Here is a 144179-nt window from a genome sequence, read left to right as displayed (position 1 = left end):
CAGGAAGGAACAGAGTGGGGAGTCCTCTTCAGTGGACTCCAGAGAAGGCTGACAGCTGGGACTGTCTTTATACTTAGTCTGCATGGAGAGTCATAGCCACTTCGAGAGGGTGACATTTGGGGAGCCTGGTGTCTGGGGGCTATGGGCGACAGTGATGCCCATATCAGCAATGTGGAAGAGAGGAGGGGGTGCTGGTAGGAGTTCTAGAAGCTGAGGAGGATGCTGGTCGCTGCCGCCAGGAGGAGGCCTGGCGGGGTCTCCACGCTCCCTGGAAAGCACGTCAGTTTCTGACACCTCTGGACATAAGGATGGATGTCCGGGGTAAGCCTTCTAGGAGAAGTGGTGATGCTTGGAGGCTCAGCAAGGAAGGGGAAGACAGAGAATTCTCTAGCTTGCTGCCTTCTGCGAGCAGAAGCTGAGGCCAGGGAATCTGGGAGGTGGCTCTGAACAGATTCTGTGCCTGGTTAGTTTGCTTTTCCACTTCCACTGTCAGCTGATCTAAGACTGGAGAAAAGAAAGCTGTGTAGAGGAAAAGTGGACTCTGAGGAGAGAAACGGGAGCATGGGACTTTTTTCCAGTCCAGAATCCCGGGAGGCATCCTGGAAACGGTCTGCTCCTGCAGTAAGGAGTTCTGAGCTGTTCCTTGGGCAGCAGGTGCTGGTCAGAACTGGCGCCTATTAGAGCAGGCTTAGAATTTCCGCAGTGCCTGTTGCCATGGCAAACAGCCACTCAGAGAGCCAAGCAGAATCCCGCCCCACGGTTTAGCCTGTGACCCAACCTAGCAAAGAGGAAATGCTAGAAGCTGAGCCTCTAAGTTCAAGGTAAGAAGTCTGCCTCACCTTCCAGAGGCACTGGCCGATGTGTCTCCTCCTGCCTGAAAATAGCTTTTCCCTCAGCCTACTGTTTTGGAATGAACATGCAGTGTTCTGAGGTTCAACATCTGTGCATCTTAGAAAAGACCTTTCTCTTGCTGATGACCAGACCTTTGAAATGACTCCTGAGTTGCTTGTGGTTAGATTCCCCAAATCTGACAGATTCTTAGATAAGGAAATCCAGATGATACTTTGAGTAATGAAGTGTACCCAAAGTCACTGGAGATTATTTGAACCTGGTAGGCCCCTCAACTACTCAGAGCGTTGCTGTTGAATCCACACAGGATCTCTGCTTTTTGTTTTAATATATTTATTTCAGGCTGGATAGATGGCTCGGGGTGAAGAGCAATTGCTTACCCTCCCCCCCCAAGGATCTGTGTGCAGTTCCCAACATTCACATGGTGACCCAAAGCCACCTACAACTCTAGTTCCCAGGGATCCAATACCCTCTTCTGACCTCTATTGTCAACAAGTATGCGCATGGTACAAATATACACTCTTAGGCATGTAAAAGGGACTTTTGCCTGTCCCACCTGTTGTCTTGGAGGATTATTGTCTCTGTCTGCCAACCTGGGCCTGGGCCTGGAAGCTTGTAGCCTCCCTGCACTCTAACATAGGCCTAGGATGTTTTCAGCCTTTGAGATTTACTGTTGAATAAGCTCGCCCTTTCCTGTTCTTTCTGGGCTCATAGCTAGCTGGTTCAACTCAGACTCCTCTGCCAGCTAACTTATTCAATCTGGCTTTTTTTCTCAGCCTTTGAATTGCTCTGCTGGGCTTCAAACTAACTTCAGCAATCTTTTTTAATCTTTTGGCTCCTTCTCATTCTCTGCTTCATTCCGTCTTCACCTGTTTTCTTTCTCTACAACCTGTCTCTGTATATCTGTCCTGGTAAAAATGCCTTCTTGAGCTTTCTCTCTGCATTGCCCATTAAGTAGCTTCCCTTTCCCATCTCTTCCTGTGAGAGTTGGACATATCCTTTTCTGTCAAATCTTTTTCTGATTTGTCACTTTTTCTGCCACTCAATTAAACATCAAAACAGTGGTGCTTCCTTCTACAAACTAACTTTACCTTCATTGTTTGGGATTAAAGGCATGTACAACCATGCCTGGACCTAAGCTTTTCTTTACCTGAAACTTGCTTTATACCAGGCTGGCCTTGAACTCAGATCTGCTTGCCTCTGTCCCCTGGATTAAAGATGGGTTTGTATTCTAGCTGGATCACACAGATTTAGAAGGTCTTTGGATGTGATCTCTTGCCAGAACAGCCATGTTCTGAATTAAAAATTCTTCTATACAGGCAAGACACTCATACATAGAATAATAAACTAAACTGTTTTTTATTTTTGATCTTGTGTATGTGTGTGTGTCTATGTGGCTGTGCATATGTGCATGTGGGTACCTGCAGAGGCCAGAGGTGTTGGATCCCTCAGAAGCTGGAGCTTAGGTAGTTGTGAGCCATCAAATATGGCTGGAAACCAAACTCTACTACAAGAGCTGGGCATCTGTCCAGCCCACGAATGCTCTTTTTTGTCATATTTGTGTTTGTCCTGGACCTGATCCTCCCTGAGCTCCTTCCCTCTCTTTCTTGTCTTGCTTCTCCAGCAGCAGGACTTTCAACCAAGGCTCTTCCCTTCTCTGCTTTCTTCTAGCTCCTCTCTGACTTCAGTAAGTGATGACCAAGACTTTGCCTGGTTACTGAGCAGTCTCTGAAGGAGGCTGCATGGAGAAGGCAGAGGGTATGTCAGGTATAGTCTCAGCAAGTAGGCCTCTCAAATGACTGCTGTCAGGATCTACTATTTGGAGCAGGGGTTAGGAATCCAGGAAGGGCTAGAAGAAAACAGGATGGTAGGTGACATCTATTCAGCAGGAAAATATAAGCTAGGCCGAATGCCAGTGGAGTGGTAAATGCAATAGCAAGCATAGAAACTTAAACAAGAATCTTGTCCTTGCTGGGTCAACCCAGGGTTTTATGCCTTTTAGGGTGACTGGGTCATGCAGCCAGACTGTCAGCCTCAGGGCTGGCATCACCGATGGTATCAAGACACTAGCTGCCAGTAGGCCTGCCACAGGCATCCATACTTGGATAGTAGATAAGAAGAGGTACAACTTACATCTCCTGCCTGCTCCCAGACCCCAGCAGCACAGAGCTTTTTGAGGACATCTTAGCACTTCCATCTACCAGAAAGAGCAAAAAAACCTGACAACCTGTTGGCAGGGCTTTAAAGTGTCCACTATTAACTACTTGTGTGCTGTGATGCTAGGGAAAGGCGAGAGGACAGTTGCATGCCGGCAGCCTGACTGGAGCCTTGTCTTGCTCCATCTCTGAAAGTCAGGACTTAAGCCCCTGGAAGTCCCACCTGGAATCTTTCAATGGTGGCAATTAACCACAAACCATTGAAACCTATTATATGTGATGAGTGCCTGTCATAGTCTAGGAACCACATGGAACAATTGGCATATGTTCTATCAACTATCATAGTACCTTGGGAATTTCACATTCTATTTTTATAGACAAAAATTCTGAGGCTTAAAGATATGAAATAATTTATCTAGTGCATTGGTTCTCAACCTATGAGTTCTGACTCCTTTGTGGGTCGTATAAGATATCCTTCATGTCATAGATTTAAGATTCTTAACAATACAAAATTACAGTTATGCTGTTATGAAGTAGCACAAAATTATTTTATGATTGGGGAAGCATTAAGAAGATTGAGAAGCACTGATATAGAGTCACACAGGTACTTGGATCCAACCAAATTATCTTAGTTAGGATTTTTATTGCTGTGCTAAAATACTATTACCAAAAGCAACTTAGGGAGGAAAGAGTTTATTTCAGCTTGTAGTTCTCAGGCCACGCTCAGTCACTGAGGGAAGTCAGATAACTCAAGGCAGGAGCTGAGGCAGAAGCCATGGAGGAGTGCTGCTTCCTGGCTTGCTCCTCATGGCTTACCTAGCTTTTTTCTTAATCAACCCTGGACCACCTGCCCACGGGTGACACCATCCACCATGAGCTCGACCCTCTTATGTCAGTCATTAATCAAGAAAATGTCCTATTAAGTTGCCTACTGGCAATCTGATGGAAGCATTTCTCAGCTGAAGTTCTTCTATCCAGATAACTTGTGTTAAATTGACAAACCAACCAGGACACGTGCCATCTGAAGACTCCTGGGCATTTCCCTTTCCCTGGGTTCTGTTCTGAATAGTTTATTGTGGGTTTATTGTGGTCCTCAGCCAGACCACATCTGCTTGTATGGATGACCTCATGTGCAGGTGGCTCTGTCCTTCCTGAATTTGGTGGCACATACAACCCATTAAGAGTATATGAGGAACCATCCATCCATGCAGCTATGAAACCTACTCCCCTGCTCCCTTGCTTACTCACTCTAGGACCACCCCTACCCTGTCTTTTCACCTCACTCCCTCATTCTTCCCCATTTTCTTACCTGGCCACATCAAGAGATCATGTTTTGTTTCTGGATCCCTGCCAAAGGAGCGACATCAGACATTAGTCCATATCACAACTTCATGTAGGATTTCTGGTGAGACTTGGTCTTGTTTTTTTTCTTGGACACACAGAGCTAACAGCTGTACCCACCATGCTCAGTTTCCACTTCTGGCCTGTTTCAGGGTAGGAAGAACCAAGGAGGAAGTGATGGAACTGGAGTCCTTGCTTCATCCTCCTAACCCCTCTTCTCAGGGGAGTGTGTTTGGATCCTACCCCAGGAGAAGAGGTGACAGTGGCCTGGTCTTTTCTCCCTAGCATTGGGAACCCTACACGTGTCTCTGTTGCTCTTTTGTGCATTCATACTTGTTACCATGACACATCCATACACTGCAAGTAGAAAGGCTGGCCACAGGACAAGCCCTGGGGAGTCAAGGATGTTTCACACGGCAGTAGTTCAAGCTGTCTGGCTCCTGTATTCTGCGTCATTATTTCAAAACCATAGTGCTGAGAGGCATCCAAACTCCCTGGTGGCCTCTGCCTACAGCTGTGGCCCCAGCGCTCAACTTGCCAGCTTCCTTTGTCCTTAATCATCAGTGGCAGCCTGCTTCAGAAAATAAGTGATGGATGACACCTGGTAGGTATATGACACCTGGTAGGTAGATGTACAAGCTGGGGCTGACAGACAAGTATGGTAGTTGCAGGGGCTGAGAGGGAGTCAGGCCCTGAGAGAAAGGAATACTCGTCTGGATCCTTTCATGATGTGGCTTTCTTGTACATCCTGCCCTTTCCTGCCTCTTTATTACTAGAGGTCAGGACCACCAGGCCTGGTGATAGTGGGACACCATCAGATATACTACAGTTATTTTTGCCTCAGTCAAAGCTCCTGTGGATGTGAGGTGCCCAGTCTTGCGATGACACCCTGTGTTTGCTGCCTGGTGTTGGCCTTTTTGCCTGTGGCTAGTTGCTGCCATTACTGCCCACCTGATTATTTGTCACCAGTTTTGGAGAAGGAAGAGGAGGGAGAACAGAGCATACTCCATTCCATGGAGCCCTGCTACTCACTCTCCCGAGCTGTTCCAGGAAGATAGCTTGGCAGTGACCCAGGTATGGTTCCTGGGGATAAGGTTTTTTTCTTCATTTGTTCTCTACTTGGAGCCCCTGTGAATTGCATGTTCTGGTCAGCCTGAACCTTGCCAAAGCCTAGGGAATGGGGTCTGTTTCTTGAGCACTGTCTACCCCTAAGTAGAGGTGGGCAGAGCCTGCCAAAGAGGAGTTGAAGGCCCAAGCAAGAGAGGTGGTGTCAAGTTCAAGGAGAAGAGAGGTAAGAAAATAAAAGATTTCTGAGAATGACAGTAGCCACTGCCACTGGTATATATGCACAATATGTGTGTACTGGTGTATATGCTCATACGTGTGCACTGGTGTATATGTGCATGTGTGTGCATGGGGGGCACCAGGCAGCAGGATCAGGAGGAAGTTCCTGTAGAGTTAGCACTCAAGTAAGTACACTACTTCCAAAACAGCAAAAGATGCTGAGAAATGCAGTGAGCAAAGGTGAGGACAGAGGAGGCAGAGGCACTCCAGGAGAAGCAGAGCAGGGAAGCCAGCATCAGAGGCTACATTTTGGGGTAGGTTCTCTGAGAATTCTTGGTAGCAGCAGAAATGGGAACACTTGGTTGCAGCTGGCAATTGTGGTTTGGGTGTGGAGTCTCACCAGGCTTATGTGTTTAACACTTAGTCCCCAGATGGTTTTGTTGTTTTGGAAGACTTAGGAGTATTTAGGAGACGAAGCCTTTCTAAAGAAGTGGGTCCCTTCTCTGTGGGCATGGGCCTCAAGATTTTATAGCCAGCCCTACTTCCTGTCCACTTTCTCCTTCTTGACTTCAGATACATCATGACCAGCCATCTCCCACTCTGCCATGCTGAGCATCACCTCAAAACTGTGAGTCTAAATAAACCCTTTTTTCCTGTAAGGTTGCTTCTCACCTGGCATTTTGTCACAGCAGTGAGAGAAGGAATTGATAGACCAGCTTTCTGTAACAACAATGACATAATAAACTTACAAAGAGGAAAGATTTCATTTGGCTCAAGTTTTGGAAGTACTAGTCCATGATCAGTGGGTTCCAGTCACTTCTGGGCCTGCAATGAGGCAGAGTATCACAGAGAAGATGCATGATAAAGCAAATCCAGTCATATCAAGGACAGGAAAGGAAAAGGAAAGAAAGAGGAAAGGCTGAGGTCTTCCTGTCCCCTTCAAGGAGCAGACCTCCACCACCTGCCAATGGTGCCACAGTCCTGAGGCCCAAACCCTGACACACAGATCCCACTCCACATACATAACACCACCTTATGTTTGTGTAAGTGTCAGGATTGTCCTCTGCTAATGCCATGCACCTAATCTGCCTTCCTAGCACAAACCTGAGCTGTCATGTGACATCTACTGAAACAGTAACTTGAGCCACCCCAAGATGGTGCTGTTTGCCAGCCCTTACCTGGCACAGCTCTATTCAACAGCATGTGTGCACCTACTTCAAAATGACATTGAATTTTCCCCACGCTGCTTTACCAAAACCACGTGAGAAGGGAGAGAAAGTGCTCATGTGAGAGCTAAGCTGAACACCATTTCCATGTGTGCTGGCTAGCTTCCTGTCAGCCTGACACATAGAGTCTTTTGGGAAAAAAACCTCAATTGAGAAAACGCCTCTACCAAATTGGCATTTTCTTGAGTGAAGACTAATGTGGGAGAGCCCAGCTCATTGTAAGCAGCGACACCCATGGGCTGGTCCTAGGTGCTATAAGAAAGCAGACTGAGCAATCCATGGTGAGCAAGACTTGAGCAGTAAAACCCCCACCTACCCCTGCCATGGCCTCTGCATCAGTTCCTACTCTGATTTCCCTGGATAGTAGACTATAAGGTGAAAAAAAAAAACTTTTTCTCTTCAAGTTGGTTTTGGTCATGGTATTTCATCACAGCTATAGAGATCCTAAGACACCATGCTTATAGTATGCCTGCTTCCACAAGGAAATTCAATTGCTAATCTTTGGCCTCAGTTAGATGCTCTTTGTCCTAAATGGTGCTACAAGATACTCAGTGGTAAAGAAAAGGACAACATGAAAGAAAATGACAGTCTGTAAAATTTAATGATTGTAAAACACTTTTAAAATAGGGTCTCAGGTAGTTCACGTATCCCAGGGTGGCCTCAGTCTATGTAGCTGAAGACTACCTTGAATTTACAATTGTCCTGCCTCCACCTTCTCAGCGCTGGCATTTAAGGAAGCAAGGGCCACTACACTGGTTTATGCAGTGCTGGGGATCAAACCTAAAGCTTCACATATGCTAGCAAGCACTCTGTCAGCTGAGCTACACCCCCAGCCCTGGCTGTGAAACACTTTGGATCTCTCACATTCAGGACCACTAGCAGCAGAAGTGCAAATTAGAAAAGGGGATTCTTTCCCCCTCCTCTATATACTGTCAAGGTGTAGAGGAATTTTAATCCAGCAACTTGGCTGCTCTGGCAAGGGATCACATCGAAAGACCTACATCTGTGTGATCCGGCTGGAACACAGACATGCCCTTAGTGCACACCTTTAAACCCAAGCAATGACTTCTAATCAGAGAAAGATTTGACTGAATTATCCAGAGATAGGATACAGCTAATGAGAGAGAGAACTTTAGAGCAGTGCAGAGAGAGACAGGGAGTAGTACAGAGGACAGCCCAGTAGAGGAATACAGAGAGTTTGTGGAGGCTGTACAGTAGAGTTTGGGATTACAGCACAGTTTGGTACAGTTCAGTTTGTGGAGTTCAGAGGTGGTTTTTTTTCCAAGCAGAGAAATTCGGTGGGAAGTGGAGAGAGGCCCATTTGAATCAATCAGCTTTGATTCAGGAATTTGATTCAGAACAGCTGAGGTGAACCAGCCAGCCAGACTTCAGAAAGGGTGAGTTTATTCAGCAATAAGTCTCAGAGGCTGAAAACATTCTAGGTCTAGGTTAGCAGACAGAGGCTAGAAGCTTAAGCCTTTAAGGTCCAGGCTTGCAGAAGAGTAGAGTGTACAGAGGCTAGAAGCTTCCAGGCCTAGGCCTAGGGATGGTTAGAACAAAGATAAAAACACTTTGGGCTCAGCCCAAGCCACACATTCATACAGCTCTCACCGCCCACCACCACCCCCATCTGAGGAAATAAAAACAACATTTACAGCAAGGTACATAGGTCTTCACTAAATTCATAGCCAGAAGCTGCTGCGCAGTGTACAATCTGGCCAACAGTGCAGAGCTGCCCAGGATGAACGACCATTTATAATATACATGTCTCCTAGTTTTGGACAGTTAATTTAATACACATCCCACACTTGTAAAAGCAAAAGGTTGTCTAGTAGTAGTGCTTTCTTATTGGAAGACTTGTCCCATATCTGAGACATCCCTAGGAAAGATAAGACTATGGTGGGCAAGAGTCTGCTTTATGCCCTCCCTCAGCAATCCTCCTCACAGGATATTTTATTTCCTAGAAATCTGTGTCCTGTTTTGGTTGTTTGGTTCTGTTGCTGTGATAAAACATTGACCAAAAGCAAATCGGCAAAGAAATGGTTTACTTCAGCTTATTGGTCTCATTTCATCATGAAGGGAAGTCATGGCCATAACTCAAGCAGGCACAGAGACAGAAAGTAATGGAGAAAGTTTGCTTATTGGTTTGATTCCACAGCTTATGTCCAGTTAACCTTCTTACACTTTACAGGACCACTTTCCCAGGTGTGACACCACCCACAGCAGGCTGAGCACTCTCATATCAAAAAACAATCAAGAAGATGCCCCACAGACTTGCCCATATGCCAATCTGACGGAGGCATTTCTTCAATTGAACTTTCCTCATTCTGAGTGTTTTCTTGTGTTAAGTTGACAAAAAAAACTAAGCAGCACATTTGTATCATGTCTTTTACAGAATTGTCAACTCTCTGAGGATATAAGCTACATGTCCTATCCATTTGCAAAGCATAGTACAAAGATGTGTGGGAATGTGCTGGCAGGAAATGGCAAGAATTGCCAGAGTCTGTGTTGCAAGAGAATGACTGTGCCTTCTCCAGGTACATGTCCTTCTGTGTTCCTCTTGATCTTTGGGGTGTAAGCTGTAGAGGAATTTTAATTCGGAACATGGATGCTCTGGAAAGAGATCACATTCAAAGACCTTCTAGGTCTGTGTAATCTAGCTGGAATACAGACATGCCTTTAATTCCAAGAGACAGAGGCAAGCACCATGTCTCAACCTCTGACTAGGAGTTTTATGATTTCATGGCAAGGTGCTCCAGTTTCCAGCCTGCATACACCGAGTCTCCTGTTCTATGCCTTGCATAGCTATGAACAGTCCAAAACAATCATAAATATACTTAAAATATTATGAGGGCTTTTGTATGTGTGTACATGATTTTTTTGGTGGGGATTCTTGACGGATCAGGAATGATCTATATATATGATAATGTATCGTCACACCAAAAGGCTGGACATTCCTGAATGTTTATTCTAGCACATAATGCATGCCTTAAAACATTTTGTTGAGGTGATAAATGAAGATGAGTCCCAGAATACATACATTAAACATTTTAAGTGCATTATATAGATTATTTTACTTAATCTTTGTCCCACATATACAGCAAGTTCTTTATCATGCTCTTTTAAAATAGGGTATCTGAGGCTTAGGGAATGCAGTGTAAGTTTACTTGCTAAAGATCAGACAACCAGAACAGCCAAGTAGGGATGAGATGTCTCCCATCTGCCTGTTTTCAAGCAGCCTTAGAAGTGCTGCATGCATCACCGGATTCCAGCCCATCCATCATTCCACATGGACTGTGCTTTTAGCTGTGGGGGCTGGAAATAGCATGTTCATCCTCTCTCTGTTGCTTAAGCTGTCCTTAGTCACCAGGTCCTTAGGATGCACAGTGGAGGTTGACAGCTGATCACTTTGATCTGGAACCAGGTGGCTTATGATGGTGACAGCTGTGGGCCTGATGGGTCCACAATGGAAGTCACTGATAGAGGTTATTAGGAGTAAAAGACACCCAGCCAGGATCTGGCTACTTCCAAAGCTGGGAGGGGAGCCAGGGTGCTATTCCAGCTTGGGCTTAGAACTAATTGATGCCAGATGCAATCCCTGGGACCAGGTGGTGCCCATTATGTGAAGAACTAAAGCCAGCTTCAGTGGAGGGGTTGTGCCAGGCAGGAATGGCCAATCACCATCCTGGGACAGTTTGTGTAAAGCCTTCTGTTTGTCCATCCTGCTTTCAATCTAGGCTTGGAAGGTCGGGAACAGCACAGATTGGAGAGCTAGGTAGAGTCTATGTTCAGACTACATGCTGTGCACTGGGCCTTGGCAGTTGTGGGCTGCAGAGTAGTGGGTAGCTGCTGGCTGCTTCCAGGGGAAGACCTTGGGTAACTGGCAATTCACCCAGAGCCAGCCGCATCTCAGTTCCCAGATCTCCTTTCTGTCCTCTGCTTCAGTGTGTTCTGTCCCTAGATCCATTTTGCCTTTCCTAAATAACACTTGTAACTCAGCGCCTCACACACGGTAGGCAAGCACTCTATCCTGGACCTCTATCCCAGACCCTTCTTATATGCTTTGTTTACCATCTTTCTCCACTAACCTCAAGTTCTATAAAAATTAAAGTCATGCTTGTCTTTTTTCTCCATCCTATCTTCAACATAATTCCATGCAGATAATAGGTGTGAAATAAAAAGTTATTGGATTGGGCTTGCGATGGCTCACAGGTTAAGGGCATTCACTGCTCTTTTAGATGACCTGAGTTTGGGCCACAGCACCAATGTCGGGCATCTCACAATCTCTTGTAACTCCAGCTCCAGGACCACCTGCTGGCCTCATTGTACACTTGGACTCATGAGCACCCCCCAATACACACTTTTAAATAAAATACTTTAAAAATTGATAGGTGGATTGCATTTAAAACCAGCACTTAGGAGGTTGAGGCAGGAGAATCTTAAATTCTAGGCCAGTCTGTCATAAAAATAAGAAAAAAAAATTGAGTATTTTGGGAGACAGGGTCTCTGGCATTGACTGTGCTGGCTACATAAGGATCCTCATGCTTTTGGCTCCTGAATTCTGGGAATTCAGAGATGCATTACCATGCCAGGCAAAGTCAATTCTTAAAGACAAACATTTTATTGCTCTTTTATTAATTTTTATTTTTATTTGCATGAATGTATGTGGGTGCGTGTGTGCGCGCGCGCATGTGTGTGCATGCATGTCACATGTGTAGGTATGCCAGAGACCAGAAGAAGACGTTGGGAGTCCTGGTGCTGGAATTTCAAGTGGTTGTAAGCTGCCTGATGTGGGTGCAGGGAACTGAACGCTGGTCCCAGGAAGAAAAGCAAGCACTCTTAAACCCTGAGCTGTCCTTCCAATTTCTGTTTTCACTAAAAGTCAGGGTTAGAACATTAGTGACTTGCTCAAGTTGGAACAGCCCTAAATGTAACACGTTCTCACCATGTTTAACTGACTTGAAACTTGTGAGGTTGGCTCTTCAGGGAGGAGGCAGGTGCCCCTGTGGTGAGAGAGTCCCTGCCCAGGGCACAAGCCTCTTTAAAGAAAAGCAATCATCTTTCAGAGGGCATCTGTGGTATGTTACAGTCCTGTTCACTTTCTTCTGCCACTTCTGGTGTCTATTCTGTTTGCTTTCTGAATGAGAATTAAGTGTCCTCCTTAGGGTCCTCCTTGTTGTTTCACTTCTTTAGGTCTGTAAATTTTAGTATGTTTATTCTATATTTAATATCTAATATCCACTTATAAGTGAGTATATACCATAAGTGTCTTTCTGGTTCTGGATTACCTCATCGGGATGATTTTTTCTAGTTCCTCCCATTTGCTTGCAAATTTCATGATTTTCTTGTTTTTAATAGCTGAGTAGTATTCCGTTGTGTAAATGCGCCACAATTTCTGTATCCATTCTTCAGTTGAGGGACATCTAGGTTGTTTCCAGATTCTGGCTATTACAAATAAAGCTGCAGGGGATCGAGGTAGATGCAGAGACTCAGACAAACTTTGGATAGAGTGCAGGGAGCCTAATGGAAGAAGGGGGTTATAAAAGGACCTGGAGCAGGGACAGGAGACTAACCAACAAAACAAAACAAAACAAAACAAAACAAAATGCAGGGCCCAGGGGGACTGCAGAGACTGATGCATCAATTAAAGACCATACATAGAGAGGATCTAGACCCCCTGCTCAGATGTAGCCCATGGACAGCGAAGTCTCCATATGAGTTTCCTAGTAAGAGGAGAAAAGACAGTTTCTGACTGCTCCTTGATTGCTTTTCCCTGGTGGGATGACCTAGGCAGCCCACAGAAGAAGAGGATTCAGTCAGTCCTGATGAGACCTCATATGCTGGGGTCAGACAGTAGGGGAGGAGGACTTCCCCTAGCAGTGGACTAGGGGAGAGGGATAGGGGAGGAAGAGGGAGGGAGGGTGCTACTGTGAGGGGCTGAGGGATGGGGCTACAACTGGGATACAAAGTGAATAAATTATAAATAATAATTAATAATATTGATAATTAATAATAATAATAATAAAGAAAAAATAAAAGCAGTAATAATGTCCCAAACATCATTTCCTCTTCACATAACTTTTCGTTCTAATAATCTCAAGGATTTTTTTTTTTTCTAGGAAAGAGAGGTGTCAGGCTCAGAATCAGACTCTCATGGTGAGATTTGTCTGTGAGAGGCAAACCTGAGAAGAAAGTCATGTTAGATGAGACAGAGATGAGTAGCCAAGGACTAGAAAGGCAATTAATTCCACCATTGTCAGGAACTGGGACTTCTACTCCTTGACCTGACACTCTTATCAGTCTAGATTACAGTCTAAGATAGCTGCTGCAGTTCTAGCCATCATGCTTACCTTATTACCATCAGAAAGATGGTAATAAAGTGGTCCTTCACCACTTTAAGGACCGTGTCCTAAAAGTTAAATGCAATGTATTTAACACAATGTATTTTCCTTCTATAGAAGACTTAATGATTGAAATGGGAAAGGAGGAAGCAATAATTTTGTCCCATCTCTTTGTTTGAAGCGACTCATGACACTCATGGCTCATGGCTTGTGACAAAGCCTTGATCAGAAGATCAAGGAGAGCTTCCTTTAAGAACAGACCATAAAATAGGACTTACCTGTGCCCTGGGTCTTGGGGTGATGAAGACAGAAAGTTACTCTGTGTATGCCCCTTGGGAGAAAGGGAGTTTATTTTCCTCCTCAAGGTAGGTATATAAGATGCCACACCCCATGTTGCACTGAAGCCCAGTAAGAGTAAAGGTTGGTAAAGAATTTCTGGTAGGAGTTGTTGGGATGCTTCTGGGGTAGAGGTAAGGGACTGTCACTGCAGGCTGATCAGAGAGGGCTCAGGCTCTGGATAAGCCAATTTCTTGTTGTCCCAGTGAGCAGGGGGAAGAGAGCTGGCAAGAAGCTTAGGGAGCAGGTTCTGTGATGCCCCATTAAGCAGGCAGGACTTGAAGCTCAGTTGTATGAGCCTGCTCTGCATTCAGGTGCATGAAAGGAATGGCTACCTTCAGGGGAAAGGGCCCCCAGTTCTGGGCAGCTGTGGCTATAACTCAGGTTATAGTGAAGCTCTAGGAGTGTGGTGGAGTGGAACCAGATTAATAAAAAAGGGAATGGAACAAGGAACCACCCCACTTGAGTCCATGCAAATATGTGTCTGCATCTAACCATCAGCATCTGGAAGGCAGGGCAAGCAGGGCCCCCATAGGGAACATAACAGCCACATTGAGACAGATCCCCAACCCCTAACATGCTGGAGGAAGAGGATATGGTCCCTAGGGTAGACCAAGTCCTCTCCATGTCTTCTCAGAGAGGAGGAAGGTGACTCCCTCCCCCCAGGTCTGGTTAAGTGAGTCTTCACCAGACATGTATGTCATTTTTCAAAACAGGAAATCTCAAACATTCAATTTTATCAATAAAGACTCAGGAACCAGATGCTGGGATGAAAGCCTATTAGCTGAGAGTTCCTATTAACTGGTGTCCCAGAAGGAAAAAGCCCCTTCTTCTCCATCCTCTATTAAATACCTTTCAACTCAAGGTCCTCCTTAATACTTCCTGTCAACTGGTTGCTTGCTCTGCCTCTTGACAAAGGCAATTTTACTTAGTTAGACATTTAATTTTACTTAGTTCTTGTTTACAGAAAGCTCTTGGGTTAAAGGTATGAGCTAGGGCTGAGCCACACCACAATCATCTGTTTACAATAAATAGAAAGTTCTTGCATTAAAGGTGTGTGTTAGGGCTGAGCTACACCACAACTAGAAACAGGTTTTTTTCATTTCACAACCTCAAGGTTCACAATGTAACCAAATATCTTATTACCACCACAAAGGGCCAGCACCTTCTTTCCCAGATCTCTGCCCTTACCAGAGAGAGGCTGCAGAATGAACAAATCAGGGCTGGCAGTGCAAAAAGCTGTCAGCAACCACAGGGGACACAAGAGACAGCCACCTGTTCAAGGAAGGGGACACGAAGCAAAATTTGCACAGAAGAGTCCCTGTGCCTGCCTGAGGAAGGCCTCCATGGGATGAAGCTATCTCTTTCTCCCTGTTGCCTGGGCAGGTGGCCCTGCAGGCTTGGTGGTGTTTCCCTGAAGGGGAGTCATTTGATTTTCAGATTTCCAAACCCATCCCTGGAATTTGGATTTTGAGGTATGGGGATATGGACAGAGACCTTTCCTTTAAAAAAGAATGGTGAAAGTGTAAGAACCACTGAGATCTTACAATGAGTCTCAATTTCCTTACCAAACATGCACACACTCACACCCATTGCTGATGTGGGCAGTATGATTTTATTCATTTTACAGTAAGCATAGGCTCAGAAATGTGAAATAACTTGCTTAAAGTCTGAAGCTACCACACGATGGAGCCAGGTCCTGCGTCTGCTCTGGGGTGATTTAGACACCTAGAAGGTTAGACCCACATTGCAAAAGGAGCCAGTCACACAGGGCAATGAGTTGCAGTGACAAGTAGATGGGTACTATACTCCAGGGGAAGGCAGATGATATCTGCATATTCCAGTTGCCTGGACTGGACCACTCAGAGTGGCTAGCAAGCTCAGCAGGAAGAAGCTCAGAGGGGGCAGTAGTTTGATATAGTGTGGGAAGAGGCCAAGAAAAACAGAGGACAGAGAAGACATAGTCCTGCCTGAATGGTAGTTGGAGACAATACTTGCTTTGATTCTCAGTGGCTAGACAGCAGGATCCTTATCAAGAGCCAAGACAAGAAAATGGAGAGAGGGACCAGATTTGCCTAGATATGAATAATGAACACATAGCAAACTATAGGTTTCAATGTCAACCTACTTAAAGATGACATCTCAACAAAAACTTATATAGGTGGGTCAGGGATGTGGCTCAGCTGGTAGAGCACTTACCTAGTGTGCATGAGGTGTTGGGTATGATTGCAAACACTGCACAAACTGGGCATGTTTATGCTTATAATCTCAGCATTTGAGAAGCAGAGAGAGGTGGACCAACATTCAGGCTCAGCCTGGGCTACAAGAGATCCTATCTGGAAAGGAAGAAAAGAAAGGAAGGAAAACCAAAATAGTAAAAATACTTTTGCAGTACTCCTATATTGGCACTCAGCATCGCGTGTCCTCTTCTTGCCATACCTGTGAGGCCCAGGTGCACGTTGTACTCTGTCTCCAAAGACAGCACTGGCCAAGTGCTCTTCATTAGGTTTAGATGCTTCCACTCAAAGCAACCCACAATCCCTGCATGGAGAAAGGATGGGTATGTGAGATGTGTTAGAGAAGCACGATGTTGAACTCTACCAGGAAGCTGGGCATTAAGAGTGGGAGCTTCAGCCGGGTGTGGTGGCGTACGCCTGTAATTCCATTACTCAGGGAGGCAGAGGCAGGCAGATATCTGTGAGTTAGAGAACAGCCTGCTCTACAAAGTGAGTTCAGTACACCCAGGGCTACACAGAGAAACCTTGTGGGAAAGGTTGCCAGGATAAAGGGTGGACAAGAGGGGACAGAGAGATGAGTGGACTGGATGCATGACGTGATACAAAGAATAAAAAGTAAAAAAACAAAACAAAACAAAACAAAAAACGGTGAAAATAACTTAAATTAGAAACCATTTCTGCTCACAGAATTCTGTCTTTGGAGGCAGGAGCTAACACCATGGCTTGTTCACATCATGGTAGGTCAGGAAGCAGACAAAGTAATCAATAATCAGAAGGATATATCACCTTCAAGGTCCACCCCAGTGACCCACTTCTGCTAGCTAGGTTGTACATCCCAGAAATTCCATAACCTCCCAAACGGGGCCAGCTGCTGAGGACTGGGTATTCAAACAAACCAGTATTCAAACCATATCATCTGATTTAGAAGTTTCCCTCCTAGCTATATATTCCATTCCCAAAATAAAAATAGGCATTTAAGTAAAATATATAGACATAAATGTTTTTTAGCAGCGTTAGTCATGACTAATCCAAAGGTAGAAACAACTCCCAGTGTTTATCAGTGGATAAATGAACAAATAATGTTATGGCCATACAGGAATGAAATACTGGGATGGAAGGCGTTCTGATTAGTAAAAAGATCTAGATGTAAAGGCCACATACTGACTGATTCCATCTATGCTAAATCCACAAAGATGGAATGTAAGTTGGTGGTTGTTGGAGGCTGGGAGAAGGGACAGTTGGGGAACAGGTGATGAGGCCTGCTCATTTTGGGTAGCATAATACATCCATTTCTGTTTCAGGCCTAACAGACACATATAGGAAAAAGCTCTCTGTGCAAGGTCAAGTTGACCAAAAACTGTATTTATGTTCAGCATACTCTGTGGCCTTGCTACTCCTAGAAATTTCCCAATCATAAGCACAGTTACTCCCAACTGACAGACACACTTTCAAGGTTAGCTAGACCTGCTTTGTCTAATTAGTAAAAATAACAAGTCAGAGATGACTATCCTGTTCCACTGTGCCCCCCTCTCCTCATCCTCCATGTGAGCTAAATGTGCTTCTCATCATTTAAATATGCAATACATTTTGGCTTTTTATGGTAGCCAACCATGCTTGGGGAGACTGTCCTGCTTCAATGGCTGTAAAGGCCTGAATGGTCATGGCTGCCTTACGCTGTTGTGAGACTCTAATCTTGCATATATACCACAGGCAAACCAAGGAGACCAACACCAGAAGGCCTGCTAACGCTCCCATGCCCGCCCATTCCTTCAGATGATTCATGGCTACAGCAATCCATGATGATACTCCTGTGGCTAGTCCTGCGTCCACTCTGGTAGAATTTACCATGACAATGGCCACTCTCAGCTGCTCCATCGTAGTATCGAATTCTCCAGTCCAATTACCTAAAATATAGCTAGACAATTGTTTAGACAGATTTGCAGCACAGGGAAAATTCTCATGTTGTATGCTAGTGACTCAAAGTCCAGCATACTTTCATTGACAGCCAAGTTGAGCGATTTGCCATAGGGTATCAATTTGTTCCTGTACGAGGTCAATCCTCTGATTGAACACTATCAAGTCTCCTTTTAGTTGAGCATTAATTCCTTTTTGTACATCTAAGGCATGAGCTACATTGGCTAAAAGGTTATTCAGGGTCTGAGCAGTCTGCCCAGTATGACTCATGGCTAATGCCGTGGTGGTAGCTCCAACAGCCGCCAATGAGATGGCAGTAACAATGGCAGCTGTAATTCCAGGATCCCTTTTCTGTCTGAAGAGAGTCATAGCGTGAGGGCATCAACGGGCACAGGCACCCAGCGAGGCATGCGAGTAACCAGCTAGTAAATTTACTAGCATTACAGCATTGGGCAAAAAAGCAAGATGCGAGGCTAAGCACTGCACTCAGGGTCAGCCGCTTTGGACCCAGAGAAGAGCATGTCTGATTGCATGCGGGTTGATGCCCCAGGTCCCGCCTCTGAGAAAAAGGTATCGGACGGACGGGTCTGATGCTCTTTGGGTGGATGACACTTAAATGAACATCAGTACAAAGTCCCAATTTATTTCTAATATCAGAGATCAGACCTCTACTCTTGCCTGATGCGTCTAAAACAAAAAGGGGGAACTGTAGAGAGCTGCGTAATGCCGCGCCTGAAAGATGGAGCTGGTTTCCGCCTTCCACCTTCCCGATGGTGAGTGCTCTCTGTCACAAACAACTCCACATTTGGCTAAGGCTGATGATCTGGCTTGCTTCCATGTATGTGGACCTATCTGCATTGCCTACGTGGCATGCTGAGGTTGGCTACCCAGAGGCTATTTAAAGTGGGCTGGCTTTACCCAGGGTCAGAATAAACTGCATTGAAAAAAAATAAAAATAAATAAATAAATAAATAAATAAATTTGCAGTACAGCTTCCCCTCCATGACTCAGTTCAGATCCCAAACTGGCTGCCTCCCTGAGAACAGAAGATAAAGCTTTCACGTTAAGCTTCTGTATCTGAAGCGAGTTTTATTTGCTTCCACCTCAAATGCAGCATAGGTCCCCGATTTTCTGTGGCTCAATGAAAGCATTCTCAAACTCTGAGTAGGGAGCGTCTGGGTAAGATTGTGAATGTACTACATACTACAGGGCAGGGCGCTTTACAGTAGCTAATGCTGCGTTATATAGGCTTCATCCGCATTTTAAAAATGCAAAGGGAGCAGGACTTGGTGTCACATGCCTGTAATCAATCACTGGGGAGGCAGAGGCAGGCAAAAACAAACAAACAAACAAACAAACAAAGGAACAAAAAAAGGCAAAGGAGCTGGGAAATGTAATCTTTGCTAGGAAGCTGCTGCTTGCTTCCTGGTGCAAATCCCACACTTTAGAAGGGATACATGTGTCTTTGGTGAGTAGTCAACATTTGTGTTCACATTTCTGCTATTTTCCCCCATGCTCCAACATATATGTTCATTACCCTGTGTGTGTGTAGTGAGAATTTTGGGTTTTAAAAACACAGAAATGTTATGGGAATATCTTTTTGTTTCAATCCTAGGGGTGGGAGATAGGGCTGCTACACTTCAGTTCCCAGCAACCACATGGTGATTCAAAACTATCATACAACAATAGCTGGTGCCCTCATGCAGGCAGAATACTATACACAATAAATAAATATTTTTATTTCTTGTGTGCACAGGGAGGCTGGCAGTTTGGGATCTGAACCACATTCCTGAGTTTACAACACTAGTAAAGGATGGGAACATAAAGGGAGAGAGAGCAGGGTGGGCTGTTGCACTGACAAATCACATTTTGACAGAAGGAGTTAGCAAGAAAGTTAACATTGGTGACTGGGTCTTATCTGGTTTCAGGCTCCTTGATTCAGCTTTTGCAGTTAGGTCCCCTCTTGGGCTTTGGCCTGAAATTTAGAATGATAAGGGAACAAAGGAGTGGGCAAGCTGCACACAGTCAATTAAGTCAAGACAGGCAACACATTTATGACTTGTGTGTCTAGTTTAGATAAATGACTATGCCAACTTCTCTCTTTACATCATTTAATGATTAACAGACAAACCTGAAACATCTGAAGAAGCATTGTTCCTGTCAGTAAGATAGAGATGTTCCTGAGATGGCTGGACTCGGACAACTGTCTCCTAATAGTGCTTTAGCAGGGACATGGTTTTGCCAGCTGAGGATAGTTTATGTTTAGAATTCTGGGGACACTCCAGAAACCCTGAGAGGGCTTAGAGAGGCTGCTGCTCCCCTGCTGATCCTGCTGCTGTTGCTGGTTGGAGATGTCCTGATGTGGAAGATCAAACTAGTCCCCAGGAACTGTACACCCCTAATCATCAGTAAGTAGTGTTGCAGGATATTTTATCCTATTGTGAACCCCAAGATTGTGAACTGTAAAAACCTGTTTATTGTGTGGTTTATTGTGGCTCATCCCTAAAGCACACCTTCAATCCAAGAACTTTCTGTTTATCATAAAAAGGTAGTTATGGTGTGGCTTAGCACCACCTTTAAGCCAAAAAATGCATACACCTTTAATCCAAAAGCTTTCTGTACAGGATTAAATAAAGTTAACCTAGGTCAAGAGGTGGAGCAAGAAACCAGCTGACAGGGAACAAACAGAAAGGAGGGGCATTGAAATGAAGGGTATTTAAGACCGTATGAGAAGGAGGAGGAGGAGGAGAAGGAAGAGAAGGATAAGAAGGATAAGGGGCTTTTGGCTATTTCCTTCTGGGACTTAAGCTGAGTAGGAAGGTCAGCTGGGTGCTTTCTCCCCAGCATCTGAGTCTTCAATGGTAAAATCGAACAACTGCGTTTCTGTTTTTGTTTAGTTTTATTTTTGCTTTAAAACAACAAAGTAGTCTAATGATATTGATGCCCCTTTCCCCTCTAACCTTCCTCTCCTACCTAGGGTTGTGGGGCTTGGAAGGGAGAAGGGTGGAGAAGGGTGGTAGATCAAAGAATCCAAGAAAGTAGCCAAAAGTCTGGCTACACATGTGCACAAGTTCTGTCTTGCAATAGAGAGAGGGGCAAAGAAGAGAACAAAGGGAAGAGGGAGGGAGAAGAGAGGAAGATAGATAGATAGATAGCAGGTGTGTATGCAGATGCACATCCGTATGGAGGCCCACGGCTATTATTCCGTGTCCTTTTCAGTTTCTGTCTACCTTAGTTTTTGAAACCAGGTCTCTTGAATCTGAAGCTTACTGACTAGCTAGGCTGGCAGGCCCAAAAGTCCCAGAGAGCCTCTGTCTCTCTGGAACTGGGATTCTAGGCATATGCCCCCATGCCCAGCTTTTCTTGTGGGACTTGGGGATTCAGGACCTCAACCTCTGAGCAAGCACTTTACTACTTCCCCACCTCCTCTCCTTGAAGTGAGTGGTGAGCACTCCACTCTTAGGGTGTGGCTTGGAAAGTTCAAGAATCTAGTAGTTGCTCCGTCCCACAAGACTAGGTGTCCCAGCTGGTCTTTTATATGTGCTAGAATCCTGAAGAAGTAGGCTCCAATGCCAGTGAAGGAATGGATGTGATAGCAAGGCAAGGGCAAAACCTTCCTTCTTCCATGTCCTTATATAGGCTTCCAGCAGAAGGCACAGCCAAGATTAAAGGTGTGTCTTCTCCACTCCAGATCGGACCAGACTGGGACCAGACTTGTCGTCCTACCTCAAAGATTCAGACTAAGAGTGGATTCACCCTCTTCAAACCAAGCAGAGTATCTCTCACGGGTGTGCCCTCAATGTCTAGAGTGTAATTCATTTATACAGTCAAGTTGACAACCAAGAATAGCCATCACAGACTTTCTCAAAAACCAACCAAAAACAAAACAAAAAAACAAACAAATAAAAACAAACAAACAAACAAACAGGTAATACTAAGTGATGATGACACTTTGTTTAATGCCATATGCTGTCTCCAAAAGAATTCCTTTGATTTGAAATCAGACAGATGAGAATGCAGAGAATCAAAGGGGCTAAGGTACTTGCTTCAAGACTTTCAGCCATTGAGAACAGAGACAGGACTCAAACTCAGGTGTCCACTTTGCAGGCCAGGCAGCTCTTACCCTCAACTCCAGGGGGAAGCAGGAGAAACCCTAGATTGCAAATGCAGCTTCTTCCTTCTGTAATTTTAATTAGCATATATGAAATACACTGACAGTCTAATTTAATTATGATTAGGCAACCAGAAGGTTGATTATGCTGTAAATTTAGATTAAGGAGCTGTTATTTTCAATTAGGCTTTACAGAAAACTTCTCTGACAGTTTTCCTGGCTTCTGAGAAAGTTCCACATTTCATTTTGTCCACAGGTCTGGGATGTTGGTAACTAATGTTCTTGGGCATCTCCAGTTTAGATTTGGATCTGGTATATGTCCCATTGGTAGCAAAGGCTTTCTAAGTAATGACAACCCAACTAGAAGTGGCTAGGACCCAAAGAGGCTTAAATTTCATGTGGTAAGAAGCTCAGAGGTAATCAGTTCTAAGGCTGGCTGGTCCACTTTTGAAACATCTGTGACTCAATGTGACTCAAACACATTCCATTTTCTTTCTTTCTTTCTTCTTTCTTTCTTTCTTTCTTTCTTTCTTTCTTTCTTTCTTTCTTTCTTTCTTTTTTTGTGCGGCAAACTTGTCAAGTGCTGACTTCCAACCTCAGGCTTGACACAGTTGTGTCGTTTGATGGTTGGCTCTGGCAGGGAGACATCCCTGTCTCACATCCACATCATATGGACTGTTGGCTTCCACAGACCTCTCTAAACAACTTGGCCAGAATTGCTATGCTGACTTGTTCTTGAGTGAACCCTCAGCAGCACTGGTCCTGTAGTTCATCTTGAAGACCACAGTTTCCTGAGGTCTGTGCAGATAGTAGAAACTAGGGGTAGAAAGAGATACTAGAGGAAGAGAAAGGAAAAGGCCTTTCACCCTGGATCCTGGTTGAAGCCTCTCACCTGCTGAGGTAGGACACGGGGAATGGAATATCCTTGCACTCAAGCTTCTGACCTGTAACCCAAGGCATTTCCTTCCCTCAGTTTAGTCTCAGTTACCTCCAGGCTTCTTATGTAGATTAAATAAAATAGCCCATAGAAATTGCTTAGCAGATGTCTGGCATGGAGTCAACAGGCAAGGGTAGTTTGCTAATGTTATCATTGTTCATATGATTACCCAGTTTTCTACCTAGAGAAGTTGCTATGTCCAGCAAGCTCACACCTGACTTCCTCTCTGTGTTGGTTTTAATGGTTAAGGGCACTGGCTGTTCTTCCAGAGGACCTGGGTTCAAATCCCTGCACCCACGTGGCAGCTCACAACTGTCCATAATGTCATGATCTGACACTCTCACATAGACATACATGCAAGCAAAACACCAATACACATAAAATAAAAGTTAAAAAAAGAGTAATTTAGTCCAGAAGAGAGACAGCTTTCACTACATGACAAAACCATTGGTGTATGCCTGGTCCAAGGCATGTAGATAATGACTATTCTAACAGACCTCAGAATAACTGACTCCATGATGGAAGTACCATTCAGGCCATAAAACTCAGCATGTAGACAGCACCATCTGTCAAAAACAAAACAAACAAAAAAACAAGCAAACACCCTAGCCCATAGTCTATAGTTCTGGGAAAGTCTCTAAATGTACTAACTTTTGCTTTTTTGCTTCTGTAGTTCTGCTTTTGGCTAACTATTTTTGTTAAATGAACTATGTCAACCCAGGACATGGTTTTTGTACTTAAAAGCTCATCCTGAAGAAGGTCAGGGCTTCACTGTTCACAGGGATCCTGAACACACAGTATACTCACCGGCTGACCAGTAAAGACTTTCTATTGTCTCCTCTGGAAAATACCCTACAATAACTATTAATCACTTTCTCGACTTAAAATCATCCAGCCACCTCCATGACATCTCCATTTTTTTTTTCCAGTCAAGCCTCAGAGATGCTACAGCTGTCACCTTAGAGGCATGGTACTCCAGGAAAGAGGCCACCATTTGGAAGCTCTGTAAACTTCCTTACAACATAAGTTCCTCAAAACTTTGGGCCAGAGGAAGCACAGAAGTTGAATAATGAATGAAACCACATGATTTTAAGGGGCTGAATTATCCTTATAAAGCTAAGACTATCACAAAACCTACAACTACAACAATCCTTTCAGACAATCAATGGCAAGGTTTTGTTGCCCCGCCCATCCTCTCTTTTTGAGACAGTCTTACTCTGTAGTCCAGGCTAATCTGAAACTCATGTAACCCAAGATGGGCTCCAGCTCCTGGAAATCCCCTGGCCACATACCCATAAATTCTGAGATTACAAGTGCTACTAGGCCTGGTGATATGAATTTAATTTTGTTCTGTAAATTATTTCTACAACCAGCTGCAGTCCATGGAATGATTGATAGAGATTAAAACCCCAACCTGCCCCAGATCTGTGGCATTCCTGGCAAAGGGCCACTGATGTGACTAGGTAAGCAGTCAGGCCTAGAGTATGTAACCTGATGTTAGAGAGTATGCCCAGGGAAGAACAACCAATGGCAGGCTCAGAGATGGTGTGGAGGAACCTGATTGGTTGCCCAAGCTATACAACATGCTCTCTCCAGTGTCTGAGTGATGACTCCATGCCTCTCCCTCGTCCTGAACCCCTTATCCTTACCCATGGGCTGGACCCTTGGGAGGAGGACCAACACGGATCTAATGAGTCACCTATTTCTAAGACTGGGTTATCTTTATAGTATCCTTTTCTTTTTCATTTTGTTTTTTTTCAAGATAGGGTTTGTCTGTGTAGCTCTGGCTGTCCTGGAATCGCCTTTGTAGACCAGAGATCCACCTGCCTCCGAAGTGCTAGGATTAAAGGCATGTAGCACCACACCCAACTTCATTTTTAAAATTACTAGTGTTGGGTGTGGTGGTGCACACCTTTAGTCCCAGAGCTTGGTAAGCAGGGACAGGTGGGTATCTGGGAGTTCTAGGCCAGCCTGGTTTACACAGTGAGTTTGAGGACAGAGTTCCAGGGCTACATAGTGAGAGAAAATCACTAGTACACATTTATCCAGTTTTCCAGTTTCTACCTACCGTGAGGAGTAGGTCTGGAGAGATGGCTAGACAGTTAAAAATGCATATCTCTTGTAGAGGACTGAAGTTTTAACCCCATCACCCACATCAGGCAGCTCATAACTGTCTTAACTCTAGCTCCAGGGGGATCTGAATTTTGCAGGTACCTGCACACACACACACACACACACACACACACACACACACACACACAGGCATTCTTACATATACATAAATAAAAACAAAAGAACAAGGAGGGGAATAACTTGGTCTGAATTCCTGGATGCTGGTGAGACTTGCCTCACTAGACTGACCATGAAGTGCCTTGTGCTCAGTGGTGCTAGTCATGGCCACTGTGGCACCTGCTGTGCTGCCAGACGGCAGAAGGCCAGTGTTGCATTTCAGCGTCATCAGCTCAGACCTAGTAGGCCATAGCCGAGCTGCATTTGGTCTAGGTACCCTCTTCCACCAATATACTACTTGGGAATAGGCATGTTGTATCGCTCTGGCGTGTCATCACCCAGAATCTCGGTGACTCTGAAAACACTTCTCATTTCTCATGTCCGAACTTCCCTGAAATCCTCTGATACAAGTTTTCATTCTTTTTTCTTACATGTTCCATCCCTTTCGTTGTGAGTTTTAGAACTCTTGCTTCATGGTCAGCTTATTCTTTTATTTAAAAAATATATATTTTTTATTTTATGTGTATGAGTGTTATGCCTGCATATAGTTGTGCACCGCGTGTGAAATTTGTACAAAGACTAGAAGAGAGTGTCCTGGAACTAGAGTTACAGATGTGAGTTGCCATGTAGGGGCTCTGTAAGAGTAGCAAGTGCTCTTAACTGCTGAGTCATGTCCCCAGCCCTCCCACCCATTTTTACGCATGTTTTTCAATTACCTCTCCCAGGTCTCTGTCTTACTTTGAATTTAGCCTTCCTTTGATATGCCTTCATTATACCATCTGAAGGCATGCTGTGTTCCCCAGCAGGAAAAGTGTGATGGTAACATTGCATTCTCTCTGAGTGACATCTCCTGGTCTCAAGTTCCTGCACCTTTTTTTCTTGTGCTTCTTTCCTGGATCACCATTGTCTCTGCACCAGCTCTGACCATTCTCAGAAGGGATGCTCCAGCACCCACATGCAAAGCCCTTTCTTTCTTGGGTCCCTTTCCCAGCCCTCTTTCTAATAAGTGCAGCAACAATTGCAATGGAGGCTCATCAGTATGGCTAAATATTTGGATCTTAAACCTTCACACAGCAAACTGTTAAGTAACACAGGTCCCATTTTCCTCCCTTGATAGACTTTTATGAAAAAATAAAAATAGGTGTAAAATATGTGGTAAGATATATGACTAGCTATAACTTATGGAGCACATCTGGATGCATTTTTGATAGGCCAGTTAAGTAAAGTCATACATAATATATTTACTTCACATCAGGCAAGAGTAGAGGTCTGATCTCTGATATTAGAAATAAATTGGGACTTTGTACCAATGTTCATTTAGGTGTCATCCACCCAAAGAGCATCAGACCCGTCCGTCCGATACCTTTTTCTCAGAGGCGGGACCTGGGGCATCAACCCGCATGCAATCAGACATGCTCTTCTCTGGGTCCAAAGCAGCTGACCCTGAGTGCAGTGCTTAGCCTCGCATCCTGAGCGTAACCATTTTAGCTTTTTATGGTAGACAACCATGCTTGAGACTGTCCTGCTTCAATGGCTGTAAAGGCCTGAATGGTCATGGCTGCATTACGCTGTTGTGAGACTCTAATCTTGCATATATACCACAGGCAAACCAAGGAGACCAACACCAGAAGGCCTGCTAACGCTCCCATGCCCGCCCATTCCTTCAGATAATTCATGGCTGCAGCAATCCATGATGATACTCCTGTGGCTAGTCCTGGGTCCACTCTGGTAGAATTTGCCGTAACAATGGCCACTCTCAGCTGCTCCATCATAGTATCGAATTCTTCAGTCCAGTTACCTAAAATATAGCTAGACAATTGTTTAGACAGATTTGCAGCACAGGAAAAATTCTCATATTGTATGCTAGTGACACAAAGTCCAGCATACTTCCATTGACAGCCAAGTTGAGTGATTTGCCATAGGGTATCAATTTGTTCCTGTACGAGGTCAATCCTCTGATTGAACACCATCAAGTCTCCTTTTAGTTGAGCATTAATTCCTTTTTGTACAACTAAGGCATGAGCTACATTGGCTAAATGATTATTCAGGGTCTGAGCAGTCTGCCCAGGATGACTCATGGCTAATGCCGTGGTGGTAGCCGCCAATGAGATGGCAGTAACAATGGCGGCTGTAATTCCAAGATCCCTTTTCTGTCTGAAGAGAGTCATAGCGTGAGGGGCATCAACGGGCACAGGCACCCAGTGAGGCATGCGAGTAACCAGCATATTCTTAATGCTTTAATAAAACTTACATCCTAGAAACAGAAACAAATAAACAAACAAAAAAAATCAAAAAGGTTAACTTCTGGGACTATGGAAGGGTATAGTAATTATTAACTCAGGTCAGCATTCTTGATATTGCTGTTAACTGTCTCTAAAATACAGAATAAACCAACAATGTTTTTAAGTTCTTTAGAGTCACAGAACTTATGGAATGAATCCCCTCCCCCTTCTCTCTAAACACACACACACACACACACACACACACACACACACACACACATGAGGACAACATAAATTTTGTCTCCATTTTAGGACCAGGCCTGACTTTAAAAGAAAAATTAGGCCATAGGTAACTAGATCTGACTTTAAAAGAAAAATTAGGCCATAGGTAACCAATTCCAGGAAAAAGACCATAAAATCCCGCTCCCCCACCCCCACCCCAAACAGCCTGGAGATAACCACAAGAATGGGAAGGGGCATCTTTATCTCAGGATGGGGCAATGGGGCATCTGTACTGGGCAGCCCATGACCTTGTAGTAGAACATTGATGGCACAGAAATACCTAACATTCCTGAGGTCTATAGATAGCCTTGCTCAATGTAAGTTATGTTAGTCAGCCAATCACTTTGTAACAAGCTTGCCCTTGCTGAATTTGGTCTTGTATACATGTTCCGGCTCCTAGTGGTCTTTGGGGACCCTAAGATCTGGGCATAACATCAACAGTAACAACAACACACACACATATGGAATTTATTGGAGTAACTTACTGGCTGCAGTCCAGCTAATCCAAGAATGCCTAGCTGTGAATGGAGAGTCCAAGAATCTAGTAGTTGCTTGGTCCCACAAGACTGGATGTCTGTCTCAGCTGCCTCTTCTGTATATGCTGGAATTTTGAAGATGTAGGCGCCAATGCCAGCCAATGAATGGACATGCTAACATGGCGAGAGCAAGCAAGGAGTAAAACCTTCCTTCTTCCATGGCCTTATATAGCTTCTAGCAGAAGGTGTGGCCCTGAAAGTGTGTCTTCCTGCCTCAATCTGATCAACAATGTGCTCTCATCTGTGGAATGTATTCATTCCACTACAGTCAAGTTGACAACCATGAAGAGCCACCACAATGCCCTCAAGTATAACTTAACGTGGCTTACAAGTTCTACACAAGAGTCCACCAGTTATCACATGCCCATTCACTTTCCCTGCAGTATTTTTTACCCATGACCACTGATCAAGGATTTCTTTGGCCCAGCTGTTAGGCTTTTCCACATCTAACCAATGAAACCATTGCTATATACTGAGTATCTTAACAAGATACACAGGAAGTGTTCAGTATTTACCAGTGTGCTGGGAAAAAAACCTTCTTGAATTAGGCCCTTGAGAAAAGTTTACTATAACTGTAGCATCTCATCAGTTCTAAAGGTTTTCAGCGTGACTTTCAGACGGATGACTTGTTCAAAAGAACAATACAACGGGGACTTACTACTGTTCAGTCAATGGTTTCTGACCGCAAAGTGCAGAGAATATGGTTGTTATGATATCCACAGACACTGACTTAGGGACACAGTACCTTTATTTTTTTGTAAATGCTGCACATATTCTTGGAAGGAATGTGTATTGCGCAATTTCTGAAGCACTATTCTGTACTTTTCAGTTTGGCGTACTCAGGGGTAAAAGAGGGTACATACCAGCCGTCTACCCCGTTTAGAATCTGTACTCAGGGACTACTGAGACCTTGTACTTTCGTCCCCATCAAAGGTTGGGTTTGTGAGGTCAAGGCCTGGGTGGCGAAACCCATGTTTTGGTGATGTTAGGGGGAACCTTGCTATGGAAAGTTTAGGCAGCATGGGGCATGACAGGACAGTCAGGAGGCCAAGGAAGGAGGACTGCCTGGAGGTGGAGGCCAGTCTGGGGTAGAGTGTGACTTTCATTTATTTTTCTTAAAAAAATAAAAATAAAAAGAAAGAAAAAGAGGAGAAAAAAGGGCTGGAAGCCATCTGTAATCCTAGCACTTTGGGAAGCAGAGTCAGGTGGATCGCTGTGAGTTCGAGGCCAGCATAGTCTACAAAGTGAGTACAGGATAGCCAACATTGAGAAATCCTGTTTCAAAAAAAAAAAAAGGAAGAAAGAAAGAAAGGAAGAAAGGGAGAGAGGGAGAAAGGAAGAAAAGAAAAAAGAGAAAGAAAAAGAAATTAAGAAAGAAAGGAAGGAAGGAAGAAAGAAAAAGACAAAAAGGGCTGATCACGTAACAGCGGCGGTCCGCAATTCTTGTGCATGCAGGGACACACCCAGAGTAGTTCTGGCAACAAGTTAGAGAACGCGCGTGCGCAGACCAGAGTCCTTTATCACGTAACGCCGGCAGGGGGCGGGGCCGGCGAATCCTGGTCTCCACGCCTGGCCTAAACCGGTGAGGGGAGGGGAGGGGAGGGGAGGGCTCCGCTGGGTCCCGTCGCGCCGTGGTGACTCACAGCTCCCGCCCCCTTTTCGCCCGCTTTCTCCGGGCCGTCCCTCGTACCACGTGCCGTCCTGGCCGCTCCCGGAGAGCCCTTCCCGAAGGCCCGGAGCAGCTGCTGTAAAATGTCGTGAGGGACGTCGCTGCTTTGCGGCCGCCTCTCAGAACCGGAGCCCGGGAGTGCCCACCGCAGTCGGCGGTTCCTTCAGCGGGGTCCTCTCCACGGAGGGCGAAAGCGCTCGGCGCGCCGCTGGCTTTTTCCGTGCGCCGGCGAGTGCTCCGGGCGATGTGAACTCGAGGCGGCTGCTGTGCTTCCCGGTCCGGGCGCTGAGGTGGGCCGGCGGGATGGAGGAGAACATGGAGGAGGAGGAGATGCTCACCTACGAAGCAATGATGGACGACCAGAACCACAACAACTGGGAGGCCGCCGCAGACAGCTTCCGGCAGCCTCCGCCGCCGCCCTCGTCGTCCATCCCGGATCCTGGCCGAGAATCCCCGGGGGGCCAGCTGCTGGCTGTGCCCGCGGGCTCCGTGGACAGAAAGGGCCCTAAGGAGGGTCTCCCTATGGGGCCTCCGCCCTTGCCGGAGCCCAACGGGGTGATCATGATGTTGAAGAGCTGCGACGCGGCCGCTGCGGTGGCCAAGGCGGTCCCTGCCCCCACCCCCAGCTCCACCATCAACATCAACACCTCCACCTCCAAGTTCCGTGAGTCTGGTCTTTCCCTGTAACCTCGGCTGCATCTCCACGTCCACACACCGAATTCCCCCGCCCTGGGAGCAGCTCCGCTTTCTTTGTTCCAGGCTTAGGTCTCTCTCTTTCCTCTTTTTACTCTCCCATCCTCGTTTGATGTCATTCGGCTAGTGTCCGGCCTACTGTCCCGGGCTGCTTGTTGTACTTGTGCACGTATCCCTAGATTATGCTTCAGACAAGATCTTTATTACGCTTGATCATCTCTTAATATTAGGAAGCTCTTTTCTCATGAGTACCCGTTAAAGTTTCACCTTAAAAGGCAAAGAGGGAAAAAAGAAGGCAGGCTTGGATTTCCTAGCTAAAGGCCTTTCCTCTTTTTTTTTTTTTTCTGCCAAAAAGCAAAGAAATTTGCCAACTTGCATTCTTGTTTTCGTTGTTGTTATTTTTGTGTTTTCGAGACAGGGTTTCTCTGCGTAGCCTTGGCAGGCCTGGACTCATTTTGTAGACGAGGCTGGCCTTGAATTCAGAGAGATCCTCCTGCCTCTGCCTGTCTGAGCATTGGGATTACAGGTGTGAGTCACTGCGACTGACTGTTCTTGTGTTAGCTTCTGAACATTAAGCAAGTCAGGAATCTGAACGTTGGTTCATATCTACACTTCTTTCTCTGTGACATTTTTTGCATCCTGTCACGAAAATTTGAGTCACTTATTTATGCAGTAGAAACTACTACAACTATTTTGAAGCTGATGTATAAAATCACTTTCCAGAGAAGCAATTCAGTAAGTGGCCATACTCAGGGTCCTGCCGGATGTTCAATTTTTTAGCAATCTGCCTTAACAGTTGCAGGCAGAAGACAAAAGGTAACCTCAAAATGCTACAGTTAGCTAGTCACATTTTAGGTAGGAAAAGAATAAGACAGTGCTTTTTAGCCTGGGTGATGATAGTGTAAAAGAAAAGTGATCACTTCAGGTAGCCAGGACCTTGTTAACTGCAAGTTTAAAATGACATCTGGTGATGTAACTAGAGATTTTATTTCTAGTTTACTGATTTTATAACAGTATATAGCAGCTATAACAGTAATTGCTCACCTAGCTGTGAAGAGAAAATTATTTGTCTTGATTCAGATGTGCAGTCACAACCATAGGAAAAAAATAATTATGGGGATAGCACACAACCTTTCAACCTTTTTTACTTGCCTTTAAGATACTGCTTCAGGCAAAGATACTTTTGTGTGGGTGTAGATAGAAAGGTTTGTATATGATTATTTCCTCTTAGAAGTTTGGATTAACGCTTAAGTAAAATTTCAGTTAAGAAATGAGCATGAAAAAAAGAAATGAGCATGAAGAGCATAAGTCATCAGCTAAACCAGAAGATTGTCTTGAAAAGATTAATAAGTTTGGGTTTTTAGGAGTACAGCCCAGTTGAGAATGCTTGCCTAGTATGCTGGAAGCCTTGGGTTTGATGGTGAGCTGGTGGCTCACAACTGTAATCCCAGCACTCTGGAGGTAGGACAGGGATCAAGAATTTCATTTTCCTCAGCTGCATACTCTGTTAAAGACCAGCCTGTGATACATGAGACCCTGTCACAAAAAAAAAAAGGTTACTAAACTATGCAGACTTGTTTAATCACACCCTGCTGATAAAAACTCTTAACAAATCAAAGCATGCAGGATAACTATATATAGGTCATTACCAAGACCAGTAGCTAATAGTAATAATAATGGAGAAAATTTCAATATATATGTAAGATGAATATATATCACTAGCCATGAATGCCTCATATTTCTGTTAGTATTTAACATAGTTTATACTTTAAGTATTTTTAAATTCACTTTACATCCTCGTTGTAGCCCCATCCCTCCACCTCTCCCAGTCTCACCCCCTCCATCCTTTTCCTTTTCCCTTCTCCTTTTCCTCAGAAAAGGGGAGCTCCTTTTCCTATTCACCCCAGCTCATCAAGTTTCATCAGGACTAAGCATGTCCTCTTCTATGGCCTGGCAAAGCAGTCCCGCCAGGGGGAAGTGATCAAAAAGCTGGCAAGTGAGTCCCTTTGATGCAGTCCCCACTTCCCTCACTAGAGGACCCACATGAGCTGTCTATCTGCTACATCTTTGTAGGGGTCCTACATTTTGGAGTTCCTGCATGGTCCTTGGTTGATGCTTAAGTCTCAGCAAGGCCCTCTGGGTCCTGGTTAGTTGGCTCTGTTGGTCTTTTTGTGGCCCTCCTTTCACAAGTCCTGGTTGCTTGCATGGTGGCTAACAGTTTGAGCCCCCCACCCCCTGAAACCTTTTTGAGTTTCAAGTCTGCCAAGGTGGCATAATGTGAGACCTTGTCTCAAAAACAAAAACAAACAAACCTTTTAGAACTTGGGAATATTATCATTTATCAAGAACCATTGAAACCAAGACAGAAACTCAGGGTATATGGATTTAGGTTGGTCATATATCAAGAACCATTGAAACCGAGAGAGAAACTCAGGGTAGATGGATTTAGGTTGAAGACCAGCCTGGCAATGATGATATTTATACTAGTATTAATGGTGTAAAAAATAGACATCTACATAATAGTTCAACAAAATTAAAGTGTCAGTAAGTAAAATAAACTAAGAGTACACAAGACTTTTAAAGAGAGACTGAAATATTAAAAAGGATCTAAGGAGGAATCTAGCAAAATGGCTCATTTCCATCTTCTAGAATTAAATTATTATAGGAATGCCCCATTTCTCCATTTGACTCCAGAAATTCAGTTTAAACATCACCAACATACTTGATTTGTTTGACAAACTCACTGTTGTTGGCTCCAGTATTTCTAACACAGCGCTGGCTCTTTATTGTCAGTCTGAAAGTTTAAGCTGACAGAGCTGGGAAGAGGTAGGATTTGCTGTGTCTTTGGCTTTTTCAGGTGATTTCTGGTCTTATGAAAATGTTTAGATCTACTGCTTGTTACTTGGGTTGTTTTTCTGTTTTTAAAGGCATCCTTGTGAACGTTGGGCATTTATTCTGAATGTCATCTCCCTGTGGTTTAGTGTTTTCTAAAGAGTAGATTGTTTTAGTTTGATATTAATGGATTTTTTTAATCAGTTATTTCTATGGCCTGTGCATTTTGTATCCTAAGACATATTTGTGTAACTCAAAGTCAGGAAGATTTTCTTCTAGTTTTGTGGGCTTAATGTCTATTCTGTGCCCTGAATTATACGTTGATATGTGTGTATAGTGTGAGAGTGATGTACCTTTTCCTCATATACGTGTTTAGTTGTGTCAGCAATATTTGTTAAAAAACTGTCCTTGTTGTTTTGGTAGATTTGTAAGAATGTAACTGACCATATATGGATAGATTTCTGTTCTGTTCACAAACCGATTTATACAGTTTGTTGTGTTCAGGATTGTTGTGTCAGGGACTAAGTGTTTTATAGTGATGGAATGCCTGTCTTTATCCTGGTAGTATCCAGTATCTTGAGATTTCCATTCATTATATGATACATCTTTTCAAGTTCATTTGTTTTTAACCTGAAGTGCATTTGTTGTACACAACATGTCATGTAGTTGGATCTTGCTTTTTTAAAAGTTTATTTGTGGCAGCCTTTGTACATGTACCTTTCCCTTTCTTCCTCCTTTCATTTTCTTCTGTTTTTTTTTTTTTTGGGGGGGGGTCAGGGTTTCTCTTTAGCCCTGGCCATTCTGTAACATGAGACCTCGAACTCAAGAGATCCACCTATTTCTGCCTTTGAGATTAAAGGAATGGCCACCAAGCCCAACCTCTCTTTCAAAAGCCCTGTTGAAGACTTTTTCACATTTACTGTAGGGTTGAAATTCATTGTCTATTTTCTTTCTCATAGTTTTTTTTTTTTTTTTAAGTTTTTTTTTTCTTTTGATAATTTTTGTTTGTTTGTTTTGAGTTCCTGGCTGGTTTTAAATTAACCTTAAACTCCAGTCAGGGGTTGGGTGGTCTTGGCCATACCATATATTGGGTGTGTATCATAAGTGTTTTGCTCAATTTTGATGAAATTTATCTTCATTTTGGCTTACCACCATCTTTTTTGCTCTTTAGTGTTCACTCTAAGAGTTGCAGTGTGAACCCATGCTGTCTTAAACACTCTTGTCAGCTGGATACTGGCTCCGCCTCTTGATCTAGGGCTAACTTTATGAAATCCTGTATACAGAATCCTCTAGGATTAAAAGTGTATGTTAGGGTGAACCACACCAAACAAAAGACAGGTTTTTACAGTTCACAATCTAGGGGATCACAATGGGATCAAATATCCTGCAACACTTTGTGTGTACTTTTTTTTATAACCTAGTACGGTTTGTGCTGTGGTAGCATAGTACCACCACCCACTGGAGCATCTTCAGCCTACAAGGCTCGTTGTCAAGAGCTTCTGCTAAAGGGATATGTGAGCCCCTTCTAGTGTCTTTGTATCCTATCTTGAATGTCTGAATAGTCCTGTCTTTGTTCCTCTCTTTGAGATACTTCTCTCTTTTCTGGATACTTTTAAGGTTATTTTTTTATTTGTTCTGACAGGATCTCTTTTGGCCCACACTATCTCTCTTTGTACTCATTTTGTAACTGAGGATGATCTTGAACTTCTTATCCTTTTGCCTCCACCCAGGGAGGTATGGATTGTGTCCAGTTTATGCTCATTATCTAACCCAGAGCTTTTAAAAGCCTCTCCACATCTCTAGCCTTAAGTATCAGCAATTTGACTGTGATGTTCCTTGAGGTCCAGCTTTTCTGTTTATCCTTCTGGGTTTTTCTGAGCTTCCTGGATTTAGAATTTGTCAAATTATCTTTCCTGTGCCCATCCCCAAGTTCCATTTGGCATATTACCTCTGCCTTATGAGTAGTGAAGCACTATTCACTTCCCTTTTTTTTTCTCCTCTTTTAGTTCTCTAAAACCTGTGTGTGTATGTTCCAGAGGATGATGGCTTTATGGAGTTATTTCTTTCCCATCCTTATGAGCCAGGCTTACAGAGCAAGTTTATTTGCTGAGCTGTTTGGTCACCCCACAAAGATAGTTTTTGTTGCTATGTGTTCATGTTCAGTGATCTTTGTATGTTTAGTGTCTAATCTGTTCATACAGATTTACATTGGAATTCTGACTGTAATACAGGCTGACATCAAGTCTAGGTGTTGTTAATTGAGCAAATTGGTATGACGAGCAGAGACTTCAGAAAGCTCACCTCTAAGGACTTTTATCTGCAGTTAGCGCCCTTGGTGTTCGGCACCCTCAGGATCCATTTCCACATGTCCACCCAGGGTGCTGTTAGTGTCCAGTGTTAAAGCCCTGTAGGTTCTTATGGAATGTGACTCACTTCTTTTTCATTTACTTCTACTACTTTCTTTTCTGTGAAGTCTGATTCTAGCTAGCTAGAGGTCTCCAGATAGCATGGGCTCTCAGTGGTTAGCTTTCGCCATGCTGGCCTCATCTGGGGCTCAGGGTTCTCCTATATCACAGGATTGTGTTTAGGCTTTGGATTAAATTCATATGGTAATTCCATAACTTTAAGGACTTTCTGAATGTAATTTTTTTGTGTGTCAGCCTAGTACCTCTAATAGTTAGGAGATCCTTTGATGGGTGTTGCAAATGTGTTGAGCCAAATGAGCTAAACATTCTTTTTAAGCCTCCCACTATTTTCTGATCAGACTTCATAGTCCTTGTAGTTTTCATTTCTATACCTATCCCAGCAGTCTACCAAAATTTCCTCATGTCCCCAGGAGATAGTTTAAGTCTTTGTGGCTGCTGTTATGTGCTACTGGATCCTTTTCCAGAGTGGTGACATGTAAAGCTCAGTTGTGAGAGAAAACCAAAACTAGTTTCTGAGCTTCTGAGCCAGCTTTCTCTGCGTAACACTGTTTATCAGCCACAGTTCAGTGCAAGAACTGTTGTGTCCAAAGCAAGAGGGAATTGAGTGCAGGAACTCAAGGGCTTTATCAGATGTGTGGCAAGTTGGAAGGATGGAAGTCAGTGACACACTGCCGTCACCTTTTTACACCGTCTCTGTGACTTGTCATCCTGAGATTAGTGATCAGACCCTGTAATGATAGACTACATACAGAATCAGTTTGGGTCTGAATCAGACTACACATCAAATCTGTTTACATGCCAGAGATACTAAATAGATTAGAGCAGATCCAGACTATGTTAGAAAGGAAAACATGCCAAACTAAGGGTGTCAGGACAAATAATGGATGAGTAAATGACCCAGTGGGGAGAAGGGTCTTGCTGTGACTGACACTGATGTGTCAAGATATAAAGAGAGACACAGAGAGAGAGAGCACCAAAGTCCAGCTTTGATAGGTCCAGGGGAGAAACTGAGGCAGGTATATGTGGAGTTGGCAATTTTGGGTCAGTCAGACCAACTTTTTCTCTTGTTTGGAGTGAGTCAGTGACTGACATTTCTTTATCTTGTTTTATACCTAAATTCAAAAACCTTTTAACTTTGGAGACTGCAAGAAGCAGCCAGTAAGGACAAGGTTCCTTCTCTAGTGACCCAGGGCTGGCTGCAACGTGACTGGGCTTTTTAAGGAAAACTTAAACTGTCCACCTTTTCTTTCTTTCTTTCTTTTTTTTTTTCTTTTCCTGCAGTCAGGGATGTGAGGAGCCCTAGGGGGGTTTAAATGAGGCTCTTTAATCTAGGAATCAACTTGTGCACAAATAGCCCTTTTTCAGAGATTTCCATAAGCTAAAGTATGTCTATTTTATCTGAGGGGGCTGATGGCGGAGCCCTGAGTCTGTTAACTTATTTGTGAATCTGCAGGAGAGTAAGAAATGAGAGAGATAGAAAAGAAACCTCTCACACACAAACACACTCAAGGGACAGAGAGTGGATGAGGCACATCGCCCCAACAAACTGTATTGCCCTGGACATGTCTTTTTTTTTTCCAAGTATTTTTTAATCTTTTTCTTTTTTATATTAATTACAGTTTATTCACTTTGTATCCCAGCTGTAGTCCCTTCCCTCATTCCCTCCCAATCCCACCTTTTCTTCCTCATCTTCCATGCCCCTTTCCAAGTCTACTTATAGGAGAGGTCCTCCTCCCTTTCCATCTGACCTTAGTCTATCAGGTCTCATTAGGACTGGCTACATTGTCTTCCTCTGTGGCCTGGTAAGGCTGCTCCACCCTCAGGGGGAGGTGATCAAACAGCCAGCCACTGAGTTCATGTCAGAGACAGTCCCTGTTCCCCTTACTAGGGAACTCACTTGGAGACTGAGTCTATGGGCTACATATGTGCAGGATTCTAGGTTATCTCCATGAATGGTCCTTGGTTGGAGTATCAGTCTCAGAAAAGACCCTTGGGCCCAGATTTTTTGGTTCTGTTGCTCTCTGTGTGGAGCCCTGGACACTTCTAAATGCCCTGAGCAAAACATCTGTGGAAGGGAAAGAATTACCTCATAGTCAAAAGGATTTATCACAGAGACAGATGAAACTGTTACAATGAGAGGGATGTTAATGGTTACATGTTTCAGTACTAAGCTAAACATTTCTCTGTCTAGTCTTACATTCCAAGATACACAATGGATTTAAAACGACAGTGTTTTATGTCATAACTTGCAAGGAATAAGGAATTACAACAAAGCAGTTTTCCCCTTTGATATTTGGGGGGAGGGGTTCGAGACAGGGTTTCTCTGATTGTAGCCCTGGCTGTCCTGGAACTTGATTTGTAGACCAGGCTGGCCTTGAACTCACAGAGATCCTCCTGCCTCTGCCTTCCAAGTGTTGGGATTAAAGGTATGTGTCATCATGCCCGACTCAGTTTGTATTTTTTGACATTAAGGTTTGTACTTAATTTAGACCTTTCTGGGTAGTCCAATTATTTTCTGGGTTCATGGGAAATTCAAATCAACTTGTATATACTTAAGGTACGTACCAAGATTCATGGTGCCATTTCTAGAGTGAAAGTTTATCCGAAGCCACAAATCTGTCTCAAGTCTGTCTCCTAGTGAGGCATCTGGAGATCCACAAGAGTACTTATTGCAGCTATAAACTTTCTATCAACTATAACTTTTTAACTTCTAAAATGTTTGAATCAAATCAGGAATTCCATTATCAGGAATTAATTCATCTGAACACCAGTGTATCCTCATAAAGATCCTGTGGGAGGTTTATTTAATCAGAGTGGGTAGATATCCAGAAAGTGAGGGTACACACTCTGCACAGAAAGAAGGGGTGCCAGAAGCTGGAAGCAATTCTGGGGCAGATTCTACTTGCAAAATACTGGATTACCTTCCAGAAAGCCCACATGACTACTGAACCCCGTTTTTCTGAATGGCTCCTGACATATCCTGACATACATGTGCACATATATTAGTGTATATGTGTAGAGGCCAGAGAACAACTTTGGGCAACATTGATTTGAGAAGACTTAGTAACCCATAGCACCAATAATTCTTGCCCCTAGGTGAGCAGGTAATTCACAATATTTTTGCTTGAACCTTAATAAAATTACTCTTTTTTCTAGTATTACATAAAATTTAACTTTTGAATTGATTGAAAGTATTAAATTTGCCTGTTGGTTGTGAGGGCCTATCTTTCAGTTTGCAAACTGGTTGATGGACTCAGCATGTGGTCTTGTTACCTTCTAGCTGAGTAGCTGGGCTTGGCAAGCATCTTTATGAATAGGATCCATTGGCTGAATTTAATCTTGTTGAGGCTCTCACATTGCCTTTTTTTTCTTTTTCTTTTTAAAAACTGGTATCACATACAATTTCATTGATAAAGAGAACCCAATTTTGATTTGTTATAGAGCTTTACTTTAAATCTCTGAAGAAAATGTAGTTTACATTTTACTTTTGTAAATCAACTGAGCTGTAAATTGTGCAAATTGTACTATTGGTTGTTAGGCACTTTGTAAAGTTTGTTGTCTTTATCCTTATGCAGTATATCTTAATACCTTAAACTGGTCTCTTATCTCTTGCTTTTCTTTCTGACATTTAGCTGTTGGCCTCTGTAGATCTATAATTAGTTACAGCTGTGCTAATTAGACATTTGAATGGCATTTTATTTAGCAAATGTTTGTTGTATGGCAAAGTCGTGTTTCAGCTTCTGATAATGAGGCTGTGGAATGAAACACAATGTGAAGGTGATGAGAAGACAGAATGCTGGTGTGTTATGACTAGATCATAGAGTTGTGTACATACCTGATAGCAGAGAGGAGACTGGGAATCCTCAGGAATATAAAAAAAAAGTTTGCCACAAGGGTAGAGAAGTGGGGAGTAGTTGGACTCAGATTTCCTTGCAGAGAGAGCAACCCATGACCCAGCATTATTCTGGGAGCACAGGGTGTAAGGAAGGGAGTGTCACAGATTAGACCTGAATGGTTGGGTAGGAATGGGAAACACACAACTGTTAAGGGAGTGAGGACCCTTGTTGTGTCTTAGTGTGAGTGGAGAGAGGTAGAAACAATGACCAGTTTGAGGCAGTAATGTTTGTAGACAAGAGATGATCCTGAGTGAACAGTTAAAGCTTTGGAGAAGGCACTTCTGATTTTTAGAAGTCTTGAAGGAGTCTACAGCATTTTGGGTTGAGGAAGGGAGGAGGAATAATCAAGATTGATGGTTTGAATTCCTGAACTTTTTCATTTCTCCTATCTTAGGATATTGGCATTCATAAAACAGCAGTTTCATTAAAGATATATATATATATATACACATACATATATATATATATATTTTTTGCTGTTATTAAAACTAACATGCGATTATGGGGGTGGTCAGACAGCTCAGTGGTTAAGAGCATTTAATTGCTGTTGTAGAAGACCTGGGTTCAGTTCTCAGCACCTACATTGAGTGGCTTGCTACCACTTGTAACTACAGTTCAGAGGATATAACACCCTTCTTTTGGCCTCTGTGGGCACCTACATGAACGTTTCATAAACAGAAATGCAGCTGCACACAAATGCATAGAATAAAAAATTTAAATACGGTTTTGTACTTGAAACACACAGTTGTATGGGAAGATAGAATCATAGGTCTGCAATGCCCTTCCCCTGTTCCTGGAGTTGTTTCCCAGGAGTCAGTTCCTTGATAGTATCAACACTTGTGGTATTTACCCACATATTTCATGGTAGTATGTTATTGTTGCTTGATTTGTCACACTTAACACTCTTGACTTTTCATGATTAAGGTACTTTATCTCTGCGGTTCTTTTATTACTTAATTTTTGGTTTAATTAAAAAAAAAACTGTATTTACTGATCGTCCCGGAAGGGCCAAAAATGTACTCAGATTACATTCTCTTTGATCTAGAACTTTCACATACTTTTGTTTATTTTTGTTTTGTTTTTTCTTTTGTTTTTTTAAGGACAGGATTTCACTGTAGCTCTGGCTGGCCTGGAACTTCCTGAGATCTGCCTGTCTTTGCCTTTTAAGTGCTGGAATTAAAAGCATGTGTTAACATGGATGGCCTGAGCATATTCTTGCACCTTTTTTTTTTTTTGAGACAGGATTTCTCTGTGTATTCTTGGCTGTCCTGGACTCCCTTTGTAGAGTTTGAACTCACAGAGATCCACTTGCCTCTGCCTTCTGGGATTAAAGGCGAGTGTACCATGCCCAGCAAGGATTCCATTCATTTATTCATTCATTCATTTATTTATTTAATGAGTGCTCTGTCTGCATATACACCCACCAGATTCCAGTATGGATGGTTGTGTGCCACCATGTGGCTACTGGGAATTGAACTCAGGACCTCTGGAAGAGTAGACAGTGTTCTTAATCTCTGAGCCATCTCTCCAGTCCCTTAGCTTTTCAGCAGCTTCATTCAATTCGACATCTGGTGACTTGGTCTTTGCTTTTGGGCCTGTCAGTTCTCTTTTCTATTGGTTCGCTAGGGTTGAGGTGTTTTTGCCACTCAGCTGCTTACCAAGTAGAAGAACGATTGCATATTCTCTTTCCATTCTCCTCTCCCCTGTTCCTTCTCTGTTTTTTTGTGATAGTGAAGATTAAACCTAGGACATGTACGTGCCAGGCAAGGTCCCTGCTGCTCAGCTATACCTAACCCTAACCTTCAGCTCCAGTGGTTGCATCTGCATTCTCTATATATTTCTGTGTTGGTATGCATGCATGTCTGAAATCTTCTAGTAGGTTCCTGATAAAGTGTTAGATCTTGCCTGGGTAAAAAAAATGCTATATTTATGTAGAATCCCTCCACCCCCACCTACCCAAAGACAGGGTCTCACTATGTAGCTTTGATGTCCTGAAAACTCACTATGTGGACCCCACTGACCTTAAACTCATCAAAATCTGCTTGCCTCTGCTTCCCTAGTATTAGGATTAAAGGCATGTGCCACAGAATTCTTAAGTGAAATTTGCCCTGGAACTTTTAAAATGTTGTACCCTTGGCTGTAAGCTTGCTGTCTGCAATGATGGCATTGGATGCTGCCACCACTGACTTTTGTTCTTGAGGTTTCTGGGATACTTCCTGATGTTGTAATATGTTGGTATCTTTTTTTCTTTTTGTATTTCTCATGTTCTCTTCATTTTCTTGAGTTATTGGTAGATGTGGAATTTCGTTTTTTGTTTTTGTTTTGTTTTGTTTTCAGTTAGCTAGATTCTGCTGTCTTCCATTTTTTCTTAATGATTTGGCAAAGTTCCCTAATGATTTCTTTATCTTTCTATTAGATTTTGGCTGTATTTTTAATTTTAGAAACACCTGGTTTGCTTCTTGGTCATGACAGATTTCTTTTATTCTTTCAATTTCCTTTGTTTTTAGCTTGTCATTTGTTGTTTTGTTCTTCATATTTGAGTGAAATTTGACCATCCTTCACTGTCTAGTCTTACTTAAAGTTGAAAGACTGTTTTGTAGGTCTGTGTTGTAGGGGTCCTTGCCAAGTTGTAAGTATTGGGTTTTCCTTGACTGAGGTGCAGAGCTGCTGTTTTGTTGAAGAGCTGCCCAGTGCTAATGAGTGTCTTTCTTTGGGGGTGTTTTGATTCCAAGAAAAGGTTCTTCATTCTGAGAAAAAGAAGTGGAGAAGTGGAACAGAAAGTAGTATATTTCTCGTTTGGTAGCTCTTGGAAGTATAGGGTTAGGTTTGATAGTGAGCAGTCATGACCTCTTCGTAGTCTTAGCAACTCTGAGCTTCACACCCCCTGTATGCCCCCATGCCTCCGTCTTCATTCCTAAGACTGTCCTGCAGTTTCAGAACTCTGCTCTAACTTTTTACTGTTAGCCCACAGTCTCCTGGCCTCAGGTCTTGCATGTTTACAGGGCTCCTCCTCAGCACCTGTCTTTGTTCCGTCTTCAGAACTCAGACATTTCTGGTTTCAAAGACAGAGTGATCAACCTTTTGAAATGTTAGGAGACAGTAAAGAATTTTAAAGTGAAGGTAAACTTATAATTAGTGTAATCGAGACAGATTTTTTTGTTTTAAATACTTTTTCTTTGGTGAGAGTTTGGATTAGATGGAGTTGTTACCATAATAGCTCATGATAGCCCTGACCATTTCATACATGTACTGCTATGATGGGTTTTTGTTCTCAGCTGTGTTTCAGGTTCAAATGTGATGGAGGATTGTAAAGCAGTGTTGTGTAATGCCTTTTAGACACAAATTTTCATCTTATCAGTAACCACTGCATCAAGTGTTGATTTCTTAAACGATCTTTTGTTGAAGGCATTCCTACTATCCTAATCTGTTCCCCTTGAAGAAATGGGTTCTTGTAAGTATCTTACAAGTTTTCAGTATCTGGGAACAGGCACTTCATATGAAGCAAAAAAGTATGTTAGAAAGTGGCACATAGTTGCCTTGCTCTGCAGCCTTACTTAGATATATCTTTTGGGGCAGCTGAGTAGCATAGAACTTTTAAGAAACATGTTAATGAAGACCGGAATAAAAACAAGATGCCAGTGTTATCTAATGATATGTTTTTTTGAATGCAACTCTAGAACCTATAGGAAGAGTGACTTTATAGTAACCATGGTAGACAGTTTAAGTTCTAGTGTCTCCAAACCCCAAAACTTAGAAGTCCCCAAACACTCAAAGCCTTTTTATAGAATTTGGCGAGGCAGAAAGAAAAGAAGCTTCACTAGGTTTCACATAGCTGCCCTTTTATTGGCAAAGCAGAATATCACTAAGTAGGTGGTGCAGATTTTCTCTCCTCACAGGAACAGGCAATTTGGTTTTTCTAGATAGGGTTTCTCTGTGTAATAGCCCTGGCGTCTTGGACTTGCTCTGTATAGACCAGGCCTCGAATTCCCAGAGAACTGCCTGCTTCTGCCTCCCCAGTGCTGGGATCAAAAATGTGTGACATCCCCTCCCCCCTCTTTTTAACTTTATGTTGTCAGAACTCCTGCCTGTTCTCTCATTGTTGCCTCTGCGATTCATTTGTCAGACTTGTCACATTTCCATTTCATCTTTGCTTTTATACCCCACAGTTTTGATGAGTCATTGTATGGCTGGGCATAAATAATATGGTGTATTATTACTTCATTTTCATACAAAGCATCTCATTGCTGTAAAGATCTCCATGTTAACCCTTCATTGTTGTTTTTCCTTTTGACAACTCCCTGGCAATCACTGATAGGTTTTTATCCTTAAAATTTTGCCTATGTTAATATTGTACCTGGAACTTTTACAAATATGGAGACTTTTGGATCTGGGTTCTTTTGTTTGGCACTCTCCCCCACCATGGTATTGATAACAGGACCCAGAGCTTCTCCTATACTAGGCAAGTACTCTACTGAGCTACATCTCCAGCCCCAGCAAAATTTATTTAAGATTATGCTATTTTGAAGATGAACATGTTGGCACACAGCGGTAGTCCCAGCATTTGGGAGGTAGAGACAGGAAGATCAAGAGTTGAAGGATATCCTTGGCTACATAAAAAGTTCAAGGGCTACATGAGACCCTGTTTCATTAAAAAAAAAAAATCAACAAAAAAACTACCATGTTGTCTCATGAGTTAGTAAAAGTCATTTTAAGCACTTTTAGCATACATTTTATAGCACAAAAAGCGAATTGATTTAAAGAAAATTGGTGTGCGTGTGTGTGTGTGTGTGTGTGTGTGTGTGTGTGTGTGTGTGTAAATGTTAGGAATGTAATAGTAAGGCTTTCCCTGACCTGGCTTCTTTGTCTGTATTTAGCCGTGTATTCTGGAGGAAGCCACTTAACCTCCCTGCTTCCCAGTTTTTGATAGAATGAGCAGTAAGCTACCTGATCTGAAAGTTGTTCCCTCTTCTCTCCCTTTACCATGAGCATCTTGCTGTAAAGCCCCTTTTGCTCCTGGTTGTAGGAACAGCTAGGGACCATTGGTGAGGGTCTGTCCATTGAATTTGAAATGAGCTTTTAGTGCAGGGTTTCTATGTTATTCTTGCGCTTGTCAGGTTCTAGGTACTTGGAGCCTGGTGACACCATAAACGTCAGCATATTTTGTGGAAGCCCTTTTTGGGACTACAGCATTACTTAAATCTTAGGCCCTGTGTTTCCAGTCACTAGGTAGATTTTTTTTTCCCCCGAGGGATATCTATAAAAATTAATTATGGAATGCCACAGTTTCTGGAATCTTCTTGTGGTTCAATAATGGCTCATTTTCTCATATAATTGTGATAATAAGTATTTGAAGGTCAGAGTATATTTGAGACTGCTTCACTGATAGAAGCTTATAATAAGGAAAGCAATGACTTCTTAACATTCCTGACCAGATTTTTGTGCTTTATGCTCTCACTCTTTCTCTTCCAGTCATTCTCTCTCCCTTTCTTTTTTCAGTTCTCTCTTCTCTCTTTCTCTTTCTCTTCCCTCTCCCCAGTGTCTCCTTTTTTGAGACAGTGTCATGAGTTGTCTTAGAGTTCACTATATAGATCAGACTGTCCTAGAACTCAGAGAGACCTGCCTGCCTCTTCCTTTGCCTCTTAAATTTCTCTTTTTAAAAATGGAACTGAAGTGGGTAAGTAGTGGAAAGATGGATATTAAATGAGTATATACTTGTTACAAAGTGTATTTCCATGTGGCACATAGTAATGTTTATTTTTCTTTTACTTGTAGTAATGAATGTTATAACAATTGAAGATTATAAGAGCACATATTGGCCAAAATTAGATGGTGCCATAGACCAACTTCTAACCCAGAGTCCTGGTGACTATATACCTATATCCTATGAACAGATTTACAGGTAAGTCGCCATTTAAATTTTCTGGATTTGATGTGATATATGACGTGTGTGAGCTGGGTGTATATATTCTCTACGCTGGTGTCTTGGAGCTTTGTGCGTGGTCAGCAAATCAAGACACTGCTAACTCCACCTCTGCTTGCCTGCCTGCCTCTGGGAAAACCTCTGTGGCCAGTGAGAAAAATTTTATTTGCTGTAAAAATACATGGTTTTTAGGGAGGTCCTTGTTAGCTCTGTTGATGTATACTGACATGCAGTTCTAATTGTCTTTGGTATTTTGTCACCCAGCTTTTGGTAAAAGGGAAGCAGCAGATTAGGAGCTGGGCTGGGAAATGAGCTCAGCTGAATAGTGTCAGGGAGAGGTGACGGCTATGTTGTTCCCCACCAAGAGATGCAAACATCCTTGTGAGTTAGAAACTTTCTCTCTGTTGGTTCTGACTCGTCCTTATTTTGACATGTATTTTTAATAAATGAGAGAGAAGCTGGTTTATAAGGAGTCACCATGTTCAGACCATAGATCCTCACCAATTTCGGATTATTTTACGCCTATTTAATATGTTCTACTTGGGCCATGGGAATTTAGTTGGCAATGTCCTTTCCATCAGAACACTGACTAGGGAGGATAGATTTTTCTTAGTTTTGAGTTTATCACCTGTTTGAGGCTGGTGATTGGTATTTTGAATGTGTGGGTTTTGTTTTTGTTTCTGTTTTTTGTTTGTTTGTTTGTTTGTTTTCGTTTGAGACAGGGTTTCTCTGTGTATCCCTGGCTGTCCCAGAACTGGCTCTGTAGACCAGGCTGGCCTCAGACTCAGATCCGCCTGCCTCTGTCTCGAAAGCACTGGGATTAAAAGTGTGTGCCACCACCGCCCATCTTGAAGTGTGTTTTAGCATGGGGTTGTATGGAATGCTCTTCATTGACTTGCTTCCGGTGCCCTTGTTTCTTCTTGCAGCTGTGTGTATAAGTGTGTGTGCCAGCAGCACTCTGAACAGATGTACAGTGATCTGATTAAAAAGATAACCAGCCACTTAGAGCGAGTATCCAAGGAGCTGCAGGTAAGGAGCTGAATGCATTAGTATTTGCTGCTTTGAGTGTTTCTGACGAGATGGAACTAGGCTGTTGCCTGAACAGTTGGGATCTTGTCAATTGATTTAACATACAAATTTATAGTTTTTAGTTGGATACTGACTAAATGATCTAATCTTTAGAGTAGTTTGAAAATTTGACATAAATTATGGACCTTTTTATTTAGAATATACTTTATTCATAAACTGTTCCTACTTAACACCATGTCCATGTTTCTTTCCTTTAAAACCTTGTTTTTCTGTTAACTTCACTACTTGGTGAAATTTTTTAAAAAATGCATTGTATTTTAACTTTTGTTTTGAATTTGTGTTGTCCTTCAAGAGTGAATGTTTTGCCTTCTAGTTTTTAAAACTTGCAGTGTGAATAGTTGAAGCCAGCTATTGGCAAAGTCTTGCAGATGTTTTTACTATCTAGGTAACAGCAGAAAACCCTCAGTGACCTTTCCCTCAGACACTAGTTTTGTGCTAGAGCCAGATCCCAGTTGGATTCTGGTGTGGAAGTAACAGAGTCTAGAAAACTCACTCACAGTTAGTGACCAGGGTTCACTCCAAGGTGAGGAACAGTTCCAAAAGTAGGATTTGTGTTTGATACAGTTTCTCGCTCACCTTGTATCTCATTTACATTTCATCTTGGTGGGGGGGTCAGTGTGCACATGCCCCACGGGCCCTTGCTACAGTTGGTTTTCTCCTTCCACTGTGTGGGTCCTAGAGCAAGCTCAGGTCATTAGGCTTGGTGTCAGGTTCTCATTTCTACATGCTGAGCCACCTCATTGGCCCAAGGGTTTTGTTTTCTATTTTTCCTTCTTTTTTCTCAATTATAGCCAGAGTTACATTTTCTAAAGTATATAACTTTGCCTATTAAATTATTTTCATCTTTTTGTAACCGAATACAATGTACTCATTAACATATATTTACATATATGTATATAATACTGCCTAGGTGTCATGTGTAAGTTATAGGTGAAACTCAAAAGCTGTTCGTTATGCTGTAAATAGTTTACTTTTTAATTCTCGACTCTCCTTTCTCCCTGATTTCTCATCAAAAGGCAGCTTTCTGCTCTGGTATGTCTGTCCTGTGAACCTATCTATCATTCCTCTGGTTTCTCTCACTGTCCTTTTACAAGTGCTTTGCTGATTGTTGTCGGTTACTTTATGTACCTAAGTATATTTAGCCAGCTTTTGATTGATTGATCTTTAGGTAGCTTTTAAACTAATAACACTTTGATGAACAAACAGTCTGGTAAGTAATGTCATCTTGATGTTCCCGAAGGTACCAGGTTAGACTCACAAGTTTTAGTCATGTCTGTGTCAGAGTCTGTTTCCTCACCCAGCTAATACAGCATTTCACAAAACTAAACTTTAACTTCCTATTAGAAAGGACTTATTAAAGATTAACACAAGATAAAGGTGCTCTTTTTTTTAGTATTTTAGTATTCTTTTAGAAAAGCTAAATGTGGTAAACGTTAAGGTATATATGATATAAAACTGGTGACTTTAGAGTCAATATACTCCCCACTGAGTTTAAAAATATTTTTCTTTACATTTTTTTTTCTTGAGGTTCTGGGACTCAGATTCTTAGGGTCTTGGACATGCTAAGGAAGTGTTCCCCCCTGAGCTGCACTAGCTCTTGCTTTTTGAGTCAGTCTCAGCTGGGCTTCACCTAAGTAACATCTAGTTACAGTGGTGCCAGGATGGCCTTGGTCCCTGATCTAGCCTTAGCTCCCGGGTCCTGAGATTATAGACATACACCACCCTGCTAATCTTTAAGATGACTTATTTTGGAAGATTGTAACCAGTTTTAAATAGCTAGGTAAAGTAGGTAACAGCATGAACCTCAGACCCTGGTCTCATCTTTGTCACTCAGCAGTTGTAGGCCCTTTTATTAAACATGTTAACATCATCTTGTCAACTTTTTCAACATTAAGGTGAAGTAGTTTTATTGAAAGATTTGTGTTCCCTTTATACTAAGTTGTAAGACCCTTTTCTGCTTCCTGCCATGCAAAACCTTTCTCAGTATTACATTCATTTCTGTTAACCTATGGATAGCCTTCCTGGAATTCTTATCCAACTCTTGTAACAATACAGAGCAGAGTAGAACAAAACAGACTTGTAGGTATTTGTCTGTGGATCCAGAGCCTCTTACAAGTAACAAGCCTATTAGGGCTGTGGTTGTGTTATTGAATACTGTCTCTGTATTCATGCCTGACTACTTCTCTTGCTCACCTGTGAGGCAGGGACTGCCCTGTTTTGTGTTTCTCTTTTTAGCCTGGCACAAATGTAACTCAGTTCGACTTACACCAGTAAGAAAGAGTATCATGGTCAGCTGATCTTCATGTTCTCTAGAAGCTTATGTAGTTTTCTACGGGGCAGGACTTTGTATTTGGATGGAGCATGTTATTTGCAACCTGTTTTTTATATTCTTGAGCCAGAACAGTGAGATGAGCTGCATGTGGCAGGTAAGGGAAGCTGAGCACTGCAGTTGGCAAACCAGTGGGCTGCAGGCACCAGCTTCTGTTCCCAGTGCGGCTTATTTGTTCTTATTTAAAGGCACGTTCTGTTGCAGACACTCAAAGTGCTGTCTGAAATAACACTCCATATTTATTTTTGGTGTTGACCTAAAAGCTAGAGAATTTTGTTTTTAGATTTTAATATATTAGTCTGGCAGACGTAAAAAATTTTTATGATAGCACCATTTTAGTGTTTTAAAACACACATGCCATACTCCCTTACATACACCTTTTATTTTAGAATAGTGTCCTTTGCACCTCTTCAGTAACTTAAAAAGTTTGTTGTTGAATTGGTAAAACAAATAACTAAACCCACTTGGTGTTCTTCTTGCTTATAACTTCACTTGATGCCTGTCTATAGTTTCTGTTATCCTGCCTAGTTTTTTCTTTTAAACTCTCTATAAGTCCTGTCTCCTTTAAATGTCATAAGAAAATTGTGTTTTTTTTTTCTTTTCTGTATTTCCAGAGTTTTAGTTTTTGATTTACAAATGAATGGAATAGTCGTATATAGAAAATTGTTTTTACCAGTTGAGCAAATAGTCTGCTTAGTGTTTATTTTTGTTGTTTTTGAGACAGTATGTATGTAGTATTTTAGTATGTAGCCCTGGCTGATTTGGCAATTGCTATGTAGACAAGGCTAGCTTCAGAATAATCTGCCTACCTTTGACTCTCCAGTGCTGGAATTAAAGGTGTGCACTACCACTGCTGGCACAGCTACTTAGTTTCGAAAAGTTCTGTTTAGATTTACAGAAATCACCATACTTGAGCTGAGGATGTGGATAGGACTTAGAACATGCCTGCTGAGTTTGAATTACTTCTGGTAGAAAGGTCACATTCACAGCCAAGTTGGAAGGCCTCTACCCAGCTCACTGTCTCAGGCTTAAGATCCCACATTCATCTTTGGTTCCTCTCTTCTCTCTTTCCTTTTGCTTTCAGGAGATGGTCAGTTAGTAGGCTATCACACTAATTGCTGCTTACATCCTGCTCTAGCACAGTCTTGACATATGCTCCAAGCCAATATTTTCTTGTTTGCATTTACAACTCTTCATTCAGTTGAGTAATGTCTTAAAAATCCCTAACTTGTGACCATACATTCTGTGGTGTGCAAGTGTGCATGCCTGTGCGTGGGTTTGGATGTGGGGGTGGAGGTGGGTGGGTGAGTGACAGGACCTCACTGTGTAATTTCAGCTGACCTCAAACTTAGAGAAATTCACCTGTCTCTGGTTCCCAAATTTTGAGATCAAAGCTGTGTGCTCTCATGCCTAGCTTGTGGCCATATATTCTTGTTCAGAAACTTAAAGATGCCACCATCCATTTCAATCGATCATAGTTGAATTCTTTGTCATTATTTTAAAAAAAGAACAAAACGAAATAAAACAAAAAAACGTGTAAAACAAAACAATAACAACAAAGAGTTGGTTTAATTGTTGTAAGCATTTCTGGAAGGAAATTTGATATAGCTAGCACTTTTCTGTCCAAGTATGTAAGGTATTCTGTTAGATATATGTCTTTGATAAGAAGAGGTGATTTGGTTCATTCCTGCTGAGAACAATTAAAAAAAAAAAAAAAGACCAGAATGCAACAGAAAACTAAGGATTTATAGGACCAAGTTCTGAGAAAAGGAAACTTCAGACTGAGTGGAGCTTGACATTTGAATCTCCTGCCTGTTAGGGCCACCTACCTATTCTGGAAGGAGAGGAGGCCACTGTGCCCTGAAATTTACGCATGTACTCTACTATTGAGCTGCTTCCCCAGCTCAGGGCTGTGAAATTTAACAGAGCTCTGATAAGACTTGAGTGGCAGAAATAAAATTGATCATCAACTCATCAAACTGAAGGAATAGATCCCAGCAACAGTAAAAATGACAAGCTATAGACAACCTCTAAAGGCACAGTGGAAGTAAATCTAACATGATAATAGAGATAGAAAATGAAGCAATTGAAGAATAATCAAACCAAGAAAAGAGGAAAGGAGCACAAAGAACAGATGAGGCACAGAATAGGAATGATTTAAACTTCAGCCTGTTTATTATTTTATGAAATGTGAAAAACTAAGTGCTGTGCAAAGAAGCACTAATTAGACACCATGGGATCCTGTAGCTCTACCAGTGTCAAGCTGTCAAGAGACACAGCTGAACCATATGGACCAGAGAGCAGAAAAACTGAAAATGAATATTGGAAGTTTTAGACAAGTGCTGGGGAAGTAAATACCTCAGTGGGGATTGTAAACCCCCAGGGTCCATTTATATAAGCAAGACACATAACCCCAGTGCTTCTACAGGGAGACTGTCATTGTCAGTCCTGTCTCAGACTAAGAGAAGCAAAGGCTCTGGAAACATCAGAGGGATAGATAACAGTGACAAAAAGTTACTTCAATGCTAGGTGCTATATCACTCCAGATTCCTGCCAGACAACAACAGTTTTGCTAAAATTCTGTAACAGGAGATGTGGAAGGAAAATGATGATTGTCACTTCATGTTTCCCACCACCAGGCTGCTGGGCAGGAAACAAAAGTACGAGTTGCTCCCTTGGAAAAGGGTGAAGTCAAAGGATCAAAGGAGCTCAGGGTAGCAATCAGGGCCTGGCCTGATTCGGGCTGCTTGGTGAATATTGGGTAATGGAGGTTCTCTCAGAATTCCAAAACTAATAGAGGCAGAGGCTGGATCCCGGTTTTGTCTTTGGGAATAGCCAGCTGCTTGCTGATGGGCACTGCAGTGGGCAGAGTGGGCAGAGTGGCACAAGAAAGATAACTGCAGCCATCTTGGCTGATACCGGTGAATGGTGGAAGGTCTCATTGGCCAGCAGCCTGTGGCTGTCAGCCAAGTCCTGGGGAAGTGTGTGTGTTTGGGGGGGTTCCAGCAATGAATTCTTTGGGGATAAGGGGAGCCTGTCCTTTCCCAGACTAAATGACAAGTCCCAGCTGGTCGTGGTGAAATAGATGATGCTGGCCCCCTTTATTTCCTGTGAAACAGGGACTTATAAACCCTGGGACAGTGGGAGGGGATTTGAGGATAAATATGTTTGATTCTATGTTGCTGGGGATGCCAGGGATACTTGATTTACATGCAGTAGAATAGCACAGCCCTATCATTAAGAAGAACATAGTACTTAATTATTCTGTGGGTGGGGGAAGAACTCCAGGTACTGTTAAAGGTCATTGGTTGAAAGCCAAGACACCAAGGCATCTTATTAGCATAGGGTGAATGTTTTCAGGAATCCTCAGGTGCTTGCAGAACCTGTTTCTCATTAGGAAAGGGTTGGGTTTGTAATCTCCTTGAGGGCTATGCTCCTATAGAAAATCTGGGGTTCCCCATATCAGGCAGAGGGAACCCAGCTGAGAAAGGGAATCCATCATCTTGCACTGAGCTCAGAGTCTATCCCAAAATTCCCACAGATGATGACAACAGCAAAAGAAACCCTGTCTCAAACAAGGCAGAAGGTGAGGGTGTTTGATTTAAGAAAATTTAATTTAAAAAAAATTTAAATGCTAGGTTAGAAAATAATAAAGTTTGGAAAAATCAAGGGCCTAAGCATTTATGTCAAACAACAGATGGAAACTAAAGAAAGCATAATGGCTGCTAGTTAGACCACTGCAATGTTTAGAGCCATCCAGACAACTGTGATTAATAGCAGAGGAACGTGAGGCATTAAAGTAAAAGGAGACCAATCTCAGCCTAGTTAGGGTAGTGAAGAGGATGGCAGCACCAACCACAGTTTGTCATGGAGAAGAGACAAGAGAACTTCACAGACAGAGGCTTCTCTGTGGAGAGGTATGGTCTTACCCAGGTCTTAAGGAGTAGTCATGTGAAGAAGACAGGGAAGGTTGTTCCAGTGGGGTTGGGAGGGGAAGAAGCTGGAAAAGGTAGACCAGATCGAGATGATAGAAGCCGTTGAATGATAGGAATTGCATCTTAGAGTATCAGTCTTTTAAGCATATAAGATAGGTTGGAGTAGGAAGGAATATGGGCAACTGCTGACTGTAGTGGATTAACAGGTCATCTGAAATTCCAGAATGTGATAGTGAAAACTCTGAAAAGTATGTCTTTTCATAAATTTGGTTTCCAAACTTATGTATTAAACTTGATTTAGGGGTGGAGAGATGGCTCAGTAGTTAAGAGCACTTGTTGCTCTTATAGAGGACCCAGGTTCTATTCTCAGCACCCACATGGTGGCTTACATCATCTGTAACTTCTGTTGCAGGGATATGGATGCCTTCTGACAGCTCTGAGCATCAGGCTTGCACGTGGTGTGTAGGCATATGCAGGCAAAACATTCACACACATCAAAACAAAACTTAATCTAAACTGAACAATTTTCTGGGACCCTTCTTAAGCTTTCTCCCAGAAATAACAATGTATGGTTTCAGGCCCTACCGAGGTCCTTCCATAATGCCTTCTAGATTTCCAAGTGCTTACAAGTAAAGCAAGATAAACAGTTGGCCCTAGGATTCTTGGTTGGAAATAAAAATGAGAAAGGTTGGCCATAGTGGTGCATCCTTTTAATCCCAGCACCCAGGAAGCAGAGGCAGGTAGATTTTTGTGACTTCTAGGCTGGTCTGGTCTTATATTGAGTTCTAAGCTATCCAGGGCTACATAGCAAGAATAATAACTTCAGTGCGTAGAAATGGTGTAGCTGCAGAACCCAGACAGAGATCATTTCGGTTTAAAGAAAATGCTAGGTGCTCATTAGATGTGAGGAAATAGATAGTGTTTTAAAATGTTTGGTTTTTTAGTGTCTGTATGCTAGGCCTTGCTAAAGTTACAGAAAAAGTACAGTACGGCCTTATTCTTTAGCACCCTTTATGGAAAAGGTATAATGGTCATTTTAATATTCTGAAATGTGAAGAGTTGACAGGGTAGGAAGATAAACTGAGCCCAAGTCTTGGCTAATTTTTTCCACTGTGAAGTTTCTTAAATATATTTTTGCTCCTTTCTGTCTCCTTAATTTTAAGCCCTCTGGGGTGCCTGCCTGGACAATAAGAAAAGATACCTTGTATCTTGGCCTCATATTTTCCTCTGGTCCATTTTGATTTTTAGACGTCTCATGCTACCTTTTCTTTTCTTAGCCCTCTGACTCCATTCTCTCAGGAGCAAGGAAATAGCCCTTGATGAGGATTTCAAGGCTGTTCACACACTGAAGTCCACATGAGAACAGCAGTCGTGTTCTGCCTTTTAGGTTTGGGTGGATTGTACCTTTACATATTCAGGTCTTTTTCCATCTGGTTTCTTTTGCCAGTAGCTTGTCCTTCTTGCCAAGGAAGCATTGTGTTGTCCTGCTGGGGTTGGCTCCACTTTGAACCCACTATTCTTGGCACACTGTAATGTGCTCTCTTTATCTGTGTGGTGGTTTATGTTGCACTGTCGTGCTTACTATTATGCAGGCTGGTGTGTTTAGTTAGGATGCCATCTTTGAAACAATGTATGCTTTTGAGAGCAATGGTGCTGAGTTACTCATGCTGGTGTCTGCCAGCCTGTCTTGGTCTTGAATTAGGACTCAAAGTGAATGCACCAGTTGTGGTGCTGTGTGACCTTGTTCACACTGCCCCAGTTCCCTCTAGAGGTACAGTACAGTTGTACTTACTTATTGCCGTGACGTTAGGCCCCACCAAGTGACTTCTTCCTTTGGCACAGGAGTTATGTCAGAAAGTAGGGTGTATGCAAACACAAGGAGCAGTTTTCTGTGTTGCTGCTTCCTTGCCTTGGTGTGCTCAGTCACAAAGGCTCCTAACTTGGTCCTCAAGTAAGGATAATGTGGCTCAAACTCTCAGCACAGGTGTAAAACATGAGTGAGTAAGACAGCTGTATTTAATTTTACTGTCTCATTCTGTGTGTGTGTGATATATGTTCATGTGTGAGCTCATGTGTTTGTATGTGCATATATTCAGCCTCTCCAGGAGACATCGACCTTGCTTTTTTGAGATGAGGTCTCATTGGGACCCTCCCTGGCTACGGCTAACCATCAAATCCCAGGAATCTCTATCTCTACGTCTACAGTACAGCTAGGGCTGTACGAATGGACCACCATGCTTTACTTGCTTGGGTTTTTTTTTTTTTTTTTTTGAGACTGGTTTTATTGTGTAGCTGTGTAAACCACACTGACCTCACAGAGGTTGACCTGTGCTTCCTAGGTGCTAGGAAGAAAGGCTTGCACCACCACACATGGTCCCATGTTTTGTTTTTTACCTGGGTATAGGGGTCAAACTCAGTTCTTCATGTTTGTGTAGTAAGTACTTTACTAAGCTGTCTCCCAGACCTTACAATTCATTTTTTATTAAGATAAATATCACATATTCTAAAATCTACTTGGTAATACATATAGTTCAGTGGGGTTTTTGTACAGTCACGGAGTTGTGTAGCAATTACCACTAATTTCAGAACATATTAGTCCCCACTGAAAGGGATCTGATATGTTTTAGCAGTCACTATGCTTTCCTCCTTTGCCCTTGGTGGCCACTGAGCTTGTCTTACAGATTTGCCTGTTCTAGACTCTTCAGACAAATAGAGCACATAGTATGTGGTCTTCTGGTCCTGGTTTAAAACCTAGTACTGTGTTCTCAAGGTTTAGTGACACATGATTAGTGCCTCACTCCTTTTTATGGTCAAGTGATATTCTGTTGTACAGACAGACCACAATTTGTTTAAGCTTTATTGTAAGTATCTAGGATTTTGGTTTTTTCCCCCCTTGCTTTGAATGATAGCCAGCCTTTAAGATAAGTTGTACAATTTGGCTTTCTAATTGAATTTAATGAGTATAACATTCTTTAGTTAAAACTGTCTTAAATGATACTCCCACATTTGACATGAGTGTGTGTCTGTGTGTCCAGAATCTACTGGAACACTTGTGAAGCACTTTTCTCCAAGCACTTTTGTTGATAAGTTTAGTGTATTTGGTTGAATTTCAGTGTATCTTAGCTTCACTTTTAACCACCTAAGCGTTGTGACTTTTGGTGTAGTTTATAGTCACTGACCATTAACAGTTGCTCATTTTCAATAGTTTGGAGCTTATACTGTGTATTCCCCATTGAGTTGTTTAAGCAGAGACTGGAAACTAGCACAGATAATGCTGTGCTTAGGTCATGATGAGGAGCAACTGAAAACAGAGTAGGGGAGGAAAGTGATGCACGTTTTCATTCTTAAATCTCCAAATGGCAGTTTAGAGAAATGTTTATTAGCTATTTTATTTTTAAATTTTATTTATTTTTATTTCATGTGCATTGGTGTTTTGCCTGGAAGTATGTGTGTGTGAGGGTGTCAGATCTTGGAGTTACAGACAGTTGTGAGCTGCCACGTGGGTGCTCAGAATTGAACACAGGTCCTCTGGAAGAGCAGTTATTGCACTTAACCTCTTGAGCCATCTTCTCAGTCCCTATTAGCTGTTTTAATTAAAATATTTTAATAAAGTTAGTAATTTTATCTTTCAAGCTAAATATATCTTGGGTTTCTAGTCACTATAATTGACAAACCAATCAATAATAAAATTAGTCAAAACTAAGTCATAACTAGTCTCTCTTACTTAATTTTATTCAGTCTGTACAAACTGCTAGTAAAGGGCCAGCCATTTCTTGATGTTAAGACCTGGGCAGGTATTGCATTGCTATTTGCTTTTTGCCCAGCGAGTGGCAGTACAAACCAAATGGTTGCTTAACTGATGTCTTCACCAAAAAAAAAAAAAAAGGTAAAGGCTTAAAATTTAAATCTGTTGAAGTAGAAAGTATGTCTTAAACAAACAAACAAACAAGCACCTTTTTACTTCTCCCAGTATACTGTTTTCTCCTTACTGGACTGAAGAGTTTAGGTAATAAGATATTAGGCTGGAGAAATAATGTAGTGGTTAAGCATGCTTGTAGCTCTTGTGCAAGACTGGAATTTGGTCTCATCTACATTGGGCAGCTCACAATAAGTCCAAGAGGTTCTGATGCACTCTTCTGTACTCCATGGGCACCCATGCACATGTGGTCACAAGCAATACACATTCTCTCTCTCTCTCTCTCTCTCTCTCTCTCTCTCTCATACATGCACATACATTCAAACACACACAAACACACATGTTCAGACACACATTTCAAACATACATGCTCAACATACACATACACTCTCATTTACATACATCTCAAACACTGTCATACACACATGCTCAAACACACACACACACCTTAAAAGAAGATTGTCTGGTACCCTGTCTTCCTAGATCTCCAGCAAAATAAATATCATTACCAGTTAGTAACTCCATTCATTCACTTGTGAATTCTACTGAAGGCTTTTTACTGAAGCATTTGCCATTACAAAGTTGTTCTTTGGGGAGAATTTGCCAGTGAGATACTCTGACACTCAGCTCATTCAGACAGTAATTTTAATGTTCACCATTAGTATTTGAGGGTGGAGACTTCACCTTAACCTGTTATATCATAGGCTTAGCATGATCTTAGGTCCCCAGAGAGATTCGGAAGTGATGTTCTCTAAGTTGCTAGAAAGCACACACTTGCTATAGAGCTGAGATTTTTGAAGCTTGCTTGCTTCAGTTGAGACAGATCCTGAACCTGGAACTTAGACAAGTAGATACTATCTGCATCTCCTTATTATTAGAATGTTTAGAATACATTTACAAGTTGTATTTTTAAACTTACTTATTTTAAGATTACTTTTTTAAAGTTATGAGCATATGTGGCATATCTGTGGAACTATGTGCATATTGTGTTGGGACCCTCAGAGGCCAGATATGTCAGATTCCCTGGAGCTGGAGTTACTGACAGTTGTGATGGGTGCTGGGAACCAAAGTTTGGATCTTCTGCAAGAAGAATTTTTGCTCCTTCTGAACCTAGGCTCCATGTATCATAGATTGTATTATTTTTAATGTTTATTTTGAGATAGCTATGCAGTTGTTTCAAAAGATAGGGGAAACCTTTTCTTAAAAATAAATACTTAGGGACTGGAACAATGGTTTAGCAGTTCAGAGTGCTTTCAGCGCTTTCAGAGGACCCAGGTTCGATTCGTAGCTCTCACATGGTGGTTCACAGTTTTCTGTAATTCCAGTTCCAGGGGATCCACATGCATAGTGGATACACAGACATACACACAGGCTAAACACCCATAGACATAAAATAAATAATACTTGGGACTAAAGTAATGTTTGCTAACCGTCAGGAAACAGGAATTCTCAGGTAACTGTCAGTGCTTTCATGCTCTCTCTGAACTCCAGGGGAAGCTCTTAGAAAGGGAATGCAGAACAGGTGTGGATTGCAGAGTGCAAGCTATGAGGAATTCTGTGTTGTTGGTTACAGTGGCCAATAATGACTCACTGTACCTTTCTTTGTTGTCTTACTTGCATCCACGGCTACCATTATTTAAAGGAGAAGCGGTTTGTGTGTTCATTGTTTCCTTTGTGGAGTTTGCCAGTCTTTGGAATTCAGTTCACCTATTGTGCTTGCTAGTTTTATATCATCTTGACACAAGCTAGAGTTCAAAAATAGGGAACCTCAACTGAGAAAATGACTCCTCCATAACATCTGCCTGTAGGACATTTTTTAATCAGTGGTTGGGGGTCGGCCCAAGTCTGTTGTGGATGGTGCCCATCCTGGACTGGTGGTCCTGAATTCTATAAGAATTCAGGCTGGGCACGTCATGATGAGCAAACCAATAACCAGCACCCTCTATGGCCTCTGCGTCAGCTTTTGCCTCCAGGTTCCTGCTGTATTTGAGTTCCTGTCCTGACTTTCCTCAGTGATGGACTGTTAGCTAGAAGTGTAAGTGAAATAAACCCGTTCCCAAATTGTATTTACAAAAATAGAAACTCTTAATGTAGCCTTTGAGTACTTCTGGGGGTCCTAAAACTTGTTCATGGGTTCTGCTAAATGAATTTTACTTTGTATTATTTTTCCTATAGTTTTGTTGGTCTATACAGTGATGATCCAAGTAGTAGTGGTTCAAATTGCTGGAGCCTTCTTCACTTCTATGTGTTTGAATTAAACAAAACAATCAGTTTCAATGTCTTATATGCTAGGGTGTGATTGATGTTATAATCCTATCCCTGGGGTGCCAGAGGCAGGAGGATCAGTACATGCTTCAGGACAGCCTGGTCTGTATCACATGATCCAGTCTGCTAGAAGAACATCTAAGAAATGCAAAAATTACTCATTTTATTGAATTGTGACTTTGGGGTACTAAAATATTCTGCATTGAAAGGTATGTACTTTAGGAACTTCTATACTTGTACAATGTCTGAATGTACTATCTACTTATTCAGACCCCATACTAATAGTCTAAAAGATAGAAGACAGGTTTATGAACAAGGTTTATATCCACAAGAAGGGGACTGCAAGGAATGCTGCTTTCCACATCTTTATCTCCAAAGTAGCTGTGGTGGTTTGAATAAGAATGGCCTCTATATGCTCATACATTTGAATGCTTATCTGCACACCAGACAGCAGTCTGAGTGTTGAGAAAACTATCCTTCCCTATAGAACACCATGTTCACTTTAATGCACCCATTAAATGTTACAGGGGTTTGAATTTACATTGCAGCAGATTTCCAAGAAACTACCATTTGTCAAGCTTCTGAGAAAGAATATTTGTTGTGGCATGAAAAGGCATGTACCTTCTCCCCACCCCCATGTGCAAATTTCTGAGGTTAAATTTTCTTCCTTTACTTCAAAACACATAATAATTGGCTGAATATTGAAGCAGATGCAAGAGTCCAGCTATTAAGAGATTTGTTAAAATGTCAAAATAATTACCAGTTACTTAAAGTTGGATTTTTTGGAAGATTATTTTTCATAAAACTATGTTCAGATGTAATGACTTTGTTATTGTCATGTTAGAAAAATTAATGTCTTTAAATATGTAAATTGCCAAAAGTCTCAATTTTATTTAGAATATAGAACATTCAAGGGGGCTGGAGAGATGGCTCAGCGGGTAAGGGCACTGACTGCTCTTCCAGAGGTCCTGAGTTCAATTCCCAGCAACCACATGGTGGCTCATGACCATCTGCAATGGAATCTGATTTCCTCTTCTGGTGTGTGTGAAAACAGAGCATTCATATACATAAAATAAATAAATCTTAAAAAAAAAAAAAGGTTCTAGAACATTCAAGTGCAAGGAAAGAAAATTACATTCCTCAGACCATTCAAGTTAGAAGCATTAAAATGTTTTGGTACTACTAAGGCACTAAATGCTTATATCACTTGAAATATGAATTATCAGCTTTTTATACATTTAATATTCAGATTAGATGTTCATAGTTTAATTTCTAAGAAAAATTTTAATAAAAATTATTCAACTTTATCCTCTCCCTGAAAGCAGAATTTTAAATGTATGCTGTATCCTTTGAATATAATGTAATAGACCTTCCTTCAAAAATATATTTTAACTTTTAATTTGCTTTATCATAGCAATATACCAATTTCCACTTTGAAGCATAAAGAGTTATTATGCTGCCAATTGGATAATTTTATGAAAAACACCCTTTTTATCAAAAAGTTCTCTTACAATATAAGTATTGTAAAACATTTTCCTTCATTTTTTTTCTTCTGTTTATTGTATAGCAAAGAAAGTCCATCCTGGAGTAAGATGCTTTCAGCTTTTGTGATGTGAAGCAGCTGTATGGTTTCAGGAGCACTGAGCCTTTGCTCTTCACAGTAGTGCACAGTACAGTGACAGTGATTTGGCTGCAGCAGGAGTAAATAAACTCCTGCTGCAGAACAGCAGCTCAGATCCTTGATAGCAGGAAGTATGTAAGAAATGTGTGCTGGTGGACTTCTGAAGATGTTAGTGATGAGAAAAAAACAAAGTGTATTGGTAGTTTGAACAGGCTTTGCATGTGATGAGCTGCCTTTACTCTGGGACTTTGTGTTTCACAAAGCTGAAGTTCTTCTAGTCCTTGTCCTTTGCTACCTGATGCCTGGAATATCTTAGAGTTTAGCTTTTTCTTAGTTTTGTTCTACTGAAAACTCTCTGAATCTCTTTGGTGAACTCTTAGCTTCCTTCAACATGGCTTCTTTCCCCTTATTTGCTGCACAAATATTCTGCTTCATCTGTTCTTTCTCTTGACACAGCATGTAATTCACATCCCTTGGCTTTATGTCTTGAAAACGGAGGGATTTGTTCTCTGGACTCTTGTCTGTGAAGCCCATTCCCTCTAGTGTACAGAACCTGTGAAGCTCATGGTGCCTAGTGTGGTCTGCCCCTGCACATCTCTAAATTTGCACAAATGAGTATTTCCTGCTGGGTTTCAGTCGCAGTGATTTTCATTTCCTACTTGGGGAATACCCCAAGGGTACTTGTTGGTAGACACTGAACATTTTATTTCTGGGCTTTAACTTATCATACTTCCTTAATCAGCAAATGGCAGGTGTCCATTTGTTCCAGCCTTGAGTTTGAGTTTTTACATGTTGGAAACTGGTATGCCTGTCTTTATAAACACCATTGCTGAACAAAATCACTCATCCTAAAATGTCTATAATTTGGCTTTAAGAATTGTATGTGATTTGGTGAGTGGCAGTATAATGTTTACTAAATCCACCTTGCTGTCTGGGCTCCTTAATGATTAAGAGGTGGAGTGTCCCCAGAGAGCACCCTGTTAAAGCCCAGTTTCATTTGTTTTTTTAGGCTACATATTCTTATTGTTGCCCAGGCTGTTGTCAAACTCCTAGGCTCAAGGGATTCAGTACAGGTACTCTTCACTGTACCTTCATTAATTCAAGATAGAAAAAGATATTTGATATAACCCACATGGGAATAATGACTTCTTTGGAGCCTTCAGGGTTAAAGAGTTATCATTTATTATTTTCATGTGTATTTGTGTATCCACATGAGTTTATTTGGGCCATGTGGGTGCAGGAACCTGTGGAGGCAAGAAGGACAGCATCAGATGCCTGTGAACTGCCATGTCCTAGAAATGGAACCTGGGTTCCCTACAAGAGCAGAAAGTGCTCTTAACTGCTGAGCCATCTCTTCAGCCACGTCTTCTCTTATTTTAAATAGTGTAGATCTCCAGAGACAAATTTGTAAGAGGCAATAGAATAGAACCTATTCCAAGATAGATTGTTAGAGAAAGTACAGATTGGTATTAGAATAACTTCACATTTGTATAAAGAGCTGTTAAACTCATATTTCTACAAGCAACATTTCAGAAGGATAGTGGCAGTTGTTTCAGAGAAGAACAGGTTAAATTCTAAGCCCATTTGAACTGACTAAAATTTTAAACTAAGTGAAGAGGGGATTGAGGGTGTGGCTGTGGCAGAACACTTTTGTCTGTCACTCGGTGAATCTCTGGGTTCCATCTAGGCACTCGCACAACTTCCCCTGAAGACTGGAGGAAGTTTAGAATAATAGTCACTTTTTCCTGCAGCTTGTTTCTTGTTTGCAGTGAGGGATTTTTTTTCCCCCATTAATGTCTGAGCCAAATGCTATCATTTTGGAATAGTGGAACTCAACTAGGTAGCATTTTTCCCAATGGGGACCAGAGTGTACTAAATGTAAGTTTTAAAGAGGAACAGTTTTAGGATTTTCAGAATGATAATTTATTTCTATGTTCCTAGAATGGATGGAGTTTATTTTTCTCAGGCTGTCATAATTTATAGTCTTGTTATTTCACAGGTTTTGAGTAAGTGCTGTATGAAATGTGGAGGTAAAGTTAAGTGTTCTGACATTTGATTTAGCACAAAAAGTAATTTTTAATACTCCTAACCTTTGAGGCTTGGGCACCTTATGAAGGAAGAAGGAGTTCAATTTTATTTATTCTTTCTGCTGTTAAATGTGCTTTTGATCACTGTTCATGTTTTTCACTCTTAGACGAAGTGTTCTTTCTTGAGAAAGAAAAAAGTATTTTAATGTAACAGCTTTTCAGATTTTTTTTTCTATATATGTAAAATTTACTTCTTTGAATGCTGAATATCATTTCCTGGGTTCTTTGAAGCTTCTTTGAGGAAAATGATGCATGCAGGTCTATTTATTAAGGGTAGTTAGGCTTGCCTGTAATGCTGAAGCATTTTCTCTAAGTTCTCTGGTTGAAAAAGATTGCTTTTAAAAATATTAATGGATTTTTCTAAGTGTTAGGCTCATGATTACTGTTTACCCTTATTCATAGAGATATGTATAGTATGTGTCTTTTTCAAAGTGGTTCCAGGTTTTCCCTGATTCTTGGCATAGAGAAACACTATAGTTTGGGTATTGTTTCTTAGTATGAAATTGAAATTCAAAGGAATGAATTAGTCACTTAATGCCATAGAGCCTTGTTAATACTAAAATAGAAATTTAAACAGTGTTAGGTTAGATTTAAAGTTTAGATTTCAAAAGACTCTGTCCTTGAAAAATATATCTCTCTGTCTCCTGTATTCTAGGCATTCTGGTCAGATTGGAGAGGAACAGGTAAGGCCCAGTTACTGCCTTAGGGGATTGTAGTTAGTGGCAGAGATTACTCAGTGGGAGCAGTAAGTGGGTTGCCTGACTGAAGGTCCGTGGAACTCAGATATTTTGAGAAAGTGACAAATCTTGAAGGAATAGAGCAAGTCTGGTGAGTAGTGGGTAGAGAGATGTTTGGCAGACAAAAGAGCACTGATATGCTTATGATTGGCTAGTTGGGCTCATGTAGGCTGTGGAAGCAGAGAAGTAGGACTGGACTGTGCCCTAAATTGCGAGGTCTGAACTTGAAAAGGTGATGGTGGGGGTTTCAGAGTACTCAAAAGAGAGTTTAGGTCTAGAATAATTCAGTCACCAGAATCTGAGTGAGTCTTAGTGCTTTTTAGTTTGCCACACTCAAATGGTTAAATATTTCTGAGCAGTTTACCTCATATGTATGATGGAGACAACCTTTATTTCACAGGCAGGTAGGAGGACTAGGAAAAGAAATGGAAAGAGAACACCCACACCCGTAAGTACTCTGTAATGAAAGATGAAGTAGACACAGTTCCCAGCATATATTTTAAGGGAGAAGTGAAAACATTATGAGGTGATCTTTTAGAATATTAGAATATTCAGCATTCCTCAAATAGTTTAAGACACTGCTTCTATAATTTCACACACACACACATATATTTATATGTGTATTTATGAGTATCTCTGTGTGTGTATGGGGGTGGGGTGACTGAAGAGGCCAGAGGAGGGCTGGGGTCCTTGGTGCTGGAATTACAAGTGGTTGTAAGCTGCTTGAAAAGGGGTTTTGGGAACCAAACTCAGGTCCTCTGGAAGAGCAGCAAGCACTCTTAACCGCTGAGCCATTTCTCTAGCCCCCTCATTTTATGTTTCTGGACTTGTTACTTAGGAGTCTTGGTGTGGCAGAACTTGAAGGCAGGACATTGTCTTTAAGGTTTGACTGTCAAGTGATAAATTTACAAAGACCTTATGTGGAATGTGTTTTGTTTTTGTTATTTTATGCATTCCCTTTTCCCAATACCTTGGCCTAGGAGTTATTAGTTGAACACATGTATGTATCTTATCATTTGCTAATATTTTAATATTTTAAATTACTGTTTCATTTAGGCTTTTTTAACTTAAAGAGTAAAAATAAAATAGCACATGGATATATTTTTGTAAAATATTTTAACTGATGGTACCACAACAGTGCCACAGAATGGTTAACTTAAGTTCGGAAGCTGAGAAGTTTCAAGATCAAGGTTCTAGATCATGGGATTTGTGGTGAGGACTCTTGCTGACTTGTAGATAGAAGCATTCTTACCAAAGCCTTTCCCTCTGGGCTACATTTTGATAGCAATGGCTTGGGAGTAAGCCCTTTGTTACCTCTTTAAGGGCATAGTCTTACAGAATGAGGGCTATGCCCTTATGACCTCATGGGATCTTAATTATTTCCTTACTTCAGATACAGCTACACTTTGAGACCTGACATGTTAAGTCAACATACAGTAAATTTGGAGAGGTTCCCTTAGTGATTTTGTGATTTAGTATTTTGTAGCAGGGAGTGAAGTTAGGTATCCATTATGCTGTACTTCTGTTTAGACCTGCAGGTATATGTTAGTCATTTGAGTCCTTCCTTCCCATGTTGATCGTTGGTTAGCTAGAGAAGCTAGTTACAGTTGAGCTAACATAAAAGTTTATTAGCCATTCTAACAGTGTCTTTTAAAAAAAAGATTGGTTTATTTTATTTTATGTGTATAAGTGTTTTATTTCATTGTATGCTTGTGCAACACATGTGTACAGTGCTTGTGGAAGCCAGAAGATGGTGTTGGATTCCCTAGAACTGGAGGTGCAGGTGGTTGTAAGCTGCCATGTGGGTACTGGGAACTGAACCTGGGTCCTTTGCAAGAGCAGCAAGAATTCTTAACTGCCGGGCATCAATTCAGTCCTTCTGGTAGTATCTAGAGTTTGTTCTACTTCCTTGACTCCCTTTCCCCAATTCCAGGTCCTTACTATAGTTTGATAATTGTAGGAAGTATCTCCCTAATTCAATGGTGATTTATTAAAATCATACTTGTAAATTATTTATATGTTAAAGTTATACAGTTTTTAAAAGTGACTAAATATAATTGAAGTGTCATATAATGGAATTTGGAACAAAAAAACCTGAACTGAGTTTAGAGTGTAAGTACCTCCCACCCCATCTTAATTCTTTCTAACTTGGTCTGCATTACAGGGGTTTGAAGAAGGACTTTGTCCTGGTTTCCCAGAGTGCTTATGTTGATATTCTTTCTCACAGGCCAGCCCTCCAGACCTCTATATTGAAAGATTTAATATAGCTCTGGGACAGTATATGGGAGCATTACAGAGCATCGTGCCTCTTTTCATATATATGGTAAGTTAGAGTTTTGTCTCCTTTTCCCAAACCATGCAGGGTTAACTGTGTTCTGTTTTCTTTTACTATATTTTATAATTTCCGTTCCTGAGTCAGATGACAGATGGGTGTCTTTATGAGTTTGGAGTTAAGAGTAGGAACTCTCATCACCATCAGTGGAAGTGAAGAAGACATTTCTTCTTCCCCCTTCTCACAGATATCGTTTATTAAATTTGTTCTTTAACAGTTTATCTGCATGTAGATAGTACATTCTGTTTACTTTTTCCTCCAACCCTCTTTTATTCCCTCTGTGTTGCCTGCCCCTCGCCCCCCAATATTCCCACAGGTCCTATTTACATACTTGTTAACAGAAGACCTTTAATCCTCTCAGGAAGGAGAATATTAGATCATGTTAAAATTCAAACACCTTGTTCAAAGACAAAATACCAAAGACAAAAGTAGGTGGGGAAGATTATGGAAAATTTGCAAAACACTAGCTACAAATTCATTGTCTTTGGTAATTAGTTTTCATGGATTACTTAGAAAAAGGTCAGTAAAACTATTTTTTGACAAAGGTATGAATTGGATTGTTTATAGAAAATATATAGCATAAAAAAGGAAAATAAATCTAACATCATTGTTAAATACAACTTAAAATTACTTTCTTTTAAAAAAGTGCTTAGAAATACTCATTTTTTATGAATCTGTAGAGAAACAGGCCTATAATTTAGAGTAGAAATGTAAATTGGTAAAATTGCCTTGGAAGACTTAAATTTTATCTACAGAATTTCTCAAACTCATAAATAGATATAAATACTAAGCTGGGTGATATGTACATATATGTGTATTTTTTTTTTTTCAAATAGCAGAACATTGGCCATATTTGTGTTGTCATCAGTTGGGGACTGTTTATTACTGTGAAGTTAATGTTTGAATCGTCCAGCCTTTCAAAAGAGCTGTGACTAGGAATGGTTGGGGTTTGCTGTTTGCTGCTCTTTTTATTTTACTATTTTTTTAATTGATAAAATTATACATTATTCTCTAAAACAGTGTTTAGTTCTCCCATTCATGGGAGTGATTACTTTCCCCTATTGATATATAAAAACTTTCCTTTTTTTTTTCAGAATAAGTTTTACATAGAAACTAAGCTTAACAGAGACTTAAAAGATGACCTTATAAAGCTGTTTACAGAACACGTTGCAGAGAAGCACATTTACAGCCTAATGCGTAAGTATACTTTTACTTCTTATGGGGGTGAGACAGCACTAGCCATGGTCGTCTTTTTATTTTCTCCTCTCCCTTCCTTTTTCCAGCTCACTCTTACTCTTTCCTTTCATCTGAGAACATTGTCTTCTAAACTAATATTGACATCTCTAGAACCAGAGAGCAGGAAGTTGTGAAGCCTACCTTAGTCTATGGCTAGGGATTGAAACTGGATGAACAGTCACCCACTGTTCTAGGCCACTTAGGCAGGTGTCTTGTGCTTGGCCTGATCTATATTGTCCTTTCTTCCCTGAGCAGGAGCATGATTAGGAGGTCCATACATAACTGCATTAGCAGTGACAGAGGGTCAACACAGGCTCTGGTTTCCACTGTTAGTCTCATGTGGCTGCCATTTACCATGTTAGCAAACTGCATTTTTAAAGCATGTACCATGGCTGTATAGATAACTAAGTAAGGTCCAGGTGCCAAGCTCAGTCTTTCCCCATCCCTGGCTCATAATAGGTGGCATTGTTTCCTCTTTATCTAAAAAGAAGCAACCCAATCTGAGTGAAGTCCAGGCGAACCATCACTTATGACTCAGCACCTTCAAAAACTCATGTTTTGGTCAATCTAGCAAGGCATTTTTTTTTATCTTGCAAATAATTTGACACTAATGTGGATTGTAGTTTATAGTTTCTTGCAGTCTTTTAGTTGTAATTAGTTGCCACAACACAGTTTTACTGACATTTATAAAGTAATTGTTTCAAAGCTTAACCACAGCTCTTGTTAGAGAAGATTCACATACTGGGTCAGTTTACTCTTTCAAGGCACAGTTTTCACACAAGAGTGTAGATTTGAGTGACGTCATCGTGCTTCAGAGAATCCAGAGTCCAAAATAAGAGATTCACAAGCTTGGATCTATATCATGCATTGTTTTTAAGACTGGTCAAAGCCGGGCAAGCTGGCTCACATCTGTAATCCCAGCACTCGGGGAGGCAGAGGATCACTGTGAGTTCAGGGCAGCCAAGGCTACAAAAAGAAACCCTGTCTCAAAAAACAACAACAACAAAAAGACTGGTCGGATAATTATAAGATTTTTTTGTACATTAACCCTGAGATATTCCACTTGTTTTGGTTTTGAGAGAGGGTCTTTCTCTATAACCCAAGCTGGCGTGGAACTTTAAACACTTTAAACAATCCTCCTGCCTAAGCCTCCCAAGTGCTGGGGTTGGAGAGGTGTGCTATAGCACCGGCTTCGAGCCGTTGGTCATAGACCTGAATACTGACAGTGCTTGTAACTTCTTAAAGCATGCTTTCTTCTTTGCTAAAATGTCATAGCGAAATGCTCCATCTGATAGATTATGTATTTCTTTTCTAAACATGTTTTTATACTTGCTAATTTGGAAGTCAGTTTTGTTGGACATGTGGAAAGAATATTGAAGAGAACATTGTACTTAGATTGGGTGAGAGTACTTCTAGTGTGGGATTTCATGAAATTGATACTTAAAGACAGACATCCTTTTTCCCAGCAAATGGAAAAAGCCCTTAAATTTTTATAAATTGGATAAAGCTAAACTTACTAGATATTGTGTTGAACTAGGTATTGTACTTATGGTGGAAGACAGAGAATGTGACTGTTGGTCACAGTCGTTTGGGTCCCATGAGAGGAAGCTCTATAAGTGTTTTAACAGCTGCATAGGTGGTCATCAAAAGAATTTTTGAACAGGTATACACACATGGTTTACATGTTTTAGATACTTTACAAGTATTTAAAGTATTAAACTTCATGGCACTATAGGATAGGTTGTCATTACCATAACAATTGAGGCAGGGATAAGGTCAAAATGATGATTCAAGGTTGGTGTCTTGGCTACAGTAACAGAACAAGTAAGTATTCTCAGTTTCTGTAATTTTCTAAAAGTCTGAGCATTAGTTTTCTTTTTTTGGCTTTTAACAGATTTTGACTTGCTACTATTCCTATTTGGAAGCATAGTGGCTTCAGCCAGCAACATCTTTTAGTTAGCTGTGTAATCTGGAAAGGACTTGGTAAGGCAGTTTATCTTCTCAGCTCCACAGTGGCTGATGTGACCCAGCTAAGGCTTCCCATTGCTGCCTTACATAACTTGAAGTTAGTGTGATTTTTAGTTTCTCAGGTATGATTTTCAGTTTTCTCAGTGAATGTTCTTAGATTCAGAAAGTAGAAACTTGGAAACTGTCTAAAGTTCTAGGCTCAGAATTTTTTTTTTACATTCTATTTGGTGAGCAGTTAGAGTCTAGGCCCTTGGGGGATCAGGGACCCTCCTATCTCTCAATGGGATGTGTTAAACTAGTGTAGAGTCCATATCTTAAACTTAGTAAGGCAAGGCAAAATGACATTCTTTGTGCTAAAAACAAATTGGTCCTCAAATGTTCATGAACTAATGTTTTGTGAATATGACAGTGAGTGTCATCATTGTAGGTGAGGCTACTTTTCTATCAGTGCTGTGTGTATGATCATGTGCCCTTAGAGAAATGAACTAACTTATGGTTTTGACTGCTAATAAAATTGTTTTCCATAGAAATTAGTTTTCATCATGAGTTAAGCTGAAAGCAGAGCTCTAGGAGTTTACATTAATTGAAGTACTTGCATGGTGCTGTACTGTCAGATGTGACAATAAATATGTAGCAGTCAGGTTGGGCATTTCCAGAGAAAGTGTAATGTGTTGACTTTTGCAATTAAAGATAGAGTTTACTTTGCAGAGACTTTCAAATAATTGTACTTAAATTTTCTTAGGAGTGTACATTTTAGTACTAGTTTGACACTTTTTGAGTTCATGTAGTTTAGTTTACATTTTCAGAACAACTTAGTAAAAGAATCTCCTGGACAATGAAGACGGTAAGATGGCTCAATAGGTCAGGTTGCTTTCTGCCAAGTCTAACCCTTTTAGTCTTTGGACTCAGCAGAGTAAAAGTAAAGAAATGGCTCTTACCAGTTGTCTTCTGACCTCCACACATGCACTGTGGCATTCATGTACGTGTATACCACACAGACACACACACTGTAAATAAATGTAATGAAAAGTTTAAAAAAGAAAACCCTATGCAAGATCGTAGCACCAAGGAACATTTGGAACAGAGGAGCTCAGGACCCTCCAAGGTACTTAAGGCTTTAACCTTATAAAGGAGAGATTAGAACTAGAGCTCTGCTCACACCGTGACTGATGTACATTTCTGAGTAACAGGGTTATTGAAGGGCCTGTTCTTTAATACATGCCTTTCAGAAGAAACTGGTTACTAAGAACAGCACTTTACTAGTATCAGTCCATGTTAAGACCAGTGTCTCTGTGGTAGCATGTTTGAGGGAGGAGTGAGTATACGGGTCACAGGGAATGCAAGTCCTCCAGTCTCTTCTTGCCATCAGCTAGCCTGTGCTTTAGATAGGTGTGTGTGCAGGCATGCACAGGTGTGTGCAAGTGTGTGTATTGGTGGTACTGCTCATCTAGTTTGCAAACACAGGGCAGCCCTTGCTGGGTGTAGTGAATACCCCATCTCCCACCCCTGCCTCTGCATCCTCAGCAAGTCCCAGTTTCTTAGGTGAAAAAAAAAAGCAGGAAAATCTTCTAAATACTTTCCCCAAAGAGCTAAGATAGAGAAGAAAGGATGTTAGCAAATTATTAAAATATCTTATCAGGCTCTTAATAATTCTTCTTTTCACTAGTTGGTGGTTATGTTTTGCTTTATTGAGATAGAGTCTCTTGTAGTCCAGGCTAGCCTGAAACTCTTAAAGATGACCTTGAACTTCTGATCCTTGTGCTTCAAGTCCCTGGTTTATGTGGTGCTGGGGATCAAACCCAGGACTTCGCACATGGTAGGTGAGCACAGCCAAACCTGACTGTACCCCAGCATCAGGTAATACTTAAGAATATAATTAGTTACATTCACTTCATCCCAATATTTTTTGGTTTTTTTTTGTTTGTTTGTTTGTTTTTATTTTTGTTTTTTTCAGACATGATTTCTCTGTGTAGCTTTGGCTGTCCTGGACTTGCTTTGTAGACCAGGCTGGCCTCAAACTTACAGAGATCCACCTGCCTCTGCTTCCCCAAGTGCTGGGATTACAGGTGTGTGCCACCACACCTGGCTTCATTCCAAATTATTTATACACATTTCATAAGTCACGTATGTCTTTAAAGTTTGCTATTTCTTTATAGCTGTCTGGTTGACATAGAAATTATGGGTAGGGTTTGTATTTAGCCATAATTTAAGTGTGTGGTTGAGCATGAAGTCCTCAGGTATGGTCAAAAACTAGGAACAAGGATTGGTAAAAAGAGCACTTATATTTGGAGTACATGCTAAGATTTTTCAGAATGTAACATTTAGAATTTCAGTTTTTAAAATTTTAAAGCATCACGACTTATGACAGTTTACATTTATTATCCTTAAAATTTGTCACTCAGAATTGACAGTGATCTTTATTAGTAACGACTTCCCATTGGAAGTTATAACCTATGTCTGAAGTCACCTAATCATTGAAGTAAGAAGGTATTTCCATTAAAAAAAAAAAAGGAAAATAAAGGAAATTAAAGGAAAATAGTGAACTACAGACCTGGCTTATATAAACTCACCGTTTAGTTTTCTTCATTTCTTTCCCTCCCTTCCCTGTTTCTGATTTTTTGATTTGGATAGTGGGTGGTTTTGTTTTTCTAATCTTTGGGAGACAAGTTAAAAATGAACTGTTTTAGGGCAGTAGCATTTGCTCTGTTCCATAAACAGTGGAATTAGTATTTGTTACTGAGATAATCTAAAAGTGTTATGAAGTATTACTTGTTTTAAAGGGACGGGGGGGATGTAGTAGGTAATACTTTGTTCAGTCAAAAGCCAAGGTCAATTTCGTTGTAACCAAAGTTGCTAAAGTTGAAAAGGTGATTTGTCATCTTCTCTAGCCTTTTTCATAGGAAGGTTCCTCTCCCCCCCCCCCCCCAAGAAGATAGAGCATTTGGGAAAGTAGGCTTTGATATAGTTAATAAAATTGTTGGTTTTGAGTATCCCTAGTATACAAATCCAAAATGCTCTGAAATCTGTAATTTATTTTGTTTTGAGGGGAAGGGGATCCAGTATGTAGTTCTGGCTAGCCTCTAACGCAGGTCTGCCTGCCTCTGCCTCCTGAGGGGCAGGGTTAAAGGTATATGCCGTCATTCCCAGCTGTGATCTGTAGATTTTTGAGTGTGACAGAAATTGGAGTACTTCAAATTTGTTTCATTAGGGATGCTCAGCCAATAAAATCCAAAATGACTTCTGATCCAAACTTTTTAGATGAGGGTGATTGAGAAAGGGTCCTGTGTCATTGGCAGGCACGTTGAGCTACCTAGTGAGTGTCCCCAGTGTTGCCTTTAGAAGAGGCTTTCCTTCTCTCAGACACTTCTCTTCTGCTTTGCTTATTGGCGCTGCAGCAGACCAGGGCAAGATGCCTGTTTTATTGCGTGCTGTGCTGAAGGCTTTTGTAATCTTGTGTGTGTATAAGCTCTTGCTCTGTCTTGTGCTGCTCCTTTCTTGTGGTGTTTACCCATTCAGCCTTAGAAATACTAATAGAGAAACTTACTGTTAGCAAGTGTTACATGCTTTTTTCTTTTTCTTTTATTCTTTTTCCTTTGTGTTTGTTTCCTTTTTCCTTTCTTTACTTTTTTTCTTTTTCTTTCTTTTTTCTTTTTTCTTTTTTCTTTTTTTTTTTTTTTTTTTTTTTACCTGTTTTTTTCTTCTTATTCCAGCTTTACTTTTAGAAGCCCAGTCAACACCATTTCAGGTCACACCTTCAACTATGGCAAATATTGTGAAAGGCCTGTACACTCTCAGACCAGGTAAACACCTGTCATTTCTGTTGGGATTGGGCCTGTGTTTCTATTTATTACAGCCTTATCCAAGAGGGCAGTGGTCTTTATGTGCTTCATGAGGTCAAATGACATTTGGGTTTACAGTAGCAAGAATCGGGGAACTGGAATCAGTGAGAAATCCTGGTTCAGGGTTCACTTGGAACTTACTCTGTAAAACAGCTATTCTGGTTTGTGTAGCACCTTGAGAGAGCCACAAAATAATTTGTTGGATACATTTACTGGGTATGGTGGTGACCTTTGCAAGTGTCACACTTGTGACACTGAGGCAAGAGTGTAGTGAATCTAAGGCCAACCTGAAAGTTAGACTGTTATAAAACAAAGCAAGAAAAAGGAATCTTGTGTTTGGTCTTAGTTTTGTCGTTGCTGTTACAGAGTTTCTCCTTCATTTCATATTGTAAATATGCATAGGAATGCACACTCAGATCACATCTTCTAGTTCAGTTTGCACCTGCAATAGCTCTAGAACAGTTGATAAAGTTACAGTCATGACAATTTGAGGAAGATACATAAACAGTAAACACAGAGGATGTTTTTTTTTTTCTTGACAGAAATTATTGTTTTGTGAACTTTGGAAATAAAATGTAAATGAAGAGCTTAGCCTGATACAAATAGTCATTTTTAACTGTAGTTATTCACCACTTGAATTTAATGATTATTTTAATAATTATTAAAATAATTCATGGCTGATTATTTTAAAAGACACTTCAAAATTTGGCTTGCTAAAATAAGAACCAAGTATAACTGGAATCAAGGAAGCAGATTCAAGAAATATTCTTTCTCAGGGCGCTATAAAGTGACTAGTGACTGTAGAGTGTTCATGTTTATGTAACTTTGGCTTTGGTCTTAAACTCTGCTCTTTGTCATTTTTAACAAGTCATTTGTATAAAATGATTGGTTGTATAAAATTAAAAAATATTACATATTTTAGTAGGCTGATATTTTTCTTCTATTTTTTTCTGATATTTGAATTATAGTGTTATTAAAATACCCATGAATATTTTTTGTATACTATGTTATGAATGATGTCTCTCTTTTATGTTGGAAGTCTTCTCAGTGCAGTCTGACAAATCCTGCCTCCTAAGTAGGCCATGGCCTTTTACACACGCAGCAGGATTGCAGAATGAAGCCATTATCACTGTGGGTAGGAAGACATGTAGCTGCCTGTTATCTAAATTCTATTTTATCCAGGTTGGGCTCTTGTAATAGGGTTTATACTTCTTGTGAGGGGAATTTTGTATTTGAGAATTGTCCTTTTCAAAAGGTGAACTTTATCACAGAATAACCTTTTGTTGTCCTAGGCGTTTTCAGAGGCATTATTAAACATATTTTGACATTTCCATGTCTTGCCAGTACCCATTATTTCCTGGTCTAATAAAATTCTAGCCACCTGACAGATTAAGGTTGGAATATTTCAAAAGCTGAATTTTAAACATCGAACTGTCTTATGTCACAGGTGTCCTCAATAATGTTAGTCTTTAGATGACACATTTGAGGTACCTTGAGAGGTTTTCAGCCTTAGATTCCTGCCCCCACCCACTGGCAGTTTGGAGGACTTAGCATTGATGCTAAGTTTGCATCAGTTTTTAGAAACAGCTTCAGCATTCTTACCTGCTTCTTTTCATCTAATATGCACACTTTTTGTTGCTTTATCTTTATTTTAATGACTACTTGAAGTTATACCAACTGGTGGAAGGATTTGCCTTCTGGCACCTTAGACTGATTGGCTAGTCATTACCAGAACACTCCAATGACTCTTTCATTCTAAAACCACACGCCAGAAAGGGCATACCACTGAGGTTATTTGCCATGGCACTGTGCAAGGGAGGTATAGACTGGCCTGCATCACTCCCAGCACTTGAGTGTTTTCTCTAATTTAGCTCTTTATTTGGACATTGTTTTATTTTTTTCCTACATTTTACTTGCCATTGGCCCGCTACTACACAGCATCAAAAATGTGGCCAGATTGCAGCTTTCAAATGAGCATACTGGCTTTCCAAAGCATTGGCATATTAGTGGTTTTTCAGTATGAACAGCCACAGTGTTTACAAAGGGGTCTTGAAAACCTTACCTGAAACACATGGAAAAGGCTGAGCAGAGAGGTCATGGAAGACCGAGTCAGGAAGGCCAGGTAGCAGCGCCATCCCTGGGTGGGTCCACCAGTGTGCATGTGTGTTTTACCTTTAATGATTAATTTAATATTAACAAGCCTACCTAATTCTGTATATGTGTGTTTTTTTTCTTCTTCAAATAGTCCATTTCTGTCCTTTACTCATCTGAACCTGATTTGTATACACACTCCAATATACATTTTTGTCATATTTGGTGGAAATATATTCCTTTGGTCTCTCTTTGCCTTTGTATTTTCTATAGATTATTCTTTTGGTCTTTTTCTTAATGCAATTTTTCTTTTACTGTTTGCCTTCTCTTCCCACATGAAATTGTGATTTAACAGGGATCAAAAAAGATTTTTATTTCCTAAGCACCAACTAGTTCTCCACCTCTCTGCCCCATTTGGGTTGCTTCCTCCTGAGCTATATACTTAACCACTTCCTCTGAAGTGTTTTCTGGGGCTGCTCTGTTGTTTGAATTAGTGGCTCACAGACCTCTGATTGCCATCAGGCTGCTTCTTTCCACATCTCTTTCACTTGGATTTGCCCAGAAATCTCATTTGTGTTTTCCTACCTTTGGAATTCTTTTTTACAATATTTACATGAAAGTTACAGATTTTCATTCAATTTTTGTTGAACCAATACTGTGAAAATGTCCATTTTCTTTATACTTTTAGAAAGAAAAAAATACATTTTGTATGTTCAACAAAATAGGGTTGCACTAGGTTTTATTTGGTTTAATACATATTTTTGTTGTTTAAATAGGAAATGTGCTTGTTTTGTTATTATTTTCTTGATGAATCATTTGTTTTCCTTCACAGAATGGGTTCAGATGGCTCCAACGTTGTTTTCTAAGTTTATTCCAAACATTCTGCCCCCAACTGTGGAATCTGAACTTTCTGAATATGCTGCTCAAGATCAGAAGCTTCAAAGAGAACTCATACAAAATGGTTTTACCAGGCAAGTTGCCTTTTTCTTTAGTGACAATTTCCCATTTCCCTAGGCTTCTAGCCTGGCCAGCGAAGCCAGGCATCTTGGACAGAGAAGTCATTGTCTGAGAGCTGGGGCTTTGTCTGTAGAGATTTTCAGCTCAGTGCAGAGCTGATATAAGCTGCTCATTTTTGTATGCATTTTGAAGAATGAATAGTAGATGGGACAAGGCCCTTCCACCTTGGAGTTTTTCACATTAATGCTGAGCACAACAAAAAATATTATTGAAACACTATAATCAGTTACTATGCATTTTTATCACTATAAACTGTCTTTCATGTTTTCTCTAAATCTAATGTTCTTTAAAAAGGGTATCTCTTTATAATGTCTAGAAAATTCCCTTTCTTTTTGTATATAAGTTTATTTTTCTAAAATTTTTGCAATTTTATATTATGGCCATACCCCAGAGAAATCTTGGAAAGTATAGTTTGTTTGTTTGTTTGCATGCTTCTTTCTTTCTTTCAATAATTGAATTACTATAAAAGTCACGAAGTTGTTCCAGGACACACTAGTAACGTTACATCTTATTCTCATGCCAAGATCTAATTTATAAGCTTTGAAGTAAAGTTGAAAAATATTTAAAGGTTTTCATTTCTAGTGGAGTGCTATATAATTATGCTTAAGTCAATTACAGAATAAGCCAGAAGCACTTTTTTCTTTGGCTAAAATGTTCTAATGACATTTTTATTGTTTTTATTAAGTGCTGCCCATTGATATATATATGTGTTTATAAAATCACCTAACAGGATACACACACACACACACACACACACACACACACATATATTGCATAGAGAAAATTGTATTTTATTGTAGAGATAATGTAACAACAGGGGATGGGAAAAGGAGCACCCCTAGCCACGTCCCCCGTCCTAAGCAGGGGTCTGAGATGAAGCCAGGCCTGATGAGAGCTTGGGAGACCCTAACAGGGCTTCTTGTGGCATTGGGGTCAGGACAGGCAGGCCCAGGAGTAGGACTTTGTTCTGTTAGTACCAGGAACTTCTCAAAGCTAGAACTGGATAAAGGATATAGTGTGATATATGTGCTGCCATCTGAATAGTCTGAGGGGTTTGGTAGCAGAAGGCTTCCTGAAGCTGGTCACTTGAATGTGACTTTAATGCCATTTCACACCCCCAACCCTAAGCCCTGTAAACATGAGAGCAGGCTTGTGCCCTCCAAGCCCTTCAGAACAGAATGAGGGTCTGAGATGTATGTCTGGGCTTCAGGTGGCCCAGAAGCTGCCCAGATTTCTCTTGCATGAAGAGCTGGTCTTTTGTGCCCCTGCAGGCCACCAATTTATGTTTTTATATATTTTATGTTTAGCTGTCTCACCTGTCTTCTGGTATCTGAATACTTAGTGGTAGGGAAACTTGTGAAAAAGACAGGGGTAAACAGTATGTGGTTTTTTTTTTCCTCTTCCTTGAGGGGCTGTTGGCCACCAGCCCACAAAGGCAGGAGTTGGAGAAGGTGAGATGCAGAGCTCAGGAAGCCTCGAGCATGAAGAAACCACTTCAGAGAGATAGCATGAAGGAACCACTTCAGAGAGATAGTTCAAATTTAATCGAGGAGAACAAAGGGTTAAGGTTAGGGAGGCTCTCAGGATGGATGTATATAAGTGGTTAGAACTAGGCACTTCAAGGATGCTTGATTTGCGTTAAACAGCACTATCATAGGAACAGGAATGCAGTGCCTAATTATTTTATTGACACAGGGAAGGGAGAGCTATCAGGGAACTGTGTCAAAGGCCATATATCAGATGTTGTTAAGGGCATCTATGCCTAATGACACTCTCCAGATAAGGTCAGGCAGAGAGTAGAAGGCCCTGCTGGGGAGAGGGATATCCTCCACCAAGCTCAGAATGGCTATCTGGACTGGGAGATCTACAACCTCAAACAGCAGGGTCCTTTTAACACATTCCTCTAAAAATTTCTGAATTTCAGAAAAACAAACAACCCCCCCTCCAAAAAAAAACAAACCCAGACAACCAAACCAAAACAACAACAACAAAACAGCCTTTCCCAGGGTTGCTTATTCTGTTTCACGTTAAAAATGAAAGGGAGTTTGGTGGTTGCTGCTGTTTGTTGTTCTTTGTCAGATGTAGTGCCATCTGCCATCATAAGGTAGTGGTAAAGAGGCACTGAGGAGTCTACTGGCCATTTACCTCCCTCCCCAGGAGCTTGTCTCAGAAGTATCAGTGCAGAGGAATGGTGCTTAGAATGTGATTAGATGGCTTTCTTCAATCTTTGAGATTCAGGAAGTATGTATCTCCCAATATTAGAGTATTTTGTTCATAGAGTGATACCTTTAATGCCATATTCTTTGACAGTTTCATTGATGCCTGTAATACATCTTGATCGTATCCATCTCCCCATTATCTGCCATATTCCTCACTGTTCCCTCCCAACTTCATGTCTTCCTTGTTTTTCTTCTTTTGTTTGTTTTTTAATAACCCAGAGTCCAATTAGTGTTATCTGTGTGTATGTGGGTGTAGGGTTACCTTCTGGGGTATGGACAACCTGCCAGAAGCCACCTCCAAAGATAAGTGACTTCATCTCCCCTAGCATCCACCACCTGCCCATAGCATCCATTACCTGATCACAGCTCCTCAGCTAGAGATTGAGCCCTAGGAGTTTCTCCTTCCCAGATCATCTTTAAATAATGTAAGAATAAACTTCTGCTTTTCTTATTGCTTACCCCAACCCATTAAGTAACCATCATTATTTTGTTTGTGTGTGTGTGTGATTCTTTTCTAGTGTTCTTATAGTTGAAGTTTCCCCTTACTTTTATTTTCCCCTGCCCCAGAATTCCACAGTGTGTCTCTATTACACTATTAGACAATGTACTAACTTAATTAGTTACTTAACTAGGCCCCAGTAGTTGTTTGATGATACAGACAGAACTGCAACAGAATACCAGAAACATGTCTTACTTTGTGCTTTTGTTGCATGTGTGTCTCAGAAGTTACCTGGCTGGGTCAAGGATAGATAAAATTGGAAATGTAATTAATACTGCCATTTTGCATATGCTCTTCATGGCCACATGTATTCTGTGTGTTTTCAAAAAGTGTAAAATCTTCTCAGAGTAAGTGTAGTTGCGTTTCTCACATGAATAAAGCTGAGCATATATTTGCATTTGTTTTCTGCAAAGTGCTTGTTTGTCGTTATTCTATTAGTTTTTTCCTATTATTTTTCAGAGCTCTTTATATAGTGAAGAATTTGGCTCTTAGTTAAAGATGCATTCTTCAATTGGTCTTTGGCTTTGTTTTCTGTCATGAGAAATTGATTTTATATTTTTTGTAACTATATTAGATTAAGGTATTTGACTTCTGTAGTTTGAATTGTAATTAAGTTTTGCCTTAGATTCTTTTAGTTTTATTTCACTGTTAAAAAGGTGGTGTACAGCTGAGCACAGTGGCGCATGCTTGTAATCCCAGCACCTGGGGAGGCAGAAACAGGTGGATCTCTGTGAGTTTGAGGCCAGTCTAGTCTACAAAGCAAGTCCAGGACAGCCAAGCCAACACAGAAAGCCTGTTTCAAAAACAATAAAACAAACAAACAAAAGATTTATTTTAAATTATGTAGGTAAATTGGACACCGTTAGTACTAGAGTTACAAGTTGTGTTGTAAGCCACTGTTTGGGTGCTGGGAACTGAACCCAGGGCCTCAGGGAGAGCCAAGTGCTCTTGACCACTGAACCATCTCTTAGATACTTAACAAATAAATGCACGATAATATGGATTTTAATTTTAGGTATACTTTTACTACTTCCCCCCTTTAAAAAGTTGCCTTTTGAAAAATTGCACTTGTGCCTGTCACTGAAGCCTTGACCTTCATCCAGAGGTGTCTTCTACTCCTGTCTTAAGGATTAGAACAAATGAACAGGGTGTAGAGCTTCTGAGTATGTGGCTCTCTGTCAGACTTGAGTTGGAATCAGAGGAGTAGCTGACTCTGGATGCACTATCAAACTGTTGTTTGTTGTTGTGTGTTGTTTTCTTTGTTTTGTTGTTTTTTTGCTTTGAAAGGACCACTGTAGTATTGTGGTACCAAGGCCTAGGAGACCATGGAATTACCTTGAACTTTCAGTGTGAATTAGAATTTTTATTACCCATGGTGGGATTTTTTTTTTTTAAAACTGTTTTAAAGAATTGGTAGTATTCCAAGAAAAATTAAAATTAATATATCTATATCACAAGCTTAATCAATCCGCTTTTATAGTTAACACATTTACTGTGAGGATTAAACTATGCCTTATAAATGATTCTTACAGGTACTTTAGAACAGAATAGGCCCTGACATAGCTGACATCCTAGGAAGGCCATTTTTAGGCTTACATAACCACCTATCAGAAAGGACTGCCATGCTCAGCCTCTGTAGATAGCCTCTCTCTGCTTGTGTCATGGACCTTCCATGTAATGCCCTGTCATACTAATATTCTCTTTATTCATTGTCTAGCTAGGATTATTTTAGAGAGAAATAATGTTCACTGATAGAAAACACTAGAAAGGGTAGAAAAACTCAAAATATACGGGCTATCAAATAACCCTTTTACTACTTTTACTATTTGGGCTTTAGCAGTTACTTGTGAGTTTTGTTTTACCAAATTTGTGGTTCTTGATTGGTGTTTCAAGCTTTAAATTTTTCCTCAAATTTTTTGAAATGTCTTTACATAATATGCAAATATCTTCAGATACATCTTCCTCTTCAGTGGATCTTTAGATGCATGGAAGTATAGGGAGGACTTATTTCAAAGCTAGAATAGGAATATGTAAGCTAAAAGGGACATAACCTTTCTCTCTTGTGAGTAATTAAATTGGTTGGAGTGGGTGAATAGGTTGGTGTTCTGCTGCCAGAAATTACTTTGTGGACATTAAGCTTTTTGGAAAACAGAAAACACAGGCCCTGAGCTGGAGCATAACATTCAGGCCAGCCTAGAGTCCTGCCAGACACATCGCAAAGAAAGTGTTCTATCTGAGAAGAGGCGACTCTAGTTTCTGGAATACAGTAGAACCTTGTAAAGATGCCACTGGCTTTTTTTTTTTTTCTTTTTTTTTTTTAATTTTTAAGAGAAAAAAATTCTGAGAAGGTGGTCCCAGAATTTGGCCTTTTTCATTTCATAACAGAAGACAGTGTGGAGCTGGCAGACTTCACAAGTCAGGTATTGTCTTTGGCATCTGTCACTCTTCCTGTCTACTGTTTTCAAAGAGTGAACTTGGAATATCTAGAAAAAATTTCAAAATCCTGCAATATTTAAAAATGAGCATTGACTTAGTAACCAATTGGGATGTTCAGGTCAGTATTTTAGTAATTATCTGAGATTATGAGTTATTGACCAGTTTGTTAATTTAGCAGATAGATTTTCAATGTCTCCTATGTGGGGGTAGACAAGACAGAGTCCTCACTTTTGTGGTATTTATGCTCTACTGTTGGCAAACAAATAATAAACTTGTAAAACACATACACTTTCAAGTAAGAAAAATAAGTATTTGAAGAAAATTAGACTTGGTATGAAGTAGCCAAATGAAGTAGACTTGGTTATCAGGGACGTGGTATTGGCGTCCAAGAAGATAATTGTGCTGAGGTGAGGAGGCAGCTGTGTGACTGCCGTGGGAAGAGAGTGGCAAACAGAAAAAGATCACCAGCCCCACAGTGAGTGAAGATTGTGAGGGCTCGAAAATGAGATGGAAGAGACAGGCCAGAGCCTTGACACTGGGCTGAGAAATGAATTGGAATTGATTTTGAACTATAATGGAAGGCTATAAAGAGTTTTAATCAGAGGTGTGAACTATCTTATTTATACCTTTGTATATACTCACTCTTGCTCTTATCAAGAATAATAACAAGCCTGAAGAAGGTTTGGGGATGGAGCTGAATGGACACTGTTGTAGATGTAGTAAATTTTCATTGTGTTTTTAATGATGAGGGTGCTGGACCTTCAGATCTCAGGCAGATAGAAGTCAGAGCTGCCTATAGATCTGGAAGCCACAGAGCTGGTGTGGTCTACAGCTTGAGGGAGGAATGTGTTTGGAGAAGGAAAGGTGGCCTGTTAACAGTGTTAAGCAAAGCCAGCAAAGGGTACCAGCAGGGTGAGAGGAAAGCCAGAAGGAGCTAAGAAAAAGTGTTTCTGGAAGGATGGGATGAGCTACACTCTTGGCTGAGAGACAAGCAACTGGTTACAGGGTGCCATTATTACTCATATTACTCATTGCTTACGCATTAGAGTCAGTGTTAGCATCTGAGAAGCCAGAAAGCCAGAGGTGTGGTTCATAAGAGATTCCTATCACAGCCACTCTTAACTGCATTGAACTTCCTCTAGGCTTGTGAGGCAAGGCTGGGTCCTGTATCTGAAGATTTTTGTTCTCCACCCACAAGGTTCTTCAGGCACCAAAGGCTTTGAGAGTCTCAAAGTCTCAGTTTGGGGCGTGAGGGGAAGGTTTTTAACTTGCTTCTGTTTGATATTTAAAGGTTTGCTAGTACATGCAGGTTACTGGAGGTGCTGTAAGCAGAATCCAGGGTTGTCTTCAAAAACATGTTTTAGTTTGCATCTGTTTCTAGTACTCAGTGTAAATCATCTTTATAGATGACCCTTCACTTAAAAATTTTGTATATGTAACAGAATATATACACCCTTGAGCTAAGAGTCCTCGGAACAAATGACCCAGCTGCTGTCCAGTGTCTGTTTTAACAGGATATTGGGTTAGAACCTGAAGCACTTGCTGTTTGTAGACTATCACATTCGTTGGTTTATGTCTGCTGGTTTTATGTGTAAAGAAACCAATTAGTTTTGTTGACAGCTTCTTCTTTCTTTATTCCTAGAGGCGACCAGTCCCGAAAGAGAGCTGGGGACGAGTTGGCTTATAGTGAGTGACAATGGTTTTACTATTTTGATGGCTTTGTGATGGGTTTTGATGGGTCAACTTCCAGGGATGAGACTGGAGGCCGTGGGGTGGTAGTGTAGATGGCATAGCATGGCATGTGTAATTGGGGTCATCTGACCTTGGGCTCAGGCCAGTGCTGACTGACCACCAAGGTATTCTTTATTGTATTCAGGGGTAGAATAGTGCCCCAAGATAAGTTCCTGGTGGTATGGGCTTGTTTTCACTTCTCTCAGAACTGTAAAATAAACATACCAGGGGATAGGTATTGGAGAGAAATAGCCTTGCATGAGCAGAGTGCTCTCTGTCTCTCCTGGTTTTTCTTCTGACTTTTTTCTTTTTCTTTTTCTTTTTTTTTTTTCAGACAGTCCATCTACTTGTGCGAGTTCCAGGGGGTATAGATAGTAACTGTTTGAGCACCTTTTCTCCTGGAGAGGAGGCCCTGGAGCTGCAGAAACTGTTCCAGGCACCACGGGGCCTGCACCACTCAGGGGCTCTGTCAGGCTGTTCTCAGAGAGAGAGGATGCTGCACTTCTTTCTTTGATTTTTCAGTTTTTAAAACAAGAACTAACAAAAACAATTGCTGCTAGACTTGGGGGTGATTTTGAAATGGGACAATCTTTTAATGAATTATCTACAGAGCAAGTGTCTTGGAGAGTGGCCATTGCTAAGTATAGCCCAACGTTCGAATCAGCTTCCTCCAAAGATGCAAGAAGGAAAGAATCTTTTTTTTTTTTTAAGCTCTTGTCTTGTTCATTTGTGGACTTGGCGCATGGTGTCTCATGTCAAGGTATCTTTGCTTTAAAGCCAAGCAAATGTTTCAATACAGTGTTTTCATCCATGCTTCAAACCTTTTTAAAATTCAGAATGGTCTCTGTTTAGCATTAGACTTGTAAAGGAAAATGTTAACAATTGTGTTCACTGTAACTTTCCCCATTATTTCACAGTCTCAACTCTGTGCCTTGAGCTTTGTGTACTTTGCTTCCGTGTGACCATGTCATCAAACTCACAATGCTTTCTGGAGATGTTGCTATCCCAAACCAGCCCACCATGGCCCCTGTTGTATAGCTTTGTGTTTGTAGCAGGGCCAGATTGAAAAAAATGGCAGCACTCGAGGCTGGCCAGAATTCACCCTACTGTCCCAGTTCTCATGGGGGTCAATTCTTGGTTTCCTTTCTGCTATCACCTCACCTGATTAGTGTGGGTGGAACCTTGGTTTAGGGCTGTGATTCCTGTAGAGACTGCAATAGTGGTAGCTACTCCTTGGGTCCTTCTAGAGACTAGTAGTTACTAAAGCCACATGTGGTGAGTAGTTCTTGGTCCATCTCATTTTAACGGGTACATTTAGTACTTGTAAAAGGTCAGCTCTGCCCTGCGTCTTGGAAACATCATGTTTGATATTTGAGTGCAGCAGGGAGTTTGCACTGGTGATTGAAGGCTCTCTTTAGCTGTATTTTCTATTTCACTACACCAGCAGTACTCTTTAGTTCGTCACAAAAGTCAGAAGCTTATTCTAGTTGTTTTTCAGTGGTAAACAAAAATAGACATGCAAGGGAAAAATATTTTCTCAATTTTGCTTGACTGTGAAGTGAGCATTGGCTTTGTGCCACTAGGCGCCATCTGACAGCGATGCTGACCCTTGAGAGACTGCCCCCCAGGACACTACTGTGGACTCTGTTGGCAGAAGAGCTAGAAAAGGGGCACTGGGGACAAGATCTTCACCCAGTAGCAGCCCTGTATTTGCAAACAATGGTCTAGGGAAGGAATAGCTAGGAGCTGACAGCTTGGCTCTGTCGGTACTTCTCGGTACTTCTCGGCAGGCTTTAGTTGGCTTTGTTTCATTTGAGCTGTAGTGAAGAACTCTGAGGAGGGACAGGCTGGCTCTTATGGCCCACAGTCTTTTCTGCTCTAATGTCAAGGGAACTTTTCATTTTATCAAGAAACCCAAAAGGTTACTTTTCTGATGGAATACTTGCCACAAAGTTGTCAGTATCATTTAAAACTGGTTTCTTTTACATGGCTTTAATACTTTTGACAGTAGTAAAGTTGGAACATTTTTTGAGACATAGCAGGTAAGTGTCTTAATTATACCCTCCTCTCCCCTGGGAGAAAGTAATTTCTTTTTCCCACGGAACTTTCTCTATACAATTATTCTGTTATATAAATTGGCATTAGTGTGGGTGCTTTTGTGTTATTAAATTAATGGAGAAATAGTCATACTCATTTTGTTTTAGCACAAAGTATGTAGAGAAAAGCCTGTGACATTCTCTGAGTCAGCTGGGCACCACTGTGCTGGTACTGAAAGGCATGGGGAAGATGTATGCACTCTTAATGTATAAAACTTACTTGGGTGAAATTGGGCTTGCTTATTAATTAAAATCTTGACAGAATTCTTAGCCCCCAGTTATGAGGAAATAAAATCTGTTCTTTCCCATCTTGTATTTCCAGAAAATATTTTCTTTTGTGTTCTGGCCAGTATAATGTGCAGTTTTTCTACCCCTGCTGAGGAGTGCTTTCTCAATCAGACTCTTAAAGACCAAATCATGTAGATCAGTTAGCCAATCAGTGTAATGCAGTTGATTTGGCTAAACTGGCTAGTGTGTCATTTGCCTAAAAGTAGGCCTAAAGAAAGCCAGGACAGTCATCTTGAAATAATGGTGTGTCAAAGTTACCATGATTGTGTTAGGAGATAGTACGCATTTTAAAGGTTGACCTTGCACTTCAGTGACCATGTCATCTGGTGACCTCTGGGTTCATACCTGCACCCTGACCTGACAGGAATTATTTTCTTGGGGGCAGAAAGTAAAATATGGTGGTATGCCTGTTACCTAACAGGTCCTAGGAAGGGTTAGTAAGAAGAAACACACCTGGAAATACAAATTGTGCATTGTTAAATTTTCTGGAGAAGTCTTTTTTCTGGTTCCCATTACAAACCACTTACTCTCCCTTTGGTGAGGATGAAGTTGGTTTGTGTGTAGGTGAGACTGCAGAGGAATGGATGCCCCTGGTCACGACACTGTATACATGTCTCTAGTGCTGAGACCTGTCTAGCTGCTGCCCCCTTGTATGCTTTCTGTCAGGTCCTGTGAATGATTTCTCAGGAACAGTTCACACACTCCTCACCTCAATGTACTCTGTATAGACCAAACAGCATCAAAGGTTGTCAGCATACGAGCTTTCAAACCTACTAGCAAAGGCCATGGTGAGCTTGCAAACAGCTGTAGGTAATGGGAAGAGGTGCACATAATGTTCAAATGACCTTCAGACTCTTTCAGTAGTTAGAGTACAAACCTTCCAGATTATGTCTTATTGAGGCTGTGGGCAGCTGCTGCTTCTTCCTCTTCTCTTCTCTCTGTTGTCCCTCTCACAGTAGTTGTTTCCCTGGTTAATATGCAAGAGGAATTGCCCTTGAACTAAAATTTAATTGTTTATTAAGCAGCCATCATTAAACTAAATATTCTATGAATACACACTAATTGGAGATAATAAGAAACAACTAAAAAGCAAAACAAAACCCTGCATTAGCTATCCATCTGTTAAGGTGTTTAGAGTTTTTTGGTGTTTTTTTTAATGGTATGTTTTTTAGCTTTTAGCTTGGTATGTTATGTTTGCTTTTATCCAAGTATAGGTCTCTTAAAGGGATGTTAAAATTCAAGGTTGGAATGTGTCACTGTTAATTGACATCTGAAAGAAGTAGAGAGGACCTTTTCTGTTGTGATAATCGTAACACTTTGTATTGGTTCTTATGTGTTGCTTAAATATTGTGACTACTAAATTCAGTAAGAATGGATGTTCTCTGGTGTGTTTGGTTGAATGTATGGCAATGCTCTTGGTTCTTCTGTGTGTCTTATTTGTCAATGTTACAGCCATGCATTTTTGGAGAAATTATTTAAATGTCAAGTCTCGGGAAACTGTGGCTTAAACAAATGCTTATATAAAGGCAGAAAGCTTTTGCCACCCACCAGCATAGCAGAATGACTGAAGCATTGCTGTCTAGTCTTCCGACAATTTGTCAGAAGGCATGGCAAACCTGGCACTGTCTCTTGCCCCCTACTCATTCACAGAACATGACTGAAGCGCTTCCTGAGCTGGGGTACAAAGCTGCTGGCCTGGGCTCTCTCCTCATAAACATTTGGTGGATTTTGAATCACTCCTCTGTATCAGGTGTATATTCTTATTATACAACATTGTGCTTAATGAAAAATAAATCTTGTACAGATGTCATTAAACTTGTTTTAAGTTTTGTGCAGATGTCCCTGGCCCTGATACCCACTGCTGTAACGTAGGCATTCAGTTCCAGTTACAGGGTGCTCTGCACCATGGTAGCTATAATGCATACATCAGCCTTAACCTCTGTATCAGTGAGGTACTGAGGAAACTACAAAACTGTTTCCATGTGCTGTAGGCATAATAGTGTGTGCATATACATGTACTGTGGGTACATGTAGTTTGTTTTTATACACGTGCTATTCGTATACTATGTAGTGTTTATGTATGAATGTACTGTAGGTGGAGTGTCTGCATGCTGTATGTGATACAGTATGGTGTACACATGTTATGGGTGTATATAGTGTGTATGTACGCATGCACTGTAGATGTATGTATTGTGTGTACATGATGTACTGTAGGTGGAGTGTGTACATGTACTGTTGGCACACATGGTGTATATCTATAGTGTGCTCTAGGCAAGCATAGTGCAAGTTTACACGTTTGCTCTAGGCATGTATGATGTGCATGATTTTTCTGGTGGAGGAACCCAGAATCTTAGAAGTATTTGATAATAAGAACATTTGATTGTTATAGACATGTCCTTTTGGATTAATGTGTGAATTTATACAAAGCCAGTACAAAGACCAAAAAAACATGTTTTTAATAAAATTTAACATCATATAAAAGTGTAAACAAGATGAAAAAAGGAAAATACCCATTGAAAGAAGAAAAAATAGAAAGAACTTGCTGTACCAAAAAGATAACATCACATTTTTCTTTCAGAAGTTTGATTAAATTTAAAACAGTTACAATGGTGTAAACGGGTTAATGGGAAATGAGTAAAAATAAGAATGAAGGCATACATTAACACTCCCTTTTAAGAGTTATTCTGGCCATGAGGAATTATTCATTGAAAACTGTTTGAGAAAATTAAGTTGATTCCTGTCATGCCATTCATCAAAGAAAGCCCAGATGGACTAAATTAAATTTAAAAGCATAGCACAAAAGAAGACAATATGAGTCTCTACCCCCAGGAATGGAGAAGTGTGTTTTAAGACAGCCATGAAACACAAATGTTGTATACATGTTGTCATCTGCCTTTGTGATCTGTGGAGTGTTCAGTATGTGTCTGACGGATGTATATGTGCCTGCATGAGCTTCTATGTATCATGTGTATACAGTGCATCCAGAGGCCAGAAGAGGAAGGACCTCTAATCTAGAACTAGAGCATCAGTTCTCAACCTGTGGGTTTCGACCCTTTTGGGAGTTGAACAACCCCTTCACAGGAGTGGCATATCAGATATTCTGTATATCTGATGTTTACACTGTAACTCATAACAGTAGCAAAATTACGGTTAGAAGTAGGAGTGGAAATTAAGTTTACGGTTGGGGTCAGCACAACATAAAACTATATGAAAGCGTTGCAGCATTAGGAAGGTTGAGAACCACTGAGCTAGAGGTATGAGTTATTTGATGTGTGTTGGCAACCAAACCCATTTCCTTTGCAAAAGCACCACTATGCACTCAATGCTGAGTCATCTATCCTGCCCCAGATTGTTTAAATGTAAACATGTACTCATATACTGGTACACATAAGACAGAAAAAATATTTTAAACCATTATGGGGTAGCATTTGTATCTTTTAAAACTGTTCTCTAGAAAAAATATGGATTTTTTTTTGTTTGTTTTATTGTTTTGTTTTTTTGACACAGGATTTCTCTGTGTAACCCCAGGTTGGCCTCTGCCTGTTTCTACCTCCTGAGTGCTGGGATTAAAAGAATGATCCCCAAAAAATGTTTTTTAAGTGAGAGCCATGCAACTGGAAAACGATTTGGAGCTGGGAAGATCACCCAATAGAGTTAGCTGTGCATGTGTGGAGACCAAAGTTTGAATCCTAGGGACCCATGAAGGCTATCTGTGTGGTACCATTCCTACAGCAAAGTGGGAGGTGCAGACAGGAGAATGCCTGGAAGCTTGGTGTCCAGTTAGCCTGGCATTGCAGTGGTGAGCATTGACCCAAAAATACAAGAACTTAGAGTTCTTCCCTAGTCACTTTGAACTGTTGCATGTGTTCATGGGACACATACACAAAATACTTTATAAATTTTATGTCTTAGGGCTGCTATTGCTATGATTAAACGCCATGTCCAAAAGCAAGCTGGTGTTTGTGTAACAAGTTTCCTCGGAGGTTAAAACTTTCCATCCTTCGGGGAAGCTCTTTAAACAAAAAGGTAAACAACTCAAAATAGCTTTAGGAAGTACCTAAAACTGACCAGATTCCTTAGGTCTCCCTCTGCCAGAATAAACAAAGAATCCCCTCTCAAAGGAAAGAAAGCTTAACCTGTGGCAGCCCAGTCTCCAAGTGGCTGCCCTAGTAAGGGGAATGGGCTGTCTCTCGTATGAACTCTTTGATCACCTCCCTCCAAGGGGGAAGTGGCTTTACCAGGCCACAAAGGAACACAATGCAGCCAATTCTTATGAGACCTGATAGGCTAGGGTCAGATGAAAGGGGAGGAGGACCTCCCCTATCAGTGGACTTGGAGAGAGGCAGAGGATGAGGAGAGGGAAGAGGCTACAGCTGGGATACAAAGTGAATAAATTGTAATAAAACAATAAATAAAAAGGAAAAATGCAAAAATTTATTTAAATTGTTTATGGGAAACAACTTTGTGAATGGAGAAAACATGGCAGAATGAATGTTACATTAACAAGGAAAACAAATGCTATGAAAATAGGAATGTAGCACACTATGAAATCCTAAATCTGATACAATAAAATAAAATTAAGGTTTCTGCTTTTAAAAAAATCTTTTAAGAATTATTACCTATTTACTTTATGGAAATTCCTTCTAGATGGCATGTTATTTACAGTTCTCACCATGGGATAAGACTGGCAGAATCATCAAATATTTGTTTGTTTTTTTTATTTTACTTTTTGTTTTTTTTTTAAGATTTATTTATTATGTACAATGTTCTGTCTGCATGTGTGTACCTGCAGGCCAGTAGAGGGCACCAGATCTCATTATAGATGGTTGTGAGCCACCATGTGGTTGCTGGGAATTGAACTCAGGAGCTCTGGAAGAGCAAACAGTGCGCTTAACCTCTGAGCCATCTCTCCAGCCCCCATATTTGTTCCTTTTAAAATTATTTTTAAGCAGAAAAATGACTTAGAATGTCTTTTAGGTTTGTATTATATACATGCTATAATATATACATATATTAGTTTTATTTATGTGTATGGGTATTTTATCTGCATGTGTTCTTTGAACATGTGTGCCTGATTCCAGTGGAGGCCTGAAGGGGGTGTTGGATTCCCTGGAACTGGAGTTACAGATAGTTGGGAGCCACTGTGAGTATGCTGGGAGTGAAACCCACACCCTCTTGATGAGTAGCAGATGCTCTTAATGCTTGAGCCATTGCTTCAGCCCCAGTTTGGCAGTGTTTTGAGTAGTGCAATGAGATAAAACCAGCAAGTCCCTTTGTTTAATTTTTATCTTGTTTTTAAACTGTTGCCAGCTTGCTCTGTTGAAGATGATAAAGTATATGCATCAAACTAATACACAGACTGATACTCAGGAAGGGAACAGTGTCAGTCCTGGCCAGAAACTCAGAGGCTGTCACTTGTCCCTTGATTACCGTGTTCTACCTAGGAATTACCATGTATTGGTAGGTTTGTTTGTTTGTTTTTGTTTTTTCCCCTTTTAGAAACAATTGTAATTCCTGTTTTCTCCTTGTGCTTCAGTGGATCTTATTCACTGTGCAAAGGGAAGTTTACTACCCCACAGAGGTGCCATGGTTGATAGATAGCTAACTGGTGTGCTCAGGGATGTGAGTGAATGAAAATGAAGATGGCCACTCTTAGGTATGGTTGAGAAGGTTTTTATTGTAGCTATGAGACAGAATTCTGTCAGGTATCTGTAAGAGTCAGTACAGAGAGAAAGTCGATTGAACATGGCTATCACAATAGACTGAGCCATGGGAGAAGAGAGAAAGTCAGAGGGCAAGATGGTACCAGAAGAAAGAAAAACCAAGAGAACACCAAAGGAGCACATGGCGGAAATAGCTAAGTTTTATAGGAATCAGAAGCTGGGGAAAGGTCAGGGACTGGAGAGGTTTAGATGAGAAGGGCTGAGAAGGAGCCAGGACTACTAACAGGTATTTGCAATGCTGAGAGCCGGGTGGCCAGTGCCCACTTTAATATGAGAATAGACACTTTAGCCATTTGTCCTCTAACAGTGGGCTACTTTGCCCGACCAGCTTTGGCATGATGGTTCATCATGATTGTCATCTTGGTTGGGATGAGTGCCTAGGAAGATTAGTAAGTCAAAAGAGTGTGGTGATGGTAGCTCATGTGAGTGGCCCTGAAGGTGCCTTCAGAGTGATTAAATACGGAGTACAGTATCCCTGAATGTGGGCAGCACTGTTGCATAGGCTGGGGTGCAGATGGAAGAAAAAGGAAGAGATTCTGGTGTGCCAACTTCCTCTGTTAGCAGCTCTCCCACAGTGATGGTCTGACACCTGTGAAAACAAAGTCAATTTTCCTGGAGTTGTTTTCTTGGGTATTTGTCCCAGAGATGGATCATCTAACATTCCTGTTAGCTGGGTCTTCATGTTCTCTTGGCTGCTACAGTAGTCAACTGTTAGTAGTCAGTTGTAGAAAATTGGTTATTAATTTTTACTGTTAATCCATGGATTATTACAGCAGGTTTTATTTAACCCTCTATCATCAATAAAAGGCACAGATACCTGTTAAGAGTTTTAATATGCCTTAAACTATGGGGATGGCCAGAAACTAACCTCTGTTTTTTATCTCCCAGTTCCACATCCCATGTCATGCTCTAGTCATTCCTATCTGGGTTACTTCCCATCCATAATCCCATAAATACTTCCACATGCTTCCCATCTAGGCTGCTTCTCTCCACTCACACTTATTCTCAGGGTAAACTCCCAGCCATGTGGTTCTTCTTTGTGCTAACCCATAGCGGTCTCCCTTTCTTCCCCTCTCCTGTCCTCTCTCCTCCCTTTTTCCTTCCATGGTCCTCTGTCCTCCAAGCCCCCGAACCTTAGTTCTTCCTACCTCACTTCTGTCTGCTCAGGTGTAGGCATTTATTGGCCAATCAGGGATAATTTGGAGGCAAGGTTACACAGTATCACTTTAATATACGTGAGTGTTTGGGGGTAGAACAGTAAGAATCTTGGGGGTGGGAGGGTCAATTAATTAAAATACAAAGCACCAGACCATGCTGTAACATCAGTCAGCAGAAGAAGAGGCCTCTGCCTCCAGCATGTCAGTTTAAGAAGAGCAAAAACATCCCAGAGGCTTGGTTCTTGTACCTGTCAATAGGAGAGGTCTGAACACAGGGCAACACAAGAACATACTCAAACTAAAACCAAGGAGAATGGGCCATTTGATCTGATAAGTGAGTCGAGTCACGCCAAGGCATATGAGTGAGTCTGTCATCTGTTTCCCCTTTTGTGTATGGGGGTGCGGTGGGAGGCCTGTGGAGTTGAGAGGACAACTTACACCATGTGTGGTCTTGGGATGGGACAAGTGCCTTTATCTGCTGAGCCATCTGGTCAGCCTGAGTCCAGCTGTTTTATTCTCAGGGTTAACTCATTGCCTTTGATAGTACATTTTTGATTGTCAGTCAGGGAGATGAGAAAGTGGAGTTGACATTAGTTTATCTATTAGTTTAATGCCCTTACATCCAGCCAGGGGAAGCACAAGAGAGGGACATTTTGAGTCACTACTAGCTGCTGATTCTTAGTGGTTAGGCAGATTCCTTGAGCACTTAGCTACCTTTTCTTCAAATTGCTTTTGTGCTTTTCAACACAGATTGCTGGGACAGTCATTCTTCCACAGACTTGGAGTTCCCAGGTTGGAGAAAAGGATGAGAAATCAGACTAGTCCCTGGTGGTAGTGTGAGGAATTGCTTCCAGCCTTCAAGTAAAGCCTGGAGAAGATGAAAGATGCCAGCCTTGTCTGCTGATTCAGGGCAGGGCATCAAAAGCTTGGAAGCAGACATGTAAGGGCTTTCTCCTGAAAGGGGCCAGCTTATCAGGTGCACAGGGCCTAGGACAGAAAAAGTGAGACATACTGTGGGGAAGTTTGGTTGTAACTACATGTCAAGGAATCAGACTGCTAGGCATGCCAGGCCTTGGTCAGCTAGGCAAGCCATTAGAGCAGGTTGGCATCCTGGATGAGCCCTTATGGGCAGGAGACAGAAGAATCTTGTAGAGGGAGTGAGGCAGTGTAAGACCTGGGGTCTCACAGCTCAGGAGTTCAATCGCGCCCTTCCCAGAAACTCCCCCAGACCAAGACTCGTTGCAAAAGCAAGAGGTTTATTTACCATTGTACAATGGGGTCACCCCTGCTGGTCAGCAAAGAGTGGCACCGGGAGACAAAGGCCTTTAGGTTTTTAAAAGAAAAATTGCGGGAAATTTGAAGTTTAGTTTTGGCAATTTAGGATTGGATGAGGAAGCTATAAAGTAAGATAATTGGTTAGTCTTAGGTGCTCAAGCTTGGCCAGTCCTGCCAAGTGTGGATGCAGCTGCACTTTAAGGTGGGGGTGGTTAGCTCATCCTTGAAGATTAGGGCTGCGGGCTCTTGGCTGGAGGTCAAAAGCTACTCAGAAGAAGTCTAGGTTTGTTGCTAAGAAACGCTATCTCAAGGACAAGGGTCTGGTCGTTCTTTTGCTGAGTGAAGGTCATTGCTTGCTTGCCCCTTTTTTTTTAATACCTGTCCTCACAGATAGGGTCACATTCCTTTACTCTCTGGAAAGGTACTAAGAGGCTTTAGCTTAACCTGGACCTAAAACTCAAAACTATAGGCTTTAGAGGACATATAGGTTACAAAGTTAGCCTAACCCTTTCAGCAGTAGTGAAGCTGGGACTTGAACCTGGATCAGAACCTTCGGGAGGCCACACTGCAGTGAATGTATGCCAGCCTTAGACCTGGATATCTTTGAGGCCAGGTAGCTCCTGTGCCTGCAAGTTGTCCCAGTATAGGTCCCTTCACCTCTCTCAACCTTCGGACACTTTAAAACCAGGGACCCAGCGCATCCCCTCTGCCCTGGTTTCTCAGGACCCACTTTCAGCCCGTTGTTCACTCCGCCGCGTGTTCACTACTGGTGACGGCCCTGGCATGGCACTTGTCCGCCGTGTCAGAGAACTTGAAAATATCCCCGTTCCCTAACGTGGCTGTAAAGTGATCTGACCAAGCTGTGACCCAGCAACTAGCCTTAATGGTCATACTGCCCAACACTGGCATAGGGCTTCAAGATACAGCCATGCACCACTGGGTAGAACAGGAGACCTGGAAATACCCACACCCTCTCTTTGTGTCCACAGAGCAGGCTATGTTTCATGGTAGCTTAGCTGTCTTTATGGCAAAGGTGCTCAGGCTGTGAACATATTACAGCCCGATATGTTGTATATCATGTCAACATTGAGGAAGGAAGAGACCAGACCTTCCTCAATAAACAGCGGTGTCCAAATTCTTGATTTATGGGCTATCTCTAGATTGTGGAAGAGCTCCTGGTCTGGTGCTCCAACCAAGTGCCTAGCACTTCATGGGTACTTGAAGGGAGAGATGCCTCACATGACCAGAGCACAATTTCAGTGAGACCAGAGAGAGAGAGGACACCATGGAAAGGCTGGTCATGGACTGCAGAGCAGAGGGTAGGAAGTACAAACCAAGGTCTGGTGTGTTAGAGGAGGACGGACACTGTTGTAGGGAGGGCTTATTCTGGAAGCATGTTCACACTGGAAGTCCTGGCTGTACCATTGGTTCATCAGATAAATCAAGCCTTTCTGACTACCCATGTCTCTGTGCTTTAACAAAAGAAATAAGCTGTGGTAGAGGACACCAACACTGGCGTGCAGGTGGCCTCCCCCTGCCATTCATGTCATTTGGTTGGCAGTACTTCTGTTCAACATGAAGGGGACCTGCCTCCCCTCACCCAGCACATAGTATGTGATCCTAGCTAACTAGGCTTTTTCTCTTGGGACTGCAGCTGTTTAGTAGCTGACGTCTATCAGTGGCAGGAGCCAGCCGCTTGTCAGAAGTAGACATTGTTGGACTCCTGCTGTTGAGATCCTGGTGTTTTCTGGTACTGGCACTTCTGAAAGCTAGTTTGTCCTTGTCCTACTGCCATTCCTCCTTAGCCCCCATGCCTTTCCTCTTTCATTCACCTTGAAAGGTTAGTTAGTTTTTGTTTCTTGTAGGCTGAGACTCCTAGAAAATCTCCTGGGGGCTTCTGTTTTCCATATAATTCATTCCTCATAAGTGTGTGGGGGTCTTTGTTAAACATTTTTGGAGCAGTTGTGAAAAGGGTAAGCAAGTGAATAAATGCATCTAAAGAGGGCTGCTCCTCAGTCTTTTTATCTCTTTGTAAACAACAGGGGCACTTTCTAGGTTGTTCCCTGTTTTGGCCTGTTTTGTGTTTAACAAAATTCTTGAGACTGAGTACACTATACAGAACAGAGTTAGTTAGCTCAAAAGTTATAGAGGCAGAGAGTTTCAAGAATATTTTCAGGGCTTCTAGTGGGGGCTTCTATTGGCTCAAGTTAGAGAAATGGAAGTCGAAGTGGTGCTGGTTGGTCTCTCTTATAGGCTCCTCCCATCATTTGACAGAAGTAATCTAGTGTCTTCATTAATGGCTCTTAGTGGCTTCATAGTTCCTTATAAAGGCCCCATCTTCCTGCCCTGCTACACTGAAGAATAGAGCTTCTGTATGAGGATAGAATGGAGTGCCCAGAGAATCTCTGAGAGACCCCTGACCTGTGACCACTCGCCAGCAAAGAATTCCAAGTCTTCTCATCAGTCCCTGCCAGGTCTGGGTGAGTGGACGCCAATGCACAGTGTGGATGGTCTGGAAGCTTTGGCTTAATGAACTGCCAAACACCTCTAGCTGCATGTCACCGCTGGCTGACCTTTTGTCAATTGATTTTGCTCTGCTTCCTGACAAGGTGAAAAACGCATTTCTCAACTCCAGGCCACCACCACAGCAGTTGCTCACAGGGCTGGCCTGCTGCCTTGGACATGGTACACAGTGCAGAGCTTCCCTGGCTTTCAGAAGACTGGCCATGTTCTGCAGCCTGGGAGCCATGACAAGGGTTTCAAGAAGGGCAGGTGACTGGCTCCAGTCGGGGTTTCTCTAAACAGCTTAATGACATCCAGAGACAGCCTACTCACCACCAGCCATATAATCCAGGGGGGAGCAGCCATGGCCATCCAAGCTTCAGCGTGTCCAGAGCAGAACACCTTTCTCTGTGTATGCTATTAATGAGAGCTTGATGACCTGCTCTGTGCTCAGCCAGTCTCACACATCTCCACATGGTGGGAAGATTGGTGTCCCCCCCCCCATTATCCAACTGAAATTCTACTGCTGGGTCATGATCAAGGCTTCTGACCTCAGAGGGGCTTCTGGTACACCGGGAGGGCTAGCTGGTGTTAGGTATACACCTCTGTTCCTCCCCAAGCTATCACTTCCTCCATCCCTGTGCATGTGACACAGTGTTATCCTATACCCCTTGAGGCCTTTGTGGACCTCCCTCTATTCCTCCCAAGAGACAAGAGTGAGGATTTAACAGTTGTATCACTTTCCCAGTCCTGAACTCAGAATACTGAAGGGAGCTGAGGAGGTCAAAGCACAGACTCTGAGCCCTGACCCTGCAGCTGTATGACCTGATCGCATCCTCGATCTCCATTGGTGCAGGGGACACAACTTACACAGACCTGGCAGATAATGATTGTTACTACAATCAGCAGGCACAGAAGACTTTTTGTTTTAGAAGAAAACTAGTTTCCTATAAGTGTTGGAAAACAAAATTATCGTACTGTCTAGTCATAGCCCATTATTCTTTATTTTCTTTTAATTCAATGAATGTTTACTAAGGAGCCTCCATGTATTCGATTTAGGCAATTGCCATGGTAATCCAAAACACCCACATTGTATTATAGTTCTTTCAAGGGCTCATCCAAGGCAGTGACTTCGTTACTGTTTCTTCTGTTGGGCTGAGGAAGCACCTCCTATGATCAGTGTCTTAATTAGAGTCGTGGGGGGAAATGATAGCATTTTAAAAAACAAACTAATAAAAAACACCTCATCTCCATCAGATCTTATATAGCCCAGGCTGGCCTCAAACTTGCTATGTAGCCAAGGATGACCTTGAACAGATCTTCCTGCCTTTCTCTGGATTCCTGGGATTAGAGGCATGCATCATCATTCCTAGTTGATATAGCACTGGGGAATTACACCATTATGTGTGGCAGGCAGTGTACAAACTGAGCTATACCCTCAGCCCTAAGAGCTGCTAACATTTACAGCCTAGGTCAGGTACATAGAGTTTAGGGAAATTTTATGATATCCTGAGTTCTAGAGTCTGAAAAACAGAGTTTGGTCCAACTTGGGATCTGACCCCAATAGTTCTCAGCACTACAGCCTGGAGATGTCACAGTGCAAGAAGACTGAGTTGCCTTAGAATTTTGAGACCTTTAATTGATATTTCTCTCTGGGGCTTCTTAGTGAGTTCCTCAGATAGCTCCTGACTGCCATGGAAACACTGTATGCTCCAAGCAGCAACTCTTGACTTCTCCTCCTGGCAGAAGTGGCCCTAACGGTTACTCAAAGACGTGACAAAATGGAGAAGCAAGTAGCGGCTGTCCTCAGTGTGGGCAGAGACCTCTTCCCAGGTCAGGGGTGTGATGAGGATGGGAGGGAAGACATGGAAGGTCCTCCTCTGCTTCAATCAGATGCTTAGATCTGGAAGGTAGAGTTCCCTCTCGTCTGCTCACAAATGAGTGTGGGCACCAGTCATGTAGCCTTAGGACTTCTCTGAGTGTGAACAGTCTAAAGCATGTAGTGTCCCTACTACCCAGAAACTCCCAAACTTCAGGTGAGTGGTCAGTGGTCATTTAACCAGTGGGTGGCAGAGCCCACCTGACAGCAGACCAACGAGGCCACTTCTTCTCTAAAGTTCTGCTGACAGACTACAGTGACACAGCTGCATTGCTGCCATGTTTCCTTTACAGGCATCTAAGATCATCTTTCTGCAAGCTTCCAGAGGCTCCCACAAGTTGAGGTCTGGCCCACTCAGCTGCTCCAGCTCAGTGACAGCTGTGTTTCCTAAAGCTTGGTTCCAGGCCTTGGTCTTGCTTGGCTGAGACCCTGGCCACCTAGCTGCTCTGTTTCCTCACCAGCAAAAGAAGAAAGCTCTTGAGCTCCTGTGTGCAGAGCTGTCACTGAGAAGGTTTTGCCAATCATGTGGCTTCCTTGCCTGTTTTGGCTGGGGTTCTTTTTGTACAGATACTTGTTTCTCAGCGCCACACTCCAAGTGACTCAGGTGTGCATGGCCAGCCTTCCTCTTGGAGAAATAGACGCCGATCAAGTCCCAGATTCCACTTTCCATACTGTCTAATCTAATTGAAGACTTTTTTTTCAAGACAAGGTCTTATGTAGCTCAAATTAGCCTTGAACTTTGATCCTACTGTTATCTCCTACCATTTACTGAAATCAGAGGTGTGTGGTACCACAAACTGCTTGAATTCCAAATCATCTTTTAGTTTTTCTCATCTTAGGGCTAAAATTAGACTCCTAATTTGCATAACCTATTTATTTGATTCTGATACTGTGCCCTGAGCTCTTTTTATAGAGGAAGACTTGGGGCAGGGCTGATGGGGACACAGAGTACCAGGTCCACATGATGGAGTCACTGGTGACTGCTGGAAGAGGTTGAGTGCCCTGGTAGGTCTTGCAGACAGCCGTGCAGGGCCCTGCCGGAATGCACATTGCCCCTCTCCTTAGCCTTGCATCTGGGATCTCTTGAGGGGACTTCCAGGGGGCCCTCCTTCCACCAGGAGTATGCATGCTGCTCAGGTGAGAACATCCCAGTGACTACTGATCTAGCTGTGATATAGGGTTACCCAATTAGCTGGCTATGGGACTGAGACTTTGTGGTAGATTACCCCTCCCCATATGCCCTCTGCGATCAAGGGCTTACATCAATGGACTTAAAGAGGATGCTTAATTTCCTAAATAAATATGTTTCAATGGTTACTCTCACAAGCAGGCCTGGGCCCACCCTTTTCTTGAGGAGGAGACTTCCTAGTGGGATTTCTGTTGTTGCCCATGGATTTTGCCATCAGTGAGTCTAGGGATATGGTGAGGAGGACCACTGTAACTTATGGGATGATACTGGCCCCTCATGCTCTGAAAAGAAGTTAAGTCAGATAATGTTGTCCTTGATTTTTTTTAACACACCTGCCTTATTTAGGGTCCTTAAACACTTCTACCTTCCTTCCAACCCCCCCCCCCCAACACTGGATAGGAAGGAAAGAAGGTTAGTGAGGACAGGGGCGGAGTTCTCTCTGCTACTTTCTGCTGGGTAGGGTCATAGGATTCTTTTGGGGGCAATACCAGTATCAGTCATCCAGAAGACAAGGTAACCAGCAAATCAGCAAATGCAGCAGCAGGATGAACCAGCAGCAACTAGTCCTCTTCCAAATAGTCATGCCTTTTTCTTCTGGGCTGTCATGTTTATACCCTTCAAAGTCCTCAGACTAATTCCACCTGGCAAAGACCATGCTCCTCACGAGACACTTAACAGGTGTGGACAAACTAAAATCCCCAACTTGAGATTTTAACAAAAACATGTTTGCATATTATAAACTAAAACGTCCACAACAAGATACTGAGTAGATTATTTAGGCAGTGCCTGGGCATCCCTGGCCACTGATCTCCAGGGCAGTGGCTGCTTAGGAGGGCGTGCCTTCTCCTCTCGGTCTTGTATTGGAGACGTTAGAAAACTACAGAGAGAACACAGATGGGGAAGTCTTCTGCAGGTTGGTCCTAGGGTTCTTATATGACAAGAGCCCCTCTGGGTGCAGGAACCTGCCTGGAAAGCCTCGCCTTGAACTCCTCACCTCACTTGATCTGGAAGTGCTCTGTTGAGGTTCTCCAGAGGAAAGGAGAGCAGGAGCTGGAGAGGGTAGATTGTCACAGGCTGGACCTCAGGTGACAGCGAATGAGACATCTAGCCATTAGAGCTCAGAAATCACCCCACTGGTGGCTTAGAGTCCTCTCGGCAGAAGTAATGCTGGTTTGGTGGCACTGTCAGTGACTCCTGCTGCTGCCAAGGGTGGACTGGATGGTGTCTCTTGTAGAGACAGGAGGAGCCATTTCTGCCTTCTTCGTTATGGTGACTATGTCAGTCCTGAGCAGTACGTGAAACTATCTCTCTCCACCAACATGATCTCTGTCCGTTCTCCCATCTGCTCCAAGAGGCCCAGAGAAGTTATGCTGTAGTCCAGTGTCACACAGACAACAGACACAAATGCAAGCTGTGTGCTCTGGTTCTGACCTGCACACCAGTTAATTCAGTTGTTCCTGCAGCAATTCTTTATTGTCTAGTTTGAGCCAGCTACTGCCCTGACAATCTTTGGGGGTCCTGAAACATCTGAGCCCAGACTCAGGCCTCCAAGCTCCACATTGCGCTATCTCTCTGTCTCAGTCCTCTGGTAGGCTGGCAGCATCTGCAGCAGAGATGTGGCAGATGTGTGATTTTCCAGAGCCACCTGTCATGTGTAAACAGACAAAGCTGAAGGGGAAACTCATTTCTCATCTCTACTATTCAGTGAACAAGGCTCCAGTCATGAAAGCCAGGAGTACTGCTGTTACTTCGAAGGAGAGCCACCTTGAGCAGAGCCGCATGCTCATGCCCTTCAGCCAAGCCATCTAGCAGAACTGCTTCAGCACCCTCCCTCATGCATACACATGGGGCCAGCTGTGAGCAAGCCATCCACCTTGATTTTTGAGGTCTTTCATTGGTCTGAGACCCAGGGATCTGCTGTCTTCACCTCCCCAGGCTTGGGAATACAAGCACAGCCACCTCACCTGGCCTGCAGCCAGGTGACTGAGGAATGGGAGCAACTGAAAGACCCAGAAGTGCTGGGAATCCTCGGTCCAGAAGGCTGTGGGAGTATGCTGTCCAACAGCAGTTTGTGTGTGGATGAGCATGTTCTAGAGCTGAATGTTCAGAGTGACCCTCGGGCCCTGTGCATAAGGCCAGTGAAACACAGGAAGCTGGGTTTATGTCTATTCAATGTAATGAATGCCAACAGTCACATGGTGGTTGCCCTGCTGGATCCATCCTCACCCCTGGTCTTGGTGAGTTCAAGTTCAGGTCACTCCCATGGCTGTGAAAAGGCAGGAGGGAAACTGAGACTGAAGCCAGGGTTCAAGTTCAGGTTCTTTCAGCTGTGTGACCTTGGGCACGTGACTTTGCCTCTCTGATCAGGTGTTACATATGTTCTACTACTGTGGTCTGCTTCAGAAGTTTGCTTTGAGGCCTAAACAAAAGACTTTGGCAAAGTGCTCTTGGTCTCTGGAAGGGGAGAGGCTCACAGACACAACTTGCCAGACCAGCGTTTGCTGGGAGTGCTGGTGCACCAGCTCAGCGCCTTAGTGCCAGAGCCTTTCTTGCGCTCCATTTTTTTTCTTACCTACTCCACACTACAGCTCTAGGGAACAACTTATCTGAAGACAGGGACTTCAGTGCACAGAATGATCAACTGCTTGCATCGGTCACACAGCAGGAAGGGCAGAGCGAAGCTTTGAACATGCTGACCAGTGTACCAGGCTGTCTGTGAAGAGAGAAGTCTCTTCACAGCAGTGGTCAGCAGTGGCCCACCAGCACAGCCTTCGTGAGAAATGAAATTCCCTGGGCCCTCTCCAGCCACCCGCCCTAGGAAGGTAGTCTGATGGAGCTAGAAATGGTGCAGGATGGATTCCCAGAAGCTTGCCTTTAAGTTATAGGGAGCTGGGTTCTGAGCTTCAACACTGAGCCTGACGCTTCTGCGCAGCCCCAGCTGCCTCCTAGACAGGGGCCTTCTTTCCAGGTCTGCTCATTAATCAAGACAAGCCCTGTCTCAGTGAAGCATTCTGTTGCTGCTTCAAAGAGACACCATGACCACAGCAGCTCTGACAGAGGAAAGCATTTAATTGGGGTTGGCTTACAGTTCAGAGGTTTAGTCCATTATTGTCATGGTGGGAAGCTTGGCAGCCTGCAGGCAGACATGTGCTGAGAGTTCTATAACTGGATCCAATGGGAGTAAGAAAGAGAGACACTAGGCCTGGCTTAGGCATTTGAAACCCCAAATTCCACCCCCAGTGACACTTTTTACAATAAGGCCACACCTCCCAAAGCCATTCCCTAGGCCATGCTTATTCAAACCACTGCAAGCCCCAAGGTAGGTGGCCAGTGAGGGCTGGCTGGCTGGCTTCTGAAATTGCCAGATTCTAGGGAGTCATTTCCTCTCCACCTAGAAAGCAGTATGGACTGGGATGCCTCTCCCAGAGGATGGCTGGTCATGACTGTCACTCATGATGACAGAATCCCATGCTGGAGAAAGCATCTGCCACAATTTGGGTGCCTCGATCCTGAGGGAAAAGGGAGGAAGAAGGGAGGGAGCCAGTGAAGCCATGTGAGTCCAGCTGGGGTAGGTAGGGTCTGTCAGATGTGCTCTAAAATACTCAAGAAAGGCTGGGCATTAGCTCAGCTGGTGAAACTTCTTGCCTTGTCAGCATAAGGACCTGAGTGTGATCCCAAGAATCCATGTAAAACTACCAAGTGTAGCACATGCTTGTAATCCTGGCACTGGAAAATGGAGACAGTTGGATCTCTGGGGCTCACTGGCCAGCCAGTCTAGCCTAAGCACTGAGCTCTAGGCCAGCAAGAGACACTTTCTCAAAAATAAACCAACCAACAAACCAAAACCCCAAGGTGATGGAACCTGAGGAACGACAGCTGAGCTTGGCCTTTTGCACAGATGCATCCACATTTGCACACACACAGATGTTCTCTCTCTCCCACACACACATCTTGAGGAAGCCTAGTTCATTCTGGCCATTGAAACTAGGCACTGGAAGCAGCACCTATTGCTAATTGTTGTGTTAAAGCTAGTAAATACCCTGGCTGAAAACCATTTCTCCAAATTGAGTGCTTTTCCACCATGACAATAATGAACTAAACCTTTGAACTGTAAGCCAGCCCCGTTAAATGCTTTCCTTTATGAGAGCTGCCTTCATAAGAGTCCTCTGAGCAAGATGCAGCCCCTTGAGGCTGCATCCTAACCAAACCCACCCATCAATTTGCCAAATGGCCCGTGTGTCTGTGTAATTAAATTTCATGTTTGATTTGCTGAACCAGGTGGTTAGTAGCTTACAAAAATAAAGCCAATCACCCACATTCCACTTAAGAAGTTTAGAGTTTATCCTAATTTGTTTAAAATATTTGCATGAAATTTACATATGTGCTATTTCATCTTCTCTGAGTTGATTGATACTTGGCAAATTTGTTGGAGGTTGGTCTGATGGGTGTTACTGTCCCTTAAGATCTTGGTTACACCTATCCTTGTTTTGTAAACCTGCCTAAGACATATCTGGTTGATTAAACAGCCTATACCTGGGCGTGGCTAAGGTTCCCTGGCTCTGTGCAGGAAAGAGAATCACGGGAAGAGAGGAGGAAGGAGGGTGCCACCATGCATTAGTGTGCAGAAGGAACCATGTGGGCTGACAGGAAGGACTCCAAGAGTGGCATGAAAAGGCCCAAATGAAGAATAAAAACAAGTATTTATAAGATTATGCATGGAAGATAGTTCAGATGAGGATGGTTAAAGAGGATGGCACTGGATGGGGCCTGGGAGGTGGATGGTGAGTATATTGAGACAGCATAAGTGAAATATCTGCTTGGCCCAAGGTAAATAAGGCAATTATAAAATCTAACAGGTGTCTGTGTCTTATTATTTGTGATAGCACATTAAATATTGCCACCATGATAATCATAGAGCTAAGAATAAGCACTTAATAGCTCAACTGCCATTTTTTAAATTACTACAACACAAATTACTCCTAGTGAGTGACCCATTTTAAACTCCCAGGGAGGGTCTTGCGACAACCCAGAAAGAGGGAGTAGTAAGATTGCAGGGCAGTTAGGGGAGTCCCTAACTGTCTCAGAACACCTCAATTTTCCAGGTTGTTTCCGCTGCTTACCTTTGAGGTATCTGCTGCAACCATGATTGAAAATAGGATGTATCTATTTAAATGCTGCACTTGACACTTGAGAAAGGAAGTTCAAGAAACTTGAGCAGTTTGATTAACGTTGGCCAGGCTGGCCCATGAGCCCAGGCAAATGCAGTAGGACTTACAATCCCAGCTCTTGGCAGAGCAGGCCCATGTCTCAAAGCCTGTCACACCCAGTTTCACCTTTGAGAGGGGGACACTTGGCTGACAAGGCAGAGCAGGCCAAGGTGAGTGGGGATTCAATACCTTTCTGTCCGCCACAATCCTGGTAGACCTGTCTTTCTCTGAGCATTTGCATCCTGTCTTCCTCCATAACTAGGGGGTTTTGGAGAACAGGTCATGAGGCTCCACTTGCTGTGACTACCTGCTGGCTCTTGTAGGGGAGGAGCCTCCTGTGGTTATTAGATGATGGTGCTAGCCAGTCATGGGGACCAGTAGGGAAGGGATGAGCAGTGGCCCTTCAGCCCACATCTGGAGACTGGCTAGCTGTCCTGTGGGCTGGCTGTGCCTCTCTTGCTAAGAGGTATAGAGGGGAGGGGAAAAGCCTGATGGGGCTGCCCCAGTGGGTGGGTACTGCCACAGATAGGCAAGATCTCAGCCATGTCCGGGAGTCTTGGGAAGAGGAATTAACTTCACAGCCTTTGATGAGCACCGATAGGTCTTATGCCACTTGGGACCTAAAGGTACCTGCCTCTGAGCAGCACATTAGAGAGCCTGACACAGGACACACCTTCAGAAGGTCATGTGGTCCAGCCTCTGCCTTCAGGATGTGGGTAAGTGTCATGGCTATTTTGTAGATGGGGCAACAGAAGCTGAGGGGTGAAAAGGCTGCTCTGAGCCTGGTGTCTTTTGATTAGGTGGAGATTCTGGGGTCAGATAGTATTTCCTGGCTCTTCCTTCACCTTTAAAAGTCCCTCCCTGTCCCCAGGCTTCTGACAGAGATCAAACAAGACAAGGCAGATACATCAGTAGGAAAGAAAGTCAGAGTGGAAATATCTTGGAATGATGTGCTGCGGGTTCTGGGGAAGGAGCAGCATCTGGGATGTGGGTTTGTTTGGGCTATCCCAGATTCCTGAGTATGGCAGAAGCAGGCATAGTCTCAACCATTTCAGGAACCTTCACCTGGCTGCTCTGTCTTGGCATGAGGTCTTTCAGGAGTGCATTGAGACCCACCGTAGATAAGGGACCTGTGATCACACAACCAGCATGAGGAGACCCGTTCGTCTATCCTGATCAAGGACTCAGTCTGAAGGCAGATGCAGGTGAGTCTGGAGCAGTATGTAAAGGGAAGCTCTTATATGCTCATCCAGTGGGTGCCCCTCTGTCACCTGGGGACCATCCATCCTGTGCCAGTGCATGGAGATACAGAGCTTCAGGCTCAGGAGCATCTTTACTCTGTCCTTTCCTGTGTCTGGGAAGAGAATTAACACATCCCACATAGACTCACTGAGCTTTCAGTGAGGCCCGGGGCAGGGGCTGCTGCTCACTTCAGCTATCTTTGGGAATGAGGAGGCTGTGAACTTTTAGAGGCAGCTTTCAGCCACTGAGGGGAAAGAAGGGTTGTGATGGCTGAGGGGATGAGGGCCAGGCTTCCCTGACTCACTCAGGACATGACATAGAGGAGGAAATAGGCAGAGAGCCTTTGAGCACTTCCTCTACACCTCTCAAGGAGTGGTGGTGGTGGAAGCCGCAGCATCCACACTTTTAGTTGTAGGGACTCTGGCTAGGACCTTAGAGTGTTTGTTCATTGGGGTTGCAGGAGGTTTTTTTTTTTTTTTTTTTTCCTATCAAGGCTTTACAGACCCTCCAGAGGTTGTAGGGTCAGTTCTGCACAGAACCTTAGGGAGCCTGCAGCTCAGCTGCCAGCTCTGAGATACCTGTTACCTTCCAATTACAGGTGTGAAGTTTCTGTTTCTGAGAAGCTGGTGCTAGGAGGGAAGGTGGTAGCTGGAGCAGACTGTAAACAGCCAGCCTAGACGGTGGTAGTGATGTTTTCTCCATCCTATTTGAAAAACAACTGGAAAGCAAGCTCCTGTCTGATTTGGCACTATTATCACAACACTGAGGCCTGACCTCTGCCAGAACCAGTTCCTATGGCAGTGGCTGCAGCATGGGCCAAGAGGGAGAGCCTAGAAGGCCTCAGACCTGTTTTTGGTCCCTCAGGCCCATTCCTTCCAGAGCTGGAGAAGCTTTTTTTGAGAGATAGAACAGGTTTGGGGAGGAACCTGTCCTAGAAGAGGTATTGTAGGGCCCAACTAGACCCAGGGTAAGTACCATAATTTTTCACTGTCAGAATGTGGGCACTACATTATGGAATGTTTGAGAGTTGCTCTAGTGGGTTTTTGAACTCAGAACACATGTATTGGGAGACACACTATCACTGATAGCAGAGATAGACATAGAATTCCACAATGTCAGGCCAGCAGCCCAAGGAATTTCCTTAATATTTAGGGACCCTGACTCAAGTAAAACTGGATCCTTGCTACACTGAAGGGAAAGAATTTCACAATGAGCCAGTATAAAGTAGAATTGGAGTTATTGAAAACAGAAAGAAAGGCACTTAGGAGACTGAATCAGGCATATGTTCCCCAGAGCATGGCTCAAAAAAAGAGTCATAGTTAAGGGTTTAGCCAGGAACATTGGTGCCATTCTGGTAGCTCTCAACTTGCTAAGAAATTTTTCTCTTCTTTTTTAATATATAAGATTATAGGGAGGCTCCAGAGGCACCTGGGATAGGTCTATAATATTGTAAATAAAACCAGGAGGCACTAGCGTTGCAGGAGAAATATCTAGGGTATTTCCACTCACCGTAAAAGAGGTTCCTATCGAGATTCTTGGGGCAATTGCAGGTTCGTAACCGGGAAGGGAGAAAGGCCCTACACAAACATTAATTTTTGTATGTAGACCATACTGGCTTCAAACTCGTAGAGGTCTTCTTGCCTCTGCCTCCTCATGCTAGGATTAAATGCACACTCAGCCAGGCCATTAATTGTGTAGGAGACGCTTCAACCAGATTCTGAGGTGATGTGCTCCTTTTTCTTAGAACTATAGTTTCTGTCTTTCCATCTTGTCTTTATGCTTCTAACCTGAAAAACCTTACTGTCACTTAAGTTGAAACATTAGGAATGCTAAGGAAGCTAATGTAGGAGAGGACTCAAAATGTCTCCCATGTACCACTGCTAAGTGAAAAACCCTGTCTGTAGCAGGTGGAATGTGTGTTGCTTAGCGCAGGTTCCTGTGGCAGAATGCCACAGGCTGGGTGGCTCAAACACAGACATTCATTTTTCTTAGCATCTTGGCCTCTGGATGTTCAAGGTCAAGGGGCCTCCTGGCTGTTTTTTTTTTTTTTTTTTCTGGTGAACCTCTCTTCCTGGTTTGCACAAGGGACTTTTTCTTGCCTCCTCATGTGGTCTTTCCCTGCCCGCCTCCACCACTCTCTAAAGCAGGGTTTCTCTGTGTAGCCCTGGCTAACCTGGAACTCACTCTGTAGAAAAGGCTGGCCTCAAACTCAGAGATCTGAGTTTGTGCTGGAGCTAAAGGTGTATGCCACCATGGCTTTCTTTTTGATATGGACTGAAGCACAGTGTCTGTTCTTCCTACTAAAGACACCAGTCTTATTTGTGGGAATCGGGCACCCCAAAGGACCTTATGACCTCATGACATCACTGAACCTTAATGGCCTCTTGTATTGATTATATTTCTCAGTGCTGTCACCAGATACCTGACAAGCAGCAATTTATCACGGAGGAAGATTTATCTATCTGTTTATTTTGACTCACAAGTTTGAGGGGAAGGCAAGGTGGAAGGAGCTCTAACTTCCTCTAGGTGGTTTTTCCACATCGTATCCACAGCCAGGAAGCAAAGAGCAGACAGGAAGTAGGGCCAGACTATAAAGTTTCTAGCTTCACCCAAAGCAACCTGTGCACTTCAAGGAAGCCCACCTCCTAAAAGTTCCAAGGCACTCGGAAACAGTGCCACCAGCTGAAGACGGATGGGTAGGGTCGGATGGGTAGTTCCTTGAAGGGTCTCCATGTTGGTTGGAAAAGAAAGCACCGACTTGCTCTGCTCAGGGTTAGGCAGGCCTGGTGCTCCCAGGGATAGTGTGGGAACTAGGCACAGGAAGGCTGTCACGATGCACCATATTTGGGAAAGCTGAAATTCCTGAGAAGACTTCCCATGAAAACTAGTGGAGCCATTAGGCACTGTGCTGGTTACTTTCTGTCATCTTGACACAAACTGGAGTCACCAGGGAAGGTGAGATCTCAGTTGAGGATTGCCTCTCTCAGACTGTCCTGTCTGTTGGTTGATGTAGGAGCCCACTGTGAGTGCTGCTGCCCCTAGGCAGGTGGTCCTGAGTTGTATATGAGAGCAGCCTGAGCAGGCCAGAGAAAGGAAGCCAGTAAGCCCTCTGCTTCCATTGTAGCCTCCAGGTTCCTGCTCAGTGAGGAGCTATTACCTGGAAATGTAGGATGAAATAAATCCTTTGGTCTCCAAATTGCTTTTGGTCATGTTGGGCGTGTGTTTGGAGTGGAAGTTTCTGGTTTCTTTGAAGACTCAATTGTGTCATGTGTTGTTTTGCTAGAAACTGGCTTGTGAGAGGGCACGTGATATTTTGCTTTGAGCTATCTTGTGTGAGGGGCATGATTTTGGCCAGCTGAAAACATCCATGGGAGGACTCTGAGGAGAAGAGATAGATAGACACCCACAGACAGTGAGACGCTTTTCCAATCAACATTGCTTTGATGGTCTTCTTCGACACTTGGCTTTGTTCCAGAGAACTTCTCAGGGCAATCCAACTGAATCTTGTGGCCTTCACTGACATTCAGATTCAGTGGAGTCTTGCTGTTTCTGCTGAATTGTGCCGGTTTGTGTTGCTGCTTGGTGTTGGCCTTCGGACTGGACTGCTGGTATCCAGAAGGCGAAGAGTGGAGTCGCCCAAGGAACTACATCTAAAAAGGTCCACAATCACCTTTTTAGTGCTTAAGAACCCCAAATTAAGTAGGTTTTTGAAAAATCTAAGCCTACATGCATTTATCACAGCAATGGAGAAGTGAACTAAACAGGTACCACACCTGGGCCTGTGGTAGTGGAAGCAGAATTAGGTGGGAGTGAAGAGCCAGAGTTAGGAGACCAGGAAGAAGGAGGTCCCCAAATGAGCAGAGCTGGGGGCTCTGAACCTGCACTATCCTGACCACCACCTTTGAATCTCTGGCAGGGGCAGGTGTGTTGGACCCATGGTACTTAGGAAATGTTTCAATACTAGAGAAAGTCCTGAGGAAAGGAAGTACATCCAAGTTTCAATAAATGTGTTGATGTGAGTGGGCATCGAAAGAAGCCCTTAACGAGGCTGCCATAGGAGTCAGAATTACCCTGCAAGTTGATGTTATTTGATTGTGTGTGTGTGCACATTATGTGTGCATGTTTGTGTGTGTGTGTCAGTGAATGCATATAGATGTGAAAGTGGAGGCAAGTGAGCATTACTCGTAAAAAATTGATGTGTGGATGCGGGTGTGTTTTGGCACATGCAAACCATAGTGTGTATATGGAAGTCAGGCAGATAGTAGGAACTGGTTCTTTCCCTTTTGTATGGTTCCCAGGGATGGAACTCAAGTTATCAGAATGGACAGCAGGCATTTTTACCCACTGAGACAGCTTGCTCCTCCACCTTTTATAGCTAGCTACTCTGTACAGCCTAAATATTAGCCATTGTCATGGAGACATGATTACCAGGGGATCGTATCTAAGGAGTTTCATTTCAGGTATGGTCAGTTCGGCTCTCACTATTCTGGAACTCACTGATTAGGGTAGGCTGGATTGCCAGGCAGTGATTCCCTGGGGATACGCCTGTTTCCACTGCTACCAGCTTTGGGGCTTCAGTGTATACCACCACAATCAGCCTTTCCTCATGGGGCAGGGGACTGGTAGTTACACAGCAGGTGCTTTATCCACCGGTCCATTATCTGATTCTTTAAATAGTGGGCATGCTTTTCTTATGTAATCATCAAAGCACATAAATATGTGGTCCTATGGTTCTCTGAAATGTGGTAACCTCCCATCCCCCATGCACACACACACACACACTCTTAACCCAGAGTGATTTGGTAGGAAATTGTCCTGTGACACATAGTTGGTGTCATTTCTTTGCCTGAAGCACTGTCTGTTTATCTCTATGCTGCCCACTGCTTGTGCAGAAGGAAACTCAAACAGAAGTCACAGATGCTGCCCTCCCTGCTTTTCTTCCTGCTTGTTCTCAGCCCCACTGTACAGCCTAAGCATTGGTTGTTATCATGGTGACAAGATAACCAAGGGACTTTATAGAAAACATTTTCTTCCAAATATGATCAGTTGGGCTGTTAAGACAAACAAGCTCATTTCATTATGCCAAAGTGCCCTATTTGGTACCCAATTTCCTGCCACCCTCAGCCTCCCTCTTCCCTCTGGGGAAGGATGGGCATGAAGAGTGCACAAGTTTGCTTATCCATGGCTCCTTAACAACGTCCAGGGCCACTTCTCCATGAGTCTGTGCTCTTGGGAGTGCAACTGCCACTTATTACATGATTAGCCTCACCAGGGACATCTAATTTGTCCTTCTCAGGCACGTATTCCAGCCACATGGACTGAGGAATTGCATCTCCGAGCTGTAATGAGACAGTGCCTTCAGCAGTACCCTGAAGCACAGCAGCACATCATGAACTTGGTCACGGCCTTAATTTCCATCTAGACTGAGAAAACACGGACATTCTGAGAAGCTGCAGTTTTCAGCTTGCTAGTATACTGATGGAAATGTCGGGCACGGAACTTGTCCCCTGTGCCCTTCTCATACTCTTTGAGGACTTTGGGTGGTGGGTAGCATGAGCTGGGGGCTCAAAGAGCAGATCCAGAACTTGAGTTCTGCCCTACATGTGTGCTCCTGGCAAAGTGACATCACCTCTCTGGGATGTCTTTCCTCATTAGTAGCACAAATGTAATTATAAGCATGACGTGTGCTCGTGCCCTGGCTATGTCTCAGCATCTCTATGAAGCCCTCTCAGGAGACTGTGACTTGATTTTTTTTTTTTTTTTTAGGGAAACCTCTTTGACTGTGTATGCCCTCAGAGGGGTAGAAATCAAGGTGTCCTGCCTTTGTGAGACTGGGCAGGGCATGTAACCAGCCTGGACAATCTGAGCAGCTCTGGGGACACTCAGAATGAACAAGGTTCTTTGTCCTGGTGCCCACAGTTATGTTCCTCAGAGTCAGGACTTCTCCCAGGTACTCTGCTGATTCCGTATCTCCAACCATCTTGTCCCTGGGAGCTCACCAGTTTCCCTTGGAGAAGGCATCTTCTGCTGCTGTCCTCCAGGGCCATCTCTCTTGCTTGTGACCAAAGCTCGCTGCAGCGCTGAGCTGTCCCACCTGCCTTCCTCCAGAGGACAGTAGAAGCCATGGTGATTTTAAACTGCATCTCTGTATATGAGACGAGCCACCTTAAGTCCATAAATTTGACTAAAACCTCAGAGCAGGGATTGCTGTTTTGGACCCTCCTATGTAGGAAATCTAAATGTGTCACCAGAAGCAAAAGTTGATCAAGTTGCATTAAATGTGTAAAACCACCTTAGAATCACTACATTCTCATTTTCATAAACTAAACCAAACTATTTTGTGAGAAGTTAGACTTTATTGACAATCATTTTGCCATTTACCTAACTTAATGGCTGTGAACATATTGTCTATTTTCTTCTACACATTCAGAAATGAGCCATAGGAATAGAGATAGAGCCCTTTGACATGATATCAGCTAATTCTACTTTGCTCCCTCATGCCACTAAGCTAACCTCCAGCAATCATGTGCCAGGAAGCACACTATAGTGTGACTTTTTCTGGGGAAAAATGACACAAATTTCTGCTCACCCCAGATAGAGCACCAAGGACAGATCAAAGCATCAATTCTACCAAAGCCCAGCTTGATTTTTATTGGGGTCGCTTACAGGGACGGCTCACAGGCAGCTCTGAATTCCTACCACGCCCACCCTGACATGGGTGGTGAATCACAGGAGTTTCGTCTTTCCAGTTTTATCATCTCCAGACAGTTCCTCAGGCCGGAGAGTCTGTTTTTTAAATAACCTTAAAGGGGGCCTTGCGAATCTTGGAAGTTTCAGCTTTTCTGGGACTTGTGAGGTTTGTGTTCTTGAATTTCATGAGACTCTCTTACCCTTCCTAGAAGGGGCGCTTCAGTTTGGAGGGTATTGCACAGCATACACATCTTCACACGCACACTTCACGTGTCCCTTAACTACACTCACACTAGTGGACCAAGGTTTTTAAAAAGATCCCATCTGTAGCTTTCAACATCTCGCACTTTAGTCAACATCGTTGGTTGGTTTATTTTCTGATTATGAGTATTTTGTCTGTATACATGTCTGTGTACCACATGTGTGCCCTGTGCCTGTGGAGACTAGAGAAAGGCACCACAACCACTGGGGCTGTAGTTATGGATGGGTGTGAGCTTCTGTGTGGGTTTATTTATTTGGTGTGTACAATTGGGTGGATTTTATGTTATTTGGCATGTGTGTGGTAGTGTAAGAATGTCAGCTCACACGTGTAGAGGTCAGAGGACAACTAATGTTGGTTCTCTCTTTCTACTGTGAGGGTCCCAGGAATTAAATTCAGATCATCAGGTTTGGAGACAAGCAGCCTTACACAGGGATCTATTCTGCTGGTCCCTGAACATTTTAAAAATCTGTATTATATATGTATGTATTTTGTATGTATGTATTTATGTGTGTATGTTTATATGTATGTATATGTATGTATTATGTGGAACTGCTTGAGTTTATGTGCATCCTGTGCATGTAGGCTAAGAGGCCAGGGGATGTTGGATCTCCTGGAACTAAGTTACAGGCAGTTGTGAGTTGGCTGTTGTGGGTACTGGGAACTGAACCTGGGGTAGTCTGCAACAGCAGAAAGGTTAGAGTTAGGGTTAGGGTTAGGGTTAGGGTTAGAGGAACTGCTGAACTTTCTGTCTTATCCCTAACATTTTTAAAAGTCTATGTTGATATATATGATCTACCATATTTGCAAACTGAGAATATATAGAATGTATATTTGAACTACTCAAGTCTCAAAGTTTTTTGATTGCTTACTACACTTGCCCTACAAAGTAGAAAATTTCATATCTGACTTTTTATGGTAGACTTCGATCAAAATGCAGGCACATAATATACAGTTTATTTAGCATTCCAAAGGAGAAAAAGATTCACTCAGCACCATCAACTGCAACAGACAAACTTTGTATCATATACAAATATATAAAATTACTTTTGTTGTTGTGCATAAGGTACATCTAGAATGCACACATTTTGTATTTGGGTTTTGATACTATGCTAACCTGCTAACCCTCTGTCTCCATGACAAAATACACAACACCTGAAATTAAAAGGAGAAGAGGTTTATTTTGGTTGATGATTTCAGAGGTTTCAGTCCATGGTTATCTGTTTCTGGGCCTGTGCTGAGACAGGACAGCACAGTAAAAAGTGTGTGGTATAGTATGGCCACTTCATACAGGTTAGAGGCCGAGAGAGTGAGAGTGAGACAGAGAGGAAAAGGAAAGGGCCAGGGACAAGATATAGTCTCCCAGTACATACCTCCCATGGCCTACTTCCCCAAAGGAGGCTCCACCATCAGATCATGAATTTGTCAACAATGGATCATGACATCAGAGCCCTTATGATCTAGTCACATCTCTAAAGCCTTACAGCTGAGCTTTCTGCATCAGGGACCAAATCTTCAGCACACAAGAGCCATTCCAGATGTAATAGTGCCAGGTTATCTCATTAGAAATATGAAAATTTTCTAAGGTATGAAAAATAATCCGAAATACTTCCAGTTCCCCTTTCAAGTAAGGGGCAGTAAGACTGCATTCCCCTGCTGTGATGGAATCACTCCGTGATAACTTCTGTTGGATATCCAAGAGGCCATTTTTATTTTTTAATTCTATATGGCTGTGCCTACATTTGTACTGTAAGCATGTGTGATTGTCTTTTGGGAGGGACTGGGTAGGCACTGTCAGCTTTACAGGGCCATCATTAGCTTCTGCCACTATGACAAAGTACATGACAGAATCAATTTGAGGAAGGAAAGTTTCCATTGGCTCATGGTTTCAGAAGTCTTCACCCACAGTCTCTTGGCTCTGTGGTTTGAGTAGGGAGCATCATGGTGGGAACATGTAAGGAAGGAAGCTGCTCTTTTCATGGTGGTTAGGAAGGAAAGAGAGAGAAAGGAAATGGCCAGGGTCCCAATGGCCAGGAGACTCAAGGGACACCTCCAGTAACCTAATTTCCTTCCACTAGGCCCCAGCTTTGAAGCTCCCTCCACCTTCCAACAGTGCCATGATCTGGGACAGAACTTTTAATACATGGACCTTAGGGAATGTCTAAGATCCAAACTCCAAAATGGATCTTACCGAACATCTGTAACTATGTCATCCCCTCCATCTCAATTCCTCTTGCTGCCCTTCTGATCTTACAGGGACCCCTCTATCACACTGATAACCAGCTTAGGTTTTCTAACGATGGGTTATTCTCATACCTCTGGCTTTTCTCCATGGGTACTTTTATAGTTCCTGTTCCCTTTTCCAGCTTCTCCTCCTTTCATTCTTCCCTCTTCACTCACTCAGGACTCTGCTCCAGCCTTTTCAATCCTGGGTTACATTAGGAGCTAGGTACATTCTTGAGGCTCCTTAAACCCAAACCCCCTTCTCACTGGGCACCCAGTAGAAGCACTGCCTAGTGCATTGAGCAGCTGATCCAACCTCTTTCTAGGATTTCTCCTCTACGCACCTGGACAGCTAAGTGCTGTGTGTTTCCAGCTCTCTGCGGGTGTGGCTCTGGATGGGGTTCAGATCACTGATCAGCTATACTTGTTTGGGACTTGAATTCAGAGCAGATTTAAGCAGTAAGAGTTAAAGCATCCACTTTATGTGGTTGGTTCTAGCACATACATATGGCCTTGGAGCCAGAGTCTTCTTGCATTACCCACTAGTGGTGTAGACCTAGAAGTCTCAGTTAGTGCCTGCACTTTCTGCTTCCCTATCAGAACAGAAATGGCAATTCTTTTACTCAGTGGACAAGCTCTATGGATGCGTTTGGGTTTGCCACTTAGCTTAGAGATTATTCATTCTTTGTAGCCATGTGGCTCCTTGAAATGTTCATTTTGGTACATATTTGCTAGAGTGGTTCTGTTTTCTGTAATAGAAATTTGACCAATAGAGTCTCTTAAAAAAATGGAGTGTTTGACACCCAGTATGTTCCCTTCTTTCCCCTCTGAGAATATATTTTGACAGCAATGCCTTAAAATTATTCATCAAGTCATCCAAAAGTGTATACTGAACATCTAGTAGGTTCTACCCTTGTGCTGACTGTATATAAGATAAAATGAGATGGTCCACAGCAGTCCCAGGGACACCAGTCTTCCCATCTTCTAACTTAAAAACCACAGGGGTGCTATGATGGTTAATCTTCTCAGCTCTATAGGATTTGGAATTTCCATGGAAACATACCTGTAACTGTATGTAGGAGAGTGTTTCCAGAAATAGTGACTTGAAGAGGGAAAACCCACCTTGAAAGTTGGCAACATCATCCCATGGGCTGGGGTCCCAGACTGAAGAAACAGGAGAGGCTCCCCTGAGTGCCAGCATCCATCTCATCCTCTCTGCTTTCTGGCTGTAGGCATGATGTGAGTAGCCCCCTCAGTCTCCTTTCATCATGATTTCTCTGTGTGATGTGCTGTATCCTCAAATTTAAGCCTAGATAAGCTTGCTTCTTGTAAGATATTTACCCCTCTGGGCTTTTCGTTAAGTTTGGGCTTCAGAGTGGGTCTTGATACATTGATCATTTGATTCTACAGGCTCAAGAATCTTGAGACCGGTGCAGACAGGGTGACAGACAGGCTGGAGGAAGGGGAGGGTATTATAAGAAAGTCAGTTGTGTTTTGAGGCTTACAACAAGTACCATTAGCACCTGCCTCAACAGTGTGATACATTCTGGAGGAGCCATCCAGGTTTTGAGAACTGGTAAACTGTCACTTTTTCTGGCCAGCTCAGCAGGCAGAAACAGCTGCTTCCCTGGCAGCTGAATTGGAATCACATCTGGGAGGGGCTGTTCTGACAGAGCATAACCATGCTGCTCTAAGCTTTGCGATCTGCTTCAACCATGAGAGGAATGAAAATGCAGATGCCTTTGAGTATAAGTGAGTCAAGCAGCTTCAGGGACAAACATGCTTTTTTTCATTTTTCTCTTTTAGACTCACAAAGAAGCTTATGAATTATTTAAACCAAACTTCAAAACAAGCAACTGCCAAAGATGAAGAGGGACCTTTTATAATGGAGGAAAAACTGAAAAGTGTGTGTATATGTGTGTGAGATCCATTAGAAGCTGTGATATTTATAAATATGTGTGTATATCATAACAGAGCTTCAAAATGCAGGAACAAACAAACAAACAAACAGCATAAAAGGAGAAATGAACAAACCAATAGCCATTGCAGGAATGCCCCACTCCCCTTTCAGTAACTGATACAGCAGAGAACTTGGAGACAAATGCTCTGGAAGATTGCAGCAGCACTAGCAACCATCTTGACCTAGATGACATTTATAGAACTCTTGGCTGAGAACAAACAGTCTTTTTCCCCATATAAATGGAACACTCACCACAATAGGTTTTTGTGCTAGACCGTAAAACAAAATTTTAACAAAATTCAAAAGGTTATGAATCCTGTTAAATACATTTCCCCATAAAGTGCATTATACTCACAATAGATAGGATCCATAGTTCAATGTATACATGACTTCAAATACAAATTTAAAAGCACACACAGGATGAAAAAACACAAGGGGGAACTACTTAAGGGAGGAAAGGAACAACAGGAGAGAAAAAGACAGAAAAGAGAGAGTAATGGGCTGAACATAGGTACATAACAATGAAATACATCCAACAATGAAACATTTTGTGTTGTAGTAAGTTAAAAAAGGTATTGCGTTATATATTGTTTATATTACTTGCCCTATGATTATCATGGCGGTATTATCTAACCTGCCATCACAAATAGTAAGACACAGACACCTGTTAGATTTATAATTGCCTTATTTGCCTTGGGCCAGGCAGATACTTCACTTACACTGTCTCAGTATCCTCACCATCCATTTCCTGTCCCCATCCAATGCCATCCACCTTAGTCCTCCTCATCTGTTCTACCTTCCAGCCAAAATCCCATAGTACTTGCTTGTATTCTTTCTCTAGGACTTTTCATGCCATTATTGGAGTCCTTCCTCTTGGCCCATGTGTTTTTTTTCTTCACATTAACCCATCATGGTGTCCTCCTTCCTCCTTTCTTCCCATCCATCTGTCTCCCATGATTCTCCTGTCCTCTCCAAGCCTGGGAACCTTAGCAGCACCTACCCCATTCTGCCCTGTCCAGGTATAGGTTGTTTAATTAGCCAATCGGATAGGTTTATACAACATGGATGGGTGTACCTAGATCTTGAGGGTTAGTAACATGCATTATAACATCCAATAATTTTGTATGATAACTTAAAAATGTATTAAAGCAAAATCAAAATATATGGAAAACTCAAATATTTAAGAGTTAAGTAACACGATTTTATTTTATTTTTGTCATACCAGATATTGAACACCGGGCCTCATGAGTGATGGGTAAGTACTTTTTCACTGAGCCACATCCCCAGCCCAATAATATTTTTTCAAATGTTAAATGTCTAAATATCAAGATTAAAAAGTTATATGCATGTGTGCCTCCAGGAATTTATGTGTACCATGTACATGCTAGTGCCCTCTGAGGCCAGAGGGTGTAAGATTCTCTAGAATTGGAATTATAGGCAGTTGTGAGTTTCCTGATACAGGTACAGGAAACTAAACCCTGGTCCTCTGCAAAAGCAGGAATCACTTTTAACAGCTGAGCCATCTCTCCACCCTCTGAACCCCATTACACAGTTCTAAACAATCTGTTGGTCACAAAATACAAATCACAAGGATGGACGGTGTCTGAATTTAGATCATGGTGGTTTCTTTCCCTCTCAGAAGTGGCATGGCCAACTACTCCTGTCTGCCTAGTCTATGTCAGTTTTGTTCCACACTTCCTAGGAAAGCCCTCAGTTGTGGCTGTACAAGTCAAGGAGCCCAGAGAGAAAGAGCCTGGCTCCCCTCAGATGGACACTGGGAGAGGTATGGGTGGCATCTGCTGGGCACTCCCAAAAGAGCCTCCAGCCTTTGTGGAGGGGCTAGGGGAAGGGCTAGGAATGGAAAACTGTCTTGGCCAACTGTCTTGGTCTGAACAGAGGTCCATCATGGGGGTGACTCTGGCATGTTGGTCCATGCCAAAAATGTTAGTTGTCTAAGCCAAACTCTTTGTGTTTAAGATTCTGGGTTTTGTTTTATTGTATTTTAGTGTAGTTATGAAAACTTTTATGATGCAAGAAGTTATATAATTACTTGTAATAAACCTGGAAAACATCTGCCTTGAGATCACTGTGGAGCTAAAATGTTAATGTCACACTACATTCTTTTTATGAATGGATTTTTGAGGAATGTGTTACGTTTCTGTTGAAGTGTGTGCACCGATCACCTGCAGACCCTGCCAGGGAAATGCTGGAGTGATTCCACAATAGAATATGCTGAGTGTGGTATCTGAGATGTCCTGTGGGGAGCTCTGCCCAGAGGTGCTGCTATCACGGTGTTCCCAGGGTAGGTCCTATCCCTCTGTGAAGAACAGGCACTGTTGAACACTTCAGTGCTCACATCTCAGAGGGTTCAGGGAAAAACCCACCTTCTTATAGGAAAGCAGCCTGCCTTCTACAACGAAGAACACAGCACTCAGAAAGCCACTGTGAAAAGTGGCAGGGTTTTTGCATGTAGAACACAGAGCAAAGAAGCTAGCCAGAACTTCTGGGTGGAACATTGGGGCTTGAGAGCTTTGTGCTGTGGAAGAGGCTTGTGGTGGTGATATAGCATAATAGAGGAAGCTGCATTAGCAGGGATGCCATTCTGTAATTGCTATTGATTTTTAGTGCAGAGCAATATGAGACAGAAATACAACAAAATAGATGAGAGGAATAAGCCCATCTGTCTTCTTGATTGACACACATAAAGCAGAATGTGCCTTGTCCGTGGCCAGCATGAGCTGGACAGAATGCCTTACATGGACGGACAGAAGACTTGGCAATGGGCTGCATTCTGCTTGTGGCCCAGGGCAGGACAGAAGTTAGGCCACATGTAGAACTAGAGGCCCAGGACAAGGCCACTCTCCAGTGTTCTGGCAGCAAGCTCCCCTTCTCCCATGCCGGACTAACATGTGGGTAAACCGAGGCAAGAGACGGAAACTGTAATTACGGGCCTGGGCTCCACAGGGAGAGCTTACATTTGTGGGGAACCTTTTCACACTGGAGCCCAGGCTGCACTGTGTTGTAGACCAAAAGTGTATCTTGACCAAGATTCTTAGATTAGGACCCCTGCTCCCTCGTGTCCAGAGGAGAGCCAGCTCTTCTGGGAGCCACTGGCTTGGGACTCCACTGGCTCTGACAGGCCTGAGCACACATACACAGGACTCGGGCACTACCTTGACTGGACAAAGGAGGGTGTGTGCACTTTAGGAGCTCTGAACAGCAGGCCAACTATTCAGAAAGCTCTTATGTTTCTTCCCTTTGACCACATCTCCACCTGGGGAAACACTGCTTAGTGGAAGTGGGAAAGGTGGTTCCGGAAGTTAACAGTGATGCTCTATTACTTTCCCATTTGGGCCTTCTTTCTGCTTGGGGTTTCTTCAGTAGCCTCATCAGCACCCCAGCTCCCATCTTTACACACTGCCACTATCCTCAACTCCCTATCTGGCTGTACGTTTTTTTCCAGGTCCTGCTCTGGCTCTTTAACAACTAGTTCTACGTACCTGACTATGTACTTCTTGGCTTCCTGTCCTGCTGGTGCTTTGACCTAAGCAGCCATCCAGGCGCTTGCATTTTCTTCATGTCAGTCTCACTCATTTTCCAAGGCTCTCGCCAAACATGACCTGACTGATTGCCTCAGGCCATGGTCAGCCACTTCCTCCTGTGGGTAGATTAGGGGAACAACAGAGCTTCTGGAAGAGCAATGTTCAGGTGCCTGCACAAGTGCCTAACCTCTGTTAATCTGAGAATCAGCTGAGGTTATTCACTCCCTGCAGGTGGTAACTTCTTCACTGAATAGGAAGTAAGTCTGCTTATCACCCACAGCAACATCTCTCTTCTTAAGCTGTATTTATATTAGAGGAGGGATCATACTCTCTTCCAATTTCAACTACAAGAGTGTTATTGTGGTCCATTGACCAACACCAACTCAACCAACCATTAAGGTCAAAGCATAAGTAATAGCGCTGGAATGTGAGTTAGTTTTATTATTAGCTAACACTCACAGAGAGTTCACACTGGGCTGGTGGCCACCTAAAATATCACACTTCTCTACCTTTTCCATACAATCAGTAGGTAGAAAATTGAATTTGTTAGACTTTCAATTGTTATCTGTATGTTTTCTACAAACCTGAAATAATATAAAAGAGGGTACTTTTTTCCCCTCTCCTGAGACAGGGCCTCACTATGTAACTCCAGCTGTCTTAAAACTCACTATGCAGGCCAAGGTGATCACGAACTCACAGAGCTCTGCTCTCCTCTGCCTCCCATGTGCTGAGATTAAAGCCATGCACCACTATGCCTGGCACAGTGGGGTACTTTCATGTGCTGAGCTTCCCTTTGCTATAGTAGAATCAGCTTCAGGGATGTTCAGCTCATCTTTGCCCTGGTGCCTAGTTTCCAAAGCTGAACGGTAGAGAACAAGGGAGGCTGAGGGTGGAAGCCTTGGGGGAGAGAAGTGGAGTGGGAGTTAGGCACAAGTTCAAAGGAACATTCCTATGATAGATTTATTAGACATAATTAATTTATCCAAAACATATTTCAGAAAATATATTAATATAATTGTATTTCATATAATGTATTCATAAGGACTGTGCCTGGGTACAAGCAATTCTTTGGGCTAGGTTTGTCTTATGAATAATATGTTAATAAAGAATCTATTTGAGGGAATCTTCATATTCAAGATAATCTTATTGTTTCTCTGGGTCACTGAGGCCTTCCTTCCTGTGTCCCAAGTCTTATAAACTGAGAGCCTGTTGTTTCTTTATTCCCAGCAGCCTAAGCACCTTCAGTATGTGCTTTCTAGATTTTTCATCAGTTTTCATGCACTCTTGTCATTTACAAGTGACTGATCATATCTTTCTTCCAGGTTGGGTCCAGGTCAGGCTGGGTCTTATGTATGTATGTATGAATGTATGTGTGTATGTATGTATGTAAATTAGGAGTATAGGGCAATTGCTTTAAATTCAAACTTTGCCCTATTAACCATTATTGTAATGATTATCATACTTGTTGCCTAAGCACATGTTATTTTTCTTAATAACTATGCCCTTCAGTGAATGCATGCTGGACTTGCAGCCATATGAAACCCTCACACCTTGTTGACATAATTTTGCACTAGCCTAGGGAGAAGATTCTTTGCTTAGGATTTGGAATCCTTGAAAAGTAAAAGCAAGATTCCTTCCTAGTATCCTAAGCTCTTCTCTTTGAGTGGAGAGTGTATTGTCTGTTCTCTGTTTCCATAATAAAATACTCAAGGCTGGATAATTTATAAAGAAAACTGGCTTATTTGGCTCAGGTTCTGGAGGCCAAAAGTCCAAACAGATGGCACTAGTCCTGGCAGGGACCTTTGTAGCAGATATTGTCACTGGGGTAGGAGTCTAAGGGACCGAGGACATCATGTAATGAGATGAAGCCGAGCAGGGAAGGGCAAGTGCACATTTATAGCCAGTCCTCTCCTGGGAACTAGTTGGGCTCATGATGACCTATCCACCTTCCCCTAGACTCTGCCTCCCAATATCACCACACTGATGTTCAAATCTACCTTTGAGCTGGCTACGGTGATACATACTATGATCCCCAAACTCGAGAGGTAGAGAAACATGAAGACCAGGAGGCCAATCTGAGATACGTAGAGTTTGAGCCTTGCCAGGGCTGTAGGAGGCCTTATCTCAAACACCACCTACTCACCCACCCATGCGTATGTGACCCAACCCTACCCCCACAACACACACACTCCCGCAAGCAGCCACTTGAGGTGCTCGACTTTGGCAATATTCTAATGCCTGCAGCGTGCGATTGATACTGGATTTATGTAAGTCCCCATGATGACCCCTCAACCTCCATCATGGCAGCTTGTGGTCACCACACTTGTGTGGGTCCCTGGATTGTTAATCATATTATGGCTTCAGCAGAGTTCTCTGTGGCACATTCTGTGGCTTAATTAGATTTTTATTTTGCCACAACAGGGGAAAGCATATTACATTTCCAGCCAGTGTTTCACCTGAACTCAAAGCAAGCATCTCACTAAGCAGGGGGCTGGAATACTCATTCACCAGTCTCTTCACCTGTTTAGCACATCTGACTTCTGTTGCTCAAGGCGTCTATCAAAATTAGCCTTTAAATACTGGTTTAACTTCTCGATTTATGGCAGTTTTTTTTTTTTAAACTGCTCAAGACTTTTAATTCTAAAAAGTGACAAAGCTTCAGGAAAAAAATCATATATTTTATATTTTTAAAAAGAGGCCTGTTGATGGAAGAAAGAATTGTGCACGAGCTGAATTAGATTGCTGTGGCAGATCAACTGGGCAGCAGCAGCTGCTGGAGAACCAAGAGATGAAAGATGCTTCAGGGTCCTCAGAGCTTCAACGGAAGGGCTGGAAGGACAGACAGAATGCTAGAAACCTTTCAGCTTCTTTTGCATTTTTGTGCTTCTGTAATTCATCATTAAAATATGGGTAATAACTTCATATTTCCTGGGATACCTACTCAGCTTTAACTGTTATTCTAAGCCCTCTGACTTTTCAGTTTTATCAGGGGGGCATAAAAATTACGATTGAGATAGGGAAATTGTCCTAGTCACTGTTATTTATCACTGTGAAGAGACACCATGACCAAGGCAACTCTTATAAAAGGAAGCATTTAATTGGGGGCTTCCTTGCAGAGGCTTAGTGCATTATCTATGGCCACAGTGGGGAGAGCATGGCAGCATGTCTGTCTCTGGAGCAGTAGGTAAGTGCTATATTCTAATCTGCAAGCAGAGAGAGAGATGTTGGAGAGGTGGAAGAGCTGGGCATCAAAGCCCACTCCAGTGACGTACCTTCAGAAGGCCACACCTCCTAATCCTTCTAGTCCTTTCAATAGTGCCACTCCCTGATGACTAAGCATTCAAATATATGAGCCTTTGGGGGCCGTTCTTATTCAAACCACCAAAACAACGGAGGCTGACCATGTTAAGGAATAGCACCAGACTTCTGGTAAGTGGAAGAGTCTGTGTTGGAACCCAACATTCATTGTATCATGTACATGCTTAACCCCCAACCGTGAAACATGAGACCAGCCCACTCTTTCACATGCAACAATTTATGTAGCTATGCTGGTGCTACAATGCTGGTGTTCTAGATGTCTGTAGTTTTCTTGTCAGGCTGAGGTGTAGCTTGTAAAGTCCATAGTATCTTCCAGAAACCAACCTCTTGGTGCTTCTGTGGAATGAGCATGGCAATCTCATACTGCCAGGACAGCCATAGGGTAGAAACAGGCAATAACTGTTGGGAACAGACATAAAAATAAAGGGCTTATGACAGCTGTTAAGGCTTAGTGCGCACTGCCTACATAGAGGACCTGGACCACACAGAGCCTTTTTACTTTGTATTTCCCTTAAGCTCATTGGAGTGATAGGGAAAAAAAATGAGGCCCATGGTCTGTGTCATAGATGGAGAAGTAAGCCCAAAAAGTCAACATCATACAGCCAAGAAGATCGGTGTCTCTGTCCCAGGCATTCAAGTCCTGGCCTGGTGCTCCCAGCAGACAGTCACACAAAGTGGTTTTGTAATGCCTCTACTGCTGTCTGCATGAAGGCTTCATCCACTACCTCAGAGGGTCCCCTCTTCCCTTAGAACATGTTCACACCCATCTTTTCACAACAGATTGTTCTTCAGCTTGCAGCCTCTCAGTCACCCTGACACATAAATGTGTTTTTTTTGGGGGGTATCCAACCGTGGCTCATAGGCTACATTACTCCAGGATACCTAGTAATGCGACCCAAACCAGTATGGTAAACATACAACATTGATATTTTCAAGCAATTTTGGGAGTAACTTGATTGTGTGGTCCTTTTAAACTATTTTAATTTAAAAACTTTGTCGTGGGGAGGGGTATAAGTGCCACAGAGCGCAGGTAGTAGTTAGAGCATAACATTGTGGAGTCAGGTCTCTCATTTTATGGAGGCCCTGGAGACTGAGCTCAGGTTGACAGGCTTATGCAACAGTGCTTTTAGCCTGATGACCCATCTCTTGGGTTGGGCTATGAAATTCTTGAGTGTGAATTTTGTGGGTAATACCTTGCTGCAACATCAAAAGGTTGGATTAACTGGCTAGACTTTCACTCTCGGTTGCTTGGGAGTAAAATAATTATGCAGACTTTCCCAGGTCATTTCTACTTCTAGTTCTTGCTTTAGGGTTTTTTTTTTTTTTTCTGAATATTTATTTTTTAAGAATGTGTGTGTGTGTGTGTGTGTTTGTGTGCACATGAGCAGGTGTGTGGGCACATGCATCTGCTTAAGTATATGTGCACACATGTGCAGAAGTCCATGGAGGCCAAAAGGGGGTTTTAGATCCCCTGGAACTGCACTTACAAGTGGTTGTGAACCACTGTGTGGGTGCCTGAATTTTAACTCAGCCTTGCAGATGTTGGGAACTGAGGTCCTTGGCAAGAACAGTAAGTGCTCTTAAGCACTGAGCCATTTCTGCAGCCTGTTCCTCTAGCTTTGATTCTGAAGCTCTACAGAGGATGGGGTGTTTGGGAGTAGTGATGCACTGAATGGTCTGGTGCTGGCCCCATGACCATGACTGACCTTGGCACAGAGGGTTACTAACCGGGGTAGGCCACAGGACCACACTTCAGCAAACACAGTCACACTGATGGAATCCTTCAGAGCATCTGACATATTAATGCTGCTCTAACATTCTGGAGAGCCTCCTGAAGAATCGGGGTGACAGTGAATACAGGGGGCTAGACAGCCCAGCAGAGGCAGGCACGGGTCCTGTTTCAGCACATGTCAGGGAGTCTAGCACCTGAGTCAGACACTTGGACAACCAGTGCTCACAGCTTCTGCTGGAAGTTAGTTTTGAGTAGAAAAGGAATGAGAACAGTTGTGAGAATAAGTTCTTTCCCCTGTAACACTTTGGCTCTGCCCTCAAGGAATCAAAGGGGAAGCAAAAGTAGGATTCCTGCAGTCTATTGCAGGATATTGTCTCCAGCCTCCTTCATGGACATTTTTGTTTTGGTGGTATTCTGCTGACTGGAAAGAAACCTGCACCCTCTGGGGATGCCGCTTCTCACAGCTGCACTCCTTCTGGAAATTGACAGGACTTTCTCTAGATGTGATTTAGCTGGCACTTACAGAATATCATGGGTGGGTAAATCACCAGTTCTGGCTGGTCTCCTGGGGGCAATTAAACCAAACAAATATAACCCCAGAAAGGGGGCTGAAACACAAGTGCAGACTGAAGCTGGGGCTTGGGACAAGAGAGGCTGTAGACTTAGGAATTCTGGGAAGCAACAGAAGCCCTTGTGGGCTTGAAGTGAAAAAAATTCTCCACACTCTTCTTGATTTTATAAGATGAACAGCAACTTTAAAATTCTGAAAATATTTTTGAGAGTTTCATACGTGAGTACTACATTCTTTCTAACCCTTCCTTCCTCCCTCCAACTACTCCCTTGCTCCCCTACTCCTCTCGAATTCATGACCTCTTCTCTATTTTTGACAATACACTCACTCCATAAAACAAAACAAAACAACCCGCCGAGTCCAGTTAGTGTTGCTCACCTCTAGATATTGGGCTACCCACTTGTGATTGGATAACCTATCAGAGAGCACCCCGAAGAAAACTGACTCCCCTTTCTCAGCAGCCATTGACTGCCTATATTTCTTCATCCAGAGGTGAGACCTTGTGATTTTTTTCCGGTCTACATTGAACAGTACTTTAAAAGATGAAAGTGATTGAGGATGCCCTTGGCCTACTGGGGTGAGCACGGCTGAGACACCAGCATTGAGTTGGGACCTATAGCTCTGCCCTTTCATTCGTGTGTGTTCATAGGCTCTGGTTTGTAGTTTGAATGGGTAGAAGAGTCAAGTCATAAGACGGGAGAGGCCATAGAAAGCTTGCTATCTTAGGCTGTCATTAGTGTCCCAGGAACATCCTTCACGTGGGTCAAAGTGCATTCTTTGGCTGTTGAATAGCTGAGGGAAGCTGACTGTCATTCAGTTTGCTCTCAGTTGTCATCTGCAAAGAGGAATCTTTAATCTCTAATATCCATGGTTGGCTCTTTCCATGGGCTCCTGGGACACACCTGGGTGTGTGGGTGGATTTCACTGTGGCCAGTGCACCAGACATCTAGACTGGCTATATAGAGACTATATGCCATGCTAGTGCCACCAGACATGACAACTCTTTTCAACTAACTCCAGACTTGGGCTCTTTATGACACATGGAGTTCCAACCCGGAATGACTGGGTCACTGAGGGCTGAGTCTTCTCTTTCTCTGGCATACCTGGGTGCCAGACCCAGAGCTCTTTATGTCTGGTCCTTCCCCCACCCCACCTAAATACCTAATGACCAGTATACTGGGAAGGCACAGGCTCTGTCCACACCTGGGAGGGAGGTAGAGTTTGCTCCTTTTGGACCTCCCCCAAGAGATCTCCCCTCTTTCTGGATGTTGTCCACCTGCCTGGCCCCTCCTATGCCATCACCTTATCCCACAGAGGTCAACTCTCCCTCTTTCCTTTCCTTTCCTTTTCCTGGTAGCTTGTCAGTCCATGAGGCCCGGTGCCTCCATAATCTCACCTTGGTGCTTAAGGCCTGGAGGATTCCCAGAGAGCCACTGATCTTCAGCCCACATTGGAAGCTTCTGATGTCAGGGAAAGAATGCAGCAGCAGCAGCCGAGCTCAAGAGCATGGTGAGAAGGCAACACAAAGACAAGCAAGGCAAAAACAGTACTCCCAGTCCCCAGACCTCCTTTTAAGAGACTACTACCAGAAGGTGTTACCACACTTTTAAATTTTAACCACTTTAAATAACCTGACCAAGGAAATCCCTCACATGTACGTCCAGTGGCTTTATCTCTTAGTTGATCCTAAGTTGATAACCCACATTCATACTGTGGAGAGAGGAATGAGGAGAGACGTGGGTGACTTCCTGTGATCTGTGATGGAGATGGGACATCTCCACTGGAAAACAGGATGATGCAGACTCTAAACACAGCCAGGACTCTTCAGGATGATGCTTTTAGTGGAAGCTTTTTTTTTCTTTTGTTATTTCATTTCTTAACTGTAGGCTCAGCTCTGCAGCACAGCTAGATTTGGAGGGGAATAAGGACAACATGAAACCCCAAGATGCAACAAGAGCACACAGATTCCAAGAAGTAAGCAGGTAGAGAGGAGGAGCCACTCCTGAGAGAGAGGAAGGCTAGTCTGATGGTTAGGATGCCACTTGTTAGGTCTGAAGATGTCCACTGCAGGCAGTGACAATCTTCTTGCCAGTCTTGCTATTCATGGACCAAAAATGTCATGTGTTCCACATTCCACAGTGTTCAAACCTTCTGTCACCTTCCCAGGTCTGCTATCCAGAGACACTCAGTCTTGGTAGGGAAGTATTTGTGTTTGGTTCAGTATTTGCTATGGACAAGATGATAGTATCCAGATGCTTCAGGATGAATTTCTCATGACCAAATTTCTCCCATGTGAAGTTATAGCCAGTACCATTATGAAGGATGAAGTCATGACCCGGGTGCATGAAGTCTAAATAATTCTATGACTTTAGAAGCCCTTAGGATCAGACCCCTTCTCCCTGGTGCTGAGCACAAAAGCACCCTGCTGCTTCTGGAACTCTGTCTGCAAACCATCCTTTCTTTCTTTCTTTTTCTCTTCACATTTAGTGGAGGATTCTTTTTTGGTGGGGAGTCTTCTTAAAATGCAGATGGACTATAAATAATAAATCAGTTTCTTATCATATAAAAACTAGGCAAGAAAAGCAAGACGAAGCTAAAGCAAGCCTAGGGAACAGTGTGTGGGCCCAAGAGCGAAGACCAGACAGTCATGAGGGCATTCAGGCAAGAAGTGCCTAGGTGCTTACATAGGCTGGCCACAGGTGGGGGAAGTTTAGAGCCTTCAAGCACCAAGAAAAAGGACAATGCTTTGAATGACTCCAAGGCTTCCAGCTGTCCCCACTAGTTCCTGCTTCCTCTGTAAGAAATGGAATTGAGCTTGGTGGCTGGGTGTATCCCCAAGCTGCTCCATACTAAGGGGTAATGATGCAGCTGCCAATCTTTCCCTCCCTCCTTCCCTTCCTTCCTCTCTCCCTTTGCCTCTTCATCCCTTCCAGTTTTCCTTCCTTCAATCTTGTTTTTCCTTCCTTCTTTCCTCCATCCCTTTCTCTTTCTTCCTTTTTCTGGTTTATTGAGACACAGTTTTGCTATGTAGCTCAGGATTACAGGAGAATGCTACCTAATTCTTCTGGGTTTTCTCATGGAAAGAATTAGAAATGTGTTTTCCTGATCCTCCAACAAATGTTGAGCAATGTTAAGAACTAGAAGACCAAAGCCTTGGTCCCATGATGGTGGAGCTGTTCCAGCTCAGAACACTTACCTGAGGCCATTTCAGAAAGGAAAAGAAGTTCTATTGTCACTGTGTAGTTGGGACCTGCAACCAACTCTTGCACCGAGAGAGAGAGAGAGAGAGAGAGAGAGAGAGAGAGAGAGAGAGAGGCTGCTTATCCAGTACATTCTCTCCACACCTACCCAAAGCCTCACCTTTGTCACAGGAAAAAAATAAATCTGTCAGAAGCAATGAACTTCAAATGCATTTTGAAGAATGAAAGGGCCTTAAAAGCAGCATTGAATAAACAAATACTCAGGACAGCATTCCTACTACAGTCACATTTGTATGAATGTTAAACCATTCTTTAATCTCACATTGCTATTCTTTAAGGACATACACATATACATACATATACATACACACATATACATACATATATGCACACATACCCGCACCCACACATACCCACATACACATGTACATATCCAGCTGTCCAAGGACATACATGAAATTATCAGAGCAGGTGTCCAAGAAAGGGAATTGAAAACAAAAAACCGACATTTACAAAAGAGGGGCTTTTTTCAGACCCATGATGACACTGGGTGTGGCCTCAGGAGAAACCTTAAAACCTCCCCAGAGAACAATGACAGCACAGATTCCAGGATCCTTTGCCTCATCCTTGCTGCTTTAAATTTTCTTTTTTCTTTGTGAGCCAGTAAGTTTATCAGAGTTACTTAGAGAGGTCTGGGTGAGAAGTTACTCATAGGAGCATGGAGAGCTCAAAGGGAGCTGTAACCCACAGGAGCTCATCCCACAGGCCACTCAGCACACAGGCCAGAGAAGCTCCTGGCCACCACCCACATAATACTTACATTAAGATACTTAATCAACCAAGGAGAGAGTCAGGTTCCATCTTGAGTCATCATAAACTACTTGAAGTGAACACACACACACACACACACACACAAGCTACCAGGTTCTCAGCCTCTGCATCGTTCAGACAGACTATATCCTGTATATCCAATCTAATAAATATCTTTATATTACATATTTATCCTGTTGGTTCTGTTCCTCTAAGGAACCCTGACTAATGCAATGGGTATGTTTGTGTGGGTGTTTGTGTCCCTGTGTGTATGTGTCTATCTCTCTCTGTGTGTATGTGTCTCTCTCTCTCTCTCTCTTTCTGTTGGCTCCAAGGTGCTTCTGCTGCTGAGCCCTGGACCATCCTTTGAGAAAGGAGTCCCTGAAACACTCAAGCCCATTTTCAGCAGGCCAGTTAACAATGGGGGGGTGCATCGAGATGGTTCGGAGGGTAAGGACCCTTGTTGCCAAGCCAGGTGACAAGCTGAGTGTGATCACTAGGAACCACATGGTGGAAGGAAACAGGAACTTCTCCAAGTCGTCATCTGACATCTACAACACATCAATTAGCTCAAGTACACACACACTCACACACACAAACACATGCACACACACTGAAAGGGTTAGGCTAACTTTGTAACCTATATGTCTTCTAAAGCCTATAGTTTTGAGTTTTAGGTCCAGGTTAAGCTAAAGCCTCTTAGTACCTTTCCAGAGAGTAAAGGAATGTGACCCTATCTGTGAGGACAGATATAAAAAAAGGGCAAGCAAGCAATGACCTTCACTCAGCAAAAGAAGGACCAGATCCTTGTCCTTGAGATAGCGTTTCTTAGCAACGAACCTAGACTTCTTCTGATTAGCTTTTGACCTCCAGCCAAGAGCCCGCAGCCCTAATCTTCAAGGATGAGCTAACCACCCCCACCTTAAAGTGCAGCTGCATCCACACTTGGCAGGACTGGCCAAGCTTGAGCACCTAAGACTAACCAATTATCTTACTTTATAGCTTCCTCATCCAATCCTAAATTGCCAAAACTAAAACTTCAAATTTCCCGCAATTTTTCTTTTAAAAACCTAAAGGCCTTTGTCTCCCGGTGCCACTCTTTGCTGACCAGCGGGGGTGACCCCATTGTACAATGGTAAATAAACCTCTTGCTTTTGCAACGAGTCTTGGTCTGGGGGAGTTTCTGGGAAGGGCGCGATTGAACTCCTGAGCTGTGAGACCCCAGGTCTTACATTTTTGGTGCGTTGGCCGGGAAAGGGCGTGCCCCTTCCCCAACCCTCATCAGACTGAACTCGAAGGTCGAGCTCGGAACAGGTTAGTCTGTTTCTGTCTTACCAATCTGTTTCTTGTCAGAGATGGCTGCCATGAGGCAGCCTCTCAATTAGATTTCTGTGGTACCAATCTGTTTCAGTTTAGGCGCCTATCTGGACCTTTTTGGTCATCTGATCAGTCATTGCGATTGACAGACGGTGTCAGAATATCGCTTGACTGGGAACTGGGGGACGCCCCAAGTTTCCGTTTGGGAGGTTGGATCTGAGACGGTCCTCCTCCCGTCTGATTTTCGTAGAGAACGACCGCCACCAGGCAGCCGTTCTATCAGAGCACTGTGGTACCACTCACAAGGGTGTCCTTGTTTGATTACTTGCCTGATTCTTTGTGTTTCTGTTGTTGTTGCCTCTCTGACTCTTTTGACAGGGAAATGGTCTAGCTCGAGAGCATCTGTAGAAGGGGTTCGAGTCCCCTGAGTGGTTCGAGGCCACTCGCCTAGAACGGTTTCATTAAGGCAGACAGACATGTCATTAATGCCAAGTTCATGGGACATCCTGTAGGACACTCAGCTTGCCCCTTTCTGTGAACAGGGAGGAGCAGAGAGATTCTGCTCCCCCAGCAATTTAAATCCTGTGTTTCTCATGTATGTATGTATTTTTCTGTGTCTGTTTCTTGGTAGACTTCGACTGATAAAAATTTGGACAGAGGATAGTTAAAATTAGAACTAGTTCTCGGCCCGGGAATGCACATGGCTGTATGGCAGGACACCAAGCAGTGTGCTCTCCCTCCTGAGGGAGCCAAGGAGGGAATGCTTTCGGGTGGCTGGGGAGACGTGTGGAGCTGGGGCTGGAGCTTGGGCAGGCGGTGCTCAGGCACTTGAGCGTCTGTGGAATAACAATGCACACCCAGCAGGGCATGGGCTTGATGCGCCATCCCCTTGTTGCGATGGACAGCCAAAGAGCACGGGGGAGGGGAGAGGCCCAGCCAGGAAGCAGGTTCAGGACCTGCAAGGGAGGTAAGCTACAGTAGAGCTCACAAGGGAGCCAAGGGAGCAGGCAAGGCTCATGGGCTTGCTGGGTGGAAGTCCTTAGACATGGCTAGGCGGCGATTGGCATCGTAGCTGCTCCATGACAGGAGTGGCTCCGGCTTTGGAGAGTGAGGAAAAACTCCTCCTCCTTGCCTTCATGCCAGCTTAGCAGGGAAGTGAGCAGCAAGAGCTCACCACGCCCTCTTGCTCCTCTCTTCCCTCCTCCCACCTAGGGGGCTTGCAACTTACAGATCAAACAGTAATTTAAAAAAAAAAAAAACTGCACTTGCTGTAATGTTTAGAATTGCAGCTGAGTCTGTCTGTTTAAATATATGGCCATTATACGATTGTTTTCAACTGGTCTTAAATGGTTGATATGATAAAAAAATAATTGGGTATGTTTTAAGGTTAAATTCAAATTCTTGTTTTAAACACGTATATGTGCCTATGTGTTTGTAGGGTCTATAAATGCATATGTTTAAATAACAACAATGTAAATTGCCACATGGTGTGGCTCAGGAAAAGAACAAAGGTTGCAAAATCTCTGAGTCAAAATGATTTTATTTCCTTTTAGGATAAAAAGAAAGTGTTATTCTAAGTTGATATTGGTTCTGAAGATTGGGTTGTTTTCCCTGATAAATTTTGGTCTTAAAATCTGGTTTCGACTTTTAAAATTATGGTTATGCTTTGTAAATTCACTCCTAAAAAAGATACTTTGCTTTGATATTGCAGAGACGAGTTTTAAAAATTGTTTAGATGTTTAAGAGGATAAAACATTTACAGTTTATCAGATTTTTTAAGCAATAACTCTTGGGCAGTCCAACAACGAACTTAAAACAGTTTCCCAACCCTTGGGAAAAAAAAAAATTAATAGCTTGTCTAAAACAAAAATGTCGGTTAAGCCAGAAAAAGAAAGCTAGGAACCTAAAGGTATATAGGATGTTGCAGAAGGTTAGTGGATGTATTATAAAAAGCCAGAGAGTTAATATGATTTGAGAAAAAAAAACTGTATTTAAATATGTTATAATTCATTTAAAAGGCTGGTGATTCTTCATTGCAAAATGTTTTTTTATGCTCTTTTAAGGGGAAAAAAAATTCTGGCTGATAGGTTTGGTATGGCTAAAATAATTCATACAGTTTAAAAGTGTTCTGTACTGTTCTGTTATGCAGTTGGTTCTAAAACTTATTTGATCACTATGTTAAAACTTTTGTTTGTGGGGGATTATGGATGCTCCACAGTGTTTGCTGTATCATCAACAGCACCTAATGGCTATTTTTGGTATTGTCAGTCACAGCCTGTGCTAACACATGGCTAGCTGCCATGATGGTTCAGGGATAGAGAGCACATGAAGCTGTAGTTTTGCTGCCATATTTGTTTAGGACTTCCAGCTGAGTTCAGTTACACGTGGCCAGCCGCCATGCTGGTTCAGAGATAAAGAGGGTGGAGACATGAGTTTACCACCATTTTGTTTAGGTCTCTCAGTTATGTTCAGTCCTCTGATTAGTGTTAAGTGCAAAGCTTTTTACTGTTCAATTTTAATACAAAGTGGTAGGATCAGCAAGATTTGCTAGCCCCTCTATAAACTGTATCTGATTAAAATGTTTGCTTTAATTTTAGTTCAGAAAGAGCAGACTTAAAGCTATGCTAACGACTGCAGTTGGTTAAGATGTTGAGCTCTACCTAGTGTCTTTATATAGGGTTTTTTTTTTAAGGTTAAGCCTAGGATGGGTAACTATAAAGTTTGCCTATTTGTCTTAAAATATATAGTTCTAAAACATGCATCTCAGAAATATGCTAGAACTAGATTAAATAGCATTCTGTTTTATAGGACACAGTTCAAAACAGATGATAAAAACAAAGAGTAACTCAGATATGCTGGCCCTCAAGCTTATCAGAGATCTAATGAATATGACATTTTAACATATGTAAGTTTATTGTGACAGAAAGTCCCAAAATCCTGGCAGTAGCTCCCCAAGGTCTCCGAAAAGATTTGGACAATGACAGATGACTGCAAGTCTGGATTGTGGTATGCTAACCACTGGGCAATACTGCCCCAACTGGCCCACTGCTAGGGCCCAGCCTAAACTGTGGACAAAGCCGGGGACACCTAAAGAGCCATTGTCTCACATTGTGAGAGGCAAGGTGAGGTCAATCTCTCCTGTTCCTCTTTCCACAGCAGCAGTTTCTCATCCTCTATGCCTGATGGCTGGACTGCCTCTGCTCAGAAAGCCAGGAGACCACATGAGCCAGGGACACTGCCTAGGTGATGGACTAACTAGTCATCTCTGTCATTTTGATCGATACATTTACTTAGCTCATAATTTATCCTTCTCAGGTCTCTGATCACATTGACAGCTAGGCTAAAAGGCTAGGCTTAGTTAACAGTAACTTGGCAGCTAAAGAGCAGACAGTTAGGTTCACTATCAGCTCATTGGACAGTTCATTAGTTAGTTAAAACTACTAGGTACTATATCTTTTGTGTAAAAAAAAAAACAAAACAGGTTTACCCTGCTCACAGGCTTTAAATCAGTTGCCAATGTCTTATAATAATAGTTAAATAAAAAAAATATAAAGTTTATATAGGGTCTGAGGATATAGGAGTTCAGGTTATAAAAATCTAAAAAATGTTGATCTACATACTGATCAAAGTGTCAATTTAATGGACGTCAGGTTAACACTTAAGTAAAAAAAAAAAGTACAAGCAGTTTCTCACGCAGGCAATTTTACTTAGCCAAAATATAGGAGGGTTTACTCAAGGTTGCACAGAGCCTGCTGTCTGGTTACTATGGTTGTATGGAGTTTCTCAGGGTCAGAGCAGTCCACTGTAAGACCACCAAGGTCAGTCTGTGAGAGACTGGACTTTAAAAAATAGCCAAGAGGCTGAGTTCCGCTGCTCAGATGCCGTTAACTCCAAAAAGGCTGCCACATGGACACACTTAAGTTGTTTATAAAAGATATAAAACAAACAACTGACTGGTACCCATTCTGTTGGATATAGTTTTTACCTGTTACTCTCAAAATGTTGCTGTATTAGATTTGCTGATATGTTACTTTTCTGAGTTTTTATATATGTATATATATGTGTATATATATATATATATATATATATATATATATTTCCTTTTGTGTACCAAAAATTCATATGAGTTTATAAAAATCAAAAGGTCATGAGACCTAGATCTGGCATAGCTCAAATGGATCCCAGAAGAGTTTTTCCCTGGTGTTGGGATTCCTCACTTTTTCCGTTTAACAGACAAATCTTAACTTCTGTCTCTAGTCTAAATTTGTCTCAGCAGATTTTCACCTGGTTGACTCTGGGCTGCAAGCTAAAATCTGGACTTGTTAAAAGCTGACATGACTGCTCCCTGTCTCTTCAATTGGATCCACTAACCAGAGACTGTTAAGGACTGCCTCATTGACCAGCCTTTGACTGCCTCCTAGTAATCTTTACCCATGTACTCTCCCCAACTTTTGACCAGCATTTCAGCCTCTTTTAAACTGAGATTTCAACGATCCATCATCAGCATAAAGAAATTCCAGAAGACGGATCATCGGCCCATTGTCCCATTCTACAGGCTGAAATGTTGAGTCAAAAAAAAAATTTTTAAGATAAAATTCTCACTCTGCAGCTGCTTCATGATTGAAGCAGTTACAAGGAGAAGGGGGAAATGAAAGGGTTAGGCTAACTTTGTAACCTATATGTCTTCTAAAGCCTATAGTTTTGAGTTTTAGGTCCAGGTTAAGCTAAAGCCTCTTAGTACCTTTCCAGAGAGTGAAGAAATGTGACCCTATCCGTGAGGACAGATATAAAAAAAGGGCAAGCAAGCAATGACCTTCACTCAGCAAAAGAAGGACCAGATCCTTGTTCTTGAGATAGCGTTTCTTAGCAACGAACCTAGACTTCTTCTGATTAGCTTTTGACCTCCAGCCAAGAGTCCGCAGCCCCTAATCTTCAAGGATGAGCTAATCACCCCCACCTTAAAGTGCAGCTGCATCCACACTTGGCAGGACTGGCCAAGCTTGAGCACCTAAGACTAACCAATTATCTTACTTTATAGCTTCCTCATCCAATCCTAAATTGCCAAAACTAAAACTTTAAATTTCCCGCAATTTTTCTTTTAAAAACCTAAAGGCCTTTGTCTCCCGGTGCCACTCTTTGCTGACCAGTGGGGGTGACCCCATTATACAATGATAAATAAACCTCTTGCTTTTGCAACGAGTCTTGGTCTGGGGGAGTTTCTGGGAAGGGCGCGATTGAACTCCTGAGCTGTGAGACCTCATGTCTTACAACACATACATGCATGCATACACACACACACAGACAAAGAAATAAATGTAAAAATAAATAAAAGGAATATGGGCCGAGAATGTTGCCCAGTCAGTATAGTGCTTGCCTGACATGCGCGCAGTCCTGTTTTACCCCCGGTGCCATCTACGCTGCCGGTTCATGTCTGTGCTCCACTACTTGGGAGACAGAGACAGGAGGATCAGAAGCTAAAGGGCATTCTTCAACATATATTGAGTTTGAGGCCATCCTAGGCTGCTTGAGACCCCGTTTCAAGTAAAAGACTATACAAATAAACAAATGGGAGAAACAGAAGCAAGCTCTTGAGTCTGACACGTTCAGGGTTGTCAGCTGTTACTAACGTTGTGACAGTTTCCTAGGAAACTGTGCCTTGCATCCTGTGTGTTTTCTTTTTGTTGAAGATATTGCATAAGAAATATCTTAGGGAACCCTGTAGCTGTGATTATTCTTGTCAATTAGATGCAAAAAGAGAACTACTGCATTCATTGATTATGTTTATGAATTGTAAGATATAAAGGAAAGTAGTCAGGAAAAGAATGGTGATTACAATTATTCTAATCCTGATACAGAAGCAGATTGGATGCAGCAGAGTTTCGTTGGTAGAAAGCACCTGTGGAGTACAAGTGAGCAAACATTTTGATTATATCTGCTAAGTCACAGAATCGAACAAAACAGTGCTTGCTAAACTCTGAGGACTGCTGAGGATCATGCAGGCTGACTTTCCTCTCCATGTCTGAAGCGAGAAAATGGAAAACTTGATAGGGTGCATGCAAGCTAAGTGTGGGTCCAGGCCTGAGGTTGTTTCCTCCATATCCAGGAAAGGCAGGCCTGTGGAGAGAAGAGATTACGTGAAGCTGAGCAGGGCACCCAGGTGGGCTGGGGAGCTAGTGGGTCTGCTAAAGCACTTGCTTTGAAAGTGTGAGGACCTGAGTTAAAGCCCTATAACTTATGTAAAAACCCAGGTTTGGTAGGGGCCTGTTTGTAATTTTATTCTGGAAATCACTGAGTAGGGAGCCTAGCCTGCCTGATGAATTCTAGGCCAGTGAGCAATGCTGTCTGAAACAAAACAAAGCAATGATAACAAAAAATCAAAACTAAAGTGACTAGCATTTAAGGAATGACAGCTGGCATCCATTCATCCATCCACCCATCCATCCATAGACAGATGTACAGACAGACAGACAGACACACACACACACACACACAAACTCTGACTCTCTCTCTCTCTCTCTCTCTCTCTCTCTCTCTCTCACACACACACACACACACAGATGTCCAGCACACAGGAAGGAAAGGTAGAACTGCAAACAAGAGATATAATTTCATGTGGTATGAAAATAACTAGAGCAACCCGGGAGCATCTCAGGACCACAGTATCTGAGTCCTAGACCTTCAGAGTTGGTAGGGACATCAAGGACAGGTGTAGGATTCACTGGACAAACACCTTGAAGACCATTCCAGGGATACAACCATTACAACCATGAACCAGGTAGGATAGGGTCTTCTCATACTAGAAATGGCACCAGAATAAGCTTATGTGTCTGAGAAACTGGGTATACATGGGTAGGCAAAATGAAACGTGGCTAGAGGTGAGATCAAAGCAGACACCCTGAGCTGGGGAGGGCTTGTCCTGGGTGACCTGAGTGGGCACAGTCACCATGGAGGTCTCTGGCTTCACTAACCCAGGAGTCTACTGAGCTACATTTTGTCCTGAGCCACTGATTACATTAATGCAAAATGTGTGGTTTACATGAAGTCTCAGTTGTATGTGACCATCCTCTGAGCACTGCCATCATCTTTATAACTCCAGGAATGCCCTCTTGTGAAAGACTATCACAGCCAGGCTTGTTGACTGTTGGCATTCTCTCATAGAAGAGTGGCCAAGGAGGGTCATAGGACTCTTACCTTAGTCTTCAGCCATCCCTTCCACTCAGCTGAATGAAATTTTGTTTTAACTTCACATGGCCTTGGGGTCTTGAGGAGGGGCTAGAATACACAGATGGGGAAGATGAGGGAGGATAAGGGGCACAGCCATCATCAATGCTGGGTTCCAACCTTCCAGTGCTTGAGGGTCACTAACGTTCAGTTCCTGTCAGTAGCTTCTCACACACACCTTGTAAGTAATTCTAATAAACTCACTTTCTCCAAGGTGATCTTTGTTGGACCTGAACTTCAGTTTGTCATTGAGACCTTGTGAAGAAGGAAGATAGGTGGTTTCTCCTGCAGGGAGAAAACTCTCCCAACACTCTACCATGGGCATCTGAACTTGTTAGATCAAAACAGAGGTTCCTCTGCTGAGCGCAAAGCCATGTGGCAGACAGCACACATGTGAAAAAATCGGTGTACTCAAGTCCTGATGGAGAGAGTTCATCCTTTGTTGGAGTAATATCTTTGGTGCTGGCCTGTATATTATTTATTATTTGCCCTATGACTATCATGGCATTATTTAGCCTGCTATCACAATTAATAAGGCACAGACACCTGTTAAATTTTATAATTGCTTTGTTTACCTTGGGCTGGGCAGATATTTTACCTATACTGTCTCAATAACCTCACCATCCTCCTCCCAGACCCCATCCAGTGCCATCTGCCTTATCTGGGCATATTTATCCAAAATCTTATTAATACTTGTTTTTAGTCTTCATCTGAGCCTTTCCACACTATTATTGGAGTCCTTCCTCCTAGTCCATGTGGCGTCATCCTTTCTCCTTTCTTCCTGTCTGTGTTCTTCCCATGATTCTCCTCTTTTCAAAGCCTGGGAACCTTAGTTACACCTACCCTATTCTTCCCTGCCCAGGTTTTGGGCCTTTTAATCAACCAGTCAGGTATAATGTCTTAGGCAGGTTTACACAACAAGGATAGGTGTGTCTGGGAAGTAACCAGACCTTGAAGGCCACTAGTTACCGTCAACATAGAAGCATCAAATGAACCCCCAATGATCCTTAGAGATTTTGCCCTTCCCAGAAGCTTCATGAAGCCTGATTGGTTGTGTGCTAGGTGCAAAATGGCAAATTTTTGTGCCTGTGGAAGCTCTGGGCAAATGTAGGTACTCACCAGAAGAAAAGAGAAAATGCAGGGAAGGATGTGGGGTTTCATCATCCACAAAGAATACTGCCTGGTTCAATTAGGACACATTTTGCCACTGTTACTAACCATGGCACTAACTAAAGGCATATAGAATGTTCTCTGTAATTCAATAGATGAAAGAGAAGGTCCTGTGGTGCTAGTGAGGGCAATTTGGAACCTTTGTTAGTTATGTGTAATATCGCTTTGACAAAATACCCAACAAAAATGACTTAAGGAAGGGTTTATTTCTGCTCACAGTTTGAGGGTCTAGTCCATCATGGTAGGTAAAGCATGATGACAAAGGCAGAAGTTCTACCACTCGGGAGCTCACACATCTTTGGTTTTAGCTTTCAGCAAGGCTTTTGTGGGTACACAGCTATCAGCAGTATGGACAGCATGTTTCTGCCTTGGTTTATTAGGAGTAGACAATACATATGGCTCCCCAATTAAGTAAATAAACATGGAGACCAAAACAAAACGCTTGAAGGCCATTTAGAGTGCATTCTTCTCCAGCAGCAGGGCCAGCTAATTTGCTTTCCCATTTCAATTTCAACCCTCCTGTATTAGCAATCAGAAATGGCTTTTATAGATGCAAAACCCATCTGGTATCTGCATTATGACATTTGGTTCTGAAGAGCAATTTGTAGACATATTCAGATGGAGACTTTGACCCAAAGGAGATCCCCATTTAGCTTTCCATTAATATATCTCCCCATACAACAGTTATGAGCCCAACAAATATCTCACTTTATTACCTAGACACAGCCATCTTCATTCAGGTGTTATATCTGGGACACTCTTTTTATTTGTTTCTTTTCTTTTCTTCCTTTTCCTTTTTTGGTTTTCGTAACTGTCAGACACACAGACACACGTGCTCACACACATGCATGCACATGTTCATGTGCTCTCGCCCACCATTCTGGGATGACCGTGTGATAGGTTGCCTGTCCCTAGGGAGCACATCTTTCGGTGCTTTGTCTTGCTAAGGGGTCTTTGTCACTAGGGAAACAGCCTGCCTTCTTTCTTAAAGAGATTATGAAGCAACATCTTAAGAGATTTTAAGAGACAATAACAGGAAAGTATCCCGGGTTTTGTTTGTTTGTTTGTTTGTTTGTTTTTCCTGGCAGAGTCATGGACTGCCATCAATGGTCAGCTCCGAGGCTTGTTATGAATGTGAATGGCTGGAACATGAGACAGCTGCTTCAGTCTGAGCTAGCACAGGTACAGCCTGGGAATCGGAATGATAACAAGTAGAGTGGGTTATTTTGACTCCTTCAGATGTGAGAACAAACTCCTGCAGCCCGGCAGGAGGTGGAGAATCCGTGATGTCCTGTGTGCTAGCCAGGGCTAGAGAGCTCAAACCGCCACTAACTGCTCACTCAGCCCTCCCACCTGCAGAGTTCAGAAGTGACTCTAGTCCCTTCCCCCACAGCCCCACACTATGCAGGAGACACTCAGTGCTTCCTTTGAGTCTGTCTTTTCCCTTTTAAATGATTTTAATGACTCTATTGAATAAACACTTTCTCGTCTTTGTAAATGAAGTACAGAGAAGGGGCCAGCAAGAAACAAACTCATTGTCTTTGTAAATGAAGTACAGAGAAGGGGCCAGCAGGGTGACTCACTGGGTAAGGTACTGGCCTCCAAACCACATTGCCTCAGTTCTAGCCCTGGAATCCACTAAGAGAAGGAAAGAACGACTCTTCTGCATCCTTCCCTGACCTCTACTTATGCACTATGGTGTCTCCCACATGCACATGCACCAGCACAGAGGTTCACACGCATGTACCGCAATGAACAGATGTATAAACATGCTGCCTTAAAGTCTGCAGTCTCCACCTCCACCGCCAGCCCCAATTAGTCCCTGTGATGTTACTGTTTCTTCCAGGTTGCACATGACTGTGGTTATCTTGAAGCACAGCAGCTGAGATGACCAACAGGCATGCCTCATGAGATCAGGCCTATCATGATTTCCTTGCAGAGGACAGAAGGTGGTTCCCAAGAGCCTCACAGGGCCTCTCCTCTCCATGAGATTCAACTCATCCCTATATTGGAGGAAAGTGATTGACCGGGGTGGGACCTCCTGGTGCCTGTGCTCCTGAATGTCGCCTTCATAAACTTACTGTTTTGTCAGCTCTCTCTCTGGTTCTTAATGCCTCCCCCCTGAAAACAACAGTCTTTCAGATATTACACTTTTTCAGGATGTATACATTTCTATATGTGTATGTGAGCTGTATTTATTAGTTTTCCATTGTGTGATAAAACACCATGACCAAAAGCAACATATGGAAGAGTTTAATTTGGTTTGTGGTCCATAGTAGCACGAGGCATGGCAGCAAGTATAGCCATGGAGGAAGGAGCAAGAAGCTGAGAGCTCACATCTTGAACCACTAGCATGAAGCCGAGAGAGCAAGCTGGAGTGGTATGAAGCTTTTAATCTCGAAGCCCGCCCCAGTGGCACACTTCCTCCAGTGGGCCATACCTCATAAACCTCCCCAAACAGCACCACCAAATGGGACCTTATATTCAAGTATATGAACCTCCATGTGATGCTCTTAGTCAAACAACAGAACAAGCAACAGGTGTACTGCTGGTGGACACTTGGTGGATACAGTGGATACCGGCATTTTCCTATGACTGTGGTCACTGTCATGGACAGGCCCTGATGCCTTCCTGGGGGAGGTGGCGGGGAGGATTATGCCAAGATGGTCAGCAAGGGTAAATAGGCCTATCATGGCTAGTATTAATTATCAACTTCACAGGACCTATAATCACCTAGAAGACAAATTTCTGGGTATGCTTATGAGGGCATTTCTAGACGGAGTAAGTTGAGGTGGGAAAAACTGCTGAGCATAGGTATCACAGTTCCATGAGCGGGGTGCCCTGACGGGCCTGGATCTTCAGGGGTAGTGTGAAGCCCAGCACCATTGAACACAGACTGGGTGGAGAATATGGATAACCCAGTCAGGGCCCTTAGCAACCAGCCTGGATAATTACATCAATAAACAGTGGAACATTTCCCACCCCCACCCCCAGCATCACTTGCGGGCCCCTTGGTGAGCTATAGAAGACACACACTTCAAAACTAAATGAAATGACCAGGAAAGCAAAGGGGCACTGCCACCTAGCAGCCTAGTGTGTTGCTCCACTTACAGCTGGCAAGGAGATGGTTGGCATACATTCCAGGAAGGTAGATGCTGAGTAAGTGGCTACAGTAGGAAATGCAGCTTCCTGATGCAAAGTCCTGGCTGAAGAACATTTCAGTGATTCTAAAGGCACAAAGAATGTCGCTTCCCATTCATCTCATACCATATGAACATATAAACAATTTATGGGAACTAATTCATGGGAATTTGTTATGTGCCCATGTGTGGAATGCAGTACACACAAACATGGGAAGAGCAACATGCCTTAGCAAAATATGTAAGGTTGATACAGCTGGGTAAGGAGGCTATGCATGCTCTAAAATCCATTGTACATTTAAACACATATGATCTACGACAGTTAACAGAGCTCTACCTTATGAAAGCGATTCTAATGATTTCCCAGTGATCATTAACCTCTGCATTGCATTGCATGTGGTGGCAGCATGCATCACAGTTCCTATATCTAAGCAATTTTTGTAGAGCTCTCTCACTCACTGGACTGCAGAACTTTGGATGATAATACCTTTAAAAGTTATTTTGCTTCTGATTACTCTTACAACATCTGGCTCTAGGCTTTGCATGCCTGGCAAACAATGCCTCCACAAAGCACGACTAAAACCCACCAAATTCTCATCATCACAAAGCCAATCTCATACAAAGATCCCATATTATACAATAAAAAGGTACATTTGTTTTGAGTATTTCCTACTTAAGGGATATGCTGGGGGTGGCCAACTCTGTCCCTTGAGATTGTCTAGAGTCTACCCAGAGTCTGCCTACAGTAAGTACAGTCCAAGTGGTAACTCACGAGAACAAGAAATGGTTGCTTTTACCTGTCTGCTGAACTTGACAGGGGGCGGGTGGAAACTTCCTTAGATTGTTTCCTTTCTATAAAATTTGGCACCACTCACTCTTCCAGAGTTCAGGATATAGTCAAGAACTTGGGCAGCATTTGCCCAAGCATTCAGCAAAAACTCTGGGGCTCAATCAGACTCCAGATCAAAATGAGGCAGCCCTAAATGATACTGCAAGGATGCCTCTGGCTAAGGGGACAACAGGCCCTTTGACTCTAGCTTTTAAATTTTGACAGGACAAGAAGAAAACTCCAGATCAGAAAAGGGCAGTTCTGGTAAGCCCCCTTTCCCAAGCCATCTAGATTAACCACGTGAGTCTTTACTCCCTTATAAGTTACTATACCAGTGCTCGCGCTGCCCAGCACAGGCTCGCAGGTGGCTAGCCTGTGCTCTGCTGCAGAGCCACTTAGATCTGTTAAAGGGTTCAAGCTGGGAGCCACGGGAGTGTCTGGACCTTGGGATACACAAAAGGCAGGCCTGGAAGACCCCATCCAGGAGAGCTTCTGTCCAGTGGCTGCCTGAGCTTAGACAAGGGCTGGATAGCTGCTTTCTTTCTGTGACATTTCCTGTGTTTGCCACAATTCCAGTGTGAAAGTGTGCGCTGTGCTGCACAAGTGTGGGGCCTGAGTGTGAGAACAATGGCGGCGCAGGATTGTGGCTCTAGCTCTGGCAGTGCGGGAAACAGGCACATCTTTGCTTCTGCTTCTGCTGTCTCTGTCTGCTGGTTTTCTGCATCACATCGTCTACTATTGTGTTAGGTAGCTTTCTGTTACTGTGATGGGATGGGATGCCCGAGATAACCAAGTTACTAAGAGTAAAGGTTTGTTTTGGCTTGTGGTTTGCAGGTAGTGTATGTTGGAGCAAGC

The 144179-nt window shown here is 42.6% G+C and overlaps 2 protein-coding genes across 4 annotated transcripts in view; both read left to right on the top strand.

The window, feature by feature from the left end:
- The first annotated feature begins 29565 nt into the window (after nucleotides 1–29565).
- On the top strand, nucleotides 29566–117731 carry Cacul1 (CDK2 associated cullin domain 1). 3 transcript variants are annotated; one of them, XM_021633290.2, is made up of 9 exons: nucleotides 29567–30334; nucleotides 45290–45416; nucleotides 46364–46466; nucleotides 65644–65739; nucleotides 66843–66945; nucleotides 72663–72752; nucleotides 75715–75853; nucleotides 82696–82739; nucleotides 83119–85195. In XM_021633290.2, the coding sequence occupies exons 1-9, from the start codon at nucleotides 29974–29976 to the stop codon at nucleotides 83157–83159; spliced, it is 1104 nt and encodes a 367-aa protein (XP_021488965.1). In that variant the 5' UTR covers nucleotides 29567–29973; the 3' UTR covers nucleotides 83160–85195. The 3 variants fall into 3 exon arrangements, with proteins under 3 accessions (XP_060247810.1, XP_021488966.1, XP_021488965.1); XM_060391827.1 differs by lacking the exons at nucleotides 82696–82739; nucleotides 83119–85195 and adding an exon at nucleotides 117700–117731 and having other exon boundaries at nucleotides 29566–30334; XM_021633291.2 differs by lacking the exon at nucleotides 72663–72752 and having other exon boundaries at nucleotides 29566–30334.
- Nucleotides 117732–144099: 26368 nt separating this feature from the next.
- The window catches only part of Prlhr (prolactin releasing hormone receptor), a 14606-nt gene continuing 14526 nt past the window's right edge, over nucleotides 144100–144179 (top strand). Inside the window, exon 1 of the mRNA XM_021633300.2 lies at nucleotides 144100–144179. This exon is cut by the window's right edge and continues 2536 nt beyond it. The gene's annotated coding sequence lies outside the window, so the exon portion shown is untranslated.

Source organism: Meriones unguiculatus, chromosome 1 (assembly GCF_030254825.1).
Source record: "Meriones unguiculatus strain TT.TT164.6M chromosome 1, Bangor_MerUng_6.1, whole genome shotgun sequence".
Lineage (NCBI taxonomy): Eukaryota > Metazoa > Chordata > Mammalia > Rodentia > Muridae > Meriones > Meriones unguiculatus.
The sequence above is the reverse complement of the archived record's forward strand: the minus strand, read 5'-3'. Positions and strand labels throughout refer to the sequence as shown.

Coding starts and splice junctions, on each gene's coding strand:
- Cacul1 (XM_021633290.2), top strand. CDS start 29,974: ATGGAGGAGAACATGGAGGAGGAGGAGATGCTCACCTACGAAGCAATG. Junction 65,740..66,842: donor TGCCTCTTTTCATATATATG/GTAAGTTAGAGT, acceptor TTTTTTTTTCAG/AATAAGTTTTACATAGAAAC. Junction 72,753..75,714: donor CCTGTACACTCTCAGACCAG/GTAAACACCTGT, acceptor TTTCCTTCACAG/AATGGGTTCAGATGGCTCCA.